We start from the raw sequence: 144,179 nt of genomic DNA, 5'->3' as shown, positions 1-144,179 counted from the left end.
AGGCACAGCAACACTTCTCTGGAATTCTTGCCCCCAAATGGGTCATCTCAACCTAATGGCAAGAAAGCCTCAGACAAACCCAAACTGAGGCTTGTTTTACAAACAAGATAGAAACAGTAACCAGTTTCTATCAAAAGTGACAAGATCAGAAAAGACAAGATGAAAGAAGTGTCACAGGTTGGAAGAGACTAAAAAACCATGGCAGTTAAATGCCATGTGCCTCCCTAAATTGTATTCCATAACAGAAAGAGGATATTAATGGGAAAACTGGGGAAATCTAAATAAAATCTCAAATTTATAGAAATGTATCCCTGCCAGTTTCTTAGTTTTAACCAAAGTACAGTGGTAATGTAACATGCCAACAACAGCAGAAACTGGTGAGGGTTATGTGAGAAATCTGTTGATTATCTTTGCAACTTTTCTGTAAACATAAATGTATCCCAAAATAAAAAGTTTAAAAAAATATGTAATCACAAACAGACTCTAAATAAAGCAATGTTTTTTTTTCAAATCTTAATAATAGAAATAAAAAAAAAAAACTGAAAACAGGAAGTCCTCCAGACTCACCATACACACACACACACACACACACACATACACACACGTAACTATGTGAGACAATAGATGTGTTAATTAACTTGATTGTGGTAATCATTTTAAATATGTATATTTATTAAATTATCACATTTTACAACCTAGATATATACAATTTTTTTTTGCAGTATAACTCACTAAGGGCTTCCCACATAACGCAAGCAGTAAATAAACTGCCTACCAATGGAGAAGATGTGAGAAACATGGGTTTGATCTCTGGATGGGGAAGATCCCCTGGAGGAGGGCATGGCGACACAGTCCAGTATTCTCACCTGGAGAATCCTATGGAAAGAGGAGCCTGGGGGGTTACAGTCCATGGGGTCACAAAGGGTCGGCCACAACCAAGTGCCTTAGCATGCATACATGCCTACCTTACAAAAGTTGAGGGAAAAAAATCTTATATTTTGCTAATGATATTCAAAAATGCAATAAAAAATTTTCTCTTTTTATTAGTTAACATATACATATATAGATTGATGACTACTGTCCTTTGACTTCTGTTTATAAATTTTTTAAACCTCTTGGGCTCCAAAATCATGGCAGATGGTGATTGTAGCCATGAAATTAAAAGATGCTTACTCCTTGGAAGGAGGGTTATGACCAACCTAGATAGCATATTAAAAAGCAAAGACATTACTTTGCCAACAAAGATCCGTCTAGTCAAGGCTATGGTTTTTCCAGTAGTCATGTATGGATGTGAGAGTTGGACTGTGAAGAAAGCTGAGTGCCAAAGAATTGATGCTTTTGAACTGTGGTGTTGGAGAAGACTCTTGAGAGTCCCTTGGACTGCAAGGAGATCCAACCAATCCATTCTAAAGGAGATCAGTCCTGGGCGTTCTTTGGAAGCTGCTGCTGCTGCTGCTGAGTCACTTCAGTCGTGTCTGACCCTGTGCGACCCCATAGACAGTAGCCCACCAGGCTCCCCCGTCCCTGGGATTCTCCAGGCAAGAACACTGGAGTGGGTTGCCATTTCCTTCTCCAATGCATGAAAGTGACAAGTGAAAGTGAAATTGCTCAGTGGTGTCTGACTCTTAGCGACCCCATGGACTGCAGCCCACCAGGCTCCTCCATCCATGGGATTTTCCAGGCAAGAGTACTGGAGTAGGGTGCCATTGCCTTCTTCGGTTCTTTGGAAGGGCTGATACTAAAGCTGAAACTCCAGTACTTTGGCCACCTCATGCGAAAAGTTGACTCATTGGAAAAGACTCTGATGCTGGGAGGGATTGGGGGCAGGAGGAGAAGGGGACGACAGAGGATGAGATGGCTGGATGGCATCACCGACTCTATGGACATGAGTTTGAGTGAACTCTGGGAGTTGGTGATGGACAGGGAGGCCTGGCGTGCTGCAATTAATGGGGTCACAAAGAGTCGGACATGATTGAGCGACTGAACTGACTGAAGGTCTCAACTATTATTTTCCATTTCTGTTACCATATTTTAAACTCCCTAAAGGAATTGATCTTTGCAGTTTATGCCCACTTAATGTTTATAATTGAAGGATATTTTTGCATAGACTGGCACCAAACAGTGAATTACTACTGTTAAAATGATCACTGCTTAGAAAAGTTTCTGTATGAGATGATTCTTACTTGACTAAACATTTTACCTCATTTTTCTTTTGAATAAAGCCGGAAAGATTATTTAGAAATCAAGGGTAATGAGTACCCGAAGTCAGAATTGCTGAATCTCCAATTCATTTGAGGTGTTAGAAATGTAGAACCATCAACAAATTCTTCCACCAGTATCTGAAAGGATTCCAACTCTAAAAGTCACTATCCAAAAGCAAGCACAGTTTGTTACTTCATTATCACTTGGGTAGTTATATTCATTCCAGTAAATAGCATCTATTACATGCACTTGTGTAATGACAAATTGATAAATAATCCGCTGTATAAAATATCCTGGTTTGGAATTTACACAGAATTAGCTAAGACATCAATACCTACTTAAGACATTTTTCAAAATGACTTGATTCATTTACTTTACTTTCATGGAGTCACAGACCAAAGTCATAAAAGATAAGAGAAATGAGGAATCATCCTAGTTTGGAGGAGAGCAAGAAAATGGAAAAAATAAAAGAAAGGTAGGAGCCCGGATGAGGTTCTGTGACAGAAAAAGGACAATGGAGAAAATCTGGTGAAATCTGAATAAGCTTTGTCGTTTAGTGAAGAGTCTTACACCCACTTGTGTCTCCTGCTTTTGATAATTAGGCTATGGAAATGAAAATTGTTAACACAGAGAAACTGGGTGAAGAGCAGAGACCATCTTTCTGAAGCATTATTTCAACTTTTTGCAACTTCTGTAAGTCTAAAATTATTTCAAAACAAAAGATTTTTTAAACATTACACTGGAAAACGCCTCAGGAAGTTGTTACTTCAAAGACAGACAGTATTTCTCAACAGTTCCGATAAAGTCGGCTTCCCTCCAGCTTTGAAATGGAGAATTGTTTCTTCAGTTGAACACCAGATAAAGTGCAGGCATTGGCTGCACTTTAGGAATATTTTGTACTGAAAGCTATATGTCAAGTTCCTAGAGTTATACTTTGGACAGTGAAACGTTCATGCTTTGAGAGGCCTGTTGGAAGCAAAACCAATAAAGACTCACATTCTCATTTTACAATGTACACGAGAATATTCATGCTCATTGAGTGGAGTATAGGGCTGAAATTGCCTAGACAATTTTAAATTGGGAGGTTTTCCCCCGTCTTTCCATTTTTTCCTTTATTTGTCAAGTACATCAAGTTGAATTTGAATAAGTAAAATGTAGACATCATGTGGGGATTACCAGGTGGCCCTAGTGGTAAAAAATCCATCTGCCAATGCAGAGGACATCAGATACACAGATATACATAAGATCCCTGGGTTGGGAAGATGGCCTGGAGAAGGAAATGGCAACCCACTCCAATATGATTGCCTGGGAAATCCCATGAACAGAGGAGCCTGGCAGGTTACAGTCCATGGGGTCACAAAGAGTCGATCAACAAGAGTCGGGCTGAAGTGACTTAGAATGCACACACAGACATCACGTGACTCCACTATGATCCAGTGGAGGAAATACCTATGCAGGAACTTTGCTAGACAGATTATTATCACTTTTTACAAAATAATTTTATTTTCTTTTGTGTGTGCTGTGTCTTTGTTGCTACACAGGCTATTCTTTAGTTGTGGTGAGCTACTCTCTAATTGTGGGCTCTGCTTGCTAGGTACAGTGAACGAGCTTCTCATTGCGGTGGCTTCTCTTGTCGCGGAGCACGGGCCATAGGGCGCGCGGGCTTCAGTAGCTGCAGCACATAGGCTCAGTAGTTGCGGCCCCTGGGCTCCAGAGTACAGGCTCAGTAGTCGTGGCGCACAGGCCTCGCTGCCCTGTGGCATTTGGGATCCTCCCAGTGAATGCAGTTCAGTTGAGTTGCTCAGTCCTGTCCGACTCTTTGCGACCCCATGGACTTCAGCACACCAGCCTGCCTGTCCATCACCAACTCCCAGAGCTTGCTCAAACTCATGTCCATTGAGTTGGTAATGCCATCCAACTATCTTATCCTCTGTTGTCCCCTTCTCCTCCTGCCCTCAATCTTTCCTAGCATCAGGGTCTTTTCCAATGAGTCAGTTCTAGTCAGATGGCAAAAGTATTGGAATTTCAGCCTCAGCATCAGTCCTTCCAATGAACACCCAGGACTGATCTCCTTTAGGATGGACTGGTTAGATCTCCTTGAAGTGTAAGGGACTCCCAAGAGTCTTCTCCAACACCACAGTTCAAAAGCATCAGTTCTTTGGCACTCAGCTTTCTTTATAATCCAGTTCTCACATCCATACATGAGTACTGGAATAAACCACAGCTTTGACTAGATGGACCTTTGTTGGCAAAGTAATGTCTCTGCTTTTTAATATACTGTCTGCTGCTGCTAAGTCGCTTCAGTTGTGTCCGACTCTGTGCGACTCCAGAGACGGCAGCCCATGAGGCTCTCCCGTCCCTGGGATTGTCCAGGCAAGAACACTGGAGTGGGTTGCCATTTCCTTCTCCAATGCATGAAAGTGAAAAGTGAAAGTGAAGTTGCTAAGTCGTGTCTGACTCTTAGCGACCCCATGGACTGCAGCCTACCAGGTTCCTCCGTCCATGGGATTTTCCAGGCAAGAGTACTGGAGTTGGGTGCCATTGCCTTCTCCGAATATGCTGTCTAGGTTGGTCATAACTTTCCTTCCAGTCCTCTGCACTGGCAGGCAGATTCTTCACCACTGAGCCATCAGGGAAGCCCCTATCACTTTAAAAAAGTTCTTTTGGTAGTTTAGCAATGATGCCTTATTTTATTATTACCATTCATTAATCACCTACCATGTGCTTGCCTCTTCATCTGCCGCTGCTGCTGCTAAGTTACTTCAGTCGTGTCCGATTCTGTGAGACCCCATAGACAGCAGCCCACTAGGCTCCTCTGTCCCTGGGATTCTCCAAGCAAGAATACTGGAGTGGGTTGCCATTTCCTTCTCCAATGCATGAAAGTGTAAAGTGAATGTGAAGTTGCTCAGTCGTGCCCAGCTCTTAGCGACCCCATGGACTGCAGCCTACCAGGCTCCTCCGCCCATGAGATTTTCCAGGCAAGAGTACTGAGTGGGTTGCCATTGTCTCTTCATGTACCTCTAGTCTAATACAACTCAACAAGGAAATGTCCCTATTTCATAGATGAGGAAATGAAGGCTCAGAAAAGTTATGTAACTGGCACAATCTAGGTTTCAAATCTAAGTGGAGTGTCTCCAAATGACTAATATTTATATTGGTTGCACTTCTCTGAAACAAATTCTATGCTTAGTGAACTGTGTCATAGGAAGATTTCAGTATACAAGTCTTCTGACATATTTGAAATATCCTGTTAATTTTAAAAAGAAAATGTAATATTTCATTTGAAAGTTGGTCATATATAATTAGATTTTCCTGAAAATATAGAAATATGTAAGAAAATCTAAGGTCTTCCAGTTATCAAATTATTAGGTTCCATTAGTAACAGAATGTATCACGCTAATAAATTATATTTCATAAGTACATTAACTATACCAAGATTCTAAAGTGCCTTTGAATAACATACATTGAATGTGTTTTGTTTTTCTTTAAGTTAGAAATACTATCAGTGATCTAAAAGAAGTAACTCAATGTTTACTTTAAAAAGTCTACTTTGGCCTTTCATTTCCTGCTCAGAGCTATAGTGAAATATTTATGGGTCATCTCCTTGGTGCAAAGTAAACTTTTCAAAGCATAGATAAATAACCAACCTTATTCTGATTGCACTGAGAGTTGCTACTAAAAAAGTTAACCATGTCTTTTGGATATGGGAGATATTATCCCAGTGAGCTTTTATTTTAGAATACTGATCCTCTGTAATTGGATTGGTGGCAAAGATCATTCACCTGATAAAGAGGCAAAGAAAACGTTGTGGCTGTTGTTGCTTTCACCTTACAATTAAGAGTGACATAATTAGATACTGTACTTTAGCACCCTGTTATAAGATACAGGTTCAAACCTATCCCTTTCATCATGAAACCGAGAAGTTTCACTCTGTGTGTCCCGGCAGCCCTTCTCTGTGAAGTTGAAATGCATTAAAGGTCCCCAGAGGGTACGGTTCTGCTTAAACTCAGAAATAACCATAGAATACCAGAGTTCCTCACGTAAGCTGCAAAACTATAGTGTCACCTAGATAATCATTGTTTCCTAAACTTTCCTGATTGTGAGAATCAAGCAAGGTATCCGTTTAAAACACATTTTCCTAGGCACATCATCTAGAAATTTCAGTATGATAGACTGAGGTAGGACCTGAAGATCTGAAATTTAGACAAATATCACAGGTGACCAGGCATTTTTGAGACACTAATTTAAAAAAATTAAAGCATTTGTTACTCTTATTGGGTATTATTAGAGTACTGGAAAGAATAGGAACTTTGCTATAAATCAATTTCAGGTTTCCTCATTTATTAATTTTTAAGTCTCTCAAATTTATTATAAGTACTAAATATGAAGGATCTAGGCTTTTGCTGCACACACTATGGTCTGGGGACCAGAAAGTAGCAGTCACTGAGAATCTGGTAAAAGTGCAAAATCTCAGGCCCTGCCCCAGGCCTGCTGAATCTGAACATGCTTGTTAAGAGAATGCCCTAGCTGGAGCTTGCCTGGCGGTCCAGTAGTTAGGACTCCTGGCTTCCACTGCAGGGGGTGCTGGTTCGATCCCTGGCGAGGGAACTAAGGATCCCACAGACCCCAGTGCAGCTAAATAAATGACTAAATAAAATAATCTTGAAACACATCAGAAACGACTTGAAAAAATAAAAAGATGCCTTGAGTGATTCATACACACTTTAAAGTTGGCCAAGCGCTGACCTTGTCACTAAGCAAGGGTTCAGTAAATACTAGATTCTTTCCTTCTCATTATATTTATTGTACCAATAATTCAACTCAACTAGGATTCAGTGATTGTCACCACCTTACTGTTGCTTATTGTTGGTTTAAGCCCACCCGTACATTTTCAGCTCTTATACAGTGAAAGCGTGTGCTTTACTCGCTCAGTCGTGTCCGACTCTCTGTGACCCCCTGGAGTGTAGCCGACCAGGTTCCTCTGTCCATGGGAATTCCCAGGCAAGAATACTACGGTGAGTAGCCATTTCCTTCTCTAGGAGATCTTCCTGACCCAGGAATCGAACCTGAATCTCCTGCATTGCAGGCAGATTCTTTAGCATCTGAGCCATCCCGGAAGCCCTATAGAGTGGAAGGTTCAGCTGGTAAAGAATCTGCCTGCAATGCAGGAGACCTGGATTCAATCCCTGGGTTGGGAAAATCCTCTGGAGAAGGGAAAGGTAACCCACTCCAGTATTCTGGCCTGGATAATTCCATGGACTATACGTGGCTCAGAAGGTAAGGAACCCACTTGCAGTGCAGGAGACCCAGGTTCGATCCCTGGGTCAGGAGGATCCTCTGGAGAAGGAAATGGTAACCCACTCCAGTATTCTTGCCTGGAGAATTCCATGGACAGAGGAGCCTGGTGGGCTACAGTCCATGGGGTCACAAAGAGTCAGACACGCCTGAGTGGCTAACACACAGTGGAAAGCCCTTCCTAAATAAAGAAGTGCATGGGCTGGCATCAGGCTGCTGCAGAAGGTCGACTCTGAGGATTTGACTTCCATGCCTCTGCTCCCACGCACGGCCACGGGCGTGAAGCCGGCACCACACACTCTCCAGTCTTTCCTGAGGATTATTTCAGTCTCTCATGCGTGCTTCACTGAGAAGCACTGAGTGCTGTCATTATTATTTAGCAATTGTTGGCAGCAGGAGAAGCTTACAACTTATAATTAAACTGGTTGCTATTTGAAAAAAAATGGGAGGAAGATTTCATAAAAAGGATTGGGGGCTTCCCTTCCTCCCACCCCTTTTTACTTCCAGGGTTTATCATGAAACTCCACAGAGTCAGAAGAAGAGAATTAGGTACAACCTGTCTTACTGCCTCAAAGACATTTTCAGTAATTGCCCGCAGTTAAGGCGGAGAGCACATGTTAATACATGACAGATGAAAATGAGGACTATATTTTAAGCTTTGGGGGTGTACTCAGCAAACAATGGAAAAGGCTGGTTGCTGCCATGAATATTTTAGCTGAAACGCTCTTATTAAAACCGAAAAAAGTTTTAGTTTAATGGTGAAAGATAAATGACTAGAATAATTCTCAGATTTCTAGATAATCCAGCCACACACAAAAAAGGTTTCTTCAATGACATGTGTCTCTTTTAAAGAGTGTGCTCTCCAACAGAACGTATTGATATCTCGTATTTGTAAGTGTTCTGTTGCTGATATGTTCGTTATGAAAATATTTTTTATTTTCTTTTTTATACTGATGGGCACCCAGCCTTGGAGGCTCCTGATTGCACTGTGTTTTGTAGCTCAGCCAGCAGCCTGACTTCAGCCACAACCACACCATTTCCATTTTTTACACTCTTACACAAAGCGGTAAAATGAGTTCTCACCTATTATTACATACCTTTCCAATAGGTATATTGGAATACCTATTGGGTATGCCTGGAAAACCATTTGGTAGGTTTTGAATTCACCGCCAATCCTTTGTAATATCGTGGTGGTGGTTGTTGTTCAGCTACTAAGTCACGTGCTACTCTTTGAGACACCATAGATTGCAGCATGCCAGACGTCATTGTCCTCCACTATCTCCTGGAGCTTGCTCAAACTCATGTTCATTGAGTAGGTGATGCCATCCAACCACCTCATCCTCTGTCACCCTCTTCTCCTGATACCCTCAATATCAGTGAGTTGCAGTGAGTTGGCTTTTTGTATCAGGAGGCCAAAGTATTGGAGCTTCAGCTTCAGCATCAGTCCTTCCAGTACTCTGGAGGTCAACCTCCTCTCTTTTTCCCCATTTCAGTGAGATAGATCTAGCAGTGGAAATGAGACATGCCTTGAAATTGAAAGAGTGAAAAAGGAAGAATCATCTTTCACTAAAATCAATGGCTCATCAAAGAATTTGTTCTTTAAGAAAAGGACTTTGCACCTATACTCACAAAAGAAACTATTCTTCGTATCGTGGGTTTTGCCCCCAAATTCATGTGTTGAAGTTCTTACCCCCAGTATCCCAGAATATATAGAGAGGGTCTTTACAGAGGTGGACCAGTTAAAATGAGATAACTAGAGTGGACCTTAGTCCAATATGACTGGTGTTCTTATAAGGAGAGGGAATTTGGGCACAGACATTCATAGAAAAAGATGACGTGAAGAGACGTAGGGAGAAGACTTGCGTGTGTGCTAAGTCACTTCAGTCATGTCTGACCCTTTGTGACCTTATGGACCGTAGCCCACCAGGCTTCTCTCTCCATGGGATTCTCCAGGCAAGAATACTGGAGTGGGTTTCCATGCCCTCCTCCAGGGGATCTTCCCGACCCAGGCATCCATAAGTCAAGGAGAAAGGCCTGAAATAGATCCTTCCCTCACAGGAGGAACTAACCTTACTGGAACTTTGATCTGGGGCTTCCAACGACAAAACTGTGATACAATACATTTCTGTTGTGTCAGCCACCTGGTTTGTGATACTTTGTTACAGCAGCTCTGGCAAGCACACTTCATGAGTCATTGTGAAGAGAAAACAACAGTGTATTTGTATCCATTAGGATTAGGGCAGCTAAATTGCCTATTATGCGCTTATAGTATTAAAAAAACAAATCTGATGATTTATTGATGATTTATTTTCCAATGCTAACTTTGACTGTCTTTTAGCTTAATAGTAATAACTGTGTATACCTGATAGTTAGTTATATCACCACAGTTCAGCAATACTTTCATTTTTTATTGTTCCATTGTCTTTACCAAGTACTTGCTCATTCATTAGCTCAGTTGGTCTTGAGGGAAACCTTGAACCACATAGGAGTTTAGTTTATCACTCTCAGGAGTGGGGCCATGTACCACGACATAAACATTGCTAATACTTTCTCTCTATAACCTTTGCTGATTTTCCGTATCTTTAAGGAACTGGGAAGGGTTTTATTCCCCAATCAAGAATGATTGTGTCAGAGAGCAGCAGAAAGCAGAAAGTATTCTGGTTCAAGCTACACACGCACACACACACACACACACACACACACATGCATGCACGCACGCACACATATTTTTTCTGAGCTATTTGGGAGTAGGTTTCATACATCATACCCTTTACTCCTTAATTTTTAAGTGTCACATCCTAAATCATATCACTTTTTTAAAAATTTTTTTTTTCGTATCACTTTTTTTTTTTTGGCTGTGCAGGGTCTTCATTGCAGTGTGTAGGCTTAGTTGCCCTCGGCATGGAGGATCTTAGGTCCCCAACCAGGAACTGAACCCACATGCCCTGCATGGGAAGTGTAGAGTCTTAACCACTGGCCCACCAGGGAAGTCCCTACATTTTGGCATGTAGTTGGTAGTTACAAACATTTTTATTGTAATCCAATCACCAAGTTTTTATCTCTCCCTAGTCTTCATTCTTTTCAGCATGGTCATAATTGTGTTTTTCATATGCTATTATTTTTCAAATAGTTTTAGTCTCCGAGTTCTTCTCCTTTACCTAGCTTTAGGGCTTCCCAGGGGGCTCAGTGGTAAAGTATCTGCCTGCCAATGCAAGAGATGCAGTTTGATCCCTGGGTCGGGAAGATCCCCTGGAGAAGGGATAGGCTACCCAACTCCAGCATTCTGGCCTGGAGAATTCCATGGACTATACAGCCCTTGTGGCTTCCCTGGTGGCTTAGAGGTTAAAGCATCCGCCTGGAATGCGGGAGACCCAGGTTCAATCTCTGGGTCGGGAAGATCCCCTGGAGGAGGAAAATGGCAACTCACTCCAGTACTCTTGCCTGGAGAATCCCATGGAGGGAGGAGCCTGGTAGGCTACAGTCCATGGGGTCACATGGACACGACTGAGCGACTTCATGTTCACTTTCACCAAGCCTTAGGGCTTCCCAGGGGGCACAGCAGTAAAGAATCTGCCTGCCAATGCAAGAGATGCGGTTTGATCCCTGGGTTGGGAAGATCCCTCAGAGAAGGAAATGGCAACCCACTCCAGTATGCTTGCCTGGGAAATCCCATGAACAGAGGAGCCTGGCAGGTTACAGTCCATGGGGTCACAAAAGAGTAGGACACGACTTAATGACTCAACAACAAGAAGTAGTCAGAGTTTCCTACTTCTTGGCATTTCCTCATGGCTTTGTCCCCTACTGCTTATACCTTATCACTACATTTCTGGTAAGGAGTGGCCATAACTGAATCATAACTTTCCTCCACACTGCAGCCTCAAACTCACCCACCCAGAGCTCAGCTGTTTTCTTTCAATCCCTTGTAATTACCCCATACTCATACTACAATAAAGCACTGGCCATTTTATTACTTTTATTTCTGGTATTTACTTTTACTTTGAGTTAGTGTGGTTTGAGTAAAGGGCATTATCACCAGCAGAAGTAATACTTGCAGATAATTAGTGATTCCAAATAGTTACGCTTTCTCTTGCATCTTTTTGTGGCCTACACAGGTATTTGCTGCAGTCAGAAGACCCGAGTTCTTGTTCCAGTTCTGCCATTTATCACACAGGTAATCACTGCCAATCACCTAATTTCCCACAATCCTAGTTACCACTTAGTTATCATCTTAGTTAAAAGGATACCCAACTTCTTTATCTATTCTCCAAAGACCAGCCTTATCTACTTTAATGATTCTCTTGAAGACAAAATGATACGTGTATGTGAAAGGGCTTCATGAGAAACACCAGAGTATTTTAAAACAGCATCTATTCAAATATTCTGAATTGGAAAGGATCATAGAGACTGAAATGACTGGGTCATTTTTTTTTTTTTTTCCAGTCGCTCAGTCGTGTCCGACTCTTTGCGACCCCATGAATCGCAGCACGCCAGGCCTCCCTGTCCATCACCAACTCCTGGAGTTCACTCAGACTCACGTCCATCAAGTCATTGATGCCATCCAGCCATCTTATCCTCTGTCATCCCCTTCTCCTCCTGCCCCCAATCCCTCCCAGCATCAGAGTGTTTTCCAATGAGTCAACTCTTCGCATGAGGTGGCCAAAGTACTGGAGTTTCAGCTTTAGCATCATTCCTTCCAAAGAAATCCCAGGGCTGATCTCCTTCAGAATGGACTGGTTGGATCTCTTTGCAGTCCAAGGGACTCTCAAGAGTCTTCTAGTAAATGAATGACTACAGAGATTAAATAAATTATTCACAATTGTCAAGCTGTTTGGCAGAATCAGGTTTCCTAGGTTTTTTTTTAAATTTATTTTTTATTGAAGGATAATTGCTTTACAGAATTTTGTTGTTTTCTGTCAAACCTCCACATGAATCAGCCATAGGTATACATATATCTCCTCCCCTTTGAAGCTCCCTCCCATCTCCCTCCTCATCCCACCCCTCTAGGTTGATACAAAGCCTCTGCTTGAGTTTCCTGAGCCATACAGCAAATGCCCATTGGCTATCTATTTTCCATATGGTAATGTAAGTTACCATGTTAACTCTTTCCTTACATCTCACCCTCTCCTGCCCCTCCCTATGTCCATAAATCTATTCTCTATAGTTCTTTAATCATTGTTTTTTAATCTCAGCAAGCTGTCTTCCTAGACAGAGTCTGCCTCGCAGGTTGCTCAAGCTCATGCTTTGAAGTTGTGAACAGCTTAATCCCAAGTGTCAAATATTTTTAAAGTACTCATTGCACAGAGTATTGAAAAAATACAAGTATAGAAAGAAAGACAACTTAAAGAAAATGCACAAGGATTATAGGTGACTTAGAATTTCATTTGACATTATTTGAAATAACTTAAGAAATCATTCTTGCTCACTAAGGTTCAGGCTTTGTAGAAGCATCAACAACTAGGATCTATGTTAAGCTTGAACAGATTAGTCCTCAGTTCAAGATCAGTAAGTCCCTGATGCTGGGAAAGACTGAAGGCCAAAGGAGAAGAGGGCAGCAGAAGACGAGATGGTTAGAAAGCATCACTGATTCAATGGACATGAATTTGAGTAAACTCCAGGAGCTAGTGGAGGACAGAAGAGCCTGGCATGCTACAGTCTAGGAGGCTGCAAAGAGTTGGACACAGCTTAGCAGCTAAACAACAACAACATTCCTGAAAAGGACTGTGGTTGGCAGAACCACTGTGGTTACGATCCTAAACAGGAAGAAAATACAGCGTGAGGCCAAAAATGCATGCCATAAAAATATATGTGTTTTTAACTCAGTAAATAAAAGCAGAAGGCATCTGCTTTAGGGGAAAAAAAAAAAAAACAGATTTATTGGGTTTAAAGATCTGCTCCCTTTTCTTGAGTCACCTTTATCCATTCTTTAGGGAAAATTGCTGAGGTAGATACTCAAGTTAACAGCATGTTATCAAACCATAACTCTAACGCTTTCGAATCAGCCTTCTCTACCTTAAAATCTACTTTCTTTCTTCCCTTTTTACTTATGCTTTCCTTTGTTTTTCTGCAAGTCTCAGCAAATGCTTGCGTAACACCTAGACTTTTTACAAGATATCTCACTATTCAAGTGTCAGGGGAGAGAGGAGGGAGTCTGGTTTTGACCGCCTATCAGAGAGGGTGGAGCAAAAGCACAGAGCGGGCCCTGGACACGTGACCTGGGCCACGCCTCCCCGGGGGAGCAGAATGGAGCCGCACTTTGACAGACGTCACCCCAAGCTTTCTTTTCTTTTTTTTGAATCTCAAAGGCCATGGCTCAAATCCCCTGTAGACGGAAGACATGTGGATCCTAAACTATATTAGTACTAACGCTAGGTTTAAAGTGAAAAGCATTTTCCTGAGACCTACTCCGCCTACCTCCGGCAGAGCCCCACCCACTGTGAATTGAAGATAAGTAGCCACATGTGAACAGCCGAGCTGACTTTTCCACCCGGGAACAGGGAACAGGGTAAGAAGCTGGTTTTGAGAGAACACAGGCCTGTCAGGGCCTGTGGAAGGGCAGACACGCCTGCCAGCTCACCGATGAGAACCTGGACTCACAGTGAACCCGCAGCGCCCTGGGGGAGGCCGTCTAAAAAGGATTCTCAGGGCTGAGCCCACCTGGCTTTAGGACTGTCAGGCTCTCCTCCCTAATTAAGTAAATAACTGTTCTTGCCTTGGGGAAGAGAAAGGGAGGATGAAGAAAGAAAATGAGAGAGAAAAGAAGTAAATACACGGCCTCTGGGAGAGCAGAAATCCTCTCCACTATTCAGGGCAAATCTTTAACAACCCACCCCCCACCCAACACACACATGCGCACACAGACATCTGCAATAGTTGGAAAAATAGATAATCACTATTATTTTGGATGCGACTCCCATCTTTTTCCTCTGGATTTTATCAGGTAGTATTGATTTCAAACCTGGAGGAGGGAAGGGCAGCCTACTCCAGTGTTCTTGCCTGGGAAATCCCATGGACAGAGGAGCCTGGAGGGCTACGGTCCATGGGGTCAGGAAGAGTTGGACATGACTGAGCACACACTCACGCATTAATTTCAAAGTCCAATTATGTGTACAACTCAGAGACAGCTATTCAAGATTGAGAGGAAGGAGATATCGGTCACTGTCTGTAGGGTCCAAAGACTCTCCCCTAGGACTTGCCTGGTGGTCCAGTGATTAAGACCCCATGGTTCCAATGCAAGGGTGCAGGTGATTCCATCCCTTGTTGGTCCACATAACATGCAGCACAGTAAAAAAAAAAAAAAAAAAAATCTACCCTGAGGATGAGAATGAGAAAAGAGAGCTTAATTGTTTTTCAAGTTACCTTTCTTGTTTTAAATAGATAATTCTAAAAACTAAGTGTAAATATAAAGTATTTTAAACATGTTATTCACTCAGTCTTGTCCGACTCTCTATGACCCCATGGACTGTAGCTGCCAGGCTCCTCTGTCCATGGAATTCTTCAGGCAACAATACTGGAGTGGGTAGCCATTCCCTTCTCCAGGGGATCTTCCCCATGGAGGATCAAACCCAGGTCCCCCACATTGCAGGCAGATTCTTCACCATCTGAGCTACCAGGGAAGCCACTTTTAAAAGTACCCCCTAAAAAAAGTACCCTCTAGATTTATGCTGGCAATATCTCATTTACTAATAGTTGCAGTTGGAGAAAATTTTCTAAGTTGACATTCTGTCCTTCAGTTCAGTTCAGTTCAGTCACTCAGTCGTGTCCGACTCTTTGCGACCCCATGAATCGCAGCACACCAGGCCTCCCTGTTCATCACCAACTCCCCGAGTTCACTCAGACTCATGTCCATCGAGTCAGTGATGCCATCCAGCCATCTCATCCTCTGTCGTCCCCTTCTCCTCCTGCCCCCAATCCCTCCCAGCATCAGGGTCTTGTCCAATGAGTCAACTCTTCGCATGAGGAGTTTCAGCTTTAGCATCATTCCTTCCAAAGAACACCCAGGACTGATCTCCTAATGAAATTTCCATAAAAACAAAACACACAAAAAACCTTTCTTCCATTCTACATTGGTTGCAAGGGGACTTTCTATTGAAAGCCCCTGCACTAATTCTAGTGTTCATGTCTCCAATAACATTAATAGTATCTACTACAACATATGTGATATAAAGATGGTACCAGGTGGCTCAATGGTAAAGAATCCACCTGCCAATGCAAGAGACGTAGGTTCAATCTTTGGATCACGAAGATTCCCTGGAGGAAGAAATGGCAGCCCACTCCAGTATTCTTGCCTGAGAAATCCCAGGGACAGGGGAGCCTGTCAGGTACAGTCCAGAGGGTCAAAAAATAGTCAGACACAGCTTAGTGACTAAACAACAACGACCAAATTGTCATAACATTTTAACGAACAGCACGTGTCCTAGCAGAAAAGATACATGTATAGAGATAGAGGACCTCTAACGTACTAGATGATCGGATCGAGTAGTCCAGAACAGATTCTTCTTATACAGAAAGTATGAGTCTCCTCAAGTTTGGCAGAGATCAAAGAGGTTAGCTTATCATTTTCTGAGCCAAAGTATTCAACATAAGGAAATGGGTAACTTGAATGCCAAATCTTTCCTAGACATCCTCATTAAAAAAAACAACACTGGATAACGTAGGGGGAAATGGGCAAAAGATTTGAGTACCTCACATATACACACAGACACACAGAGATCCTTAACGTTATTTGTCACTGAGGAAATGCAAGTTAACACAACTACATACCCATTAGAAAGACTAATCTTATAAAAACTGTCCCACATGTGGATGAGGGTATAGAGCAACTACGACTCTCATACATTTTTCATTAGTTCAGTTCAGTTCCGCCGCTCAGTTGTGTCCGACTCTTTGCAACCCCATGGACTGCAGCACGCCAGGCCTCCCTATCCATCACCAACTCCTGGAGCTTGCTCAAACTCATGTCCATTAAGTCGGTGATGCCATCCAACCATCTCATCCTCTGTCGTCACCTTCTCCTCCTGCCTTCATACATTTTTCATGGGAATGCAAAATGGTACAATACCTCTGGAAAGCAATGTGGCAGTTTCTTAAAAAATTAAATGTAACACCTGCTGCTGCTGCTGCTGCTGAGTCACTTCAGTCATGTCTGACTCTGTGTGACCCCATAGACGGCAGCCCACCAGGCTCCCCCGTCCCTGGGATTCTCCAGGCAAAAACACTGGAATGGGTTGCCATTTCCTTCTCCAATGCATGAAAGTGAAAAGTGAAAGTGAAGTCGCTCAGTCCTGTCCAACTCCTAGTGACCCCATGGACTGCAGCCTACCAGGCTCCTCTGTCCATGGATTCGCCAGGCAAGAGTACTGAGTGGGTTGCCATTGCCTTCTCCGAATGTAACACCTACTATATGCCAATTCCATTCCTAGCTGTACACCCTAAAGAAATGAAAACATATGCCCACATAAAGACCTGTAAATGAAAGCTCATTCAGATTTATTTGTAAGAGTGAACAATTGGAAACAATCCTAATGTCCATCAATAATGAATGGATAAACAAATGTGACATGTCTATTCAATGGAATACTATTCTGCAACAAAAAGGAATGGAAAATTGATGTTCACCACAGGATGAATCTTTTCTTTCTAACTTTTGTTGGAGTATAGTTGCTTCACAATGTTGTGTTAGCTTTTGTTTAATGTTTATGCATACTCCCTCTGTATTGGATTTCCTTCCCATTTAGATCACCACGGAGCATTGAGTACAGTTTCCTGTGCTATCCAGTACGTTCGAATTAGTCATCTACTTTATATATAATATCAGTAGTGTAGATACGTCAGCTGGAATCTCCTAATTCACCCCCTCCCCTTTCCCCCTTGGTATCCATATGTTCTATGTCCGTGTCTCTATTTCTGCTTTGCAAATGAGATCATCTATACCATTTGTCTAGGTTCCATGTATATGTATTAATTATATGATACTTGTTTTTCTCTTTCTGACTTATTTCAAATGATGACTTTTAAAATGAGTAGCTGAGTGATAGGAGCCAGGCACAGGGAGAGGACAGAGTGGATGATACCATTTAATTTCAGAAGATATTAATCTGTGATAACAGGAAGCAGAGTAGTGGTTCTGGGGGAGGGGGTGGAGGTAGGGAGGGATTACAAAGAAGCAAAGGAAACGTTTGAGATGGATGGAAATGTTCATTATCATGATTGTGGTGTGCATGTCTGTTGAGATGGATCAAATTATACTCTCCAGATGTGTGTGGTTTGGTACATTTCAATTATATCTCAATAAGATTAGGGGTCAGGGAAACCCTTGAGAAAGCTAACACTTTAGGACATTTAGATTTAGGTCTCTCCTGACCCCATCCCAGGAGAGGAAATCTTAGGAGGCATAGACCAAGGAATACAGTGCTTAAAAATTGTGTCCTAGACTTTAGGCAGCGTACAGCCTATAACTAAAGCTATAGCTGACAGTTGAAAAAAATAACCTTGGCTGATAAAATGTGTCTGGATAGATCTTATATATCAGATTTAAGGCTTATCCAGAGACACAAGAAAGGCTATTGTATATTTCTGTAGTAGAGCGTCACTGGGGTCTTGGTCAGGTTCAAAAAACCTTAATGGAGGAGGTAATATCAGTAGTCCTTTATTCAGATTGGGTGGATTTACAAATGCTCAAAGTATACAGAAGCTTTATAAGTCCTATTTAAGAAAGAATTGAATTAAATTATTACCTTGATTAGGTTCTTGAATTTCCTAGATTCATTTACTAACTGAAGATCCAGCCTTTCCAGTACTATCCTGTTCAAACTCTTCTATGGTGTTCAAACTATTTTTTAAAGCAAAAGACTTTTCAGTGAAGCAAAATTTCACTTAAAACACCCACCTCAATCACTACCCATGCTATAAATAAAAGCAGAAACTTGTGACCATATGTTAATTTTTTATGGTTACTTTTTAAAATCCATATCAACAAGTATAATGTAAGCAGAGATCAACCCCAGCAGTCATTTTTATATCTTGTTGGGATTGCAGAGTTTTCAGAAATTCTAGATTCATGCAGACAAGGAATTTCAAGTGGTATTTTTTAATCAGTGCCCATGGAAAACTCTTCAGTTATTAAGCGGATGTTAATAAAGGTTTGCCTCTTAGTGGTATCCCTAGTAATATCTAACAACTGATTTCATTCCTTACTGAAAAAAGGCAGGGAAAAAGCACCGCAGACTTACAAAAGTTAAAATCACCTAATGTAAAAGTACCACAAGTCCAGGGGCTGTGTATTTCCTCCAGTTGCACGGCTCCATGGTACATACACATAAAGCAGACACACCTGAGACTCGCCTGCTGTTTCACAACAGTGCACACAGGTTGTAACAGTGTCTTTACTTGTACAGTTTTATGTGTTCCGACATGCACAAACTTAAATTATTATCGAGAAAAGAAAAAGCTGAGTCAGAACCGAGTGACAAACCCAACAGCCAATTGAAGCAGTACAAAAGGTTCAAGTATTTAATCCAGACGGCAAAGCTGAAGGGGTTTTGCAGGTGTAATTAACATGCCTGATTAGTTTACACTGAGCTGATCAAAAAGGGAGATTATCCGTGGTGGCCTAACTTAACCAGGTGAACACTTTCAAAGAGGGTCCTAAGATCAGAAGCAGAAGCCAGAGACTCTTTGTGGATCTTGAAGAAATAGACGTCCCTGAGAATTATGGCTTCACAATGAATATTGCCTACCATTATATGGACTGGAGAAGACAGAGCTTCACGTGGATACTCTGGGCCCAGTCAATGTCTGGAATATTCTAAAGATCAGAGGACCCAGAAAACCATGCCCAGACTCCTGATCCATGGAAAATGTGTGATAATAAGTGTGTATTGTTTAAGGATATATTTGTGGTGATTTATTATCCAGCAGTAGAAGAATGAATACAGATGCTTTATTTCCAGGCAAATAATTCTATGAGAATTTCGGAGCTGTCACTCAATGTTAAAAATTCTTTAAGCTCAGAAATATAGCTGAGAGTGATCTCAGATTAGCTCAGAAAGCTCAGCTAAAAAAAAAAAAATTATAAAGAATCATTTAACATTATGTTGTAAGAACCTGAGAAAAATAGTAAGCAACTGGCTAGGCTCTATGCAAACATGAGTTAAGCCAAAAACTGGAAGTGGCCTCCAATTCTTAAAAGCTGATTTATAACATATATATTCGGGTATGTTTTATCATCATTAAATTTTTTTAGCCTATATATTAATACTAAAATACATACAAGCTACAAAAGTAAAAAATGTAACCTTACAGGGAAGGAGCTTGTCAGACACCAGCATCAAGTGATCAAAGTTTACATGACCAGGTATGGGACAAATTGAAATCCTGGGCCTGCTGATACGGTATAATGAGAATACAACACCGCTTCTACCATATTACTGCCCAAGTTACACAGCTCCCTGCATTTCATCACAAGGCAACATCAAACAAACGGAAAGTGAAAGACATTCTACAAAATAATCAGCCTGTAATCTCCAGAAACTTCAAGGTCCTGAAAATCAATGAGAGACTGAAGAATTGTTCCACAATTGAAGAAAACAAAAAGACACAACAACCGAATGCTCTGTTATTCTAGACTGGATTCATTGGCTCTAAAGACCATTGCTGGGACAATCAGCAGAACTTGAATGGGGTCTGGGGATCATGGTTCTATACAAATTTTAATTTCTTGTTTGAAAGGTTTTACTTGCAATTGTTTTAGAGAAGAACATCCTTGCTTGTAAGAATTACACATAAAAGTATTGGGGGTTATAAGACATCGTGTTAGCAATTTACTTTCAAATAGTCAAGACAAAGATGTTCTTTAAATTTTTTTTGTACATCTGAGATTGTTTTAAGATTAAAGATACACAGAAAACTACACACTTGGACTTTCAAGAAATTATGCACTTGGGCAACCCCCTGAAGTACTTCTCATGGAGCACTGTTTTTTAAAACAGTGATTTATTTTCTCCAATATAACACAATGTGAAATAAAACTACCTCTCATCTGTAAGGCAACCATATACTTTCCTACTTATTTAAAAAACTGTAAAACGTATCATTTTTCTTTTTTGTGGTTTCACTAATTGTTTTTTCCTTTGTGATAGGTCATGATTTATATAATTATAGACTTTGAAAAATCTGCAGGAGGTATTTGCTAAAATAAGTACAAATTTCTTATATTTTCATGCATCCTTTAATTCTCCATTTCTCTCAGAAATGTAATTTTGTTTGGAGTCTTTTTTCCTTATACATCCTCTAGTGCTATTTATTATTTAGAATCAGTTAATTACAGTATTCTACAACTTGTAGGGTGTAACAACAAATCCGCCATACATGTTCAAATGTTATTTTAGGGTAAACAATAAAGAGTGTACAACTGGAAAGTCATTTCTTTCTGAGTTAATTTTAAAGGCTAAAAAAAGTCAATTTATAATCCTATCTTTTTATAGTGAACTACGATTCCAAAAATAGCTTTCTTGTGTATAATTACTGGAGACAAGTCACATATTTAGAAAAGTCTGTAAACATTTCTTTGTTTCATGTCTTTTAAAGAAAAATACTTCCCACTAAATTTTTTGACGTTTAGTATTTTCATATATTTTCACTGTCATGAAACTCCTGCTGCAGCTGCTGCTAAGTCGCTTCAGTCGTGTCCGACTCTGTGCGACTCCAGAGACGGCAGCCCATCAGGCTGCCCCGTCCCTGGGATTCTCCAGGCAAGAACACTGGAGTGGGTTGCCATTTCCTTCTCCAATGCATGAAAGTGACAAGTGAAAGTGAAGTCGCTCAGTCGTGTCTGACTCTTAGCGACCCACGGACTGCAGCCCACCAGGCCCCTCCGTCCATGGGATTTTCCAGGCAAGAGTACTGGAGTGGGGTGCCATTGCCTTCTCCGGTCCTGATTACTAGACGGAGGTAAATAAGGCAAGGGAATGAGGTTATGATCCGCATCGAGAGAGCAAGCTTTGCTCTCTTTTGCTCCCAAGGCTGCTGCTGTATAATACTTGGCTGTGTAGTCAGTGAGCCTACAGAATCCCTTCCCTTTCTAGATGTACCTCATCTTCTTCAACTAGTACTTTTCTTCACCCGACACCAAGGAATCCAACTTACAGATGGACACTGTCCACAGCTCAGGCCTACCATTCAGTGCTAAAAATTTCTTTAAGCTCAGAGTTAGGGCAGAGAGCAATCTCTGAAACCCAAATCAGCTAAAAAAAGAAAGAATATGGAGTTACCCAAAAGGATACACCAGGAAACTGAGAAAGATAAGTATGCAGCTTGCTGAAAATGTCAACTTAAGAAGACCTTTGGAGTGGACTTCCCTACTGGTCCAGTGATTAAGAATCCACCTTCCAATACAGGGGATGAAGGTTTGATCCCTGCTGGGGAACTAAGATTGTACCTGCCGAGGGGCACCTGAGCCTGCCAAAGACCCAGTGCTGCCAAAATAATTGAATAAAAAGAGGGGTGATGCATAAAACCCAGGTAGGGCTTTATGTAAACATGTGCAAGACATACAAAGATTAAAATTATATATAATCAAAGGTAAAGCTGTATTTCACCACAATATGTAATTCAAAGAGCCTAGGTTTTGAAACCACATGGCTACTCTCTAGCTTTCTTTTTTACCAGTTGGGGAAACTCTGATGGGTAATGTAACCTCTCAGTGCCTCAGTTTCCTCATGTGTAAACTGGAGATAATACTATTTACTCTGCATGGTGTTGCGAAGATTAGATAGGATGCACAGGAAGTATCCAACATGAAGACTGGTGTGTAATAAACACTTGGGGGGAAAATGGTAATTATTCTTCATATTTGTGAGGTGGTGAGTGATGGTACTAAAAGAAAGGCACATGACAATTTAAAACCTTGTTATATTTTTACCAAAATACACAGGCACATGGTTCAAACAGTTACATGATACTAAGAAGTATATACAGAAAATATGCAGTGCTCAGCCCCATCTCTCATCCTCTGTTTCACCCTCCATATTTAACACATGTCTGCTTTAGTAGCTGCTTCCTTTAGTGTAGACTTACCTTCTCAATATTTAGTTAAATTGCTCAAATATTACTACCTATTACATAATATCACAATAGTATCATCATGATTATATTTCATTTGTTTTTTTCTCTTGATGTAAATGATTACCACTTTTTAAAAATGTTCTTAGTCGTCTATGTAATTATCATTGATTTTCCCCCCACAGTTTCTAAAAGCTTTTTAACGTAATTTTCTGCATTTTTGTTGTTGTTCAGTTGCTAAGTCGTTTCCAACTCATTTTGACCCCATGGACTGCAGCATGCCAGGCTCCTCCGTCCTCCACTATCTCCTAGAGTTTGCTCAAATTCATATCTGTTGAGTCAGTGATGCCATCTAAACAGCTCGTCCTTTTCTGCCCCCTTCTCCTTTGTCTTCAATCTTCCCCAGCATCAGGGTCTATTCCAATGAGTTGGCTCTTTGCATCAGGTGGCCAAGGTATTTTCTGCATAGGCATTAGCATGGATAAATGGTCCTCTTTTTTTTTTTTTTTTTTCTAGAAATGTACCTCCTACAACCTTTGTCTCTTTCGCTCAACCTGGAATATTGCTCCCTGGGCCTCTTGCACATCTCTTAGGAGCTCTTTTCCTGATCACCCAGAGCATTCCTTTGCCTTGCACCAGTGTTATTGGAATCCTCTTTCCTGGATTCCCTAGCTTTCTCAATCTTGTTTCACTCTCCTGTTCTGGTAGAGCACATCCTTCAGCAGCCTCCTGGTTAAGACCCTCCTTAGCAGACTCATCTTTAAGACCTACCTTGCATGTAGAATCAGAAGACAAGCCACTTACAGAGGGAACCTTGAAGAACACCATCATTTAAGAAACTGTTCAAGAAAGAAGCTATACCATAGCACAGGGACCCCTGCCCAATGTTATGTGGCAGCCTGGAAGGGAGGAGAGTCTGGGGGAGATTGGATACAAGTATATGTATGTCCCTTTGCTGCCCACTTGACACTATCATAACATTATTAAGCAGCTATATTTCAATACAAAATTAAAAGTTTTTAAAAATTAAAAAAACAAATGTAATGTCCATGTTTATTGACAAAGAAAAAGATATTAAAAAAAAGAAAGATGCTATACCAAAGACAAGTGGAAAGCAGTAGATAGAATGAGAATCTGAAGAGTATGATGTCTCATAGGCCAAGGAAGGAAAGAATTTTAAGAAGGAGGGGGTCACCAAAGATGAATTATCAATCTCTCAGAAATCTCTTTGCTAAGGGAAAGAATATGACAAGGAGAGTGCGAGCTTTTCTTAACCTTGAGGGCATTTTTTCTTAACCCTGAGAAATGCACATATTCCTTTTATGAGGAAAAAATTATTGGGGGCCTCCATCCCCCATGATGAGTTAAATTATTGTTCTGATGTTACTTAAATATGTAAAACTATGAAGCTTGTTTTAACCTCATTATGCTTATTGTTCTTATGTAAATAGAAATGAACAAATCTATAAGTTAAATGTAAGTAAAATTATCAAATTAAATCAATTTCATATTGTAGATGATTCCCAAACCCTCCAATCCCCATGCCCCCCTCCTCGAAGCCAAATTACTGATTTCATGTGAATGTGGTACAAATGACCATAGTCAGACAATTTGGATTTGGGCCTATGAACACCACTACATTCTCCAGGTAAGAAGTTTTCCCACCACTTTTCTCTGATTGAAGGACAGAAAAACTTATTCGCTGTGCTCTGAAGTTATTTGGTTTTCATGTTGCACAACCTTATGGCTCACATATTAAGTTGGCGTCTGTCCCTTTGTCATCAGTCAATGTCATTCAAAACAGCATTGTTTGTTACCAACTAGATCAGCCTTGCACAGAAGGCAATGGCACCCCATTCCAGCATTCTTGCCTGGAAAATCCCATGGATGGAGGAGCCTGGTGGGCTACAGTCCATGGGGTCGCTAGGAGTTGGACACGACTAAGTGACTTCACTTTCACTTTTCACTTTCATGCATTGGAGAAGGAAATGGCAACCCACTCCAGTGTTCTTGCCTGGAGAATCCCAGGGATGGGGGAGCCTGGTGGGCTGCCGTCTATGGGGTCACACAGAGTCAGACACAACTGAAGTGACTTAGCAGCAGCAGCAGCAGATCAGCCTTGGGCAGTGAAATAAGACGGCATGACTCAGATACCAGTTGTTTATTCTTATGTTCGGATTTTTTTTTTTAATAAAAGATTTTCTTGAAATGGAATTTTCAACTATAGCAACATTGATTAGGCTCTTTCTCCCCATGCTTATTCCTCTACTTGAGGCTCAGATGATATATCAGTGAAGTGATCAAGTTCAAAGACAGTTTACTGGACCATATTCTCTGGAGCTGGACCTGTCATTGTGTGAAGAGAAAGTCACTCAGTCGTGTCCGACTCTTTGTGACCCCAAGGAATTTTCCAGGCCGGAATACTGGAGTGGGTAGCCTTTCCCTTCTCCAGGGTCATTGTGAGAAGCAACGGGATAAAAATAGAGCCGAAGTAGGAAGAATCTCTTGGAATGCTTTTCCTTCCATCGGAGTATGGAAGGGAGGACTTTCCCGGTCTGCTACTACCAGGGGGAGTGCCTACCGGCCATTCTCCTTCCCTTTCTCTCTCCCCTTTTCCTTCCCTCTCTTCCTTACCCTGTGCAATATCCCATTTCAGGGTCTTAAGCTCGAGAGCTGCCAAATTTCCAGCGAGATACACACATTTCACTGAGGGTAGGAATCATATCTCAGTAAAGAATGCTTTTCGCTTTGGTTATCCAAAAACCCAACAGCAGTTTAATCCAAGAACGGTCTAGCGACTTCCCTGGTGGTCCAGTGGCTAGGACGCCACACTCCCAACGCAGGGGTCTCGGGTTTGATCCCTGATTAGGGAACTAGATCCCACATGCCACAGCTGAGAGTTCACACGCTGCAGCTAAAGATCCTGCAAGCCACAGCTAAGACCCGGTGCAGACAGACTAAAAGAGAGAGCGAGCCGTCTTTAAAAAAAAAAAGTCTAATTTCTCAACTAGCACACAAGTATGGAGATAAAGAGTTGCAAGACTTGGTTCAGCTGCTGAATAATGCCTTTCAGGCTTCATCATCTGGCCCCACTGTTCTTAGGATGTGTGCCTTTATCTTTCTGCTCTTTGCTTCATAGTTGCAATTAGCTGTCAAGGCTTCAGAAGTCATGTCCATGGCAGGAACAAAGGGACAAGGGTAGTGCTAATCAAGTTTTTGTTTTGCTTTAATAGAGAAGTAAAAACTTTCTCAGAACCACTGCCAGCTCTTTCCTGTTCTTGTCTAAACTATTCTGGGATAGCTAATATTTACTTTTTTTTTTTTAGTCTCTTTAGTTCCCTGGTGGCTCAGTGGTAAAGAATCCGTCCGCCTGCAATGCAGAAGATGTAGGGATGGGAGTTCTATCCCTAAGTCAGGAAGATCCCTGGAGTAGGAAATGGCAACCCACTCCAGTATTCTTGCCTGGAAGATCCCATGGACATGCAAGGGATGGGAGTTCAATCCCTGGGTCAGGAAGATCCCCAGGAGTAGGAAATAGCAACCCACTCTGGTATTCCTGCCTGGAAGATCCCATGGACAGAGAAGCCCGGTGGGCTACAGTCCATGGGCTCACAGAGTTGTACAGGACTGTGTGACTGAGCACGCACGCACACACTGCAGGCAGGCAAGGGAGACTGGTGATGGGTATTGTTAGACCAACAATGTGTCAGCCACAGATGGTGACAGTTGCTGGATCATGCTGTTCCCACCTTCCACCTCAGAGGACAGACTTCCAAGCTGTGCAGGAAATTATGTGACATTAATCATAGATGCTGGGAGATACGCAATATGAGTGCTAAAATTTAACTGTATGATTGTGATTAACACGGAGAGTCGGGGTAGCTGAAATGTTGGAATATGAAGTCTGAATATTTCAGAATGGAATCATGAGCTATGCTAAACAAAAAAAATACCACAGATTAGGGGAAAATCAGAAATTAAGAAAGCAAAAAAAAAAAAAAAAAAACAACAAACACAATTCTGAGAACCTTGTAAAAGATTCCAAAATAAAAAGACATTAAAATATATGTGTACATATAATTTCAGAGAATATTAGGAGGAGTCAAGTTATTTGAAGTCAAAGAGGAGAAACATAAGTGTAGATAAGTATACAAATTCAGGAACCATTGTTTAGAAGTGGAGTCTTATTTTGTGATGAGGGTCTTTTAAAAATTTTTTAAATTTTATTGGAATATAATTGTGCTATAATGTTGTGTTAGTCTCTGCTGCACAACAACGGAATCAGCTATATGTATACATATATCCCGTCCTTCTTGGGGGGGCTGCTGTCACCCAACCTCCATCCCACCCCCCATCCCATCCACCTAGGTCATCACACAGCACCAAGCTGAGTTCCCTGTGCTATACAGCAGGTTCCATAATATATATGACACAAAATTTTTGAGAAACTGATGAATAACTGCTTTCAATTCATGTAGGAGTGATTACCCAAAGAAAACATTATAACTGTCTTATAATTAAACATGTTTGTAAAATGAATTTAAACCTCATTTTTGAGTCAGTCAAATTTATTGTTAAATAACTCTTCGGACACAGAGGCCTATTCAAATTATCTAAGATAAGAACAGTTGTTGGTATTCTGATTTTACATAAGTCATGTGATTATATGCATCCATTGAGAAGAAAATATGCCACTCGTTATTTTGAGAGTACACAATTTTTGCCAAGTGTGTTAATTTGATTTATTCATCAAGTATCTAATAACCTCTCCCCATGTTCCAGGTAAGCCAGGTAAGAGGCATTTCAGATGCAATGGTAAACATGCAGAATGGCCTTTTAGGCTGGTAGTGGAAGAAAGACAATTAAATAACCACCTATAATAAAGGTTGGAAGGGGGAAATACCTAATGGCAGTGTGACATCCAGCACACACCCAGGGGAGTGCAGGAGAGGAGGGTTAGGGGAAGTCGGAGAAGGCTCTAGGGGTAAGTGATGTCTAAGGTGAGACCCAAGGATAAACAGGAATGAGCCAGAGAAAGGTGCTGGGCTGGGGAGAAGGTGGAAGCAAAGGTTCCCACTGTGAAGCAGGACATGTTCCGGGGTGAGAAAATCAGAGACAATGGGGCAGTCTGAAAGCAGTTAAGGAGACAAAGCTCTAAACCTGGACTCCGGAGGCCCGGATTCCAGTCCTAGCTCTGCTATATCTGAGACACACGTTGGGACATGGGGAAAACCACTTATAGCAGGATCTCCTGGCGAGATGCATATTCCGAGGTTTTCAGTTTCCACTCCTCGGCCTTCTGGATCACCTGTGCTGGCATTCTGGTGTTTTGTGTTTGTTTTGGACAGATTCTGCCTCAGGTTTATTTGCACAAATAGTGCAGGAGGACCCCAGCGCCTTGCACACGGCAGCCCAGCGGTCATACCAGCCCTCCCGTCCTCATGTTGGCAGACAAAGGCCTCAACTCTGGAGGCTTTGTGGGGACGTGGACACCTGTGGAAGCCTGAACTGGAGCCTGAGCTGAAGTTTGCTTGGGTTTGAGCCTTGGCCTGGGGCTTTGGCTGGCAGAGCCCGAGATGTTTGGCAACGCGGGCATGAGCAGTTTTCTGGAGCTTGGGGTGCATAACGCAGGCAAGGCGATGAGCTTGCAGCTGCTGCCATTTGGGAGCTCAGGCTTGAGCGTGATTCGCAGCCAGGATTAAGTTAAAAAACCTCATTGTGGAGCGTGTTATATGGCATCTTAGGAGTCTGAAACCTAAGTGAGGTTTTCTTTCTATTCTTAGTACTGCGTTTTCTATTTTTAGGAAGTTAAATCAAATAAGCACCTCTCCACCCCTTAATCCTAAACGCTTGGTACCAGCTACTTACCTATCGCTAATGTTAACAACCCACGAAAAATTTTAAAAAAATACAAGACACTGTCTTCTGAAATAATTTCCCTTGGTACAAAACTTACTTCTTGTTTTCTCTTGTTGTGGCTACTGCTGCTAAGTCTCTTGCCTTTCAAGTAATTAACCCTTCTCTTTTGAGTCTGAACTATGCAGTGTAAGATTCTTCTGTAGTCATTCCAAGTGGCAGGTAATAATAATAAAAACCCCTTTATTTATACTGCATGGACTTGAAAGTGTCATTTGGCAACCTGATGTGCCATGCCAGCAGCATTTCGTTTTAGTTGGGAATTAGGTGAACAGTAGTTGGGCCAACTCAGTGAATCATAAAAGCTGCTAATTGGAGCCGGAAAATGGTTTTTGGCTATGCCCTCACTGGTATTTAACGTCTTGATAAATTCTGACCTTATTGTTTGGACTCTGTTAAGAGAGGGAAAGCAATGCCCCCGTTATCACCTGATGCAAATATGCTCATTAGAAATAGAAAGATTTCCAATATTTAAATCCTTCTTTCACTGAGTATCTCAGCACACTCAAAAATTCAAATGCAAGTTATTTGTGTGGGTGCTCAGTTACTTCAGTCGTGGCCAACTCTTTGCAACCCTATGGATTGTAGCCTGCCATGCTCCTTCGTCCATGGGATTCTCCAGCAAGAAAGCTGGAGAGGATTGTCGTGCTCTCCTCCAGGGGATCTTCCCGGTCCAGGGATCAAACTCAAGTCTCCTGCATCTCCTGCACTGAGAGTGAATTTTTTACCCTCTGAGCCACCTGGGAAGCCCACAGGTTATATACCTTTAATAAATATACAGATCTTAAAACTAGCCTGTTGACTCCCCTGGTGGCTCAGATGGTAAAGCGTCTGCCTGTAATATGGGAGACCTGGCTTTGATCCCTGGGTTGGAAAGATCCCCTGGAGAAGGAAACGGCACCCCACTCCAGTACTCTTGACTGGAAAAATCCCATGGATGGAGGAGCCTGGTAGGCTACAGTCCACGGGGTTGCAAAGAGTTGGACACAACTGAGCAGCTTCACTTTCTTTCTTTCTTTAAAACTAGCCACTACTTCACATTCTTTGAAGTTTCATTCCCTGAATTTGTTCCATTTTTCTCAATAAAAATGCAAACTAACACCTATTTTCTTGAAAACTACATTACTGTAGTGGCTTAATCTCAGCTCTCCCTGGAAATAATGCAAGGAGAATATTTTAAAGAATAGTCTTTCAGGGGTGACAGCTGGTGTTTCAGCACCTGCTTCTACACCTGAGAGTAAGAGAGCCAAGGTGATTAAATCTCAGTTGTTTGTTTAATTGGCCAGATTTCATACATAATCCGCTCTGGTGTTGTCTTTCACTTTTTCCATAAGGTGAAGTTAGCAAGAACTTTTCCACTGTTAAAGAGATTAAAATTGAAAAACTTGGTCACAGCTTTCTTGCCTCAGAAAGACAATGTTGCTATTCTTCAAAGGGTGATAGAAAATGCATTCTCCCAGGGTTATAAAAGGGTTATTATTTGTCCAGTATTTTAAGGGAAACAAAAGGATCTATCTCTTAGGTGTTTAGCATTTATCCTCAATACTTTTAGGTGTCAATCTAGTCCCTGCAAGAATTTAATGTTTTCTTAATTAGATAATTTTCTTCCTTTAGTGGTAGAATAATTACATGCTTTTGTTTGTTTTTATCCTTTGGTTTATGGTATCACAGCAGAAAAATTCAAGTTTGACCAGAAAAGCTTTTGAAATGCCCTAAATGAGTTTTTTCTTAACTAAGGGAGCACCCTACTTTATCTAGTGGGATTTAGCAAATACAATCTGGTAGTAGAAGTCAGAGCAATTATCTTAAATTGATAGTAATTTACTCTTTTAGACATGTTTTTACATCCATTGCATCATTTGATCCACAGCCTTGTTAGACACAGCATGGAAAGGTAAAAATTTTCAACAGTATATCTTTTCCCATCTATTATCTCAATAATTAAGTGTGAAAGTCAACCCCTTCCTCCTACAGGGTGTTTGTTATCCAAACTTTTTTTTTTTTTTTGGTCGCACCACATGGCTTGGGGATCTTAGGTTCATGATTGGGAATCGAATCCTGTCCCCTAGCAGTGGAAGTAGAGTCCTAACCACCAGGCTGCCAGGGGATTCCCTGTTGTCCAAACTTTGATCTCATAAATCTCTGACTTTAACTCCTTCACCTGAGCCATAAATGTATCTGTTCCTTATGATTCCGTTCTTGATTCCTCTTTCTTTTCTTTAAATTATCTTTAAATTAATTATTAATTTACCATGCATGCTCTTCCTTGGAGATCTTATTTACTTGCAGGGTTCCCTTCAATTATCACTTTCACGAGTTGACTTCTAAATGCGGATCTTCAGAACTGACCTCTCTCCTGAGAACTTGACTTTTCAACTCTTTGCTAGACACAGTTCTAGACAGATTTCTTAGAAGAAGCTATAGCTTAATGTATCTCAACTCAAAGACATTAAAAGCAGTCTAAGGTCAGGCTCAGGGGCAAGTTTGTGTGTTTGAGTTGGTGTTTGTCTTAATAAATTGCAAAAGCAAATCAAATAAATATATTTTCCACTACTTTATGTTCATCAGTTTTTTTCTATCCATTAAACTTGGCCCTCAACTTTTAGGTCCTGTATTTTCAAAATCTGAAGATAGCGTAACACTATTTTCAGTAACCCAACATTTCATAATGTATTCAAAAGGTTAAACAAACAGAAGTTGTGCTCCTCTGAAATGGAAATCAGTTTTCTTAATCAATTTGGTTTTACTCTTTAAAAATCACTCCTGAATAGTTGGCAGGTCCAAGTGAATTCCATGCAGATTCCTTAAAGCTAGTGATTAGGTTAAATGGGTCTTTTAGCATCAGGGTGCATTAACGAAGCCAAAGGCCATGGATATTTGTCAAAGGTTATTAGAAAACGAAGTTTAAGTTGAAGAAAAGATCCTAAGAAATTTGGTCAATTCTAGGTGGATTCAGGAATTCTGGTCATTTTATGGGGACATTAGAGGTAAATCCTGTAGGAACTGGAGGGAACTTTCCGGGCTGTCATTTCCCTTCCTATGGCCTTACAAAGTTCTGGGATGATAATCAATCCAGAATTCTAAAGTTCTGAAAGCCGGACTCTGGAGGCTAGTGATACTCTGCTATGAGGACACCTCAACTCACTCCATCAACCTGAGCTCCCCGGCAAGCTATGACGTCGAGGCAGGAAAAGGTATCTCCTGTTCATTAAATGAACAGTCGAGGTGGTAAATATAAAATAAGAGATACACTTTGTTGCTCATTAACTGGGAAGCAGACGTAGGTGAGTTTGCACCGTGAGCGAGGGTAACCCACTGGAAACAAAGGAAGCGCAGGCCACCTGACGTCTCTCTGGCTGCAGCCCCGGGCCCGACCACGCGCCCCGTGGGGGCGGGGGGCCGGAAGGGCGCGGCCGGAGGCGCGGTGGGCGGAGCCGCTGGAGGGGGCGTGTCCTCGAGGAGGAGGGGACAAGATGGCCGCCCGGGCCGCTCGGAGGACCTGAGAGGCGGTGGCGGAGGCCCCGCCCCCCGGCGGGAGGGCCGCTCTGTGCGCGCCCGCTCTATGATGCTTGCGCGCGTCCCCCGCGCGCCGCGCCGCGGGCGGGGCGGGTCTCCGGGATTCCAAGGGCTCGGTTACGGAAGAAGCGCAGCGCCGGCTGGGGAGGGGGCTGGATGCGCGCGCACCCGGGGGGAGGCCGCTGCTGCCCGGAGCAGGAGGAGGGGGAGAGCGCGGCGGGCGGCAGCGGCGCTGGCGGCGGCTCCGCCATCGAGCAGGGGGGCCCGGGCTGCGCGCTCGCCCCGTCCCCGGTGAGCGGCGCGCGCAGGGAGGGCGCGCGGGGCGGCGGCCGTGGCCGGGGGCGGTGGAAGCCGGCGGGCCGGGGCGGCGGCGGCGGCGGCGTCTGTGGCCGTGGCCGGGGCCGGGGCCGTGGCCGGGGACGGGGCCGGGGCCGGGGCCGGGGCCGCGGCCGTCCCCCGAGCGGCGGCGGCGGCCTTGGCGGCGACGGCGGCGGCGGAGGCGGCGGAGGAGGCGGCGGCGGCGCCCCCCGGCGGGAGCCGGTCCCTTTCCCGTCGGGGAGCGCGGGGCCAGGGCCCCGGGGACCCCGGGCCGCGGAGAGCGGGAAGAGGATGGACTGCCCGGCCCTCCCCCCCGGATGGAAGAAGGAGGAAGTGATCCGAAAATCTGGGCTCAGCGCCGGCAAGAGCGATGTCTACTACTTCAGGTACCGCCTTGGGGGGCGGCGGGGTCAGCCCGGGGTCGGGGAGTCGAGCTCTGACCTGGGTAGGGGGGTGTCAGCAGGACAGCGGATGGGCCCCTGGGCGGGCCCGCCCGGTGATCGGAGGGGCCCGGGCCCTTGGCTGAGAGGTGACCTCCCACCCCAACCCCCCAGTGCAGTGACAGTCACAGCGTCCGAATGATACGAGCCCCTTAGAGGGCGTCTTCATGGGGTAGGGTCCCGGGGAGTGATGGTTTGAGGGGGGAGGAAAACAGGGTTATACTGCCAGGGATGACTGGTCCACCGAAGGGTTAAAAGAAGGTGCAATTCATCGAAACTATAAAACCAGCCACTGTTGGCTGCCGTCCCAAGCCCGTCCCAGATTCATCATCGCAGTGTTTAATCACGCACACGTGGAAGAAAGGAGCCATCTATGACAGTAAACCAGGTTTTAGTTACTGTGTTGGGATCCCCGGGGCAGTGTCATACAAAGTCACCATTGGGGATGCCGGTAGTTTTCTTAGAACCGCCCTTGTTGTTGCAGAATTGACTCTCCTTTGGAAGCAGAAAACTGTGGTCAGTTTTCAGGCTCCTGGACCAGAGTGTGTCCCCCCAGGGGACATTTGGCACTGTCTGGGGACGTTTTTGGTTGTCACACCATGGAAGGGGGTTGCTGCTGACATGTAATGGGTAGAGACCAGGGATGCTGCTAAACATTCTGTAATACACAGGGCAGCCTTCACTGCAAAGAATTAACCGGCCCAAAATGTCACAAGTGCGGGATTGAGAAATCTTGGTCCGAACGATGAAAGGTTTTCAGCTTGATCCTGTGGTCATGCTGTCCGTGTCGGTAGTTTGATGACCCAGTAAGCTCAGGACAGGGTCTGTGGCTCTTGATACCAGTGGAATTTTCTTAACAAATTTGCTAACTTTTCTTATAAACTGTCCCATTTCTAGAAGAGAACATGAACATGTTATACTCAGTGGCTGGGAGAGCAGCGTTTGTGGGTTCATTGAGTCATTTTCAGGGACTATACAGAGGTGTTGGAGTAGTTGTCATCTGCCATTTAACCATCAGAGTGTGTTAGGAAGGATTTCCTGTTTTCTGACATCAAGTAGGTTTGATTCATTACCCTTGGGGAAAAGTGTGTGTGTGTGTGTATTATAATACACACACACACACACATGCACACACAAAATACCATGTTTATGAATTGAGAATACTCTTAAATAGATTTAAGAGGTTAAAAAATCGGTACATGTATATGTGCATACGTGTACTTGTATACATACATCCAAGTATCACTACTGGCATAAAATGTAAATACAAACACATTCCTGATGATTGCTCAAATATATGGATGAAGAATTTTAGTAGAATTATTTCACCTATTGAAGTAAAAAAATGACAGTGGTGTTATTAGTTTGTTTTGACGTTTAATCTGAGACCACTCATCTTGAAATCTTAAATGATGCTTAGAAAGCTTATTTTAAACATCCAAAGGCGCTAATCGTGTTTGTATTTCCCCATCAGTACATATTAAATTATACTTGGGTAATACTGTTACTTTGGAGCAAATTGCTACTCGTCTCAGGCTCACTTGTCTCCTCAGGCTCACTTGTCTCCTGTCGTGCTTTTCACGATTGTTCATCTTTGCAGAGTCTTCCGTTAACAGTGCCTTTTGTTTTCTTTCTGATCGAGTAGCTTGCCTACACTTCTTCAGGGAAGTCTGTTTTGACGTCTTGTAGCCAGCGATGTTTGACAAGAATATTCCGTGTCTGGGATTGACCTCCTTGAGGAATGGGTGACTAGTCTGTTCTCAGTAGAGCATCTTCAGCTTTGAATTTCACCCCTTTTGACTTTTTCCTGGGATATGCTTTGTTTGGTTTTGGGATGATGTATTCAAACTAACTTGGTTCTTGTAGAGCTTTTTTTGTTGCAGTTCTTGCAGCAGCTGGAAAAGTTATTTCAAAAAGGCAGATTGCCGTAGCGCTCACCTTTGTGTATGGGTGTGTCGTCAATTTTTGATGTTAAGTTTTTAATATTAATAGATTATTTTATGATAGAAAAACTGATATAATCAATTTGAAAGTCTCTTTATGAGACAGTGCAGAATGATGTGCTATTTTTTGTCTGTGCCAAATGAAAACACACATCGGACAGATTTGTGCCCCATGCACTTAGTTCAGGGCTGGAGGGAGTGTTGTCTGTCGTCGGTTGTCTGCCTACAAAGCCCGGTTACACTATAGGATTTCCTTCTGAGAGGTTACGAGGCAGGAGGACCCAGACGGTGTGATGTGACGCCTGTGATACAGTGCTTCCTCTGACTTTGACTTCTGCTTTCAATGATGGATGACGGAAGTTACCTACTCATGTTAAAGGTGAACACGTAGGGCTTCCTTGCCGGTCCAGTGGTTAAGACACTGCCCTTCCACTGCAGGTGGCCTGCCTTCCATCCCCGGTCGGGGAGCTCAGATCCTACATGCTGCATGGCGTGGCAAATAAAAAAAAGAGCGGACACACTATTTTTCAATCCACAGTGTCAGGGCTTTGTATATTAGCATCCCTGTATACACGCCACTCATTAAAAAGCCAACAGCTCGCCCAGTTCTGGCCATTGTCTGTTAATATGCAGGTTGCGTTAACTCTTCCCGTTGGTGACTATGAACACCTGCACACAGTTGTTCGCACAGATTCTAATAATGCTAACTCCTGATTTAGCTTGCCCCTGGGGAGATTAAACAAATCTGTGCCTGTTAACCGAGGGTGTGTCTTACACTTATTAATCGGACTTAAATTAAGCTCATTTGAGAAAGCCTCAAATTTTGATAGAATTTTTCTTTTTTTTCCTCTTTCCTGAGATTGCCAGGTTCTAATAGGAAGGTGTGCCTCTGGTTGCCAGTTAAGCAGTATAGTTATGTCTTCTGTCAGGATTACTGGTAGTGCTGGGGCAGTTTGTATATTATCATCCAAAGTTTGTTTTCTAAAAGGGTGTGGCTTGATCAAGTGTTGGATCTATTGGTAGAGTTTCTGAAAAAGTTCATTGCCATCATATGAGCCGATTATTTCAATGATACTTTTCTTACTGGTCCACTTGATTCCTGTCATTTCTAGCTTTTGGTTCTGTGCACTTGCAGATTTGTATTTTTTGAAATACCGTTTTCCTGGGCAAAGGAACCTTTTAGTAGCTGCCTTATGCCTTTTTGAAAATCAGTTGTCTTTCTGTGAGCTCTGTATCAATATCTTGTTGGGTTCTAGACTACTGGTTGTAAGTAGGTTAAAGGCCTGAGAGTCAGGGTAAACAGCTACAGCTGCTGCCATAAAGTATGATCTAGTTGGGTATTGGAAACAAAATAGTAACCGTTTTTGACTCTTGTATCAAATTATGATGCATTTACACCTGATCACTTCTCTGAAAAGATAAAATAGAACCAGAGGACATTTGAAATAATCACCAGGGAGTAGGTGCGTGATGAAAGACTAAAGAGATTTCACCTTGATCTGGAAAGAAGAGGACTCAGAGGCAATATAATTGAGAGCTTTAAGTCATGAGTGAGATATTGAAGGTAGGAGTCTCTAGGGAAGGCAGCAGGGCCCGGGGTGGAGAGGTCTGGAGTTAGTACCCACCTCTGCAGTTACCGACGCAGCCTTGAGCATGTCACTTATTTCCCAGGGCTGTGGTTTCTCCGTTTATGACGTGGATAGTGTGATTGTACCTGTGCCTCAATAGTGGGCTCAATTCTAGAGCAGTCAGATAAATTTATAGCTCTCTTAAAACTTTGCAAACATTTAAGGACTAATTAGAGGAAAATTAACTCATTAACTCAAGTTCATTAACTCAAGTTGTATGGACTGAACATATAAATAGGTTTTAAAAAGTTGGCATATCTCATTTGTTGTGAAAGGCTGGTATGCTCTTTGAAGCCATGAATTCTGAATCATTGAGGATGTCAAAGTTCAAATAGGGCCTGTCTGTCTTTTTTTTTTTGTCTTAAAAATATAGACTCTTCTGCACAGTCTTTGTAGAAGAGTCTTGGAAAAAACTAGCTCAGTGGACCACGGGTCACATTTGTTAATTGAAGTCTCGTTGGTGTTCAGTGCACTGTCATTTGTAATGTTTTCTTTCTGGTCATCACCATGGAGTTAAATGTGGCGTCTCCTGTATTACTGTCTTGTTCATTTGCCTAGAACGTGTCTTCCTCCCCACTCCCCAGACATAGTGCTAAACACACAGATGCCAAATAAGTGTTTACCCATTGACATGACACTTAAAACTTTGTGAAACAAGGCTTAAAGGACTTCCTTGCCTTTGCTTTGTTACTATGCTGTACGGTTATCTACATTTTACAGGTGGGGAGTTAGGCCAGGGAAGCTAAGTGCTGCTTGAGGTACTGCTAGAAGGTGCAGGGTTAGAATCCTGACCTGGGTGCTTCAACCCCCTACAACTCGAAACCACCCTGCACTGCTGCTGCCTCGAGAGATCCCGAGCTGTATGCTCAAGCATTGCGACTTGGGCTTCCCTGGTGGCTTAGCCTGTAAAGAATCTGCCCGAAATGCAGGGAGATGTGAGTTCGATCCCTGGGTTGGGAAGATCCTCTGGAGAAGGGAATGGCAACCTACTCCAGTATTCTTGGAGAATTCTATGGAGAATTCCATAGGTAGGAGTCTAGTGGGCTACAGTCCGTGGGGTCACAAAGAGTCCGACTGGACTGAGCAACTAACACTTTCACTTTCAAGTATTGCAAACATCTCATGCTTAATTTACTTTGTTAAGCTTGGTGTACACTAAACTAACGTATTTATTTACTGTTATGCCTGCATCCTGAAGTTGACAAGGGGTACATTTTAAATCCTATTTTGTAGTGAAGCCATTGAACCAAAAGAATCTTCCAAGTTCTATGTAATATCGAAGGGGAAAAAAGTGGAAAAATTGTGATAAATTAAGCAAAAAGCTTTGTTTCTTTCAGAGTTGAGACACAGTTGAAACAAACTACAGACCAATTTTTTTTAAAAGCATTTTTTTCTTGGGTAATAGAAGTGACCATTTTGTTAAGAAATATTTCTTTCTCTTTTTCTTGTTCACCCTAGGATTGCCCCTCTTAGTTATCAGATATTCCGATAGGCAACACATTACCTAAGGAGCATTTTAAAAGCTTTCACTTAAATTGGAAGAAATCACATTGTAACTTGCAGGCTCAGTGTGGTTTATGAGGTAGTTTTATATAGTTCCTGCAAAAAGCTTTGTTAGTTTCTTTCAGAATTGAGACCCAGTTGAAATGTACTACAGATTAAAAAAAAAAAAAATCCTTTAGCGGGAGAAAGAAACAATATGCAATATTTATTAAATGCTTATTGCATAATTGAAAGTTTGCCTTGCTTTTAGTTTCTTGATAATGCTTCTTATCAAACTAATGTTAGCTTTTTCTGATTGAAGCCTGGATCCAGAAATAACGTAGAAATATAGAGCCTAAGTATGGTGGAAATTGTGCTCGGATACTTCTTTCTTAGCTGTACCATCACATCTTTTTGTGACGCGCTAGAGGGATTTTTGTTAGGTTGCAGCCTTACCATCTGTCCTGCATCTGATTTTTAGAGTCTGACATGCAAAGTCTCACCTGCCAGGAGGCTCATAATACCTGTAATGAAGGAAATACTTAGCTGAAAAGGAACTGATACACATACATTCTAAAAATAAATCTCTAACAGAAATTGATATATGATCTTTTTTCAGATTGGTTTTAAAATTTCACTTGGGAGATTTAGTCACTATTTTTTTCATAATTTAATTGGTGAAACAAGCAGGCGATTTGCAAAGTTGATGGTGACTGTTTTGTTTTTGTTTTACACTTTATAGTGGGACTAATAAAGATTCATAAACTTTAGCTTGTGTTTGAGGTTTCTCAGACCTGCAGGATGAATTAGAAATAAATCATCAGCTCTTTTTTCATGCACTTACTGTTTGACTTGATAGAAATTCCCCTTGCAGCTCTTGTCTCTTGGTCTTTTGTTGGTGTTTGCCATTGCCACTAAGGAATAACTAGAAATTGAAAATGAATTTTAACTTAATTTACTTCCTAAAAACTAACACTTCTCAAGGAAGGAGAATAGAACTATGAAATAGGGTAAAATTTGAATAATATATGTGTATCTTTTGATTTTGCCTTATCTTACTACAAATTCAAACTTATTTGTTTGGAAACTGAACTATATATAAGCAGTTTAAGTAAATGCAAATGATAGTAAATGTAATTTAAAATTAGATCCTAAAATCGAGTACTTATCATTTGTCAGGAACAATTATTAGTGATTTACAAATGTTAGAAAGAAAAGCATCATCCTCTTTGATTTTTGAATAATGTATCTTGGAATTGTTTTCTTTTTATACTGGAAGGATCCATAGATTAAAACAAAGATGAATGTCCTTAGAATTATTTTTAACATGTATGCAGTGATGTATGTATCTCTTAAAAAAAAAGAAAGATCTTTTTTGGAGGCCCCTAGCAGAAATGGGCAATATAATACAAAAGTGGACATATGAAATACATGTTGCAACTTTTTACTCTTAGATACTACAGACTGTAAATTTACTATGTCAGATTACCATAGCAGTTTCTAAATGCTTTCTTTTCACTTCCGTCCTTACTTAAATACTGTGTTTGAAGTAGGTCTGTCCATAAACTCACTTGCATAGGCTTGGCTTAATAGAAAAGTAGGGACTCTGAATCAGAAGACTGGGACTTGAGTCTTGCTTTACTGTTTTCACATGGACAGATTTTTAAACTTCTGTAAGCTTCCAATTCGTCATCTATAAATTAGGGATAAGAATTCTGCTTCATGGAATTTTTTGAGATTAAATAAAAATACGTGTAAGGCATCCAGCATATATAGTAGGTGGTCAGATCAGTAAAATATTAGTTCCTTTCTCTTCGCTTAATTACCCAACATAAATAGAAGTATGTGCTTGTTGATGACGTGAAGATTCCCAATATTTTATTGTATTTTGAAATGTCAGGGTAGAGCTTAGGTTATACATGTTCATAAGAGTTTTTAAAAAATATTCCATAGTTCCCCCTGATTATAAAAATAACCCATGTTCAGTGTGGAAAATTGGAAAGATATTGAAGAGTATATAAAGAGAAATGACTGTCTTTATATAGTTCTAAAGAGAATCACTGTTAGTATTTTGATATAATATTTTGACTTTCATCCTGCTTCCTGGTTATGTTTGCCTGTGCACACACATAGACACACACACACCCCCACACACGTATTTATGTTCTTTTATAGTTCCTTTCATTTTGGAGGAATCCATAGATTAAAGCAAGGATAGTTAGTGTTAGTCGCTTAGTTGTTTCCGACTTTTTTGAGCCCGTGGACTGTATAGCCTGCCAGGCTTCTCTGTCTTCGGAATTCTCCAGGCAGGAATACCGGGGTGGGTTGTCATGCCCTCCTCCAGGGGATCTTCTCAACCCAGGGATCAAATCCAGGTTTCCCACTTTGCATGCTGATTCTTTACCATCCGAGCCACCAGGGAATAAATGAACTTAAAATTCTTTTTAACACGTATACACTGGTATGTGCATTTCTTTTAAACAGCCTTTCCCAGGGACCCTTAGCCTCTTTTTAAAAGAATAGTTTGTTTTTTGGGTGTTCTTATCTGCTAAGTCATGTCATTCGTGTCCGACTCTGTGCAACTCCATAGACGGCAGCTCGCCAGGCTCCCCCGTCCCTGGGATTCTCCAGGCAAGAACATTGGAGTGGGTTGCCATTTCCTTCTCCAATGCATGAAAGTGAAAAGTGAAAGTGAAGTCGCTCAGTTGTGTCCGACTCTTCGTGACCCCATGGACTGCAGCCTACCAGGCTCCTCCATCCATGGGATTTTCCAGGCAAGAGTACTGGAGTGGGGTGCCATTGCCTTCTCCGAGTTTAAAGAAAGTAACCAGTGTTTTTCCTTTTTCAGAAAGCGAATGCTTATGGCAGTGGGATGAGATTTTGGGAGAATTCTACATCCATTCATTCATTTTTTAAATTTTTTAGTGGCCCACCCTGACTTTTTAACTGTTTTCTTAACCATGATACAGAGATAATAGAATTTGCTACCAGTCATATACTCTTTGCAAATAATTCTTATTAAATACTAGTTTATGGAATGATTGGTACAGAATTCAAATTCTACTGAAGATCTTTCATACCATTTAAAATTGTGTGGTGATTCCTTAATTACTTAAGTTGAAGGAAAACATGGAATGTTGTCACATCTTAAGAGTAACCAGATTGTTAATATAATAAATATAATAAATAAATATAATAAATTGTTAATATAATAAATAAATAAATAATAAATATAATAAATAAATAATAATAAATAAATATAACAATAAATTGTTAAATACTAAATATAATAATAAATATAAATAATATAATATAATAAAATAAATAATAAATAAAAAAATATAATAAAATATAATAAATATATAATAAGTAAATATAATAAATTGTTAATATAATAAAATAATAAATTGTTAATATAATAAATAAATATAATAAATTTTTTCCTTACTGATACTTTAATTCTCCACCCAAAACCCCACCCCAACAGTTAGGGAAATTATTTCATGCTTAAATTTACTTGCCTAGGCTTTTCATATTTTTAAAAAACTGCTTTTTGGTTTTTAGGGGGAATTACTCAGCCTGTATTCTTTAATGTTTATATTTTAAAATTGTTATTATAGAACATTTCAAACATACATAGAAATAGAATTAAATAAAAAACTACCAAGTATCCAGTTAACAGTTGTCACCCTTGTTTCATCCATACTCAAATCTACTACCCCTGACTCAGCCTTCATTGTTTTGAAGCACATTTGACATTCTGTCATTTCATTTGTTAAATAACTACACTTCAATATGCTATTTAGAGAAGGCAGTGGCACCCCACTCCAGTACTCTTGCCTGGAAAATCGCATGGACAGAGGAGCCTGGTAGGGTGCAGTCCATGGGGTCGCGAAGAGTCAGACACGACTGAGCGACTTCACTTTCACTTTTCATTTTCATGTATCAGAGGAGGAAATGGCAACCCGCTCCAGTGTTCTTGCCTGGAGAATCCCAGGGACGGGGGAGCCTGGTGGGCTGCTGTCTATGGGGTCGCACAGAGTGAGACATGACTGAAGCGACTTAGCAGCAGCAGCAATATGCTATTTGTGAAGATAGAATTTTAACTTGTAGAAGTTTTACAGCTATACAGAGCTCAGTATTTCAAACTAGAATACAAGAGATGCCAGCAGGCAATTCATGATTATTTACGTAATTGCTGTTGTTCATACTTTGTTCTATTAAGGTGTTATGGAAGAGGCATAGGATGGACTGGGCTTCCCTGGTGGCTCAGTGGTAAAGAATCCGCTTGCCAGTGCATGAGACAGAGTTCAGTCCCAGGGTCAGGAAGATCCCCTGGAGAAGGACATGGCAACCCCCTCTGGTATTCTTGCCTAGGCCCATTGGCAGAGGAGCCTGGTGGACTGCAGTCCATGGGGTTGCAAAAGAGTCTGACACCACTCAGCCACTAAACAACAGTGAGGTGGATTAGTGTTTCTGGACTCTTGGGAATTCGGGGTGGCGACATGAATGCTGGACCAAGCGAAAGACGTGGTTTGTATAGGGCTGAAGAGCGAGATCATTCAGCCTGTTGGTTCAGCACAGACTTGAATAAACCAGTGTGGCAGGGGCAAAAGTCACTGGGTAAGAGAAGTGCAGAGTAGGGTTGAAAGGTTAGGAGAAGATTAAATGAAAAAGAATCTCAGATGCAGGGCTGAGATGTTTGGCTCCCTTTTGCTATTGGGTTGAAGTCCGTTGAAGGCTTTTAAACTGGACCTGGGGTGATGGTGGTATTTGAGGAAGAGCAATCTGGAAGGTTTAGGAGGCAAAGAGACCAGTGAGTAGAAAATCAGCCTATTGTAGTGGTTGAGATTTGAGGTGATGAAGACTTGATTTAGGCAGTGGCAGTGGAAATGGAGAAGGAAATGGCAAGCCACTCCAATGTTCTTGCCTGGAGAATCCCAGGGATGGGGGAGCCTGGTGGGCTGCCGTCTGTGGGGTCGGACACGACTGAAGTGCCTTAGCAGCAGCAGCAGCGGCAGTGGAAATGGAAGAGGAAGGATGGATTCAAAGGTGATTACGAAGGAATTGGATTTTGTAATTGATCAGAGATAGGAGATGATAAGTAGGATACTAAGTAGGTAACTTCTGCCTGGGGCAGACTGTAGAGTCGGGCTGAGGATGGTTGATTTTAGGAAAGACCTACCCCTAAAGTTTGGGAGGAAAGGAGTCGAGGGGGGGCTGGGGGCTGACTTTAGATAGATTTTCCTGTGTGTGTGTCATGTGGTTTTTGGGGAAAAAATGGTATATATATTTTCAAATTAATTGGTTTGGCAGTTTTCTGATTGTGCCGAGGTACAAAAAGATCATTTTAATTTCAGAGTTTTAGTATTAGCTAAAATTTGACTTCTGGAGACGATTGTTGTTTCAAGTTAGAGAAATCTTTCTTTCAATACTTACACTTTTGTAAGTAACACGTAAACTTGAATACTTAAAGGGATTAAAAAAAATAGAAAGTTGATTATTTCTTTATTCTCAGCCTTTTCCATTGCTGTGGCTTATAGGATTCTTCTTATCCTCCGAAAAGCCTTTCCTGAAGTTACTGGAGAGTGGCGAGCCTTGGATCTTGGTCTTGAGCCCCGACCTAACTGCGTGACCATCCACAGCGTCCTTTGCTGTCTCAGGCCAGTCCGTCTTCCTCGGCTCTGGTTGCTGCCGTCCCCACAGGTCATCCTGGTGCGGACTGGTTTGAAGAGATACTGTGTTTGCTCAGACCTCTGGGCTCCTCACAATGGTTTCACTGAAGCATCATGATTATCCGTGTTCCAGAGTAACATGAAAACACGTGTTCTGCTCTGCCACTCATTTTCAGAGCGCAGTTTCACGTGCCCGAAGTGGGTCTTCAGAAGAGTTAATTCTCAAATCATAGACCGGCAGTCGTCTAAGGTGATGTGGATGAGTTGGTAGACTGACATCATGGGAGTACTACTGAGCTTTTTTTTTTTTTAATGTATTCTTTAAAAAAAAAATTAAGTTTGGTTGTGCTGGGTCTTCATGGTTGCCTACAGGCTTTCCCTGCTTGCGGCATTGGCAGCTGCTCCGTTGCAGAGGGTAGGCTTGAGGTGCATGGGCCCTAATCGAAGCCCCCAGGCCCAGGAGCACAGGCTCAGAAGTTCAAGTGCACAGGATTAGTCCACCGCGTGTGGAATCCTCCCGAACCAGGATCAAACCTGTGTCCCCTGCATTGGCAGGCGGATTCTTACCCGCTGCGCCACCGGGGAAGTCTGGGAATACTGTTTAGTTAAGGTGGCTGTTATTTAAGTCTTTCTGAGATCCCAGTAAAGTTTTTTTAGATTTGAAAGTCAGATGCCAAATAAAATTTCTTTCTTTTTGATAATCTATAGTTGGAAACGTCTCAGGTAGAATTAGGTTTAAGAAGTGCTTTAAATCAACTGTACTTCAGTAAAAAACAGAAAAAGTTAAAAAAAAAACTTGCTTTAAACAGCTTAATCAAAATGAAAACAAGCAAAGACATAATTCTAGTGATGGAATGTTCTTATATGAACTGGAAAAATGTAACTCATGCTTTTAATTTTCATTAATAATTACTTTTCTTCAGGGTATTTAGTGGGGAGGACAAGTAAAGGTGAGATCACAGGTCGGTTCAGGATAGGCAGATCAAGGGGGCAGTTGGTAGGGAATTTTTTTGTGGTTGAAAGTGAAATACTAGTATTTCATTACTGGGACTAGAAGTAATCGCTTTGGGCAGAGAAAACTGAAAATGACTAATATCCTTCACTAGTCTACTAGAGTTAAAAAAAAAGTAATTTCCCTGAGTTGCAGTTTGATGCTTTTAGAATAAAAGCTTAGTCACGTTAAGTCGTGGGGTGTCTGACTGTTAGCTGACAGCAGCCATCTTGGAGAGCAGGCAGATGATGACTTAGTCACTCCAGCGACCCACAGTCATTTTGTTTATCTAGCCCTGACTTCCTCGGCCACTTCCAGAGTCGTTTTGCTGCTGTGAAGACGGCCCCTACCTGACGGACAGAATTTCTGCTTCACCTTAAGCTCCCATGGGCCTTGCCTTTCTACTAGGCTTGCCTTCGTCTCCTGCAGAGGAAGGTCCCTGGTCTTGAAATCCGCTGGGGCAGCCAGGTTGACTCTCCTTAAAGCCTCGAGCACAAGCTCTGGTAGTTACGGGCAGGAAAACAGCCTGTACCGTGTTCTGAAGGCAGCAGTGTGTGAGGCCAGTGCTTACAGCCGTGCAGCACACATGCCTCTGTGTACGTCAAGTTGTTTAGCAGAATCTTGTTTACCAGTAGCTGGAGTATCTGGTTATACGACTGTGTGGCTGTTACAGCTTAATTAAAATTAATTGTAATTATATTAAAGTGACATAATAACAGGGTGCTCTTTACCAGTTTTTCACTTAACTTGGAAGTTTTTTTTTTTAGTAGTATTTCCTTTGTTACGTAGTGTCATATTAACCATGAGAAAATTTTCCAGTTCAGTATTTTAAATTCCAGGCAATATATTAATGTTTTAAATAAGCATAGACTTTTCTGTTCCCATTGTGTCTGCGAAACAAAACCATGTTCTTAACTATTCATCTGATATTGTTCAGTCACTGAGTCGTGTCCAACTCTTCGCAACCTCATGGACTGCCGCATGCCAGGCGGTGTCCTCCGCTCTTCCCCTGAGTTTGCTCAAAGTCATATCCATGGAGTCGGTGATGCTATCTAACTATGTCATCCTCTGCCTCCCTCTTCTCCTTTTGCATTCAGTCTTTCCCAGCAGCAGGGTCTTTTCCAGTGAGTCTGTTTTTCACATCAGGTGGCCCTTTGGAGCTTCAGCTTCAGCATCAGTTCTTCCAGTGACTATTCGGGGTTGATTTCCTTTAGGATTGACTGGTTTGATCTCCTTCCTGTCCAAAGAGACTCTCCAGAGTCTTCTCTAGCACTACAGTTTGAAAGCTTGAGTTCTTTGGCACTCAGCCTTCTTTATGGTCCAACTCTCACATCTGTACATGACTACTGGAAAAATCATAGCTTTGACCACATGGACCTTTGTTGGCAAAGTGATGTCTCTGCTTTTTAATATGCTGTCTAGGTTGGTCATAGCTTTCCTTCCAAGGAGCACGCATCTTTTAATTTCATGGCTGCAGTCATTGTATGCATTGATTTTTTTTTTTTTAGCCCAAGGGAATAAAATGTCTCTGCTTCCACTCTTTCTCCTTCTGTTTGCTATGAAGTGATGGGACTGATACCATCTATCTTAGTGTTTTAGTGTTTTGAACATTGTGTTTCAAGCCAGCTTTTTCACTCTCCTGTTTCACCATTTTTGCTCTCAGAAGTTACTTTAATACTAGCCTATATAAGTTTTGTTTGAGAGTTTTAATAAGGGACATAGTAATTTTGGGTTGTTTGACTAATCAAGGAAATGTGTAGATTGTAATAAAGTAGAATTGAGGGATAGTAGAATTATTTCTAACTGGGCTTGCAGAATCACAGATAAGTTCACAGTTGCAGTGACATTCTACCTGGGCCTGGAGGATTTAATAGTTTTATGATAGGCAGAATATTGCTTATGTTCACCCTTCCTCCTGGAAAGACATAGCTGGAAGTCAAAGGTACATGGCATATTTTTGGTGGTGTTGAGTTTAGAATGTGGGTGTCTTGACGTCTGGTAGGAAAAAGTCAGGAAAAAGTACTTGATCAGTTGGAAGGCTTTTGATGTTTTACCAAGAAGGCCAATCTGTTGTGCCAGCATTGAAGAGTCTCTGAATATTTAGAACTTGGTACTGGCCATGTGGGCTGAGGGATGGCGCCCTGAACACTGTTTGTGGTCTTATAGAACTTGGTACTGGCCATGTGGGCTGAGGGATGGCGCCCTGAACACTGTTTGTGGTCTTATAGCCGAAAGATGAATTGCTGGGTAGACAGTGATGCTGCGACAGATGATGCTCCAGAGGATCAGGTTTGGGGGTGAAGTTTGCAGTGGCCAGAGGTGATTCAGATTTAGACAGTATTGAGGGTTGTGTGCTCTTTTATTCCGTGATCCTGACCATGTCTGGAGATCTGGCCCAGAATGGGAGTTGAAGTTCATTTACACATAACTGTGTATTCTCTCCTCTGCTGTGTTCTGGTTGCTCCTTGCTTCCTTCTATTCTGTTACGTACTGGTCTTATCTGGTTGTTATCTTCATCTGTGGGCTGAATTCTATACCTTGAATTGTGTTTCAGGAATAGCCACGTCATGTGATTGTGGAAGAAGAACGTTGATACGATCTTCAGCTGTCTTGAGGTCTGTGGTGGCTGGTGGAGTGTGTGGCAGACTGGGGTGTGTTGCTTCCGACGTGACCCCGAGAGAAGTTTTTGCTATTCCAGGGAAATGTAAATTGCTTGGTTTTCCAGCCTTTTCTCTTTTGTCTCTGGATTGAATTATTTTTCTTTTATTGTGGTCAGTTGGAGCAAGGTTAAGTTCTCAATATGACATGTTGGCTTTTTTGAAAGGTTTTCTAGAATTCTCACAATTCTCTTCTGGTGCCATAGCTCACTGAAGTTTATTCTAGCACATTTTGGTTCAGACAGTTTATTAGATAAGACTTTGGGGCGTTCTTCCTCTGAATTTTTTCTTACAGTTCAGTGCCACATGGGAAATTTTTTTGTTTTTGTTTTAGGAAAGATTAGTTTAGTTCAAGCCTCTGTATAATTCTGGCACTTTTGTAATATTCCAGCTTTGACAGTTTTTCTTACAAAAAGTAAGTTATTCTTGATACACTTCTCTCAGATAGGAGTTAGGCTAACAAAAGTCATGTCAGCATCATACAAACACATTAGCAAATATTTACCTTAGTTTTTCTCCTTTTAGTAACATTAGGGAGCATTTATTATTGTCAGAATTCAGTTTTTTTTTTTTCCTGTTGTGCTTTGAGTTCAAATCGGTAGCCCAAAGGTTATATGGATTACAGGTGGTGTGTGTGTGTGTGTGTGTGTGTGTGTGTGTGTGTGTTTGGCTGTGCTCCATGGCTTGTGGGATCTTGGGTCCTCTACCAGGGATGGAACCTTCCCGTGCGGTGGAAGCATGGAGTTTTAACCGCTGGACCACCAGGGAAGTCCCTAAGTGTGCTTTTAACAGGAATTGTTGACATCAGAACAGTTTGTTTTGAAGTTCTTTCTAGTTACTCTTGGCATTGTGTACATGTAATACAGGAAAAAAAGCATTTCGAAAATCAGTCTGGAAAATGGGTGAAATAGGAGCCATTTGCAGTGTGTGCCCTGCATGCTCTTTGGGTTGGCGTTCTGTCGGTGGCTGCTGGGTGAGTGGCCAGCAGGATAACCAGTATTCACATCGCTGTGTGTTCCAGCAGTGTGTCTAGGGGTGGGATGGTAGGTGGCAGACTCACTGTCTCTTTCTTTAGGAAGTTAAGATGTTCCTTTAAAACTTTTAATATTTCTTTGGAAAAAAATAAACATTGTAAAGCCATGATGTGATACTAATTGGGAGCAGAAAGGCAGGCATGAAGAAAAGGTTTAGGTAGTGATCTGGGGTATATATTGTTGCCTTTTGTACAATTAATGTTATCTTTCTTCTAGTCCGAGTGGTAAGAAGTTCAGAAGCAAACCTCAGTTGGCAAGGTATCTGGGAAATACTGTTGACCTCAGCAGTTTTGACTTCAGAACTGGAAAGATGATGCCTAGTAAATTACAGAAGAACAAACAGAGACTGCGGAATGATCCTCTCAATCAGAATAAGGTGGGTTAATCAGATGGGTGCTGTTTCAGAAGCTCTCCCCAGAGTCTCTTGCGTTGTTCTGTGCACTGGAGTTTTGGTTGTCTGAATGCCCCAGTTTTGTTTTTTGTTTTTGTTTTTTTTTTTCCCCTTCCTTCTCCCCCCTGCAAAACAATTTAACTTAATAAATCTGATTAATTTTCTGGTAGTTGGCTTACAAAGAGAGAGAGCCTAAGTAATGATGTTGAAAACAACATTTCAGTATCTCCCTAGGCCAATGTATATCATACTCTGGGCCCATTGGGACTGTTGACAAAAAATTCTCTGTTGATATTGTCTCCTTTTTGCCCCCCGTTAAAATAGTTCGTGTTGCCCATAAAGAGGCAAAATTTTATTGTGGTGCAAGTACCCTTACCACATAGTTTATTTATATGTCCCTGTTAATTTTCAGGATTAGGATTTGAGAAAGAACAGTTTTTATTTTGACTTTTCGATGGTATTGAAGAATAATATTCCTTTAGGAGTAATATTCACATTCTAATACTGTGATTGGAGATTTTTCCATTAGCTTTTACCCTTAGTGAGTTGCTTAGTTGATGATATATAAGAATTTACATGAGTAGCATTTGAATTATGCTAATTTAATTGTATTAAAGCCCCAAATATCTTTACAAAGAAAGTGCCCACCTCCCCCTGTTCCCCAAAGAACTAATCTTATAACCTCCCCCCACCCAGTTTTTATTAAAGCCCCCAATATCTTTGCAAAGAAAGTGCCCACCTCCCCCTGTTCCCCAAAGAACTAATCTTATACCCTCCCCCCACCCAGTTTTTTTTCCTCTAAATTTCAGAGAAACACGTGTTACGTGTGTTACCACACGATTGTCTCACACTGGCCGTGAAAGCGGTGGAGGGAAAAGGAAGGACTTTCTTTCTAGGATGTGACTGGTGTGGGCGTGCGTGCCCCCTGGGAGCGCTGTGTTCGCTTGAGGACCGGGAGCCCACGTGTCGCAGGGCGGGCCGTGGGTCCAGGCAGTCATGCGCTCATGCTCTGGCTCTGCCTCTTCCTCGCTCACAGTCACTGGCACCTTGATTAACCTCTGATGGCCTCAGGTTTCTCATCTGTAAACTTAGGATCATAAAAGCTTTCCCTTAGCGTTGATGTGAGCAGTAAACAGGAGTTTCCGTGAAGTCACCTAGCGTGTTCTTTTCCTTTTCCCGTTATAGCTTCCTAAGCACCAAGCTGCCTCAGTGAACAGTGTCGCCTGGTGGCCTGGATGGGAAACTTTCTGACCCAGCCTCCCTCCTCGCCTTTTACTTTTTCTGGAGAATATGGGGTCTCTGCTTTATATCCCTCTTTTTTTCAGAATTTAGCTTAATAGTTTTTTGTTTTTTTAAACAACAGCTTGATTTCCAAGAGCATCGTGTGGAGGTGAGAATGCACTTGTCCTCACGTACTGTGTTAGTTACCTGGCCCGGTTTCCAAAGTGGTGTTGGCAGGTCCCTCGTTTAGAGAGGCAGAGCTGGAAAGGGATGCTTTGAATTGCCTCCGAGTTGCCCACCTAACTATGGTGTCGATGGTTCTGAAGGTGTTCAGGGTAGTGGTAGGAGTAGAGGGTGCTCAAGTTAGGACCTTGAGTGCAACTAGGGTCATTAGTAACTAGGTCACTAGTGTAACTAGGGGTGAAGCTGTGTGATTTCAGCTTAAGAAAACCTTGATTCTGGGTTTATTTTGCTTTTTAAATATAAGAGGAAAATTAAGATATGTTTTTCTGAAACTGCCCCTTTAAAGCTCTAAACAGTCCTGGACATCTTTTGAAGGGGCTAAAATATTTATGAAATGAACGGAATGCTTCCAAAGCACCCCGTTGTTAGCAGAATCACAGTTGAGCTACGCTCAGTGTAATATGAAGATACACCTCCTGCTAGGTATGGTTCACTACAAACCTAAAACTAATTCATCTCTAGTTTGTGTGCACCTTTCCGCTCTAGCTGCGCTGGACTGCTCGTCATCCTGCACCGTGGCATGTGCTTTCAAGACTCTGCTTGCTCATGTGCTGTTTCCTCTGCTTGGAATGTGCTTCCCCCCTTCCCCTCCATCTGGTGACCTGCTCCTCATCCAAGGCCCAGCTCCATTGTCTCCGTCTCTGTGAAGCCTGCCCTGCACCCTCGCCCGGAGCCAGGCCCTCCTCCCGTAGGCCTCCCGGTGCTTGGCCACGAGGCCTTGGCTGTCGGTCTGCGGCAGCTAGACTGTGAGCTCCGCGAGGGCGAGGCCCGTGTCTCGTGTTGCTTTGTTTTGGTGTATATACATAATCCAAAGCCTGGCACACGGTAGGTACTTAATGAATGTTTGCTGAATGTTTATTTTTCACATCATTCCAGAAGTTTATAGTGGCCATAAATGTTGATTGAATCAATTAATACACCATACGGATTTTGGAAATGCCTTTTGTTACCGTTTTCGGAAAGTGCTCTGTCTGAATTTTGGGGCCCTGATCTTATTTTTGCATCTGATTTTATTTTAATTAAGACAGAAAATGGAGTTTTTCCTTTTTTTCTAAGTAAGTTCCCTTTTGGAGTAACACCAACATTAAATATCTCTATAAAGCAGAAAACATATTTGTGGGTAATTAATAGTAACTATACCAGGTCTTTCTAAAGTAATAATGCAGTATAGAGAAAGTTGAGAGATACAGAGATTAAAAGAGATTTAAACAGGAATCTGAGGTAGAGTTTGGCTTTGAAGTCAGATTGTGAAACTGGCTGAAGTTCATTAATTACATTAATATTTTTTAATATTCACTAGTTTTATTTTTTAGATTCCACATATAAATGATATGTGGAACAGTTTTTGTTTGTCTCACTTCTTTAACTTAGCATAATGCCCTCCAGATACATCTATATTGTTGCAGTGCCAAAATTTCATTCTTTTTTTTTTAATTTTTTTTTTTGTGGCTGCGTAGTATTCTGGAGGGTGTGTGGTGTGTATGGTGTGTGTGTCTATCTATGTGTACATTTATATATCAGATCTTCTTTCTCCATTTATCTGTTGATAGACACTTAGGTTGCTCCCATGTCTTGCTTACTGTAAATAATGCTGCTGTGACCATTGAGGTGCATGTATCTTTTCAAATTAGTGCTTTTATTTTCTTCAGCTACATACTCCGGAATGGGATATTTTTTAAAGACTCTATATTGAAAAAATGAGAAATGTAAAGAACAATATAAACTTTGAATTATAAGCAATACAATTATAAACAGTATAAATTATAGTTTATATTGACTGGTATATTGATTTTAGTATATCTTTTGTATCAGAGGGGAATTTACTGAGTGAATATCTTCAAGTATGTTTGGAAAGATACCTTTTGAAGAACTTTAAAAATGCTTTTTAATTCTTCTAGGATTGGTGGTTACAGTAGAGTGGAGATTGTCTTTCAGTTGGTATTTACTAAGGCTTTTGCAGTACCTCTTCCTGTTTGTCTCAAACTCAGTCTCAGACTCACTCTGGAAATCTGTTCCATTCTAGATTACATTGTACCTTATTGATTTTCTTGCCACTCTCATAATTATTTCTAGCCCCTGCTTCCATCTCTTTAGTTGATAAAGTCAAATTAAAATAACCAGTTTGTTACTGAACATAGTCCCTTTGGCTCATGGAAGAAGACTAGAGAGTGATTTGGAAGTCATCAGCCTCGAGCTGGTGTTTTGAAGTCCTGAGTGGCTTCCTCGGAGCTCACTCAAGGGTGGGGTCGAGGAGGCGGCACTGTCGGTGGCGGTTTCTGTGACGATGGAGCTGTTTCGGCCACCAGCCACACGTGGCTGCTGAGTGCTTGAAAGGTGCCTAGTGTGGTTGACTAACTGAACTTGTAGTTTTATTTAATTAAGTTTAAATAGCCACATGTGCCTAGTGGCTACCATATTGGACTGCATGGTTCTGGAGTGTGCCTCTTAAAAATGATTTTTGCTTTAAAATCTAAATACTGTTTAGGTGTTTATGCAGGCTTTGTTTTTCCAAAGAGATGTTTCAAGGTTTTAAGAGATAACGATCCTTAACCTTTTAAGAAGGAAGTTAATTTCTTAAGATACTTAGAGAACAGTCTTAAGATTGGATAGAGAAGAGTATGGTGATCCTCAGTGCGTGATATATTTAAAGAACTTCAGTAGCTTAGTTTTCCTGCTAGAAATTTATTTTAAATGTTTCAGATGTGTAAATATTAAACTGAATTCTGAAACATTTATGAGTTAAATCTACAAAACTAGTAAAATTCAACTTCCCTAACGTTAATGTGACATATATTTTACAGCTGGCTCACTCAACAATATGGATCTGGTATAGAACAAATTATATTTCAGCCTGACTTGTCAATGCTGCTAATACCTTGGAAAGACTCAGTTCTTTCATCATATTTCTCTAGTCACACAAATTGGATGTATTTGGTAATAAAGAGCATTATGGTCCCTTGAAGGAATTAATTGTATAAGTCTGCCATTATTTCTTCTCATGAATTACCTTGGTTTATGGTAGTATACTGGGCTTCCCTGATCGTTCAGTGGGTAAAGAATTTGCCTGCCAAGGAGGAGACACAGGTTCAATCCCTGGGTCAGGAATATCCCCAGGAGAAGGAAATGACAACCCACTCCAGTATTCTTGCCTAGGAAGTCCCACAGACAGAGGATCCTGGCAGGCTACAGCCCGTGGGGTTGCAGAGTCAGGCACGACTGAGCGACTGAGCGTGCGTGTAGTCTACTCCTGTGGCTGTGACCACAGTTTGGATTCTGTGTGGCCCCGTCCCAAGTGCTCAATCAAATCATCCAGCAGGTGATTTGCTCTAATTATCTTCAGCAAAATAATAATAGCAAATTCTTGAAGAGAGCTAATATTTCTTGGGGACAGTAGCGTTGCACATTGAAAACTTCAGTGAGTTGGTGGTCGTGGTGGGAATCAGATTGGGTGTCGGATGTAGAATGGGTACCATTTGGGAAAAGTGGGGTCTGGAAGCAGGAAGAGCAGTTAGAGCAGTTTAGTCTAGAGAAGCAATGAGGGCCTGGACTAACACTGTAGCCTGGAGGTATAAAGAGGTGAGACTCAATCAAGACAAGTTAGTAGCTGAGTCCCTGATGATTGTAGAGCATGGGAACTGCTGATGCCTACTCCAGTTCTGGGGTGAGTCCCTTGGGACAGTGGTCAGGGGGGAATAGGGCAGGAAGAACAAGTTTGGGGAGAGGGTAGGTAAGGAAGACTGAGTCAAAATACTCTTATTTCTTGGACTCTGAAAGACCTCGTAGACTTCCAGGGATTCCCGGGTCACGCTATGAGAACTCCTGTCATAGTGGTTTGCGAAACATTGACATTGCCCAGTGTAGGGGCAGATAGAGAAGTATACTTTGTAGTGTTTACTGGATTTTCAAATAAGTTACCTGATGACTTAGATATAACCAGCATCAGAGGGGTAGAAGGACCAGGAGTCATTTTAGAATGCCAGAAACTTCCTGGGAAACCAGAAATTATGAGCAAAGATGTAGCCTGCCATTGTAAAAGTTGTAAATTTTTTCACTTAATCTTACTTGATTACGACCTGCACACATGGTGGAAAGGATATTCTGTGAGACGCATCTCCCTCCTCTCCGAGTCTCTCAGGCTCAGCCTCTTCCCTAGAGCAATTACCGTCAGCCAGTTTGTTTGTGCACCCTTTCAGAGCTTCTGTGGACTTCGGGAGCGTGTATACATACGTGCATTTCTGCCTCCGTCCTCGTAAAATGGTTAGACTGCTCTCGCGAAGTTTGAATGAGAGACAGAGCAAAGAGGACAGCGTTTGGAAAAGAAGGCACGATCATGGAACATTATCATTGTTGTTGTTTTTCCTTAAAAGATGAAAGAGGCCAGCTTGGAACTAGTAGAGTCAGGAAGATGTCTAACCTGAGAGTCCACATTTCAGGATGCTCTCCAGGAACCTTTGAAATGTGTATAATATAATGTGTATAATTGTTTTTTCCTAAGGAGAAAGTAATCTTTACCAGTTTCTCAAAGGAGAATGTAATTGAAAAAGTTAACTACTGTTTTACAACAGGAGAGGGAGCAAGGCTTTGGCAAAAAGTGTTAAGGATCAGCTCACTTGCTGTAGCTCACATTAGACCTTTGTTTAACTGATGAGGAATTTTTTCAGTTATTGAAGTAGCACCTTAGTGGGGTGATTTATTTCAGAACTAGGGACCCCGTTGTCAACTAAAGGGCCCTGTGATAGGATCAGTCTGATTACCAGCTCCTGGTATTGTGGTAACATCTACAAGTTGGCTTCCACCTTCCTAGTATCTTTCCATCTAAACTGAAGACAGAGATCCCATTCCTTCCGTAAAACATTCCTGGCTGATAGAAAGGTAGCTGAAATCTTTTCCAAAGATGCTGGTGCTGTTTTCATCATTTATTAAGCCTTGTGGAACAGAGTGGCTTCTGGTCTCTCTGTTGGACACGTTGGGGGTGGAAAGGGGAGAGAGTAGATCACAGATGACGAATCCAGCATTTCTAGGCCTTGACGTCCTTACAGGGGATCACCTCACTTGAGTGTGGGGCGCCCTTAAGTACAGGTTTTGTTCAGTTGAAAGAAACGGACAAAAGCAGAAGTGAGGAGTGAGTAGCTGTTACAATGGTACAGTGAGGAATAATGATGGTCTAGACATACATGCTGGAGAAGGCGATGGCACCCCACTCCAGCACTCTTGCCTGGAAAATCCCAGGGACCGAGGAGCCTGGTAGGCTGCAGTCCATGGGGTCGCTAAGAGTCACACATGACTGAGTGACTTCACTTTCACTTTTCACTTTCATGCATTGGAGAAGGAAATGGCAACCCACTCCAGTGTTCTTTCCTGGAGAATCCCAGGGACGGGGGTGCCTGGTGGGCTGCCGTCTATGGGGTTGCACAGAGTTGGACACGACTGAAGCGACTTAGCAGCAGCAGCAGACATACGTGGTGATAGAGGTGAAGGGATCCTGGTCTTGTTCTAAATATGGGATTGACAGAATTCACTAATGAACTGGGTGTGAAAGAGAGTACTCAAGTGTGAGCCCTTAGATTTTAGGTAGATTGAGTGACTAGGTGAATGGGGTTGCCATCTACTGAGATCGCCTTAGGAAAGAATTTATATGGGTGAATACAATGAATTCAACTTTGAGTGGCCAGAGTTTGAGATGCTTATTAAACATCCAAATGGATTTGTCATGTCATGTATATACTGATTGAGAGGTCTGAGCTGGAAAGTCATTAGGTAGAAAGTTACGTAGGTAGTTTTTCAAGTAATGGGCCTGGAGCTTATAGACAGAAGGATCCAGAATGAAGCTCTGAGAAAATCCAGTGATTAAAATTGAAATAGAGTAGAAGGAATCAGCAAAGTGGATTGTGAAAGGTAGGAGAGACACGGGAGAGGAGAATGTTTCAAAAAGGAGAATGGTCAGGTATATTGATTGCCACTGAAACGTTGAATGGAGGAAGACAGAAATTTCCATTGAGTTTGGCAGCAGGAAGGTCATTAATAACCTTGATACCAGTGGTTTGGGGGCAAAGAGAAGCCAGGTTGGATTGGGTTGAAAGGGAATGAGAGTTAAAATTGCTCATGGTGGACAATTCTTTCAGTAAATTTTCTTGACTAGGAAGGAGAATCACTAGATGGTAAATGAAAGGGATGCTGATTCGGTGAATTTCCCATTTTAAATACTGTGGAAAGGTAAGAATGGGGCCTGTTGCACCAGTGGAAAACCACAGAAGTTTAAGAGCGTTGACAGTGTAGGGATGGACCATGGAGTCTGTACTAGGTGGGGAGGGACGTGGAAGAGGTTTTAAAGAGTAAGAAAACAGTCAGCCAATGGGCAGGGAACATTGATGGGTTCAAAGAACCTGGAGGGCAGTCCTCAGTGAGTTATAAGGGCAGGAAGTAGAAATTGGAAGGTTGGATGCTTGCCTGAGATATTGGACACTGTATAGTTACCAGAGTAGACAAGCTTGTGCCTGTAATGTTAGGTGGGTGAGGCTGGGTAGAACAGGTCAGAGGACTCAGGATGTTGGGTGGATTATCCATGTGGGTATTGAGGCCTCTAAGAATGAGGACTAAGAGCTGGGTTGGGGAAGAAAACATGAAACAGAAACTAAAGTCTTCAGTGAGTAAAGGAGAAATCAGGGAGGAGGGTAGAAAGTCATACAGTCAGACCCTATGAGCTTCAGGGGAGCTCTGCTTTTTGAAGGAGGAAAAATAGAGAAATGATGTGAGAAAGTAATGGGGAGAAAGGAGGAAAGCAGAACCACTTACTGGGCCTTAGAAGTGTAGTTGTCAGAGAGGAAGAGGGGAAAAGCCTCTATCTGGAAGAACTTTAGGGGCATAGGATCTTTGAGGGATGGCAAGTTTAAGGAAGTCTAGGAACTGGAGAGAATGTTCAAAGAAAATATTGAGGATATAGGAGAGCCGCTCTGCTGACCAACTTCCCAAGAGTGTACAGGGCAAGGACTGGCAGGGGGAGTGATGGGTAAGGTTAGGGGTTGGTTTTCAAACTCAGCTGGTAAAGAATCCTCCTGCAATGTGGGAGACCTGGGTTCGATCCCTGGGTGGGGAAGGTGCCCTGGAGAAGGGAATGGCTACCCACTCCAGTATTCTGGCCTGGAGAATTCCAGGGACTGTATAGTCCATGGGGTGGCAAAGCGTCAGACACGGCTGAGCGACTTTCACTTGGTTTCGCTTGTCCATGACTAGCATTTTTAAGATACGAGACAGTGGGATAGAAAACAGTGCACATCCCATTTAGTAAGGCTAAGTATTTTAGGTGATTTTTGTGATCTATACACCCTTGTGTGTACTGAGTCATGATTTAAAGTATATATTTCTACTCTTAGTTGAAGTCAAAAAGGTTTGAGGGCCACTGAACTACAGGGTGGACGTACAGAATATTATAGAGATGAGTACTGCGTGATGACGCATGATCTGGGGGGCCTGACTGTTCGGTTATTATGAAGATAGGATGTGGGGTGTGATGGGATTCATTTTGATAATTGCTAGAGCAGAGTATGCAAACATTTGGAATATGATTGTCCTGATTTTTTAGAAAGGAGGTGTGTGTACCTCTGCCAGATAAGTATTATGAATGAACTTAGAAGCACTTTCTTAGGCAAGTAGGACTTGTTTGGATCTCTGAGCCCCCAAAGAACTGACTTTATTCCTGCTTTAGTTCTCAGCCCCCCTACACGCCTGATGTGTTACAGGACTACTCAGCGGAGTATGGGCTCCTTAAACAAGCACCTTTGCTCAGCTTCCTGAGAGAACAGTTTTACCATTTGGGGCAGGCTGAATTCTCAGTAAAGTTTTTGGAATCCAAAGTTGATTAGCTCCGTTTATCTCCTTGTCATTTAGTCGCTCAGTCGTGTCTGACTCTTTGCGACCCCATGAACTATAGCCCACCAGGCTCCTCTGTCCATGTGATTTCCCAGGCAAGAATACTGGAGTGGGTGGCCATTTCCTTCTCCAGGGGATCTTCCTGACCCAGGGATCGAACCCATATCTCCTGCTTGGCAGGCAGATTCTTTTATCACTGAGCCTATGGAAGCCCCTAGTTAATATTACCTGGTTTATCACCTAGTTAATATTATTCTTACAGGTTAAATTGTGTAACTCAATCAAGTGATTACCTGTCTCATCTCTGTTACTTAATCTGTTGACATCTTATTAATTGACCTTATATTTTGTCCCAAGGTTTTAATTTCCATACCAGTCTCCTCTGTCTAGAACCACTGCTAAATTTTAGGTTATTTTAATATACAGATGAGAAGTTGTTATAGCAAGTTATACTGAGATGATCAAGTTTTCAGATCCATAATGAACATTTTTCCTGAACCATGGCTGTCTAAGAGCAGCATGGCATGCTTCTTGCCAACATACATAGATTGTTTTGATGTCTTAATCTCATCTTGGCATCTACTGGGTTATACATTGTTTGTACTCTTTATTTCCCATTATTTCATGATACAACATCACTCTAATTGACTTTGCCAAAAACACCATCTGAGGATTATTTTCCCATGGGATACTTTTGTAGGGCTGGCTATGTATCTATAAGCATAACTTCATGTTATATAGTAATTAATGGAACAAGTCTGGGGGTTATTTTACATTAGTAATCTTGAGGTATATAGTACAGATGATTATGTCTGATAATTTTGACATGGATATTGTAGACCGCATTGAATTAGTAGCTTCCACTTAACATAGCATGCATACGTTTAAGACTGACAGTGAGACTATTGAGAAATAAGGGCTGCATAACTTAAGATCTTACGTGTAACAGACCTTTTATGCATCATTTACTCCATAAAATTTTTTTTTAGCACATTCTGTGTGCACAGACATTATTTCAGATTCTAGAAATAATATAGAGGAAGATTCTGTGTTTGTGGAACTTACTATTCTAGTGTGATGACTAACACAATTTAAATATTAAATACTACACAGTTAATTAAGAGTGGTTGAGATTGACTTGGTGGCTGTGTTAGGCCAAATGATCAGAAGGGAATGATTTTTGGCCAAGAACTGAACGAGAAGATTCAGCTCTACAAAAACCAGAGGGTAAAGTGTTCTAAGCAGAGGGAATAGCCAGTGCAGAACCCTTAAGGCAGGATACGGTTAGCACGTGAGGACAGGTGGTAGGAGCCTGGAGGTCAGTGCGTGGGAGAGAGGTACTAGGTGAGAGCAAGGAAGCAGACAGACCTAGTTGCTGGACCTGGCCCACCAGGATGAGGAAGGGTATAGGATGCTCTTGTGGACTTCATGTAGGGAGCAATATGATTTTTTTTTTTTTGCTGCTGTGTGGAGAATGTACTATAGAGGTGCAGGAGTGGAAGTCAGGGGCCAGTTATAACAGGAGGCTATTTACCCAAGCTGGAATGATGGTGGCTTGGACAGTGCTCATTTAATGAATAATTAAAGAAGGAGTAGGATGTAGCAAGAGACACTGTAACTAAAGTTGACCTTTGAACAACACGTTTGAACTGTACGCATCCACATATATGCAAATTTTTTTTTTATAGTAAATAACTGCAGTACTAGCGGTCAGCAGTTGGTTGAATCCATGGCTGCAAAACCACAGATCAAAGCTTTCTTTGTGTGAAGGGTTGATACTCCAAAGTCCCACGTTGTTCAAGGGCCATTCCAGAGAACTTCTAATTTTCTCATATGCAGAAATCTTCAGCTGAAAAATGAAGATAACTAAGAAGTTATTATAACTAACAGCACTGTTCCATTTTTTGGCTAATTTGAGCTAGGTGTTTAGATATGGGAGGGATAAAGATTTCTAGGAAGCAAACAGAGAACAGAACTTCAGCCACGTTAGCAGACAGACTTGTTGATGAGAGTAGTCTGTTCAGTATGAGTAGGTTTAGCTTGTTAAAAGTTAGTTCCTCAAAGATATCAGAGTGCACGGGACCTTCCGAGAGCTTCTGGGCTTGACCTTTGTGCTAATGATGAGAGTAGATGTAGAGACATAGTTGCCCGTGGTATGGTTTTGTCAACGTTTATTTTGGATGTTGGAGTTTGTGTCTGTGGTTGTCAGTGTCACTTAAGTTTTATAGGTCCTGCAGAGTTACCTGACTTTTAGACTCTATGTCAATGAGAGAATGAAGCCCTGCAGAAAATGATTTGTGTGACTGTTTTTACAATTCTAAGGTTGTGTACTCAGCTTGGGCCAGCCCAGATGTAAAGGAGATGATGAATTCCATGCAGTGGAAGCCTTAGTTTGAGCAGAGCTGCTCTGTTTGAAACTCATTAGCCTTTAGCCATCAGTCCTTTTCTAAAGTTCCAAGTTACTTTTCAAACAAAATTCTTCAAAACTTGATTTCAGTGATGAATTTCAAACCGCTTCAATTAACTACATCCTTTTTTAATGAACTCAAAGTAGAGTCCACCCGTTTTATTATCTTCTACATATTCAATATTCCATTGATCTCCTTAAAAAGGTATTCTCTTATTTACAATATTACATGAAGTGGATTTTCCTTACAAAATCATAAATCTCAGATACATATTTTCTTTACTTTTTGCAAAAACCTTTTTGCAAAGTTGCACGACTTTGTCAATATACTAAAAACCACTGAATGTCAATATACTAAAACCCACTGAATTGTATAAAATGGTGGATTTTATGTTGAGTGAATCATATAAAAAAACTGAAGGCCTGTAAAGCACTTTATTCTGTTGGCTTTTGACTTTTGTGGAAACGCATTGGCTACCATGTATATCCGGGAGCAAATCCAAAATTAGGTTTTGAAGATAATCTTGGTTCCCCCTAAAGCTCAGGCTCCTCTTTGCGTTACCCAGGAAGTGACTTTCCTTATGGGGAAGCTTAATAGGTTAAGGTTTTAAATTTCAATAGCATGTTCAATAAGATGCTGCTGTTGCTGCTGCTGCTGCTGCTAAGTCGCTTCAGTCGTGTCCAACTCTGTGTGACCCCATAGATGGCAGCCCACCACGCTCCCTCGTCCCTGGGATTCTCCAGGCAAGAACACTGGAGTGGGTTGCCATTTCCTTCTCCAATACATGAAAGTGAAAAGTGAAAGTGAAGTCGCTCAGTCGTGTCCGACTCTTCGCAACCCCATGGACTGCAGCCTACCAGGCTCCTCCGTCCATGGGATGTTCCAGGCAAGAGTACTGGAGTGGGTTGCCATTGCCTTCTCCAGATAATAGAGAGAGCTACTATTTATTCAGAGTTTATGTGCCAACATGACTATAAGCTATACAACTGTTTTGTCTCCTCGCTGCCCTGTGAGTGTAAGCTCTGAAGGATTTTGGTATTTGTGAATGACTATACACAGCACACGGTCTGTACCTGGCAGATAGTAGGCATTCAGTATTTGTTCAATAACTGACTTAGTGAAAGCTGCTTGAGCAGCAGCATCGCACATGCAGTATCTTGTTTGATTTTTGTAAGAATCTTAAGAGCAGTTACTTTATTTACCTCATTTACAGATGAGGAAAGCGACTTTAGAAAAAGAAAGTCTTTGCTTCTCAAATTGGGACATGAATATCTCTTGGGGTATGCAAAACCACAGAATTAAGATGATACGTGGAAGTGTCCTGTTTTCTTTTCTCCATTTTAAAAATTGAAGTAGGTGGGGGTTTATCTATTTTCAAAAAAATTTAGAGGGTAGCAATGAAACAGTATTTGAACGGTACAGGTTAAAGACACGTGATCTGCATCACCGCTTTAGTTTTCCTCTTCTCTAGCATTGTGTGCTTAGTCCCTCAGTTGTGTCCGACTCTGCAACCCCATGGACTGTAGCCCGCCAGGCTCCTCTGTCCACGGGGATTCTCCAGGCAAGAATACTGGAGTGGGTGGCTGTTCCCTTCTCCAGGGGATCTTCCCAACCCAGGGACTGAACCCATGTCTCCACATTGCCTGCAGATTCTTTACCAGCTGAGCTACCACAGAAACCCTTTCTAGGATTAACCACATTAAATCATTGAAAGGTTACACAGTAGTCAGGCCACGCTAGTTTAGTCCTTTTCAGAGTCATCTTCAGTGAGTTGTCCTTTAAATATGTTCTTGGCTTTTATGGAAGGTCACTGGAAAAAGAAAAAGCATTTGAAATCTGTTTAATATCTGTTGTGATGTTAAATGTCTATTTTTTTTCTAGATTTAACACCAGCTTTTGCTTTCCTCTTTAATTGGTATGCTTCCTCCTTTCTGAGTCTGAAATCTACGTCCTTGAATGTTTCTTTTTTTGCCCACACCCCTAGAAAGTTCAGATCCACATCAGATGGTTAAGGCTAGAATCAGTCACTGTTAACCATTTCAAAAGGAAATTTGTTTCTCCTTGTCCTTGATTAAAATTAATTTTTATTGTATATTTGTTTTTTGAAGTTTTAAGAGCCATCTCAGATATTTATTAGAAAGATATAAAAGTTTAAAAAATTTTTAGAAAGTTTTATTTTTGTATTCATCCCAGGGGGGAGAGAATAAACTGTCAACAATTATTTGAGTTATTTGAAAACTTCACAACTTAATATACACATTATTATAAAATACAGTGAACTTTTATTTGTGTGCTAGCCTGTGTACTGAGAAGATATATCGAAGATCAGAAACTGTTAGAATATGTGTTTCTGTCAGTTTAGTTTTATAATATAAGGAACTTTGTTTCACTTATTCCTTTATCGAAAGGGAATATTTCAAATACACGAATAGCTTTAATCTTGTCCGATTTGAAAAAAAGTACTTTAAAGGCAAAAAATAGTAGCAGTCCCTTTTCTGATCTGTTTATACAGTAAGGTTAAAATTTTGCTGTGATTTTCCAGACAACTTTCTATTCAATAATTCACATTTGCGTTTTTAGATTGTTATGTAGCAATACACAGATATATTAACCATGTTTTAGTATTGAACTCACACATGTGCAAGAGTCTCAAAAAGAATGCTAAAATAACCACCACTATAATGACCATTATTGTATCCACCAGTGTTTATGTGGGTATATTTCCTAAAACTACAAATGTTAGATTTTAATCTTTGGCAATATGGTGTTACAAAGAAATCGCTCTGCTTCTGTTATTGTTCAGTTTGGTCATCTTCATATATGCTTAATCCTTACTAGTTACTTGTGTTATTTCATTTTGTTCTTCTTTTTCATTTCCCTTGGTGTACCAGTGTTACTGGTTTCTAAGAACTTATTTATGACTGAGGATGTCATGCAGTACAAATGAAATACCATATTTTATTGCCATCAGTCTATTATAATGTTTTGTATTTATATTAAAATATAATCATGTGTTTAAAAAAATGTTTGCTTTATAACTCCTAGGTTCATGGCAGATTGGTAGTTATTTAGGAAAACTCAGACAACTGGGTGTGAATTAACAGTGACTCTTTTGACAGTCCTCAGGAGAGAATGGTAATAAAATTTACTTTTTTTGTGACAGTTTCTGGGTAAACCAGTTAGTCCAGCTTCTCAGGTTATTTTACATGATACTATTGTAGAATATCTGGGTCAGGAAGAGCCCCTGGAGAAGGAAATGGCAACCCACTCCAGTACTCTTGCCTGGGAAATCCCATGGACAGAGGAGCCTGGTAGCCTACAGTCCATGGGGTTGCAAAGAGTCGGACACGACTGAGCGACTACTTTACTGTTGTAGAATAAAGAATTAATTAGTGAAAAATTCTTTCTTCAGGGCTTTCAGGCCAGTTTAAAAGAGAAAAAATAATAAAATATAAATAAGCTCAACAGAAGAGCAATGCTGCATACTCTTGAAAAATCTCGTTCCGCTCCCCTGGGCAGTAAGCTGTCATTGTCAGACAGTGACATTTTTTAACCAATAGATTAATTTTTTATTGTATCACAAACATAATGAAAAAAAAATTAGTCTTAGCATTGTAGCACCAGTAGTTTTACATGTTTCAGGCTTCCTTCCAGTCTGTGTGGATTCAGGATTTTATAGTTTTTTCCCTCTTATAGTTTTGAATAGTTTAAGCTAGTCTCTGCTTCCTCCAGTCATTCTTTGTAACAGAACCTTACAGGCTCGACTGTGTTTGTTCATATAAATAGTTGCTCTGTGTTTCTTTGTCTACTGATCCCATCTTTGTTCTAATACCAGCAGAGTATATTATTCTTTATTTAAGTACAGAAACGTTAAAACCAAGCAAGGTATTGTTTTGTGGTAGATACTGCCTATAACAAATTAGTGGCAGGAAGAGTTCTTTGTAAGCCATTATGTGTTAAGCGTCTTTTGGACTGAATACTGACTGATACAAGTTGGTTGGCTTCACTTAGGGTCTTAGAATGCTCTTGATGTCATAAATCAGAGGGATCCAAACCTTCTGCACATCACAGAATTACCAAGAGAGTTTTAAAACTATACATTCCTGGGCCTCACACTCTTTAGAGATGGAATCCTAAGTAGTTATTTTGCAGCCTGTTGGCCAAGTTTCCACACCTGTAAATCAAGTTTTAAAAAAAAAAAAAAACATAAAGATAAGAAAATGAAATGCCTGGGAAGTGGTATTGTTAGAGTTTTTTAAGATGAATGTGCCTCTTAAAGGTAAGCACGTATGTTGGAAGAAAAGTGAATGAGAGAAAGGAATGCCCAGCATGCCCAGCGTGTACAGAAGAGCAGTGTGCGTGGGGTGGGATTGGGGGGGCGAGTGCAGACTCATTGAATAGGGCACCCAAATAACATAACTGTAATAATGATCAGATTAATTTCTGATATTCTTTAAGCAGAGGTCACAAACTCAATACCTGTAGGGCTCAGACAGGTATCACATGTGAGCTGAGGCCTTTTGCAAAACGACAGCCCTGGACACCTCTAGTGGCCGCCATTACTAATCAGTCATTGCCTGTTTTGGCCACATCAGTCCATTTCTAGATCTTTGAGTTTTTAAGAGAAGCTAGAATTCTCGATTTTATGTGAATTTTATTTGTGGCTCTTAGCTTCATTGACTCAAGAGACTAAAAACTGGAGCAGAACACCTCTGTGGGTTAGACCTGGTCTCCCTGCCGCCAGCTTGCAGCCTTTGTTTTAGAGCAGTGATGCCCTGGTGTGGTCCCTGGGCCAGCATCGGCATCACCTGGATCCTAATTGGAATGCAAATTCCCAGGCCCGACCTCAGGCCTCCTGAATCATCATTTCTAGGAGGGAGACCGGGTAATCTGTGTTTTCATAAGCCCCCTGGGTAACTCTGATGCATGCTCAAGTTTGAGAAACACTATTTTGGAGTCTGGAAGTTGATAAAGTTTTTATTTGGAGATAGTTAAAGTTCATTGACATCCTGTAGATGATTTATCAAGTACACTTCTAAACTAAAAATACCTAATGTAATATATATTGCTTTTGGATATATTTGACCCTTTCTATTTTTTTGCCCAAATCAGAATGATGTTGTTTAGTCATTAAGTCATGTCCAACTCTTTTCGACCGTATGGATTATAGGCCACCAGATTCCTCTGTCCGTGGGATTTCCCAGGCAAGAATACTGGAGTCGGTTGCTATTTCCTTCTCCAGGTAATCTTGCTGACCCAGGGCTTGGACTCATGTCCCCTGCATTGCAGGCGTGTTCTTTACCGCTGGGCCACCAGGGAAGCCCGAATGAGTCAAATCACATTTTGTTCTTTTTCTTCACCCCCACCCCCAACACCTTATGTTACAGTATTTCCTGTGAATTTAATAGAAATTCTGTGCCACATTTTCATTTCATTAAGAAATAAAAATCTTACATCCTACTTTTTTTTTTTTACTGGTTGATTAAAAGTCCGTAAGTATGTTGCTTGCTTTTCTGAAACTTCAATTTAAAGTTTCTTTTTAAAAAGTAAATGTGTTATAAAATTAAAGATAAAGAATATTTTACTACATTTTCCTCAATTGAGCTTTGTTTGTGGGAATTAGAGCTTTCTAATTACCTTTTTTTAAAATATATATAAAAAAGGGAAGGTTAACCTTTGTGGTTTTATGTAAGCCTGGACCCCTAACAGTTGAGGAGGTAATTTATATTTTAATAGCCAAGAACGCCATTATCTTCCTCCATTCTCAGAATGTAGAAATGATTGCTTTCCTGGTTATTGACCTGAAAGCCCTCCTTCCTCTTGTATAACCCAACCATAAATTTGTTTGCTTAAAAGTTGCTAGGATCTTGTTAATCAAATCAATTATGAATTTTATATAGAGAATTTTTTGACATTTTAAAGAACATGACACTTTTTATTATGAAACTTCACATAAGTCTTACATAATAAAGTGTTTAAAATATACTTCAGAGTATTTAAAATGCTGAGATTGGGAAGTTGGCAATAATCCAAGTTAAAGTAATAGATACTGAATTAATAAGTAATTAATGATATTTATATATAGTATTTATTAATTAAAACACTTATATCCACAGGGTAAACCAGACTTGAATACAACATTGCCAATTAGACAAACAGCATCTATTTTCAAGCAACCAGTAACCAAAGTCACAAATCATCCTAGTAATAAAGTGAAATCCGATCCACAGCGAATGAATGAACAGCCACGTCAGGTAAGGATCTAGTTGGTTCTCCAGTTTTATTTTTCAGAAAATTCTGGTATCTTTACCAGTCATAGTTCAACTTAACTCTGGCTAAAATGGAATATATTTGGAAAGAAAATTGTTTTATATCCTAGGCTATTACATGAATGCTGGAGAATAGCTCTAAGACAATATTTAGATAAAATGTTTTAAGAAAAAATTAAGTTAATTAAAAAAAATAAAAAATTAATTTCATGGACTACCTTTTTATGCTTTTGTGTGAACGTACCTCAGACTTGGTTCTGCTCATCTTAGCTATTTTTTTAAAGATTATCTTTCCAGGGAGAATATTTCCGAAGGGGAAGAAGCATGCAGTTTGTGTTGCTAAGTTTAAAAATATTTTCTATTATTTGAAAACGACTTTTTGTTCTGATTTCTTATTACATGAAAGCAGTCCCTCCCCTTTGGAAAAACAGAAGTAAATAAACTTTGTCAATAGGGTATATTGTCCTGTGACTTCCATTTTTGTATAAATGGCATTTATTTTTCTCTTTCTTTATTGCTTCAAGCTGTATTCCACCAGAATCTTTTCTCAGAAAATAAGTATTACTGAAAGGCCTCCCTGCCGCTTAATAATGCCACACAGCCCGGGGAGGGAGACTTGGCAAAACGCTTAAACTCTCCAAGTAATCTTGCGCACTCACTCCCTAATTGTGGTAAAAAAAGTTCAGGTGCTTGGTGAAATTTTAGTAGCAATTGGGGTGAGGGAGTGGAGGGAGAAACCTCGGTGCATTTTTTTCCTCTCCTTTCTCTTCCTCCTCCCACTTACGGATTAGAAACGCTGATTTACCTACGACCATTATCTTTGACTCTCGTATTCCCCTTTTGGATGTCTCACTCCACCTTTTCATTTGAATTTTGTTTTTCACTAGTCCCTCGAGTGTCTCATCCGCAGACTTCATAAAGGACTGGGCCAAAACTTTCAGACAGTTGGTCTAGAAGAAGCTACCTAAAGAAATGCAGTTCCCACATCCTCTGTAGTGTTTTTTCCTCTTCAGGTGAGCCAGGAAAACAGAAGATATTTGGAGCCACATTGGATCAGCATCTTGCTATAGATGTCTCAAGATTTGAAGTTCTAGACTTGCTTTACTGTTGGTCCCCAAGAGATTCAACAGGGGCCATGTAAGTGTATCACATCCAATATAAAAGATGCATACCTGCATGTGCCTTTAGGTTCTTGTCACCACTCAGGTTTCCTGTGGGCCATTCAGCTTCCTATGCCAGGCTTTCCCTTCTGTTTTACTCCTGCACCCACTGTTAGTCACCAGCCATGGGCAGTTGAGTGTATTCATTCCAACAGGGAAGGAAGGCGGCCATTCCGAACTTGGCCCACCTTGACAGAGCCATTCCCTGATTGTGTTCTTTCTTAGGTACTGTCTAAAGTCTTGAACATCTCGTCCTTTGGCTTTTTGGTGATTTTAAAATTGTTTCTTTGTAAAGATTTTTTTGTTAATTGAAAACTCCACGAGTATGTAATTGGGTAAGACAGTTTGCTTCAAAAAGCCACAAAGATAAAGTGGAATAATGCGTAATGTTAGTTCCATATCGAAAACTTGAGTTGTCTCATTGAGAACAGATAGCATTTAGTAAATTCTAACCCCCTTTGCCCTTGTCAAATCATTCTCAGTAGTCTCTGAACAAATATTTTGGTTAAGGACAAACCAAATAGCAAATTATGGTCATTTTAACAGGAGTTTGTTTTCTGCACCTAAGTTCAGTCACAGATTTTAAAAACTGTACTTATTAGATTCACTGGGTGTTTATCTGGTTATAGAGGTATTGGCAACCTAGATGTTTACAGCTGAAGTAACCAGATTAGTTGCTCCTTACTCTTTGGTACATTGAGGAGTTTTTAAGTTTTCCTTCTTTAATTAAGGTTTATGAGATTATGCTCAAGTGAAAAGATCTGTCAAAAAATCAAATCCCCACCCCCAGCCCCCATACAAAAACACATGTCATTTTTAACCCAGATTTTTGGAGGTTTTATCTTCACTTTAGCGCTTTCATAGAAAGTGTTAAAAATTATTTGGGAGGTTACTTCTTCAGATGCTTGGACTGTTGTTCACATTGTCCTCTCGTCATTTGACAGTTTCTGCTGGATGTTTTTGATTATACTGAGACACTAGTTGTCTCTCCCCCTTCATCTTGAACATAAGCACTGAGGTCATATTTGACTGCTGTCCCCCTCGTAGGATTTCAAAATATCAGACTGTGCCTTGAGTAAAAGTAGGGAAATGGTAAAGAGGCAGCTTTGGTGTTTTCGAAATCGTGATCTTGTCATCCTGACTGTTCCAGTTTAGATGTGGGTCTTTTGGTAAAGGAAGATGCTGATTTTAGTTATATTTTGACATTAATATGGCAAAAGACTGCCGATGAGCTACTATTGTTGAGGAGATAGGCAAAAACACATGGGCAAAAATTCTTCCAGTTTTGCTACCTTTTGCATAGCTTCATCGAACTAGATTAGTAATATGAGTTGCCAGATATTTCATTTGGAGGAGTTACTCTGATCGTAGAGTAAATAAATTAGCCAGTGAGGTGTCTGTTTTTTGAGGTTCCTGTAGATATAAGTGTTTTTTATCTTAGCTGTAAATATTTATTTGGCTGTGCCAGGTCTTAGCTGTGGCATGAGGGATGTGTTCCCTGATCAGGGGTCACACTTGGGCCCGTTGCTTTGGGAGCACAGAGTTAGCCACTGGACCGCCTGGGGAGTCTCTACCTTAACTGTACCACATTGTTTTAGGATATTTAAGCTAGTGGTTTTGTAATTCCTTTTGGAGTCTTGAATTTTGAGACCTAGAATTAGGATTTGATTTTTGGATCTTTTACCCTGAATCAGTTTAAAATGTTTAGTCTACATGTGAAGCAATCATAGAAATTAATAATTCCTGTTTTTTGTAACAAAACTCCTATGCCTGAGTCTATCTATATGGCAGTCTATTTTGAATTCTTTAAAATATGTGAATTATGGATTTCTAATATATTAACTCCTTGAAAATGCCTTCATTTTAAAAGCGCAAATTAGGGCACAACAAAAGTGCATTAAACAGGACTCGGCAGTGATTTCTGCCTGTGATTAATTATAAAGTAAAAATAACTTTCGTAAAACCTGGTCATGATAGTGTAAGTAGCTAGCCAGTTTTATATACACTATAAACATATCTAGCACATGCTTGTCTTTTTATTAGATTAAAAAGAAACCTGGGGTGGGGATGGAGGGAACTCTACCAACTGTAAGACTGTTATTCCAAACAGTAAGATCAGTGAACTGTCCTTATCTGGCCAGATATGTAAATCTCATCCTAAATTCTTTTTAATCCAATTGAATTGTGATTTTGTTGTTAAGGGTGTCTTTCCTAGCATCCTTCTTTCAGTATATGAAGATCTCATATTTCTGTTTCTTATTTCTTTAATGCTGTCATCTTTGACACTTTCTGGTCTCTTGCTTTTTCTCTTTTTTTAATCCACCAATCAAAGAAATTTCGTCTTTGAGCTTCATCTTTTACTTCTTCCTTTTAATTAAACTTGCTGGGCTTTAGGTGTTTCTGATAGTCTTTGAATATAAATTACATTTCTTAAAGAATATTAATTTTTTTTTTACCCAAAAGTAAATATTTAAATCACTGAAGAAGTGGGCTTAAATCTCCCATCTGATCCTAGATTTTTTTCTTTTTATTTTGTTAACTAATTCTTTGTTCAAAGGATATGAAACTTTCCTTTCCTCCCTTCCAGAAATGTCTTTTTTTTTTTTTTAATGTTTTTTTCCCCCAGCTTTATTGAGGTATAGTTGATATGTAACATCATATAAGTTTAAGGTGTAATACGGAGAAGGCAGTGGCACCCCACTCCAGTACTCTTGCCTGGAAAATCCCATGGATGGAGGAGCCTGGTGGGCCGCAGTCCATGGGGTCACTAAGAGTCGGACAAGACTCAGTGACTTCACTTTCACTTTTCACTTTCCTGCATTGGAGAAGGCAATGGCAACCCACTCCAGTGTTCTTGCCTGGAGAATCCCAGGGACGGGGGAGCCTTGTGCGCTGCCATCTGTGGGGTCGCACAGAGTCAGACACGACTGGAGCGACTTAGCAGCAGCAGCAGCAGCAGCAGCAGCATACTTTGCAAAGTGATAACCACAAAAAAAGTTAGTTAATACATCTATCTCCTGATATAATTAACATTGTTTTGTTGTGGTCGTGATAGTGAGAACATTTAAGATCTCTCTTAGCAACTTCCAGGTATAGAGTACAGTGTTGTTAGCTGTAGTCACCAGACGTACTTTAGATCCCCCAGGTTTATTCATCTTCTAACTGGAAGTTTGTACCCTCTGACCAGCATCTCGCCATTCGCTACCCTTCTTCAGCCCCTGGCAACCCACCATTCTGCTCTGTATTTCTATGAGTTTGAGTTTTTGAGATTCCACATATAAATGAGATTATGCAGTTTGTGCTTTCTCCTTTTGCCTTATTTCATTTAGCATTCGATCTCAAGGTTTGTGTACATTATCACAAATGGCAAGATTTCCTTCTTTTAAGGATGATAGTGTTTCAGTGTGTGTCTATATATACATCATTCATTTTTCCATTGATGGACATTTAGTTTGTTTCCGTGTCTTGGTTACTGTGAATAAAGTTGCAGTGGATATGGGGGGTGCAGTAGGTCTCTGAGATACTGGTTTCATTTCCTTTGGATACATACCTGGGGTGGGATTGCTGGATTGTATGGTGGTTCAGTTTTTGATTTCTTGAGGAATCTTCATGATGTTTTCCATCATGGCTACACCAGTTTACCTTCTCACCAGCAGTGCCTGAGGGTTCCCTTTTCTCTTCATCCTTGTCAGTGCTTAGAGCTCATCTTTCTGATAATAATCAAAAGGGACTGTTTTTAATTGTTAGAAGAAACTTTCTAGATGAAAGATAAATTTTAAAGCCATGCATTTTTAAAGACATTCTATTTTAAAATTCGTAAGATACTTTAGTATTCATTTATTTTGACCCTGAGAATGTCTTCAGTCTTGCCAAAGAGAAGTTCAGTGCTCTGCAGAATGTCTGCTCCTCCTTCATGGTCTTTTTTTTTTTTCCTCTCTGAAAATGTTTAGTATGCGTATGATTTTAAAAAAATTCACTGACATGTGTTTGTAGGCCTTTTTTAATTCACTGAGCAGTTAGTAGGCGATAGAGGGGAATGTTTACCCTTTGCATAGAAAATGTTCTTGTCATTTTTTCCTCTCTTCTGCTGAATCCCTTATCTTTTCATTCTCTCTTTGTATAAGTTGTGTATTAGCCATCTTAGAATTTTCATACTTCTACTTTTGTATTTTCTCTCTTATTATGATTGTTGTTTTACTTTCCAGAATGTTTCTTGATTTTAACTTTTTATCATTTTTTTTTATTTTGGTGATGTTTTTTTTAATTTCCAGCAGCAGGTTTGTACATAAAGTTTTGCTATTCTTATTTTATAGCTACAACCTCTACTCTTGCCTCTCTGAATCCATTAATTATAAAGATATTTTTGTTTGGTGTTTGGTTGTCCTCTGTTCCCTGCATTGACTAGTCTCTTATTGTTGTTAATTTCAGTTTCTGTCTGTCTTGTTGACTGTTATGGATGTTGCTTCCATGAATATTCTAGTACGTGTTTTTGATTTGGGATTTATACCAGAGTAGAGGTTTCGGGTCATAAGCGTATGCGTACGCTCAGCTTTATTAAATGCTACCGTCTGGTTTTCCAGAGTGGTTATACAGAGTTCCCACCTTCTGCCCGCAGTGGCACTTGCTTCCAGTTCTTGTTAGCGCTTGATATGATCAGTCTTTAAATTTTGAACATTCTGATATGTGTTCAGGGATCCTTTCAGTTTTAACTTGCATTTCCTTGATATTAATGATATTGTGCACTCTGTATGTCTGTTGGCTGTATAGATATCCTTTCTTTTGAAGCGTCTACTCAAGTCTTTTACACATTGTTGTGTTAATGGTGTTTTTCTTTTCTTCATTGACTTGTGGGAGTTCTTTGCGTATTCTGAGTATCAGTATTTTGTCAGATCTGTCACACGTATCTTCTTCCAATTTTCGGCTTAACCTTTTCCACTTCCCTTATAGTGTTTTTTCAGTAAGTATAAGTTCATGATTTTAAGAGACTTGGGAGGTGGGCTAGAGACTGGGTGAGTGTGGCAGTGGGGGCTTCTAAGTTGCTGGTGATGTTGTTTCTTGATCTGTGTGGTCATTACATGAGTGTGTTTACTTTGTGAAACTTCAGTGAACTGTAAACTTATTTTTTTTTTTTTTTACATTTTTCTATATGTAATACTTCAAGTTATAAGAAGTAAAGAATATACTTCATCAGTCTGTTCCTTTTATTTCTGTGACATGTTTAAGAAATTTTTGCCTACTTAAGGTTAGCCACATATCCCTCATACCATCTTCTGAAAGCTTTGTTTTACTTTTCCATTTGGGTCTTTAATCCATCTGGAATTGACTTCTGTATATGATGCGAGGTGGACTGACTTTCCTCCTGCATGGATATCCAGTTGACATTTACTGAAAGACCGTTCTTTTCCCACTGCGTTGTGCTGTCACCTCTGTGGTGTATGAAGCGTGTAAGTGAACGTCTGTCTGTGGTCCATGCTGTTCCTTTGGTCTGTTTGTACACGTGAATTTGTTTCTACACTCTGTTCTGTTTCACTGGTCTGTTTGTTTTGTTGAACTTGACATCTAATAGTCTAAGTTTTCTAGCTTTGTTATTCTTCATTTGAGATTATCTTGGTTAGTCTTGGCTATTGTCATTTCCACGTACATTTTAGACTCAGCTCATCTGCTGCTGCTCCTAAGTCACTTCAGTTGTGGTCAACTCTGTGCCGACCCCATAGATGGCAGCCCACCAGGCTCCCCCATCCCTGGGATTCTCCAGGCAAGAACACTGGAGCGGGTTGCCATTTCCTTCTCCAATGCAGGAAAGTGAAAAGTGAAAGTGAAGCTGCTCAGTCGTGTCCGACTCTTCGCGACCCCATAGATGGCAGCCCACCAGGCTCCTCCATCCATGGGATTTCCCAGGCAAGAGTACTGGCATGGGTTGCCATTGCCTTCTCCGTCAGCTTGTGTAGTCTTCTTTAAAACCTGCCAGGATTTAAATCTATAGACCAATTTGGGGGTGAATTAGCATTTTTGCAATATTAAGTCTTATAATTAACTAACCTCATATGGATTAACATTTTATAGTTTTCAGTCTAGAGATCTGTTACATCTTTTATTTGTTGATATTTGTTGTTTTTTGATGCTATTCTGATTACATTAAAATTTTTTCTAGTTTGTTGTTAATACGTGGAAATAAGCTAAATTTTATATAATGTGTGTTCAGTTATCTTCCTAAATTAACTTATTAAATAATCAGTGAGTCTCTCCAGCCTTATTCATGAACAAGCAAACATATCATCTACACACAAGAGTTTTATTTCTTCCTTGCCAATCCTTAAACATATGATTTTTTTTTTCCTTGTCTCTTTTCACTGGCTTGAAATGGCAGTATAATCTTGATAAAAGTGATAGCAGATATCTTCATTGGTTATTGTAATATCAGGGAATATTTTGAATGATTCTCCATTACATATGCTTGTTATAGCTTTTTTTTTTTTTGTAAATATCCTCAAATTAAGCAAATTCACTTTAGTTTACTAAGAATGTTTTTCATGAATGTATATTGAATTTTATCAAATTATTTTCTCTACCTAGCTAAATGATAAAATGTCCTTTATTCTGTTAACATAGTGAATTATAGTGATTGCTTGATGTGAGAAATTGCAGTGCTTGATTTTTTGATTGGAGAACATACCTTGAATTCCTGGATTAATAAGCTCAGTGTAGTCATGATGTGTTATCACTGTTTAGATTTACTGTTATTTTGTTTAGGATTTTTTGCATTTATAGTCACAAGATTGACTTGCATTTTTCCTTTCTCACAATTTTCTTCTCAAGCTTTAGTATCAAGGTTTTATTGGCCTTGTAGAATAAGCTGGGAGGTGACCTCTCTCAGTATTCTCCGGAAGAGTTTGTGTAAGGTTGCTACTTTTCTTTAAATGTTTGGAAGACTTAATTGTGAAGTCATCTCAGCCTAATTTCTTGTTGTTTTTAAATGGGGAGGCTTGAAATTGCAGATTCAATATATTTAATCAGTACATGGGTGAATAGTCATTGTTTCTATTTCTTATAACGATTTTGAGAATGTGTTTTTCTAGGAACTTGTGCATTCCATAATTTTCAAATTAATGGTATACGTTGTTCACCATTATTCAAAGTATTCAAATGGTGTTATATTTTCTAGTAATGTTTTTCAGTTTTGTAGTATCTGTTGTATCATCTTTTCTCTGATGTTGGTAGTATCTAGATGAAAGGTGGAATGAAGTATTGGGGGGAGCTTTCTTAGCAAGTTTTGAACTCAGTCTATACCTGCCTATTTCCCCATAGCAAGCCAAATTAACTTATTAAGATACTGTTTATTTTATAGAAGCTAGTTACACAATAGGTTAAGCTTTGTCTTATTTCCCATTTATTGCCTTAAAGTAATTTTCTAGTAATATTGAGACTTCTGTTTTCTCATTCTATATTTGCTTGCTATTTCTTCATTCTTCATTGTCATTGTCAGTTTTTTGAGTCCCTTTATCTTTAGAGATTTTTTTTTTTTTGCATAAAACATGCAGTTGATTTTTTTTCTATCTGATCCAATGGTTTTTTCTTTTTTATAGCCGAGTTGATCATTACATTTATTTATTTTATAGATATGTTTGGTCTTGATTCTATCGTTATGTTTATATACTGTTTTTTGTATTTTATTGTCATTTTCTGGTATCAATATTTTTGTTTTCAGGTCTGAGCTTTCCATTTAAATTCTTCTGATAATTTTGAGGATTGGTAACCTGATTTTAGTTCTAGTGGTTGTTCAATGTCATGCTTTAAATAATATGTATATACTTTTATTTCTTGATTTATTGATATTTAAAAGGAAATAGAATCTATTAATGCCCCACTATAAAATGAGGAATTAATTTGTACTATTGAAATTAGTTTCAGGAAAGCTCTTCTGAAGGGCATCTTTTCCGATAAACAGCTGATGATAGCTCCTTATCTATCAGGGACCAAAGTTCTTGTTGTTGAATGGGGTTTTGAAATCATTAATTCATTTATTCAACAGCATATATTGTTGCTTCTCTTACGATGCTGTGCGTGTGAGTGCTCAGTCGTGCAGTCGTGTCCGACTCTTTGCAGCCCCATGGACTGTAGTCCACCAGACTCCTCTGTCCATAGACTTTTCCAGGCAAGAATACTGGAGCGGATTACCGTTTCCTCCTCCAGGGGATAGGGATCAACCCTGTGTCTCTTGCATCTCCAGCACTGGCAGGCAGATACAAACATGTAATTCAGTCATGGATCCTATCCTTATAAAACTTCTAATCTAAGAAGGAAGACAAACACTGAGCAGATAATCTGAGCTGTGTGGAATGTGACACAGAAGAAATAAAGGAGCATACCTGTGTCCTCATATGAACTCTTATGTATTAATAAGATTATTGTTACAACTTTTCCTGTGGGAGTGGCACATGAAGAGCTTAGGGGCCTTATGAACGAGTATTCTGGTTCCATGGGCATCTTAGCACAGTAGTCCCCTTTCGGGTATATTACCTGCCCACTTTGTGTAAGTTGTGTTCATGACAAAGTTGAGATGAGCAGCTGCAGCAGACAGCTACTGCACCTCCATCCTCTTCACCTCGTTTTTGCCTTTTGCTTCCTCCTTCCATCTTCTCTTAGCCCAAATTGTTATCGTTTGCCTTAGCAAGAGATCTCACTATAGTTTGTACAGCCACGTGAATCAAGGTTTTCCTTGATTTACGTAATAATTTTCTTGTCATTATCTGGCCTTTTCTTCCTAGGTTACTCCCCTAAAATAAGAGGGTAGCTCATGTTTGCCTTTTGATGTTTGCAAGCCATGGTATTTAAGTTAAGCTGTTTTTGCTGACCCAAACTAGATGACTTGGATATCATACAGGGTTGGTTTGAAATACAGCGGTTTATAAACTGGACAGCAAATTCCTTCTGGGCAGGAAGCATCATTCTTCTGTGCAGCTCTAACCCCGTGTCTTGCATTTTTAGCTTCTCATGAGTCACTGAATATAAAGTGAACATTTTTGGGGTTTTGCTTTAGTCCGCAAATACATGACAAGATCCTTTGTTCTTTGATCAGATTTAGCAAGAGCCTTAGAAAAGTGAATAAGATATTCATTGAAATTATGAAATCCTAACATGAGAAAATACTCCGGGCAATTCAATAAAATGCATATGTTTTCAAAGAACTTCCTCCCTTTTTATCAGTATTTATTTTCTGAGGTATCAGTTCAGTCGCTCAGTTGTGTCCGACTCTGCGACCTCATGAATCGCAGCACACCAGGCCTTCAGGAGTTCACTCAGACTCAGTCCATCGAGTCAGTGATGCCATCCAGCCATCTCATCCTCTGTCGTCCCCTTCTCCTCCTGCCCCCAATCCCTCCCAGCATCAGAGTCTTTTCCAATGAGTTGATTCTTCACATCAGGTGGCCAAAGTACTGGAGTTTCAGCTTTAGCATCAGTCCTTCCAAAGAACACCCAGGACTGGTCTCCTTCAGAATGGACTGGTTGGATCTCCTTGCAGTCCAAGGGACTCTCAAGAGTCTTCTCCAACACCACAGTTCAAAAGCATCAATTCTTCGGCACTGAGCTTTCTTCACACTCCAACTCTCACCTCCATACATGACCACTGGAAAAACCATAGCCTTGACTAGACGGACCTTTGTTGGCAAAATAATGTCTCTGCTTTTGAATATGCTATCTGGGTTGGTCATAACTTTTCCTTCCAAGGAGTAAGCGTCTTTTAATTTCATGGCCGCAGTCACCATCTGCAGTGATTTTGGAGCCACCAAAAATAAAGTCTGACACTGTTTCCACTGTTTCCCCATCTATTTCCCATGAAGTGATGGGACCAGATGCCATGATCTTTGTTTTCTGAATGTTGAGCTTTAAGCCAACTTTTTCACTCTCCTTTTTCACCTTCACCAAGAGGCTTTTGAGTTCCTCTTCACTTTCTGCCATAAGGGTGGTGTCATCTGCATATCTGAGGTTATTGATATTTCTCCTGGATCTTGATTCCAGCTTGTGCTTCTTCCAGCCCAGCGTTTCTCATGATGTACTCTGAGTATAAGTTAAATAAGCAGGGTGACAATATATAGCCTGGACATACTCCTTTTCCTATTTGGAACCAGTCTGTTGTTCCATGTCCAGTTCTAACTGTTGCTTCCTGACCTGCATACAGGTTTCTCAAGAGGCAGGTCAGGTGGTCTGGTATTCCCATCTCTTTCAGAATTTTCCACAGTTTATTGTGATCCACACAGTCAAAGACTTTGGCATAGTCAATAAAGCAGAAATAGATGTTTTTCTGGAACTCTCTTGCTTTTTCCATGATCCAGCAGATGTTGGCAATTTGATCTCTGGTTTCTCTGCCTTTTCTAAAACCAGCTTGAACATCTGGAAGTTCACGGTTCACGTATTGCTGAAGCCTGGGTTGGAGAATTTTGAGCATTACTTTACTAGCATGTGAGATGAGTGCAATTGTGTGATAGTTTGAGCATTCTTTGGCATTGCCTTTCTTTGGGATTGGAATGAAAACTGACCTTTTCCAGTCCTGTGGCCACTGCTGAGTTTTCCAAATTTGCTGGCATATTGAGTGCAGCACTTTCACAGCATCGTCTTTTAGGATTTGAAGTAGCTCCACTGGAATTCCATCACCTCCACTAGCTTTGTTTGTAGTGATGCTTTCTAAGGCCCACTTGACTTCACATTCCAGGATGTCTGGCTCTAGGTGACTGATCACACCATCATGATTATCTTGGTCGTGAAGATCTTTTTTGTACAGTTCTTCTGTGTATTCTTGCCACCTCTTCTTAATATCTTCTGCTTCTGTTAGGTCCATACCATTTCTGTCCTTTATCGAGCCCATCTTTGCATGAAGTGTTCCCTTGGTATCTCTAATTTTCTTGAAGAGATCTCTAGTCTTTCCCATTCTGTTGTTTTCCTCTATTTCTTTGCACTGATCACTGAGGAAGGCTTTCTTATCTCTCCTTGCAATTCTTTGGAACTCTGCATTCAGATGCTTATATCTTTCCTTTTCTCCTTTGCTTTTCGCTTCTCTTCTTTTCACAGCTATTTGTAAGTGCTCTGCAGATAGCCATTTTGCTTTTTTGCATTTCTTTTCCATGGGTATGGTCTTGATCCCTGTCTCCTGTACGGTGTCACGAACCTCCATCCATAGTTCATCAGGCACTCTATCAGATCTAGTCCCTTAAATCTATTTCTCACTTCCAGTGTATAATCATAAGGGATTTGATTTAGGTCATACTGGAATAATCTAGTGGTTTTCCCCACTTTCTTCAATTTATGTCTGAATTTGACAGTAAGGAGTTCATGATCTGAGCCATGGTCAGCTCCTGGTCTTGTTTTTGCTGACTGTATAGAGCTTCTCCATCTTTGGCTGCAAAGAATACAATCAATCTGGTTTCAGTGTTGACCATCTGGTGATATCCATGTGTAGAGTTTTCTCTTGTGTTGTTGGAAGAGGGTGTTTGCTATGACCAGTGCGTTCTCTTGGCAAAACTCTATTAGCCTTTGCCCTGCTTCATTCTGTATTCCAAGGCCAAATTTGCCTGTTACTCCAGGTGTTTCTTGACTTCCTACTTTTGCATTCCAGTCCCCTATAATGAAAAGGACATCTTTTTTGGGTGTTAGTTCTAAAAGGTCTTGTAGGTCTTCATAGAACCGTTCAACTTCAGCTTCTTCAGCGTTACTGGTTGGGGCATAGACTTGGATTTCTGTAATATTGAATGGTTTGCCTTGGAAACGAACAGAGATCATTCTGTCGTTTTTGAGATTGCATCCAAGTACTGCATTTCGGACTCTTTTGTTGACCATGATGGCTACTCCATTTCTTCTAAGGGATTCCTGCCTCCAGTAGTAGATATAATGGTCATCTGAGTTAAATTCACCCATTCCAGTCCATTTCAGTTCGCTGATTCCTAGAATGCCGACATTCACTCTTGCCATCTCTTGTTTGACCACTTCCAATTTGCCTTGATTCATGGACCTGACATTCCAGGTTCCTATGCAATATTGCTCTTTACAGCATCAGACCTTGCTTCTATCACCAGTCACATCCACAGCTGGGTATGGTTTTTGCTTTGGCTCCATCCCTTCATTCTTTCTGGAGTTATTTCTCCACTGATCTCCAGTAGCATATTGGGTATCTACTGACCTGGGGAGTTCCTCTTTCAGTATCCTATCATTTTGCCTTTTCATACTGTTCATGGGGTTCTCAAGGCAAGAATACTGAAGTGGTTTGCCATTCCCTTCTCCAGTGGACCACATTCTGTCAGAACTCTCCACCATGACCCGCCCGTCTTGGGTGGCCCCACGGGCATGGCTTAGTTTCATTGAGTTAGACAAGGATGTGGTCCGTGCAATTAGATTGACTAGTTTTCTGTGAGTATGGTTTCAGTGTGTCTCCCATGGACGGAGGACCCTGGTAGGCTGCAGTCCATGGGGTCGCTAGAGTTGGACACGACTGCGTGACTTCACTTTTCACTTTTCACTTTCATGCATTGGAGAAGGAAATGGCAACCCACTCCAGTGTTCTTGCCTGGAGAATCCCAGGGACGGGGAAGCCTGGTGGGCTGCCGTCGATGGGGTCACACAGAGTTGGACATGACTGAAGCGACTTAGCAGCAGCAGCAGCCCTCTGATGCCCTCTCGCAACACCTACTGTCTTACTTGGGTTTCTCTTCCCTTGGACATGGGGCATCTCTTCAGGGCTTCTCCAGCAAAGCGCAGCTGCTGGTCCTTACCTTGGACAAAGGGTATCTCCTCACCACTGCCCCTCCTGACCTTGATCATGGAGTAGCTCCTCAGCCCTCCTGTGCCTGCACAGCCACCGCTCCTTGGACGTGGGGTCGCTCCTCTCAGCCGCCGCCCCTGACCTCGAGCGTGGGGTAGCTCTTCCCAGGCCCATACTTAGCCATAAATTCATCCCCCAAAATTTGAGTGTCTCGCATCATGCTCTTGACAGAGATGAAGACTGTGCAAGTTAAAATTCATGTAATGATTAGATTCTAAAGGTAACTTTTGTTTCCTCTTTACAAAGTATTAACACTTCTGTCTTCAAGTACTTTAAAAGGTTTATTACATCTTACACATTTTAAGTATCTTCTTTCAACAGAAGAAAATGCCTACAGTCCCATTTCTTTGACAGTTACTATCAGGAGTATTAATTTGTTGCTTAACAGTGATAGAAAATACAGAAACATGCAGAAAACCATCATAAAAGGCAAACGTCCATAAGTTTTCTGACAGCAGGCGATGGCAGCAGGGAAGTAAGGCAGAAGAGGGTTGAATCAGGAATTGGGTTTGTTAATTAGAAGGTTACTGTGACCTTGGGCAGGTCAGTTAACATAATATTAGGAGTAGAATCCAGGTTAGAAGGAAGGAATGGAAGATGAGGAAATAAGAAAGTTTCTCCCTTAGTGGAAGGAAGAAGACAGGTGGTTTGAAGGAGATGTAATAAAATAAGGGCTTCCCAGGTGACTCCGTGGTAAAGAATCCACCTACCAATGTAAGAGACATGGGTTCTCTCCCTGGGTCAGCAAGATCCCCTGGAGAAGGACATGGCAACCCACTCCAGTATTCTTGCCTGGAGAATCCCTTGGAGAGAGAAGCCTGGCGGGCTGCAGTCCATGGGGTTGCAAAAAGAGTTGAACATGACTTAGTGACCAAGCAAAAACAGTAAGTTAAATAAGGACACTTTCTCTGTTAGCCGTGTTCCAGTGTATCTGCCCCATCAGGGGAAGAAGCCCGAGGAGAGGAAGGAGTAAACTGGGACGTGTGAGAGAAGGATTTGGGCATATCTATGGGCAGGATCAGAAGGAGGCGTCAGGTGTAGAGAAGGCCTCAGAAAGAGAAGGATCCAGGAGACAGGAGGGAAGTGACGGAAGGGTGAAGTGGTCCAGGGGTGGTCTCCAGGGCAGAGCGGTTTGACTCGTTAGCAATTTTAGATGAATTTAGTTTCATTATTGAAATCTCGGTGTGTTTCTTTCAAAAGGTAGCAGTCATGTTTTAAGACAAGGTATGAAACGTATATGAAGATCTGAGTTTTAAGTTTTCATCTGGCTCAGTTTGGCAAGATGCTGTTTCCCTGGACTTTTAATTTGGAATTGTCTGGGCCCTATGGATAGCTACATACTAAGAATTTACGAAAGTTAAAATGGTAAAAATCAGCTCATGGTTCTGTTCTGTTGTTGTACCTATACTTGAGCATCTGAAGTCATTCCGAATGGAGCTATGTTGTTCTTAGTCATCAGTGATGTCTTTGCACACACGTGTATTCTCCGATCCTGTGGTTATAACAGGGAACTGCCTCTAAAATCTGTACACACAGATGCTTTTCACCTTACAGGTTGAGATATAAAATATCATGTTTCGGTCGTTTGGAACTCCACATCTTCCAGTAGAAATGATCATTATAAGTGGTTCTAGGGTCCCAGACCAGCCCATAAAAGACCATTAAGTCTAAAGTGAAAGTGAAAGCGTTAGTCTCTCAGCCAGGTCCGACTCTTTGCGACCCCAGGCTCCTCTGCCCGTGGGATTTTCCATGCAAGAATAGTGGAGTGGATAGCCACTCCCCTCTCCAGGGGATCATCCCTGATGATCCAGGGATCGAACCTGCATTTCCTGAGTGTGTCTGAATTATTGCAAAAAATAACTACTGCTTATAGCCATCTTTTTATCAGGAAGCGTGTTCAATTTCAGCTCTTTCGGTAAGAAGTGTTTCTCCCACTTCTGCTTTATCTTGCTTACCCCCTGGCTGTCTGGCAGTGACAGAAGGGGCTCACAGCCCCAGGCCACTTAGTTCGGTTGTGATAAGGCCCAGGAGTCAAGAGCTGGGGCAGAGACTCCGGAAGTGGAGGCAGGAGCTGGCCGGGGTGATTTGTGTACCAAGGGCGGCGTCTCCTTTCTGTTTGAGCTGTGAGATCTGGGCCCCTGCCACTGCAGACCTTCTGTTCTCCCGTTCCCTTTCTCTTTCTCTGGACCCCTGGTTCTCAGCCAAACCTGATTTTATCCTCCCTGTCCCAACCACAAATACCCTGGGGAAATTTGGCAGCATCCAGAGACACTTTTTGTTGTCACAACTGGGACAGTGCTACTGGTATCTGGTGGGCATAGACCCCAGATGTCGCTAAACATCGAGAACCCAGAATTATCCAACCCTATGTCAGTAATGCCAAGATTGAGAAACTCCACTCTAGGCCACTGCCGCTGGCTTGAGGTTTTGTTTTCCCCCTTTTTGCTTCACTGCAGAACAGAAATGTAGTTTGTTTCCAGGTTTTCTCTGACCTTCTGTTCTTGAAACAAGCTCAGAGCCCTTTTGAAGTTTTTCTATTTTTCTAAGGGCTCTGCTCTCATCACAACATGGAAGTAGACGGGGTAAAAATAACAAGGAAATTACAGTTTCAGGAAAAGCTTCCATGTTATCCACTGGCCTTTAAATAGAACAAACTTCCCATCCGTCTTTAGATTCCGTCCTTCCCCATTGTGGTCTCGTCCTTCTCGTCATTCGTCGGGTTTCCCCTCTTCCTGCCGTACAGCTGAACTGCTGAGTCACTGGCAGGCGGCCTCTCCGCTGTCCAGATGAGGAGCCACAGTGGGGAGGAGAAATCCTTGGGCTGCTTTGACGAGAAGGGAGGGAAAGGTTCATTTGTTATTGCGTAGATCTGGCCAGAGCGACTTTCTGTTGTCCTGCTTCTTTTAAGGAAGTCACAGAATGAGATTACACCCCGACATTTCCCTAGGTACCCTCCGCAGCACAGGGGTCTCCAGTCTCTGCTGGTCTTGCCTCCTTCCCAGCCTGCTCAGTACTACCACCTCTTCTGGCTTCATGGACTCGTGGCCCAAGCACTCACTTCCTAGGGCTCCGTGCCTGCTCAGGGGCTCTGCTGTCATCGTGAAACGATCATCAGGGTTTCTGAACAAGAACCTCCTGATTCCATTTTGTACAGAGCCCTGCAACCTGTGTAGCTGCTCCTACTTAATAGCGTTCTCCTAGCTAGCCTTAGGCCTGGAGGGAGGCAGAGGGGCTTGCATGAGAAAAGGAAAGGGAAGGGTTTTAAGATACTTAGAGTATCAAGAAAGCACCCCCACTGAAACTCGGCCAGAGGAGCAGATGGAACAAAGGCCATGCCTCAGTCTTCATTTGTGGATACGTGCCTTTCAGAGCCAACTCCTTTGCTCTGTTTATATGTATTAATTTTAATGCATAGTAGGTGCTATGACGTGATCAGCAGTGTACTAGATGCCATGGGCAAAAACCAAGTAGTAAACTGCTGTTTGCTGTCTAATGGTTATCTTCAAGTATTGATAAAACCTCCTCCTGTCCATAACCATTGAGATTGCTTTTATCATTCCATTCCCTAGGGCAGGAAGCCAGAGCATATTGTGATAGTTGTCTGAGTTTATAAAGCTAGTGAGTGACATAGCATGGATTTGAATCAGGGTCAGTCTGACTCTGAAGGCCAATCCCAGTTCACTCAGCTTCTCAGAAGTTCAGTCTTCTGCCCTCCAGGCTGGCTCTGAACTTGAGGTCGTGAGCATACGTGGCAAGTCAGTTTCTTTTCATTGGTGATTTTTTTTTTTAAAAAACACTACACAGTACTTTTCAAATGAAATCTAATGGTGGATGAAAATGTATGTTTGATCTAGATGCTTTTCCATGTGTTTATGAGAAATCAATATTTGCATAAAAGTAACCTTATACAGTATTATAGAAAAAACTCAAGCCTTCCATTCTATATGCTTCATAAAGCACTCCATCTCTACTGTTTCTTGAAACGTCTGCTGACACTCCATTGTTATTGTGACTTCTCAGAAAGTGCTTTCTTGGAGTAGAAATCTCGCTCTTTAATTTCTATCCACCAAATAAACAAAACGGGGTGTTCAAATGTCATTGATATTCGCAATTAATTCCGAGAAAGCTAATTTGTAGAAGATGTGTTTTATACCAGTTCTTCAGTTTTCATCATGTGAGCTTCTCCTACGTCTCTTTTGAGATTGTTGTAAAAGTCTATGCCAGCTTTAGCCTAAATAACATCACACAGATGGCTTCTTAATTCTGCTTGAGGAGGAGCGTGGCCTCGGCACGGATCGCCTACAGTGCACAGTTAACACAGCATCACTTCGTAGGTAAATGGATTAAAAGCAGCCTGATAATTTTCTCAGCAATTACTGGTCTTTCGTCTGCCTTTGATTTCATGACTAGAAGGGTCTCGGGCTTGTTAAACACAGAGCCATGCATGTAAATACTCTTCTAGAGCTTTCATTTATTGAGATGAGGACTGTCTAATCACTGACTTGGGTTTTAATTCCAGCTGCACCCCTGGTCATGCGCCTTTGATGAGTTACTGCGAGGCGGTGCTGATAATGTCTTCTTCAAAACACTGTAGGAAAGACTAACCGAATTCTGTATGTGAAGCCCTGAGCACAGTGCCAGGCTGGAGGGAAGGGCTCGATGGGTAAGCGGGAGGTGTCGTCCTCCTCCTCTTATTCCGCCAGGGGAACGCGCCTGGGCACAAACAGATCTTCGGGCGAGCCCTGTCTCTGCTCACCCCTAAACAGTTCGGTATACTCTTAAATATGCTTTGACATATCCTCCTGCAACGAAAAACAGAAAAGCAAGTATCTTCCTCCAGTCCTCTGCTAGAAGAGGATAGTGTGATATGTTCTTTAATCGTCTAGCATGCTGCATGCTGAATCGCTTCAGTTGTGTCCGACTCTGTGAGACCCCATGGACAGCAGCCCACCAGGCTCCTCTGTCCAAGGGATTCTCTAGGCAAGAATACTGGAGTGGGTTGCTATTGCCTTCTCCGTCTAGCAGAATCGGGAATAACTCGGAGATCTCGGTGATGGGGTACACAGCCTCGTGTGTGCACTGCCATGCTCTCAGCACAGACCAGACCAGCCTTTCTCAGCCCAAGATCCCCCGCGTCCCTCAGAGTTACCTAAGACACTTGTAGAATAACATAAAACCAGCTCTCTAACCCAAGACCTACTGAACAGAATCTTTAGGGCTGAGGTCTCAGAACATGCCTGTACAATAAGCCACCCTGGTTATTCTTATCTGTAAAAATCATCTAGAAAGACTGACCCACACTCTCTGTCTCACCTCCTTGCCTTTGCTTAAGCTGTTTCCTTGGCTTGGAGAAGTCTTTCCTCTTCTATAGAATTCTTAACACATTTTTTCAGAGTTGCCTCTTCCTAAAAGCCTTTCCAGATTCTCCCAAATTGAAGTTAATATTGTATCTTCATTATTGCGGTTAACACGTCTCCCTTCTAGAGTTTTTCTAGAAAACAGTTTCACCAAACAGTAAGCAGCTAGTGGGCAGTGATTGCCGGCTATCCTAATAACCATCCCCAGCAAAATGCTTTGTATCTAATGGGCACTAAAAGAGCATCTGCTGAATTTGGATCGATTCTCTACTTACTTTTTCTCGGTGAACCATTCTGTTCTGACATCCTCCCAAGAGCACAGGTTCCTTCAGAGTATGTATTATTAAGCTCAGGGTGGTGGAAGATGGTCTGAATAAACACGATCAGCCTAGACAGGGGCGTGTGTGTGTGTGTGTGTGTGTGTGTGTGTGTGTGTGTGTGTATGTTGTGATGAGTTGTTTGAGATCCCTGTGTCCTCATTTTCATCTTGGATATCACTTGTAAGGTATTTGTCCAACATGCAGCCATTAAGAAAAGAAAATGGTGTAGTTGTATTCTGGGTTGGTTGTCCTTTCAGGAAGCAGATTTGATCATTCACCAAAGTAGCAGCTTTCACAATCCACCGTCACGCTTGTCCCCTGGGGCCCTTAGATAAAGTACGTAGAGCAGTTGTTTCCAGCGATGTCATAGAGGTACTTCCTACAGTCATGAGGAGCAAAGGTGTGGAGATGAGCTCCACTTTCTATTAAGATGGTTTCCTCAAAGCTGCACTGTCCCTGTCAGTGACATTTTAGATACTTTTTTGGTTTTGTGTGATTGTTAATCCTATCCTATGCTTCTCCATCAGCTTGTTGGCCGGTTAGGGTGTTGCCCAGACCATTGGCCCTAGAAAGTACATATGGGAGCTCTCCAGTTCTCTTCTCTACTGCAGGGTGATATCAGAGGAGGGCCTGATCAGTGGGGCTTAGGGAGGGATGTACTCAGAGTGAGAGCACATTAAAGAGTTTCTCCAAATATTAGATCACTGGTCCCTAAATTACGTTGATTATTTGACCTCACACCAGGCAGCAAGCTGAAGCTGAGAAAATCATGGGATGTGGCCGGTGAAATCAGATTTTCATCGGCTCGGTTAGGATTTATGAAAGTATGGTGGACAAGACAACTGTCCTGGACAGAGGACTCCTTTCAAATGTAGGGAGCCTCGTCCTTTCCATATTTCTGTCTCAATTTCTAATGTTAATGCAATAGGAAGAACTTCAGATGACCACAGTCAGTTACCTAGTAATACATAAACAAGGAGATCTGAGACCCCAATGTCAGGCAGAGGAACACCCCTCTCTTTCCCTGAACCCCTCCAGTACATTCAGAGCTCTAAAGTGACCAGAAACAATCAGGAAAGGTCACTGCATTTGGTGAGAGGAGCTGATTAACCTTTAGAGTAAATGTAGTGGAAATTCATGGAATAGGGGGTAGGATAATACAGTTGAAATGGGCCTGGGAGAAAGGAGATAGTGCAAATTGATCGTTCTTTGAGCAATTTGCTTGGAAAAACAAAAAAAGAAAATGGTAATTATATCAGCTGGATAAAGTTTGTATTTATGGAAAAAAAACCAAAGTACAGTTCCAGCACCCCCAAGGAATCCCCTTGTGCTGACCCCTTGCAGTGGGATCTCCCCCCCAGCCCTGACTCCTGGCAACCACCCTTATAGTTTTCTTCTTTTTCATACACATTCATTCATACGGTATGTAAAAGACTGGCTTCCTTCCCTTGGCCTAATGCCTGCTTGATTCAAGTTTTACACATATTTTAAAGTGCGAAGAACCCCTTCTTTCCAGAACAGAGCAAATAGGGACCTGAGAAGATGGACGTGAGAAGGTGGGTTAGGGACACATTGAAACGTCAGACGAGCAGCTGAGCAGCTCCCCTGGCTGAGCGTGTTAGGGCTGAATGCCAGGCGGGGAGGAGGCGGGGAGGGCAGTGGCGACCTTGGCCGGTTAAATGTCTTCTTTTCTCAAACCAGCCTGGATTCCTGCTCTGACCTTTCCCACTTCCCAGGGAGTAGGGGGTGGAAGAAAGACACACACACATATACACACTTACACATTCAGAAATACGTGTGCCTCCGTTTTCACAGTGTAAGCGCTTCATTTACAGAGAGGTCATCAACCTGTCAGGCTCAACTTCAGATTTTGTTGAGGGCTGTCTGATGATGTGTGATGATACCAGGACTTGCAATCTAGAGCTATATACTTGTTTCTCAAGCCAAGATTTATTTTGCAAAATATTTCATTCCAAATTTGTGTTTTCCTTCAAAATAATGGAAATTTAAACATTAAAAATTATAGAAGGTAAAAAATTTAACTTTTGATATCTAGAATTGGGATTTTTAGATGTAGTTTATTACTAATCATCTCTGTATGTAGTTTTCATAATGTTTTTGGTAGTGTTGATTTATTTTACAAACTAAGTTATATATATAATTTAAAAATTATAATTTATATAATTATAAAATTATATAATATAAAACACTTACTAATCTCATACTCACTGACTCTCTTCTTCACTTTTTCATTAGGAATTAACTGCATTTTAATTTTTGTTGGGTTTTTCTCCCCTATAGTTGTGATATTCAAAGCATAGATGATTCTTATTTCCCCAGAAGAGCAGGCAGACTTTCTCAGGACATTTATCACGTTCATTAACTATTACTTAGAAGAACTAACTACTTCTCCCTCATGATGGTTAATGGTTAATGTATTCATGTCCTTGCCCACATATTCTGCTGCTGATATAATTTATATGGAGGTATATGGAGATGTTAGCATACACTAAAGGTCTTAAAAGGACAGTAAAGAAGTTACTCTTGGTGCTAGCACTGTGGTTATTATATAATCTAAGCTATTACTGTTCTGCCATAAATAGAATTATTTTACTGTATCTTCTCATTTGTCCGGAAAGATGCTATTTGACGCTTTTCATGTATCCAGAAGTTAGAACATAAGCTTGGAAGCCCTCAGAGTGCTCAAAAATCTGTTAAAAGTAAACCTAATAAACCTTATGCCTACTATGTGATAGGTGTTTGTATATTTTGCTTTATTTAACCTCCACAATCATTGTATGTAACAGTCATTCTTGCCTCTTCCACAGAGGACATTGAACATCTGAGGTTACAGAAGTGGTCCAAGGTCATATGTCTATAGCTGGGGTTTCAACTTGGGTGCATGTGTCCCTCAGGATCCTGACTCTGAGCCCGTTTATTCCCACATCAGTCATTCACACAAATATTTTTTCAATATTTACTATATGACAGGCCCCTGGGTATCCAGGATTAAAGACAGATTTATCAAATTCCTAAGCAATTCCTTTATCTGCTTTTTGGACTGCAGTAAATATGAAACAGAGTAGAAAAGAGATGAGGCTTGAGGACAAAGACACTCTCTATCTTATCCACTGTTGCATTCACAGGCCAAGTAGAGCACATAGTAGGAGCTCAGTAAATACATTCATATGGATGAATGACATTAATGACGAGTAATACCCAACTGGGCTTCCCCAGTAAAGAGTTCTGCCACTTCAGGAGACATAAAAGACACAAGTTCTATCCCTGGGTTGGGAAGATTCCCTGGGGAAGGGCATGGCAACCCTCTCCAGTATTCTTGCCTAGAGAGAACCATGGACAGAGGAGCCTGGCGGGCTACAGTCCATGGGGTTGCAAAGCGAAGGACACAACTGAAGTGATAGAGCAAGCACGCACACAGTAGCCGACTAGGAGAGAGAATTAAGTGTAGAAGGGATTTAACATCAAGCAGTAGAACTGTCCTGGCCTGCTCAGTGTATGAACAAGCAGTTGCATATCTCGCTAGACCCATGGGGTAGGAAGAGTCTTCAGCGTGTTCACTGATGCCAGAATGATGCCCTGGGGCACCTAGTGACTGAGGAGACCCAGGCTCTGTACCATGGAAGGAGAGGCACTCATGAATGTGGCATCCTGTTTAAAAAGCAGGGAAGTATGCAAAACATTTTAGAAAAGTTTCCATAAAAAATGGCGTTTGTTCCCCTTAAAGTAGGCCAAAGGGCTAAACTTCTGTGTCTTAGAAAAATCACATAGGTGGAGAAATTGTTTCCCTAACGCTTTTGGATAAAGAGGTATTACATAATACAGTTTTTCCTTTTCCTGATAAATTGTAACATTAAATTTTCATGCCAAATGAAACTTTGAAGAACTCAAGTTAATACTCTTTGGAAGATACCTTATGTCTTCCAAAGGACTGTTATCTATTTAGGACTGTATCTCATGCATAGCACATAACAATCTATCAGATGTAACAAGTGAATAGGCTGCCTAGAATGACAAAGCAAAGTTTTTTGAGTCATATAACTTGAAAGAATTATGATGTGTTGAAGTCATGTTTGAAGTATCATTTAGCTCTTTGTAAGGAAAAAAAAATGGGGACATTAGGGAACTACTGATACGATTTCAATTTCATTATCCAGCAGCATCGATGCACTGCTTTCTTGTCCCGAGAATGTATCTATTAACAGTGATGTTTTGCCTTACAGCTTTTCTGGGAGAAGAGGCTACAAGGACTTAGTGCATCAGATGTAACAGAACAAATTATAAAAACCATGGAACTCCCTAAAGGTCTTCAAGGTATTCTCCGAGTTCAGTTGAGCAGTCCCTGCTGCGTGCCAGGCTCTGTGTTGGAGGCAGTGGAGGCAGACGTGATGAGGGTGACAGGTCTTTGCTGTGGGGACTGTTTGCCTCGCTGGGTGATGCTCCCCTTGGGTTTTAGTAAACCCAGAGGCAGTGTGCCTGAAACACTTTGTAGGTTGCAGAACGCTTCCGGGCGGTGTCTTACCTAAGTTTTTTTTCTGTGTGTACCTTTTGGCTTGAGGTTAATTAGGCTCGTCATGTAAATTAATCCATGTTACGTGTTTAGACCCAAATGCAGCCTAAGTGGCAGACCATCCCCAGCTTCTTGCTCGAAGCCACATCAGGCCCCAGCACTTGCTTTTTTCTCCCTTCCTCTTATCAAAAGAACAGCCAGCATCTCTAATCCTGTCTCTCCCTCCGTGACCTGCTGCTGCAAGCCTCAGATGCCCATGGGTCCAGTAACAGGAGTGAGCGGGATCCGGGGTGGAGAACTCAGCTGCTGGCATGCCTCGTGGTGTCACACGTTCACTCCAAGTTCTAGAGAAGCATTAGTTTTTGAGTGTTACAACTTTGGCTTCCAAATCTTGATACGTTGCAAACCCTCCTAATTCCTGGTTAGAGTAGTGTCTTATCGCTCTGTGCCCTTGGAAATGATTGCTTTAGCTGGTCTAACAAGTTTCAGATGAGAAGCAGTGAACTTACACGTAGCTGTGGTTCCAGCCTCCTAACGTGCAGTCAGGGGTACAGTTACTAATCCTATTCATGTGGGTATTTTGTTAGTTGAAAAAGCTGTTAAAGGTGTAGGTACAGCCTACTTGCATTGGCTTTTCCTTTGAAATCCCTGCACAAGAAAGAAATGTTGAGACATGGCAAGCTACAGGGGAAATGTTCCAGGACCCTAGGGACACATTAATAGGGATATTTGAATGTAAGATGACTTTAGAAGGGACTTAGATCATTAAGAATAATTGACCTTGCATGAGGAAATGTAGCCAACTTTTTAAGACGTTTAATACCCTGGAAATGTATTTTTAAATTCTGTTTAAGTTTTATTAAAATACTCAAGTATTTGGTTACTATTTCCTTAATGTTAATTCTTTGTTCTTGATAACTAAGTAAATGTGCTGTTATCTTTTGCTGCTTTGGCTTGTCAGTTTTAAATAGTTGATCTCAGATGAATATAAAGATAATCAGTTGTTTTAGGCTCCACAAGGTTTGCTCAGCACAGCTAGAAACGTCCTGGAACTGATGCATGTTTCTGATTGCAGGAGTTGGTCCGGGTAGTAACGATGAGACCCTTTTATCTGCTGTCGCCAGTGCTTTGCACACAAGCTCTGCACCCATCACAGGGCAAGTCTCTGCTGCTGTGGAAAAGAACCCCGCTGTCTGGCTGAACACATCTCAACCCCTCTGCAAGGCTTTCATTGTCACAGATGAAGACATTAGGTGAGAGCAGAACATGACTTCAAAAAACTTGTCTCCTACACTTGATACGTTTTTTATTGCTTGTTAGGTTCAGTGCCAGTCCTAGTAAGTGATGACCCTTCTTGGCAAAGCTGGCGTAAAACAGATGATACAGGATGTTTTAAAACAAATGCATGCTGGAAAAGGTAGCATTGTATAAGGTGTATCATCCTGATTATCCCCGAAGGACAGAGCAGTCGTACTCTCTCCACGTGATTTTTGCGGTATCTTATGCAATCTGGGTTCTGCCTTTCTGCTCTGAAGAGTCCGTGCATTCACTTATGCCTGTTCTGATTGCTGTCTGCAGTAGCAGATCATTGCTGTGCTGCTTTGAGTTCAGTTGTGTTTTCAAAGTTCAGTTTACTTATCTTGATTTTATTGATCTCACATAAACTCAATTTAGAGATTTATTTATCTCTACTTCACTTTGTTTCAAGTAAAGGTTTAAGGTGGCTCTGAAGAGACACACACACACACACACACACACACACACAGTGAGACACATATGTACATACATCAAGTGAAGTCAGATGAGAAGCAAATGAGAAGAAAGACAAAGCAAAAGGTAAAGCTATTATGTAAAACAGCCAAGAATGAGAAGCAGACACAAGCTGCATCCATTAACATCTTTTACTCTTTCTACGGCTGAGCCGCGAATTAGGTTTATAGCAGCAGATTATGAAGGGGAACCGTATCTCTCAGATAGATAATGCCCAAGGAGTATAAGCAAGCCATTGCTCAGGAGAAAAGGAACTATTCCAGATACTAAAACCACACAGAAATTCTTACATGGGATTTATGGATTTCAGTATTATTCTTTAGAATGATTGTAGTTTGGTGGTTTAGTCGCTAAGTCGTGTCCAACTCTTGTGACCCCATGGACTGTAGCTGGCCAGGCTCCTCTGTCCATGGGATTCTCCAGGCAAGAACACTGGAGTGGGTTACCATGTCCTCCTCCAGGGGATCTTCCCAACCCCGGGATCAAACCTGTGTCCCCTACATTGCGGGCTGTCTCCTGCACTGCAAGTGGATCTTTACCACGGAGCCACCGGGGAAGCCCAGAGTGATTGTGTACTATGCTGTATTTCCTTAGGATAGGACAGGATGTGTGCTTCATTACTTCTGTCCTCTGAATGCAAACCCGAAAGCTTTACTGTTCCTAGACCAAGCCAGCAGATGACACTTCTGAATTTCAGAAAATACGTATTACATTTGTTTTTTGTTTTTTTCCTAATTCCGTGAAAGTTGGTATGAGACTGTTGTTAAATGCCTGTGTCTAGCCAGGTTTATAATTGGAAGGCCTTCCCTGGATTTTAAAGTAGTTCTTTTTGCAAAGATGTAGAGCAGTTCACAGTTGCATTCGGATGCCTTGATGATGTGGAATTTATGATCAGTGTTATTCTTCTTTTTTTTTAAAAAAAGTGTGAAATCAAGGAAAGGAATCAGCTTGCTCTTGGGACTGTTCCTACCCTTGAGGAAGGAAATTACTCAGGAGGCTAGCCCCCCTCTGTCCTGGAATGAGTGCCCAGTTCATCAGCCCGGGTCCTGCTAGGTCCCTGAGGGTGTTGACTGAGGTCTTCTGATGACAGGGCCCCATGGGGACATCTTGGGGCTGTGTTAGAATCCTGCTTAACACATCTGGCGGAGGCTTTACTCGGTTTTCATAAATGTGGGAAGCCTCACTCAAGACAGAAGAGACGCGGTGGCCAGTGTCAGATTTTCAGGTATACTTCTCCAGCCAAGCCGGATTTGGATGCTTTTCTTTTAGGGTAAACTCGTCTGACCGATTGTCCATTTGATTGCATTGTCATAACAAATCATCAAGCCAAACATTTCTTCTCCAATTAGTACATATTCAAAATAAACGACTGCAAGTGGAATTATCACTTTTCTCCAGTTGTGTCACCAATAATGTGTTTGTGTTAAACCTTCAACTAAGGATCTCAACATTGAGCACATGTTTTTTTTCAGCCAGCTTGATAACTATTTTCATTCATAGGCGTATTTGTTTTCTGATACCCAGTGATAAGTTCTCACAAACCTCGCCGTTTAAAGCAATAGCTGTTCGTAGCTCTAAGTTCTGTAGGTCGGAAGTCCGGGTGGGCATGACTGGATTCCCTGCCCCGGGTCTTACACAGTTGAAATCTGAGTGTCTGCAGAACTGCGTGGCCTTCTGGAGCCTGGGCTCCTCCTAAGCTTGTTGCAGAGTTAGTGTCTTTCTAGTAGGGATGAAGCCCCTCTTCTCTTGTTGGCTGTTCTCAGTGGCAGCTTGAAGCTGCCAGCAGCTCCTTGCCCCGTGGCTCCCTTCACATTCCCTCTCCTGCTGCTTTCTAGAAGAGCCCAGCCCCTTTGAAAGCCTCTTCTTTCTTATTAGGTCAGGCCCTCTACGATAATCTCTTTCGATTAACTCAGGGTCAGCTATTAGTAACCTGATCATAGAATGACATCCCATCACGTGTTCCTAAGTCCTTCCTGCCCTTAAGGGGAGAGAATTCTGCCTGGGATGTGACCAGGGGCCCGTGGGGACATCCTGGGGCTGTGTTAAGAGTCCTGCTCACCACATCCGGCAGAGGCTTTACTTTCAGTTTTCATAAATGGGGGAAGCAGCGCTCAAGACAGCAGAGCAGCGGTGGCCAGTGTCAGATTTTCAGATCACTTCTCCAGCCAGAAGCGCTCTTCTTCCCATTTCCTTCATCTTCCCGATGGGGTGATGCTAGGGGGGCTGTGCAGACACTCTGTTATGAGGCATGAGAGATTGCCCATGACCGATAACGCCATTTATCATAAGCCTGGAGTTACTGAGCCAGATGTTAAGACTGACTGTAAGAAATAAACATCCTGTTTTTCATGACTCTGCTCCACTGTGTGAAAATCTGTTGAACTCCAAGGACTTCCCTGGCGGTGCAGTGGTTATGTCTTCACCTTCCAACGCAAGGAGTGCGGGTTTGATCCCTAGTCCAAGAGCTAAGATCCCACGTGCCTCAGGGCCAAAACATAAGACAGAAACAGTATTGTAACACTTGCAATAAAGACTGTAAAAACGGAAGTGGTAGATGCTCAATTGTGTCCAACTCTTTGTGACCCCATGGACTGTAGCCAGTCAGGCTCCTCTGTCCATGTAATTTTCCAGGTAAGAATCCTGGAGTGGGTACCTATTCTCTTCTCCAGGGCATCTTCCCAACCCAGGGATCGAATATGAGTCTCTTGCATTGCAAGCAGATTCTTTACCATCTGAGCTACCAGGGATCAAAACATCTCTTAAAAAAACTCTCTTCAACTCTAGTTTCTGTGAATATGATCGAGGCTACAGAGCTTGACTCAGTGGTTGCTTCCCTCTTTTCAAAAATTCATTTAAAAGGTGGAAGTCTAAACCTTTTATCTCTTAGTGCTGTTTTTAGAGTTTGGTAAAGATGATATCTAAAGTTTTTGTGGTTACACAACATGTTAATTTCGCTTACCTTGGACATAGACTACTGAGATAAAGAGATGTGGGGATGAGACTGTAGCAAACGTGACTTCACAGCTGGTTGAGGACCCAAGGGGCAAATGCCCAGGGCATCTTAGTGGAGTCTTCTGGAACATCACCCCTCTACCCTTCTGCTTGCCCCGGTGTGGGGCAGTGCCGTGATTTGTCTTCCTCAACGATGGATGGAGAAACTGGCACTTCTTCCTTCAGCAGAGCCCTCGAGATCCCTCGCTGTGTCTCTTCCTCATCCCGGGGCTGCTCCCCCTCCAGTCTGTATCCATCCCCCAACCTTTCCTGCGGCCTCTGGAGGCGACTCGTCCTGTTTCTAGTCAAGGCTCGCCCTCCCACCTGGGCCTTTGCCTCTGTTCCTTTCTTGCTTCTTTTCCAAGCCTTTTACTTCCACACTTGTCCCTTCTCTCCTGTTTCTTCAACCATTGCCTCCCCACTGGGTTCTGGAGGTGAGTTTCTGTTTGCCATCTTGGTTTGCTGGAACTGTTTTAGGAATCTCTCCTTGCCCTGTCAGGTAGCTGTTCTCCATTTTTTTTTCCTGCTTTTTAAGGATGAAATGTGATACCATTGGTGCGCTCCGTTCTTCATGTCATGGTTCTGCCTCTTCTGTGTGACGTGGTGTTTTTAACTCTCACTTTGGAGGTTCCCTGAGAGTCCCCAGGACCCAGAGGACCTTGCGTGTTCTTCACTTACTCGGCTCAGCTCAAGGGTCCGCTCCTCCTCCGCCCTTGGTGCACAGGGTCGGGTGCTCTTGGCTACTCTGTGACGGCCTGTGGTCAGCAGGCTGCGGACCCAGGGGAGAGCTCCGACTGCCCTCCCCGATGCCACCAGAGGCAGCAGCTGAACTGGCCCATCTCGCCTCCACCTCCTCCGCCCTTCTCAGTGCTTCACCCAGCACATCTCTTTTCCTTCCTATTTTCCGATATCATTTCCCACTTTTATTTCACATTATCCCTTATAGGAATAACCCTGAACCTTCACATATTTGAAGTTTTTGAAGTTGAAGAAAAGGTCCCTGAAAGAAACCTCCTCCTGCCAGAATTCTCTGTGAGATGAGGGTTTCCCTTCCTGTCCGAATGTCCCCCTTTTTGGGCAAAGCTCATCTCCCACGAGACCTGGTTTTTGTGAGGGTTAGAGGCCGCTTTTGCAAAGTCTAAGGAGAAGGAAGTGTGTGTTTCTGAGGAATTTTCCTGACTTTGGAGTAAAGATAAACCACGTCGTCGGCAGCATCATTGTTCCAACACTGGCCAAATTGTTAGTGTCTTTTTACTCTTGTTTTTACAAAGGAAACAGGAAGAGCGAGTACAGCAAGTACGTAAGAAATTGGAAGAGGCGCTGATGGCAGACATCTTGTCACGAGCTGCTGACGCGGAGGCCGTGGACCTTGAAGTGGACAGTGGAGATGACGCCTAAGACTGGCATCAGGTACAGCAACGCTGGGACGTGGGGACACTCCGGGCTTTTATTTCCTTGCTCTTGCCCTTGCAGCCAGCTTCAGCGGCGCCTGCAAAGCCTCCTCCACTGTGTATCCTGTGCACTGCTGTTGTCGGGCCCCCTTTGTATTTAAGGACCATAGCAGAGTGCATCCTTTTCTTCTCATGATGTGAAAATGTTCACCCCCCTGCGGCTGCTTGAGAGGGACCTGGGCTCTTTGTCACTGGAGCAAAGCAGAGGAGGAAGGAAAGGACTCTGCCAGGGAGAGAGGTGCTGCAGGAGGTGAAGCAGCCGTCGCCTCCGCCACGGTCGCTTTCTGGGGTGAAGGGGTCTCTTGTCCCCTACATAAAAGTATGGTCACAGAGTAGGCAAAAACCCCTCCCTTTCCCCTCCTTCTCTGATCTCTGTAGCACAGACTTGATGCAGGGAGACCAAGTTAGGAGCTTGTAGCTTAGCAAGAGGTGACGGTGGCTTCATGAGGGTCTTGGTGTCGGGGATGCAGAGAGAAATGGAAAAGCCAATCTGAGATGTATTTGGAGGTAGAATCGACTTGACCAGGTGACTGACTGACAGGAGGGTGGGAGAGTGGGACGGATGACCAAGCCCAGGTTTTTTACGGGAGCCCGCTGGGTGGTGGGGAGGGTCCTGTTTGGTACAGGGGTAGACTGGAGGTGTCGCACGCTGGGAGGAGTTCACTGTTCACTCAGCCTTTCCTTCCCATCAGTGCTTTTGTCTTAATTCAGAGTGGCTTAGGCCACAGTGGCACACAAATCAGGTAATAATGACAACTTTTACATTAACCTGGTCAGCGGCAGCAGTGACCTCTGGCCACACAGTCTCCTGACCGTGCAGCACCATTTAAATCCAGTTTGGTGCTATTTTAAGTAGTTTGCTTTCGGTTTCCGTATCGAGGACAGGATGATGCTGTGTTGACGCTGAATCTTGTCTGCCGTTCCAATAGGGGTGTATTTTCTGGACTGTGATGAGCACACTTTGTATGTGTAAAGTCTCTCAGGGGGAAGTCTGAAAGTGTATTTTTTTTTGTCTAAAGACTTCAGCGCAGTGTGGAAATCTGAGAACTGATTCCAAGAAAGCCCTCTTCTTCAGAGCTTTTAATTGTTTTCCAGACTTTTCCCCTGAAAACAATGTAGGAAAAATCAAGGGTAGTGTCGTTGAGGTTTTACTAGACCTTTGCCTACGTTGCACATTACTTTGCAGGTTGACGTCAAGGCAGCCCCCTGGTTCATGTAAGCGACCTTGTGTTGTAGGGACTAGGTACTTGGCTCACATAAAGGGCGCATCGCTCATTGCCTGGCACAAAGGTGGTTAACGTGGAAAACAAACTAATTAATGCTGAGTGATCAAAGTGTTAATATACATTTAAAAAATAGCCAACACGTCAGCATGTTGGGTAGGGAGAAATTGGTATTACATATATCATATTCTAAACTGGAGAATGGCATTAGACCAGGCCATTAGACTTTTGGGTTATAGAAGATTTAGAAGTATATCTTAATTATCAAAACTAAATTTACCTAAATCATTAATTTAGCTCCACGTACACCTAGAGTGTTTAATAAACCAGAGCACGGCCACATGACTTAATTAGGGGTTCATAATTAACTGTGGAATAGGTAGGACTTAGCTTGACTAAAGGTGGGGCATGGCCATGTTCAAATGCCTGGTAACATGCAGCACTCTGTACCACGCAGTTCTGTTTAGGTATGTTCATTGCATTATGACAGGGCTGGTCTTTCTAATGGTCCTTCTTAGCAGGATGTTTTATACTCACACACAGAGTCCATGGGTCGCAAGAGTTGGACACAGCTTGTGACTGCACACACACACATGCACACGCACACCCATGCACATGCACACACGTGTACACACATGTACACACGTACACACGCACACCCATGCACATGCATACACATGTACACACGCACACACACATGCACACACATGTACATACCACACACACGCATGCACACATATGCATGTGCACACACATGCGCGCGCACACACAAGCAGCCCGTCAGTAACAGGTTGAGGTTTGCTGTGTTGCTTAAGATTTTACACTCAAGAAGAGGGCCCAGGTTGCTGAACATTTTAGGAGTGATTGCAAGAAGATAATTATAAAAACAAAAAGTGTTAAGATTTAAAGCTATATCAAATACATAAATAATTGAATTGGCAGTTGTACAATATAATTTCATCCAAGTTAAGTAGTAATAAGACTTCACTGTGTTTCTATCTATAAATTCTCTGAAGTAAAATAAATTATGGTGAAATAAAATAAATCATTGTTAGTAGAAATCTTCCTAAATTTTCTCAATATGTTTGGATTTGGCTATATCTTATGATTTTTTTTTCATTTGTATGCTCTGTGATTTCCCATTTTATGCTGATTTACTTAATGATAGAAATATTTTCATAAGCATACAAAAGGGTCCATAAGATTTCTTTGAAAATGAAGTGAAGATTCTTTCAGAATTAAAAAAGTTGAAACAATGAGGGGAGCTGTTGAGTCCTTTTTATGTACAAAGTGCTGTAACTAAATACTATCAAGGCTTTAAAAATCCTATTCTACCTGAAATTTGATCTCTCACTGCTTTTCCAAGTTTTGCTGACCTCACCTGAGAAATCATTGAATTACTTAAGTCTGTTTGTTTTTTTTCTTGCAGGTAACTTTGACCGACTTTCCCCGAGAGCAAACTCCTAGAATTGAGCAAAAACGTTTCCACTGGGTTTTGCGTGTAAGAAAAAAATGTACCTGAGCACATAGAGCTTTTTAATAGCACTAACCAATGCCTTTTTAGATGTATTTTTGATGTATATATCTATTATTCAAAAATGATGTTTATTTTGAGTCCCAGGACTTAAAATTAGTCTTTTTGTAATATCGAGCAGGACCCTTAAAATGAAGCTGAGCTTTTGATGCCAGGTGCAATCTACTGGAAATGTAGCACTTCCATGAAATACTTGTTCTCCCCCCAATTTTAATATGAACAGATCAGGAGTACCAAATAAATTTCCCAATGAGCGCTTATTGTGACTTCACTGTATATAAACAGATTTTTATACTTTATTGAAAGAGGACACCTGTACATTCTTCCATCATCACTGTAAAGACAAATAAATGATTATATTCACAGACTGATTGGAATTCTTTCTGTTAAGGAGCACACACCATGCATAGTCCCTTCTTAGGATTTCTGATTGACATTCAGCTGTCTTCCCTGGGCCTTAAGTTTGAAATGAAGGTGGTGGGAAATAGTTCATACATTTGCAATATGCCTCTGAATATCATGAGAATTGTGCTCAGAATTCTAAGTTGTCATGTAGTGTGGGTAATTTTATTTTCCCTTGCCTGTAACGAGTACTTTTGTTACTTCTATAAAAATAAGGCATTTTCTTCCCTCTGGTGTGAGTTAGGTACACACGTGCCCTTCAGATGTTGCTGGAAGTCTGTGACTGTTTTTTGAGAACATTTTGTATTTTCCAATGTCTACTGGCTTACAGAGTTAACAGGTGCAGGTGAGACCCTTTGTCACAGAGAGAGGCAGCATTCTGGGCAGACTTGCTAAATGAACCAGATTGTAACGCTTTCTAATTACGACCCAGCCTCCAAAGTCTTAACATTTTTTTTTTCCTGTTGAAACTCATAAGCATTAACTTCATTACTACTTGAATTCCTTGATATCTAATTGCTCAAACTGGCACAGCATTAAGAAATGAGTTTTAAAAAGCAAAACAAGGTAATCTGATGCCAAGAAATGGAACTAAGCAAATTTAAGTACATTTTGAGAAAAAAAGAGCAAAAATAATATCTTTCTATAGGAAGGGCTTATGCACTTCTTAACTCTGAGTTCTTTTAAAATTAGATGCAGAATGATGTGATCAAGGATGTGACCAGTTGCCTATAAATGTCACCTGTGTGTGTGTGTGTGTTTTTAAATTAGTATCCTCAGCACCCTTCCAGTTCTTGAGGAAAGAAAAGGAAATGGTGAAAGCAGTGTGCCTGGCTAGGTTTGAGCTGCTGTTTCTCGGGACCTTACGCCAGACTGCATAGATGATACCTTCTTGGAATTCCTGATTCACATTCAACTTTGATCTTTGGGCCTGAGGCCACCAATTTCCTCAGAGTACTTCTGCTGGCAAATAAGTAAAGGTACTTGCAGACTCTGGGAAGACAGGTGGCAGAGGCTCCCTGCCCTAGGCCCTTCTGACTGTCCCCAGTTGGGGTGACAGTGGGAAGCTAGTATTGATTCTTTTTAAAAGCTATCATGACTAGTTAGACTGAATGCCCGAAGGCTTTTCTTAGACTCCTCTAAGTCCACGAGTCTTCATTTGTCATTAAGCTTGGGGTAACTTCACCTTGGCCATCATGGGTTCATTTCACAAAGCAGCCCAACCAAGACATACATGCTTTTATAAGCAACTTTTGTATTCAAAGGAAAACCACAATGTACCCACATACAAAATGTTGATTTTTGTTATTCTGTGCGTTGCTCAGGTAGAGAACAAGGTTTGAAAGCCATTCCATGGTGTCCAGCTGAGAACCATAAGCCTATGTGTTCGCAATGCGCCCACAGGACATGTCCAAAAGTACATTCATCATCTTATTTCCCCAACCTTCCACATCTTGCATTCCCTAACTCAGGGGATAGCAGATCATCTGATCCCACTGCCGAGGCAGACACCCAGGAGTGATCCCAGAGGCCACTCTTGTCCTTGCTGCCAACATCCCATCAGTCCTGTTAGCATTACTAACCACCTTTCTCATATCTATTTATCAATAAATAAACATGTCAACGTGCGTGTCTTCCCCATTCCCACAACCACCGCCTTCATGCAGCCCCCCTCCTCTCCTCTGCACTCGGCACCTTCTGCTTTTCACCTGTCCCCTTTCCCTCCATCCGGCCTTTTCCTCCTCCATGGAGGCATCAGTAATGGTCCTGGAAGCATCTGTGATCTCACCGTGTCCCTGCTCAGAATCCCCCCTTGTCTTGTGTACGCGGTTTGGAATCCCACCTAGTGAGCACTTTGAGATGGAGAGCACCTGTGTTTGAACCCTCCTTTTGCCATTTGTGTGACTTGGCAGGTTTCCCCAGTGTCTTTGAGCCTGTTCCTCCTCAGTGAAATAGTAATAATACCTACCTCATAGAGTCGTCGTGAGGACTAAACGAGATGCTGTTTGTCACGTGTTAGCACAGTACCTGGTGTGTCGTGGCGGCCTCTGCAGGTGTCAGCTTCCCAGAGTCATTTGCTGATAACCCTAACTACCCTCCACTTTATAAACACCCCCAGTACTCTATTTTCCGCCTTGGCACTCTGTTCATTTCCTTTGTAGAAGTCTTCTAAGTCTGTATTTTATTTATTTGTTGACTTTTGTTCGGTCTGTCTATCTTAGAATGTAAGCTCTTTGAGAGCCAGGATGTGTCTGCCTTGTTCCTTGTTATAATCCCAGCGCTTAGCCTAGTGCCTGGCACACAGTAAGCACTCCGTACGGGTGCACTGAGTAGACGGACGAATGATCAAAAGGCTCTTCAGGATCTGATAGCCGCCTGCTTGTCTAGCTCATCCTGCCACTGTCCCCGCTGCACCTTCAGCTCAAGGAAAACCGCATCACCTGCTCCTTCCAAGTGCCGCTTGGGCCCCTGTGTCTTTGTCCCTGTTGTCCCCTCTGCCTACCTGCCTGCACGGCCGGTTCTCGAGCACTGGTCCCGTCGCAGCTCAGTGTCTACCTCCTCTGTGAAGCTGTCCTTCATCCCCTCCAGGCAGATGTGCTTTTCCTCTCTTCCAGATTCCTACTGCACTTTGTAAATACCTCCACGGAAGCACTTTATTGTAAATTTGTTTGCATGTCTGTTTCTACTTTAAGACTGTAAGCACCGTGAAGCAGAGACTGCATCTTTCCATGTTTGTGTCCCCAGAGCCCAGGTCAGTGCCTGGCACAGAACAGTGTGTCAGTAAATACTTGTTGAATGAATCTGTGAACACGGAGTCTTGCAGTTGGAAAAGTCCTGCAAGACGTCTGTGTTACCATGGAAAGGAATGCCCCTGCTGGCTTCCGGGGTAGTTTTTTTTTTTTTTGTCCTAGAGAGGAGATCAAGAAAGCATTATGTAATCTCTTTGAATATAAGATGACTTGTTTGAATTTCTGAAGTTGAACTATGTAGATCTTCGTTAATGATTGCGAAAGATGTCAAAAAGCTTTGTGATCCCTCAAATGCTACAAAGTCCAAAATAAATATTTGCACTATTAGTATTTCCATAGTCAATGCTATGCGAAAATGTACAGCAATAAATTTCGAAGCTTTAAAAATGTTTGTGTAAGTCATCTTCAGTGACTTAATCTATGGAGGAATCTCAGACCTGTGTTTCACGGACACGGAGCGGGCCGGCGGACTGGGGTTAGGGCCCCAAAGCTTTCAAGCTTATCCAGTGACTCTGCTTGCCGTCGTTACTGAGACGCTGGCTCAGCATTCGGCTGGCGTGTCTAGCGAGCAGAAAGAGCTGGAAGGGTTCTCAGAATCAGGTGGTGGCCACGCTGGACCTTGTGAGGCCATAGCCTCTGGTCCTCCACTGGGACTGTCACAACTCCCTTGTCCTGCCCGCCTTCACGGCTGGGTTGCATATATGACCCCAGTGTGAAATCTGCCTCAGTGGCTACACAGGTGGAGCCGTCACATCCGTCAGAACGGGATTAGCTACGGGATTGCGAATTGCAGCAATGACTTATCAAACCTGCCTATCTGAAAGGTCTGGGGTGGACTTTATTTTAAGGAGGTGTTTTTTTGTTTGTTTTTCTATTTATTTTTTTATTTGGCTGTCCTGGGTCTTCATTGCTGTGTGTGGGCTTTCTCTTAACTGTGGTGAGTAGGGGCTACTCTGTGTTGCAGTGCTCAGCCTTCTCGCTGCAGTGACTCCCCTCGTTCCTGAGCCTGGCCTTCCCTTCAGGAGTTGTGGCACGTGGGCTCAGCTGCCCTGAGGCTGGTGGAATCCAGGGATCGAACCCGTGTCCCCTGCATTGGTAGGCAGACTCTCCACCACTGTACCCACCAGGGAAGTCCCTGGGGTGGACTTGAAAATTTCAAGTTGCATACTGATTTTTCCAGAAGGGCCCATAAAAGTGAAAGTGTTAGTTGCTCTGTGTCTGACTCTGCAAATCCCATGGACTGTAGCCCGCCAGGCTCTGCTGTCCGTGGAATTCTCCAGGCAAGAATACTGGAGTGGGTAGTCATTTCCTTCTCCAGGGGATCTTCCCGACCCGGAGACTGAACCCAGGTCTCCTACATTGCAGGCAGATTCTTTCCCAGCTGAGCCATTCCAGAAGAGTCCATATAAGTGACTCTCTTAATTACTTGGCTTTGGTTTTTATGGCAGGAGGACACAAGTTTTGTTTCATTTATAGAGCAGTATTTATGATGTTCGGAACAGGTTTACCTCCATTAATGTCACGTTTGAATTGCAAAGCACAAATAAACCACGTCATATACACATGCTACTATCCCCAGTTTAAGAGTCGAGCAGTCTTAAGAAGCAGACTGGTTAAACGACTTACGCAAGCCAGTGAGGTGCAGAGAGGGAGCAGATGAAGAAAGAGATCTGCTTTTAGAACGCTACGCAGCCTTTCAACACTCTTCCCCACTCACATCTGAAGGTGCCTTTCTCTCTCTGACAGAGAACAGAACAGCCTGGTTTATCAAGTACAGCACGACTGTGGCCTGAAAACTTAAACAGGGCAGAGTGGCTCTTCAGGGGAAGCTTGGTTCTTTTCACACTGAACAGTCAAAGCTTTTCCATTGAATTCTTCGGCTGAGAAATCTTGACTTATTATTTATCTTCTATAAGAGGTGGAAAGGGTGCAGCTTCTCGGTCTCACAATGTTGGGAGTTATTTTTATCTGAGGGGATTAGCATTTCCCTTCTGCTGTAGCACTTTCAGTGTTTTGCTTCCTGAGCTTGCTGCTGTGCAGAGTCCAGCGTCGAGATGCAGCTGGACTGCAGGGCCTGGGGAAGGGGCTGCAAAGTGGGGCGCCCGCCTCTAGGGCTTGTGTATAAGCGTTCACTGGGGGTGGGCATGTTACCGAACCAACGTTCACACCCATGGGCAGTAAAGCCAATCTGTTGACATTGGGTTGTGGTGAAGCAAAGTGCAGCGTTTATTGCAGGCGCCAAGCAAGTCGTCCAGAAGAGCTAGTGTTCAGAACACCCAAATGCCTCGTGGGTTTCAGCAAAGCATTTTCAAAGGCAATGTCCCAGGGCGCGTGATCAGCTTGTGCACAGTTCTCTGACTGGTTGGCGGTGAGCTAACAGGACTGTGTCACAGGGGTTAGCGTTATCAGTCCTTAGGCTCCGGTAGATCTGGGCTCTATGTGCTCATGATCATTAAGTAGTTAGTTTCTTCCACTGGGTGGTGGTTTTAGCATCTGAAAAACTCAGGAAATATGCATCAGATACTATTATCTAGATCCTTCAGAGAGGAGCTGCAGCAGGGGATACGGGGGAGGGGTCTCTTCCAGGAAGGTTCCATAGGGTCCCGCATGGCTGTTTCCATCTGATCTTTTTGAGATTTTAATTTTTGAGTAATTAAAGACATATTATCAGAGTATAGACATGAGTTTGAGCAAGCTCCACGAGTTGGTGATGGACAGGGAAGCCTGGCGTGCAGCAGTTCCTGTGGTCGCAGAGTTGGACACGACTGAGTGAAGAACTGAATATTATCAGAGTAGTACATGTATATAATTTGTAAGTAAACATCTATAAATTGAGAGCTTATGCTTTTTAAAGGGCTTGAAACAGGAGGGAAGGGGGCAGGCCACAACCTCTGAAAGAATGACATATAGCCCTTGAGGATACCACATAAACTGGTTAGAACCAACTAGGTCCAAGATGACAGAAGATGTGACTTCCAGAGGACCTTGAACCTCATTATACGCTTATTGTAATACGTCAGTGTCTAAATGACACACCCACCTGCGCCTTGACCGTTCTGAGGCTGATCATAAAAGGCCAAAAAGTGGACTGTGGCCCAATTCCTAAAAATCCCTGCCCGTCCCCCAGAATAGTTGGAACAGTCCTCCTGCTCATTAGCCTGTGAAGTTACCCAGCTCAGAAAAACTAACCAGCCCATGTTCTGGAACTCTCGCCTTCTGAGATGGCCCGCACTCTGTCTGTGGGTGGAGTGTGTTTCTCCCAAGGCCATTCTCACCTGTTGAGACAAACCGCACTGTCTATGGAATGTGGATCTCTCTACAAATTACACTTCTTACACTTTGTCTCCCACTGAATTCTTTCTGCCAGGAGACTTAACGAACCTGAACTTAAGTCCTGAGATCAGGGGTGTGATCTCATTCAGAAGACAGTGGCTTCAAATCCCAGTCTGGATTTTGGCTGGGTTCGAGTCCCGGCCCATGGGTTCGAGTCCCGGCCCATGGGTTCGAGTCCCAGCCCATGAGTTCAAGTCCCAGTCCGAGTTGCACTATTTCAGGCTTATTAAAAGGGTTTATTATTAAATTCTTCTTATTAAAAGAGGTTTGAGACCAGTACTCCAGTTCAGGACTCCTCATCTGGGGTTCACGTACCCTGGAGTTGAGGAGCCTGGGAATCTCTTGCCATCAAATACAAAGCTTTGTGACAATGTACTCTTCTCCTGGGTTAGTATCCACAGCTTCTGTAAAACAGTTCTCAATAGGGAAATACATTTCACACGCCTGGTATGTGGCCTGTATTTCATAGATGGTAACAATCCCTTTCCTCTAAACACACCCTGGGGATTTTTTTTGAGATTGGAATCTGCTCTGGGGGGTAGTTATCTTGAATTTTGGTGACCGGACAGATACCTCTTGAACCTAGAGAGAACCAAGGTGAGGACTTGTGTGTGTGAGCGGGGGAGGTTGGGGGCCAGCCGTCAGTGCCTTGTTGCTCACAGCATGACTTATACTCAAGGGCCTTGGACTCAACAATAGCCAGTTGTATGAAAATAGAAACATTTGGAAACTTAAAGATATGAATAGCAACTTGGTAGAAATTCTATTTATGATGAGACTGAGTGCCTTATTTTAAAGCCTTTCTTTCCTCTGTCTCCTGGCAAAATGTAGAGTCACTTGATAAAATGCTGTAAATGAGAAAACCACAAGCTTACAGCTATGACTGTTATTTTTAAAAAATAACACTGTGACTCTTTGGAACAGGCCAGATTTTAGTTTATCAGAAGCTGCTGTAGGATGGATTAGTCACCTAACCCTAAAAATACTTGACACTGCAGGGTGGAAGTGCAGTATTACTCAGAGAGTCAAAAACATACTCAACTTTCCTGGAACTTTAAATTCATTCAGGGAATAGTCACTATCTTTGTTCTTCTAATTTTTTTTCTTTTAATGAAATCCCACAGATGTAGAGAACAAACGTATGGACTATTAATAAGCGGGGACAGGAGGGGTGGGATGAAAGATAGGCATTGGCATATTTACATTACTGATACTGTGTATAAAGTAGGCAATGAATGAGAATCTGCTGTGCAGCGCAGAGAACTCGACTCAGTGCTCCATGGTGACCTAAATGGGAAGGAAATCCAGAAAGGAGGGGAAATATGTGTACGTATATCTTCACTTTGCTGTACGGCAGAAACTAACACAACACTGTAAAGCAATTGTACTCCAATAAAGATTAATTTTAAAAAGTGAGATCTGGTAGGCTCCCTCACTATATCCTGAAAGACCAATAGAAAAGAGGAAATATGAATGAGGGTTAAACAATGGAGAATAACTGGAAACACTTGAGGAGATTCCTGCCTGGCACAGAGATATCTCAGAGGACATTTGGGGAAGAAATAAATGTGACAATGAAGAAATGTACCCTCTCACAAACACGTCCACTTAGTACTCGTTTATTAATTCAAATGTCTATAGCAGTCTTGGCTCATATCCTCAAATGAAAAGGGAAAACCTCTTTTGTTTATTTAAACATGTGCTGTAGGGCAGACAGAGAAGTTCGGCTAATCCAGTGGCCATTAACAGATGTATTGGTACCACCTTTGTGCTTCAGTATTGTGGTGGTTTTGCCATACATGCACATGAATCAGCCATGGCACACCCAGACTTTAGACTCAGCTTTGAGCACTAATATTCAGCTAATCGCTGGAAGCCCCAGCCAGTTTTCTTTCTCATTCTCGTGGTTTCATATGCTGCCAATCATATGTAGGCTTTTGTGAAGCCCTGTCTGGTTTCCTACAGTGACATCTATCTGCTCTGTAGGCCTCTTGTTTTTCTAGTTCTGTTCCATTTTGCTGTTGCTGCCAGATCTTATATACCTCTTCAGTTCAGTTCAGTTCAGTCGCTCAGTCGTGTCCGACTCTTTGTGACCTCATGGACTGCAGCATGCCAGGCCTCCCTGTCCATCAGCAACTCCCGGAGTTTACTCAAACTCATGCCCATCGAGTCAGTGATGCCATCCAACCATCTCATCCTCTGCCGTCCCCTTCTCCTCCCACCTTCAACCTTTCCTAGCATCGGGGGCTTTTCCAGTGAGTCAGCTCTTCGCATCAGGTGGCCAAAGTATTGGAGTTTCAGCTTCAGCATCAGTCCTTCCCATGAACACCCAGGACTGATCTCCTTTAGGATGGACTGGTTGTCCCTCTTAGATGATCTGATGTTCTTGGTCACGTTTACAGTGGGCTTCTAGTCTTTTGGACCAGGTCTGACTCCTCAGATGACCTCTGGCCCTCAGTCTACACACCCTACCTGAGGATACTCCCAACTAAAACCCTTCATGAGCTCAGACATCATGGTTCTGTGGGTCAGGAATCCTGGGACAGTGTGACAAGCTGGTTCTTTGCTCAGAGTCTTACCGGTTGAAATGGAGGTGCTGGCTGGTCTGGGATTTTGTCTGGAGGCTCTAGGAGAGACTTGCTCCTAGGTGCCCTTGGGTTGTCAACAGAATTCAGGTACATGGAGTACAGGACCTGAGGTCCCTCTTTCCTTGATGACTGTTAGCCAGGGATTATCTTCAACTTCCAGAGGCTGTCCACATTCCCTGGCTCATGGCTCCCTTCATCTTTAAAGCTAACAAAAGGGACTTCCCTGGTGGTACAGTGGCTAATAATCCACCTGCCAACGCAGGGGACATGGGTTTGATCCCTGGTCCAGGAAGATTCCACATGCCGTGGGACAAATAAACCCACAACCACCGAGCCTGTAAGCCGTACAGGCCACGCTCCACATCCAGAGACACCGCCGCAGTGAGCAGCCAGGCACCGCATAGAGAGGAGACCCTGCTCGCGGCAACCGGAGAAAGCCTGTGCGCAGCAATGAAGACCCAGCGCAGCCAAAAGTTTATGAATAACTATTCTTTAAAAGCCAACAAAAGCAGGTCAGATTCATTCTATGCTGTGATCTCTCTCATTTCCCTTTTTACCTCGTGTCTCCAACTCCAGCCAGAGAAAGTTCTCTGCTTTCATGATTTGATTCGAGTGAGTCCACCCAGATAATCGAGGATGAATTTTTTTCTTTTTTAAGGTCTGCGACTTTAATTGCATCTGCTAAGTCCCATTCACCATGGAACCTAATCTACTGGTGTTACTAACAATGACAGCATGGACATTTTGGAGGGGTCATTCTGTCTGTCACACACTGTTAGCTGCAAGGAACAGAAAAGTCAGTCTTAAGTGGTTTGAATAACAAAATATTACATTAAAGGTATCTAAAAGACAATCCTCGTGGAGGACAGATACCCAGGGCAGACCGTCAGGGCTCCAGCTCTGCTTCTGTGTAGTCTTCTCACTCAGGTCTCCTGTCCACATGTCAGCTTCATCCTCATCTTCATCTTCACCCTCAGCAGCAGGATTGTTCCAGATGACCTGTTTGGATGTGACACTGGGCAGAGGAAGGAGGTAGATTATTGCTTCCTATGTGTGTGTTCTTTTTCTTTAATGTTTATTTATTTATTTGACTACACCAGGTCTTTGCTGTGGCGTGCAGGTTCTTGGTTGCAGCATGTGGAATCCAGTCCCCTGACCAGGGATTGAACTCCGGCCTCCTGCACTGAGAGCATGGAGTCTCAGCCGCTGGACCACCAGGGAACTCCCATATGTCTACACTTTAAAAGCCCCCCGAACACTTTTCTCCACGCCTCATTGGCTAGATTTGGGTATATGCCCTTTTCTAGACCAGTCACTGAGAAAGTGAAAGTTGCTCAGTCATGTCCGACTTTTTGCGACCCCATGGATGATACAGTCCCTGGAATTCTCCAGACCAGAATACTGGAGTGGGTAGCCTTTGCCTTCTCCAGGGATCTTCTCAACCCAGGGATCAAACTCAGGTCTCCCACATTGCAGGCGGATTCTTTACTAGCTGAGCCACAAGGGAAGCCCAGTCACTGAGAAAAGGGGTTGGAATTACCCCAAATGGCTTAGATTAATCATATGGGACTAATGTGGCTCTTAGGGGTCAACCACAATATCTGCTTCAAATGGCTCGCTATTCTTCTGTGTCATGCTTTCCCCACTTTTATGCTTTCATTTTTACTTATTTTTTTTTTTGTAAAACTAGCTTGTCTTTTTCACAGTCAGTCCAAGTCCTGTATTTCCTTTAGCCCAAGAACATCACATTTCTTTTCAGAATGCTTGCCAAACACTTCCCTCGCTCCAATGTATCCCTTCTGGGTAGCATGACTCTGTCTGACACATTGTAGGTGACTCCATATGGCCGTGTTCCTCCAGTGTTTCTCATCTTAACTAAGTGATGTTTCTCCTGGATGTAACCAGTGAGTTTCACAAACTGAATTTGGGGGTGAGTTCGTCAGTTTCATCAATCTGGGGCTTCCCTGGTGGCTCAGAGGTTAAAGTGTCTGCCTGGAATGTGGGAGACATGGATTCAATCCCTGGGTCAGGAAGATCCCCTGGAGAAGGAAATGGCAACCCACTCCAGTACTCTTGCCTGGAGAATCCCATGGAGGGAGGAGCCTGGTAGGCTGCAGTCCATGGGGTCTCAAAGAGTCGGACACAACTGAGTGACTTCACTTTCACTTTCGTCAATTTCGTACCTGGCATTAATTACAAAGTTTGAGGGTGCAGTCCACATAAGTCCACCTGCACTTCTGATACAAACTGCAAGTTCAGGGGCTCCTGAAACCATGCTCAGTTTTGATAATTTGATACAAGGATCCACGTGCTAAGTCACTTCAGTCGTGTCTGACTCTTTGCTATCCTATGGACCATCGCCTACCAGGCTCCTCTATCCATGGGATTTCCCTGGCAAGAATACTGGAGTGGGTTGCTGTTTCCTCCTCCAGGGAATCTGTCTGATCCAGGGATTGGACCCAAGTCTCCTGCATTGGCAGGCGGATTCCTTACCACTGCACCACCCACTTTTATGACACAGGAATACTTCCTTGAACTCCAAATGCAAAATAAGCAGGAGTATCTCTGTTGTTTTTCTCCACAAGTTATAAGGTAATTAAGACGTAATTGCTTCCTTTTTTCTTAATCTGGAGCAAATACATGGCACAAGAATAAACAACAAGGCCACAGACTGAGTAATCTTGCAAACACTTTACCTCCTGGAAAGAAAAAGCAGTAATCTCCATTAAACTTTAACAATAATGCTTAATTATTGGAGCAATTACCAAGTCATCGGTATTTCCTGCCTCTACCTTAATATTTTTAGACCTTTTACAAAATCTATCCTATTATCTATATCACATTAGTGCTTTCTTGATGCTAATCTTATATGCTGGTCATAAAAATCTAGTAAAAGAGATAAACCAAATAAGTGAGGGTACAGGAAAGGAGAACAACTGTTGACACATATTATTTCTACCGTAGAGTCATGATCTCTGGGGGGTCCTGAGGTTCCAAAATATAAAGTGTCAAGGGACTTCCCTGAGCCAGTGGCTAAGACTCCATGCTCCCAATGAAGGGGGCACAGGTTCCATCCCTGGTCAGGGAACATGATCACACAAGCTGCAACGAAAGATCTTACGTGACGTAACAAAGATCAAAGACCCCTCAGAGTCCTTGGTTTTCCCCTTATAGAGAGAAAGAGAGAGATGGCAAGGTGAGCGGGAGGGAGGGAAAGAGAGAGCATCAGAATGTGGAGATATCTGAGCATTTTAATTTGCCTTTCAGGTAAATGTCTCTCTCTAGACGTGAAAGGGGGTGGGTGGATGGGTGGGTGTGTAGAGAATTCTAAAGTGCTCCTGCTTGCCTGGAAGATTACATTATCGCTGCTTTTAAAAAAAATTATTTATGTTAAAAATTATATACACCAATATTCAGTCCTTTTGATGTGCAGGCCTATGAGAATTGGCAAAGGACTAAAGTCCCAGGCCCACCACCAGAGCTGACGCAGAAACGTGCTGTCATCTTCACCCTTCCGAATTCCTTGTGCTGTCCCTTTGATCTCAGCCACGTCCCTACCCCAAACCTGTCAACCGCTGATCTGTTCTCTGTCTCCACAATCTTTTGCCTTTCCCAGAACGTCTCATGAATGGAATCATACAATGCGTAAGCTTACGGGACTGGCTCCCTCCACCTAGTATAATGCATTTGAGAATAAATATTGAAAGTTCATTCTTTTATTGTTATGGATGCCTATTTATCCTTGGTTATCCATTCATCTGTTGAAGGACTTTCCTTTTGATACTATGTTTTAGTATCAAAACTTGATCATCTTAACACATCTTATGGTTGAGACAAGTCCACAAGAGAGCAGCCTCCTACTCTGCATATATAGTGAGGTTCCAAATTCATTGTAAGTCAAATACAACAGGAGACAATTCCTTTGTTTTTAATCATTTGGGGTTTTGTTTCAGAGAGTTGCACTTGGTATGCTCAGGATTGTGCTGGATACAATAATGAAAATATGAAATACTCTCCAAATGCAACGCGTGAGTTAGATATCCCCTTTGTTCTCTGGCCTAACTCGACGTACTGTGGGAATTTCGCTGGCCGCAGAAAGCAGGGAGATGAGCTTTGCAGAGACTGGACCTTTTTCCGTGTGGTTGCGCTGGCACAGAGGGAAGTAACAGACCAAACACTTCCAGGAGAAGCATTACTTTCTTTCATGTTACAATCCATTTTTATTTCCATGAAAAAGGCTTATCAGTTCTTACTGAGCTCCAGCTCTCAGAAAACAGCTTATGAAACAACACACAATAATGACAGATGTAGGGACCTCCCTGGCGGTCCAGTGGTTAAGACGCCACGCTGCCAGTGCCAGGGGCGGGGGTTCCACCCCTGGTGGGAGAACTGGTAACCTGCATGCCCCACGGGGCGGCCAAAAGATAAAAACAAAAACATTACGACAGATGTATATATATATTCGGCCTTCCCTTGTGGCTCAGCTCGTAAAGAATCTGCCTGCAGTGTGGGAGACCTGGGTTCGATTCCTGGGTTGGGAAGATCCCCCGGAGAAGGGAAAGGTCTCCCACTCCAGTATTTTGGCCTGGAGAATTCCATGGACTGTATAGTCTATGGGGTCGCAAGGAGTCGGACACGACTGAGCAACTTTCACTCACTATTCATATACTCATTTTAGACTCACAGTACCTACTGTGAGAGAGACGACACTGTCCTCATTCTGCAGACGGGGAAATGGAGTCCTAGAGGAGTCATGAAGGTCACCCAGCTGGTGAGCATCCCAACCAGAGCTCAGATGGGGGCAGCCTGGAGCCAGAGTCCATGAGGTCACCACCTTCACCCCTCCACTCTGTCTCTGCGGGTCTGGTTAGCCTATTCACAGAAAGAAGCATGAGGCAGCGCCCCTATACTAGAGAGGGATGGATTATGTTAAAGTGGGAGGACATTCTTTTCGGCAACATTCCTGTGAAAATCCCTGAACCGAGAGCAATGGCGTGAACTCAACGCGATTGAAAGCAGGGAGATTTCGGTGGAGTAGCGGACCTGGGAATGAGAAAAGAAAGAATGAGAAAGTTGAGAAAATATGACTTGAAGTTAAAATAGGCTTATATTTTGCTTTATCTTTTTCTGTGTTAATTTTTTGTAAATTTTTAAATTTTAAATGGGAGTATAGCAGATTAGCGATGTTGTGATAGACTCAGGTGGACAGCAGAGGGACTCAACCATACACATACGAGTATTCTTTCTCCCCCAAACTCCCGTCCCATCCAGGCTGCCACAAAACACTGAGCAGCGTTCCGGGCACTATACCGTAGGTCCTTGTTGGTTATCCATTTTAAATACAGCAGTGTGGACATGTTCATCCCAAACTATCTCCTCCCCCCATATCTCCCCTCCAGCAACTGTAAGTTCATTCTCTGAGTCTGTAAGTCTGTTTCATAAATAAGTTCATTTGTAGCATTTCTTTTTAGATTCCACACGTAAGGGATGTCTTATGATATTTCTCCTTCCCTGTCTGACTTTATGTATATGTTTTAAAACAGGGAATGGTAAAGAAAATTGTAAAGAAAAAAGCCCGTGTCAAAATCTGGAAAAAAAATAGAAGAGTTCCATGTTGAAAGAAGAGTTTCCATGTAGAAAATGTTGCTTCTTCAGCATTTTGCATCTTCGCTCAAATGGCCTGCTTTATTTCTTTAATGCTTCACTTTTCCTAGCCTTTGGTTGGAGAGGCAGCGTCATTACCTTCATTTTTTAACTGGCTGTCGAGATAGCTCAGGTTCAGTTGGACCAAGCCGAGGTAATGACCCAGGCAGGGTAAATGGGAAGCTTTTTGTACTCTCGGCAATAAGTCCTCAATTTAAAACATTTCCTGAATGCTACATTCTTCCTAAAAATGATATATAAAATCTATGCAAGCTAGGTCCTGAATTGTTTTTATTCAAGAAAACTGAAGAGCAGCATTGCCTGCGTATGTATCAACATCCGAGAACCACCATGATATTGTAGTCTCCAATTATAATAAATAAATAAATTAAAAAAAAACATTTACAATCAAATGTGCTCCAAGAGGCAGGTGTTGACAAGTGCTGAATTTCCAAGAGACCTCTTCTGAGGTGCTATGGACCAGATTCTTTCTGAATTTTGTCCTGAGTCCTCTCCGGAGCTGGTAGCAATTCTTGCCCAGGCTGGATCCAAGGGAAGCAATTCCATGATGGGGCTGCTCATCCTTCTTTGCTTTTTCTCTTGTTTTCTGTCTCTTTCTCTTCCTTCTCATCAGTCATCACCACAACATGCAAAGTTTCATTTCAGGGCCTGCGCTAAAAGAGACAAAAATGGCCAGCGTTGGCTCACAGAATTGGGCTGTTATTTTCTCAGAAGCAGCGTCTGGGGTGACTTCACGTCCTGTCTGCCTGTGGGAGCAGCTCTCCCGTGACCCTCAAGTATGTGTGGCCAGAGTTCAACTATCCTGCAGGGAGACTCCATTTCTGCTCTCTGGTCAAACATGAAGAAGAGTGTTTTGACAAAGGACAGCTACAGTGTCCCCCAACCAGGAATACCTATATCTACATCATTCATGTTTACATGCACTTGCCTGCCTATGGAATCTTTTCCTCTTACTACATAATTAAATTCACCTGAATATGAAAGCTCTGACTTAACTGCTGGCTTATCTGGACATAGGGTCTCATAGGGTCTCACATGATATGATAGATTAGGAATTCCAAAGGATGTGCTTCAAAACAGGATCTCAGCAGAATTCATAAGAGCAACTGTTTTTCTTTACCTTTTTTCAATATCCACACATCAAAATGTAAGGGGGGACTTCCCCGGTGGTCCAGTGGTTAAGAATGCAGGGTGTACAGGTTGGATCCCTGGTCAGGGAGCTAAGACCCCACGTGCCTTGGGGCCAAAAAACCCAAACATAAAACAGAAGCAATATTGTAACAAATACAAGAAAGACTTTAAAAAGTTCTGTGTGTGTGTGCTCAGTCGTGTCTGACTCTTTGCAACCCTATGGACTGTGTCTATCCAGTACATGGATACACGCTGCTCTATCCATGGGATTTCCCAGGCAAGAACACTGGAGTGGGTTGCCATGTCCTTCTCCAGGGGGTCTTCCCCATCCAGGGATTGAACCTGCGTCTTCTGCATTGGTGGGCAGATTCTTTACCACTCTGCGCCACCTGGGAAGCCACATCAAAACAAAATCTTTAGAAAAAAATGTAGGAGAATAAGAATTCTTCCTCTTTCTTTGCAACCCCTCCAGCTTGCCAGTTTGGCACGCCCCAGTGCTCTCCCTGTTCCTGTTACCCCATGTGTCAGTTTGCCAGGGCTGCACTCCAGACGGGTTGTGGGGAGGGTGGTTAAGCAACAGAATGTTGTTTTTCCCCCAGTCCTGGAGGCTAGATATCCAAGATCAAGCCGTCAGCAGGTCTGATCTCTCCTCAGGCTCGCCTCCTTGACTGCACATGGCCACTGTCTCCCTGTGTCTTCCGATAATCTTCCCTCTCAACATGGCTGAGTTCCAATTTCTTCTTATAATGACACCAGTTCACATCAGATTAGGGTCTGCTCAAATGACCTCATTTTAAGTAATTTACTTCTTGAAAACTCTACCTCCAAATGAGTTCATTCTGAGGTTACTAGGGGGTTGCGTCTAGACATACGGACCGGTGAATTTTAGGGGAAAGGGACAGAGTCCATGACTTCCTAAATCCTTGGTAACACATCTTGCTGCTGCTACTGCTGCTAAGTCGCTTCAGTCGTGTCCAACTCTGTGCGACTCCACTGACGGCAGCCCACCAGGCTCCCCTGACTCTGGGATTCTCCAGGCAAGAACACTGGAGTGGGTTGCCATTTCCTTCTCCAATGCATGAAAGTGAAAAGTGAAAGTGAAGATGCTCAGTCATGTCCGACTCTTTGCAACCCCATGGACTGCAGCCCACCAGGCTCCTCCATCCATGGGATTTTCCAGGCAAGAGTAACACATCTTAGATTTTGAAATTAAAAAAAATAGGTTAATGTTCACTGTGCCGGTATGTTTTCACTGTAAACCTGGTTCAAGTTTAAGGCAAGGCTTCTTATCTAGAGTCCATGAACTACGTGGGGCTCATAAACAAGCTGAAATCTTAGGCCAGAACTTGTGTCCTATATTATGAGCATACTTCCATCAGATTCTTAACGCATTTGTAGCGTGACAAATGTTACGATCTAATGGCTAACATATGGGTGTTGTTGCCAGAATCTTGACCCCCTGTCCCCCAAAGCTGAATTAAAAAAAAATACAGAGACAGAGCTTAGAGGAAATAGAAAAATGGCTTTATCTTTGCCTGTCAAAGGGCAGTATGCAGCAGGCTAGAACTGTCTCCCTCCCCTGGGGACTAGGGAGAGGTTTGTTAATATAGCCTCAGGAAGGTGTTGTATATTTTTTTTCTGCAAGTTTACAGCCAAAAGCTGGGATCATGTGGCTCAGCAACCCGGTCTGGTATCCCTGAAATTATTTGCTGTGAGCTTCTTTGCTTTGAGATGCAGAATCCTACCAGGGCGTGTAGGTGGAGAATGCCGATTGCAAAGTATAATCTACATGGAGCCAGAGAGTAAGTGGCTTTGTGAAGGACAAGTCCAGCTGCAAGTGTTTGTTAGCAGTAACAGCTAAAGAATAACCAAGATTGTATAATCCTTGGGAGCCTGTTTGGCTGGTATGTGCCAAAGGCTGTTTGTTTTTGCTGCTATAATGTTGCCAGCAGAATACCTTTCCTTTAAGTAACAGGCTCGGTATGTTCTGTCTCCACATTCAACATGCAGACAGAGAACATTGTACAGCCCTGATAATGATAAAACACTACACTATGAACTCAGTTAATCCTCACAGGCACTCTATGAGAAAGGTAATATTTATAGATGAAGAAATCAAGGCACACAAAGGTTAAGTAACTTGGGTCATAAATCTAGCAAACAGCAGAGCCAGGATTCAAACCCAGGTGATCTGGTTTGAGAGTACTAACTGCTACACTCCACTGATCCTCCGGTCTCATTTGTGCATTGCGAGTTCCAAGCCATGTTATTTGCACTCATAAAACCAGAGATCTTCGCAATCCTCTGGGTAACTTACATTTCTACCCAGAACATACAGTGGGAAGGAAATTGAATGTGATATAAAAGGCGTTGCAGTGTATGCCTGTCACTCTGGACAACCTTTAGCATTAATACCATTTAGTCAATAGTTCTGTGTGTGTTTCTGAAATTATGTATTCAAGCAATTCTCGTATCTTTTAAATTAAACTCTTTGGTTGGACTAGGATGTATAGACAGTGATAATTGCTTCTAAATGGACCAATAGTCAGCGATCGTGTTAATAATACAAATAATAATCTTGAAAACTCTACCAGGCTTTCTACTGTTTCATAATCATTTGGTATTCACCCAACTTTGTGAAGGGAAAGAAAGACATTTGCAATAGAATTCTTACTTTCCCATAGGCTGTGGAAGAACAATAGTTTTGTCATTGCTGCTGCTGCTGCTGCTAAGTCGCTCCAGGCATGTCCGACTCTGTGTGACCCCATAGACGGCAGCCCACCAGGCTCCCCCGTCCTTGGGATTCTCCAGGCAAGAACACTGGAGTGAGTTGCCATTTCCTTCTCCAATGCATGAAAGTGAAAAGTGAAATGGAAGTCACTCAGTCGTGTCCAACTCTTAGCAATCCCATGGACTGCAGCCTACCAGGCTCCTCCGCCCATGGGCTTTTCCAGGCAAGAGTACTGGAGTGGGGTGCCATTGCCTTCTCCAAGTTTTGTCATTAGGCTTCTTTAAATACAATTGGAGGAGGTCAGAGAGAGGGTGTGAGCGCCAGTTGACCAACATAAGCAGAGGCTCCTCATCTGTCCCCTGTCCTTGAAGGTATATGTTCCACCCACTGTTCTCATACTAACAGCCATTGCAAAAAAAAAAAAAAGTAAGTCTTCAGAGAATAACATCTTGTTGAGATCACCTGGAGTTTGTATGTGACTGAACTGCATTAAGGGCTCTATCAAACCTTTTAAGATTCTGGTGGGCAATGCCGAGATAAGCCTCGTAGGTAAATTTCCTTGCTTATTACGCCTGCCACCTACCAATCCGGAGTCACCTGGCTGTGGCCCCTCCTTGTGCTCTGCATTCAGGGGCTGGTTGTGAATTTCACCAGGGCACCTCCAGGAGGTGCAGACAAATGACATTCTATCACTTCTAGGCGAAAGATGAAATTAAAGGAGCAATTGGATCCTTGGGCTGGGATGGGAATAGGAGTTAGCCAGCCAACACTTGCTTTCCCTCGCTGTTGGCAGCTTTATTTTCTACTTTCCTCAAACTTCCAAACCCAGGGAACAACTAGAAATGCCTTATTCCCTTGGACAAAAGGCGCTTAACTAATAATAATAAAAAAAAAGAACGGAAAAGGAAAGTAAGTATAAATCACCTCTTCTTGTAACTTGGGAAGACTGGTATCCTCCCAGTTTTTTAAAGAAATTATAGATGTAGCGATGAAGCCTTACGAGTTGGTAGCAGGTGCTTGCTCTGATGCTTTTTAAAAACTCAAAATACACATGGGGAAAAGGGATGTATCTGAAGGCACAGTTAGTGCTATCAACCTTAGGACTGACCATGTCAGGTCTCCTTGTAAATGAAAATGGGACTGGCAGAAACTCAGACTGGCAGGAAGGTGGATACATTTGACAAAGGCTCACATACTTACGTATTTCTTTGGCTTGGCTTCTTGACATAACTTTCTGAGTGACAACTGTGGTGGGGCACTGGAAGATTTTGTGAATAATTACGGTGCTGTATGACTCTATTGAAGGAAATGCATGAGATCCTCGTGTGCAAAAGATGGTGTGTCATCTGTGGAAACTGTCAGTCCAGTTATTTCAGCTAGTCACCCATCAAATCAGATCACTGCCTGGTCAATTACTACACTATCGGTAGTAAAGCCTGAAATTCCAAATGGCTAGTGTCAAGGACAGTGATTCTAACAGTTGTCATTTTCAGGAAACGGGCAGTTGGTTTAGCCAGAAAACATGAATTGTTTAATTACATGCCATGTTTCTATTTTTGGTGTCAAATCAAGTGTCTAGAAGAGAAGTCACCCCTTCCCCTTCATAGGTACTCATTTTAAAAAATGTATTGGAGTATAGTTGCTTTATGATGATGTGTTAGTTTCTACTGTACAGTAAAGTGATTCAGCTATACTATACAGGTATTTCATTCTTCAAAGAGAGAAAAAAGTCACCCAGGTAATTTGCAGGCTTAAAATTCCTTCTTCCACAATTTGTAGGTATAAAGAGATTTATCTGAGATTATATTTCTCAGGCCCACCGTTTTTCAATAAATTCAGCCTCTTCCCCGGTGTGTGCTCTGGAGAGGCTGGCTTTGCTTGAGATGCTAACGATTACCACTGCTGAGGAAAGGAGTCTCAGGGTAGTGATACTGTAGATGAGGCTATTATGCCCAGCAGAAAATCGATTAGAAGCCTCATCCCAACTCTTGCCTTCTCAGACCCAGACAATTGAGGACCGAGGCGTGGACACTATGCTGCGTCTCTCACTGACCGCCATGACCTGTCCAGGTTAGTTGGCAAGCCCTTTGGGGAGCATCCTCCGCTTCCTATCAGGGGGCCCTGAGCACCCAAGTATGCCCAGGTGCAAACAAAGCTGCTTGAAAAACCCCGGATGTTCTGGAAGGGGAAGGCCCCTTTAGGTGGGTCTGCGCTGCTTCATGGAGGAGGCAATGGCAACCCACCCAGTACTCTTGCCTGGAAAATCCCATGGACAGAGGAGCCTGGTGGGCTGCAGTCCATGGGGTCGCTAAGAGTTGGACACGACTGAGCGACTTCACTTTCACTTTTCACTTTCATGCATTGGAGAAGGAAACGGCAACCCACTCCAGTGTTCTTGCCTGGAGAATCCCAGGGACGGGGGACACTGGTGGGCTGCCATCTCTGGGGTCGCACAGAGTCGGACACGACTGAGGTGACTTAGTAGCAGCAGCAGCAGCAGCAGCAGCAGCAGCAGCGCTGCTTCAAGGACTAAGAGGCTGTACAGGATGTTTAGAGAGTGATGGAACTACTGTTTCAGAACTGTTTGTTTCCAAACTTCCTTATATTTTTCCTTTGCTCCTATTTGCGATGCTATGTAAATGTCCTGACCCTGGCGGAGGATTATTTGAATGTTAGCATAGGGTCCCATCCCCTTCTGGAAAGATGGGTGTGGGCTGTCTGCCCATAGAGGGGTTCATTCCTTTCTGCAACCTTCCAATCCACCCCCAGCTCTCCTGTCCCTCAGAGCTGCAGACTTGGGATCTCAGCTCCCTCGATATTCCATGTGCTTACTTTCCGTCCTTCTCCCCATACGTGTGTTAGTCGCTCAGCGCGTCCACCTCTTTACGACCTCATGGACGGTAGACCACCAGGCTCCTCTGTTCATAGGATTTCTCAGGCAAAAATACTGGAGTGTGTTGCCATTCCCTTCTCCAGGGGATCTTCCCGACTCCGGGATCGAACCTGTGTCTCCTGCATCGGGCAGGCATATTCTTCACTGCTGAGCCACCGGGGAAGCCGATTTGCGTGTTAATAAAAATTCTAAAACTTCAGTTGCCAGAGTGTGTCATTAAGATTCTTAGGAGACCCTGACACGCCCCAGGCCTCACTCCACCCCGTGGCGATGCCGCAGCTTGCGTCACCCCCAACCCGGCCCGGGGCCCCCTCCCGGGTTCGCAGCTCCCCGCCGCCCTCCCTGGGCGGGGAGGGACTGGCGCGGTGAGCAGCCGGCCTGGGGTCTCAGCTGCCACTCGGGGCAGGAAATCAAGGATGCACTTTTAAAATGCAAGCGCTGGTTTCCAATCTGTCTGACGCATACAGCAGCAAGCCGAACTGCTGGTGCTCCAGGCAGGAGAAATACGCTGACAAAGTTTGCTCCTATTAAGGCGATTTGAATTGATGGCTCTTAGCAGTGAGGTTCGGCTCTCTGCTTTACCGCTCCTCTCTCCTCCCTTTTTGATTTTAAGAAAGTAAAGCAACCTTTCCCTCTTATTTTCTTTCTTTCTTTCCCCTGGGGCCAAATGCCCAGCGCGTTCTGAAGCAAATGAAGAACCTCTAGGGGTCAGTGCAGTGTAAAAAATGGCCAAGCCTGGCAACTGAGCTGAACCTGGAGGTTTCAGTCACAGCTTTATCCCTATTCCATCCTAATGAAGTCCTAGTCCTTCCTGCCTAACCTGGCTCCAGAACAGTCCTCCTGATGACCACTTTCCTTTAATGTAACTTTAAACATCTGCAATCAAAAGCAGCTCTGATTTGAATTTCAGGACTATTTGTGCTGTTTTTAAAGACATCAGAGCTTTTCAGCTGTTCTGTTTGGACCTGGAAGGTTCTCTGCGCCCACTGTCCTTTCCAAGCCTCATCCCAGGATGGGCAGAAGCCTGCTGTCCTCTCACCTCACTTTAACTCCCCTTTTTACCTTGTAGTAAAATAACTTGTGTGTGTGCGTGTGCGTGTGTGCATGCGAGCCTGTCCTTTTGTATCCTGTGCTGTGCTTAGTCTCTCAGTCGTGTCCAGCTCCTTGCTACTCCATGGACACCTCTGTCCATGGATTCCCCAGGCAAGAATACTGGAGTGGGTTGCCATGCCCTCCTCCAGGGGATCTTCCCAACCCAGGGATGGAACCCATGTCTCTCGCACTGCAGGTGAACCCTTTACCATCTGAGCTACCAGGGAAGCCCACGAATACTGGAGTGGGTAGCCTATCCCTTCTCCAGGTGATCTTCCTGACCCAAGAATAGAACCAGGGTCTCCTGCTTTGCAGGAGGATTGTTTACCAGCTGAGCTACCAGGGAAGCCCTGTTCTTTTGTATACATTTGTCAATTGGGCCCTTGTCTTTCCAAGTTGAAAAGTCCTAATTTCTTTTGTCTTTTTATTGAAGGATATTTCAGTCTTCAGGCCTGCTGGGGGCGGTGTGGGATATGGGGGAGAGAATGGTAGAAATGCACAGGACATCCTGGAATGGCAGGTGGGGATGGATAGCTGAGAGCCCTGGAAACCTGCAGCGTGCAAAGGATTCTGGGAATTTCTTGAGCCGTGGTCCCTGCTTACTGAGATAGTTACGACTCCTTCCATTTCCTCCTCAGCCTTCCTCAGTTCTGCCTCCACTGCATCACCGAGAGCTCTCAAGTCACAGGTGTCCGAACTCCAGCATCCCCTTTTCAGCCCTTGATTCTATTAGTGCTCTCTTTTCAGCCCTTGATCCTATGAGCTCTTCCCGGGGGACTTGCTTCTGTCAAACATTTCTTTCGGAAGGGCTTTCTCATTGGATTTCTGCACCGCTGTGTCTCACAGCCTCCTAAACCTGGGATGGTGGCCTCGTGAATCCACGCCAGCTCCTGTCTGTGGTCCCGGCACCCTCCCGTGGGGCTCGCAGCTGCCACAGCTGTTGATCAAAGTTGACAGAATGAGTGATACCTCCCGTCCAGCCTGCCTGAGTCCTGCCTCTCCTACAGTCTTTGATTCCATTTTGATAGCCATCCTTTCCCTGGGTGACGCCGTCTCTTCCCACAGTTCCCACGATGCTGAAAACACCCCAGACTCTATCTCTGGAATACATCTTCCCCCATCACTAACACTGATATTTCTATAACCTATTAAATAGTCCCATCTGGAATGCTACAAGTACTTCTCATCCAGCGTGTCCCAAGCCAAACGCATCATCACACCTCCCCAAACCTGGGCCTACTACCTTCTCCAGCTTTGTTAAAAGCAGCGTAATCCACCTGGAAGCCCAAGCTGGAATCTTCTCTGTTTTTTTCGATCCTCACCCCCCGCCCTCTGCCCCATTCACTACTGCTGTCCTCTCAAAATCCACCCAGTAACACAGACTGTATGTGTGATAAATAGCAAATGGGTATTTGGGTAATTATCAAGTGGATAATTACCTCATGGATAATTATGTGGTGGGGAAGGGCTTTAACTTCTCCACAGTCCTCCTTAAACCATCACTCCCATCCTGCCATCCCCTGTAACATACACTCTAAGTGTACTTACTTAGATATCCAACCTCTCCTTACAGGAAAGCAGCCCTTAGCCCCCCTTGTATATGAATTTCTGAGTTTTCTACAGGAGAGCCTAAATCTAATCACATCTTTCCCCAAATTAATAAACTTTTACTGGTTTCTCTTTGCCCATAAGATAAATCCCAAAACTCTGAACATGTTTTCCTGGCTCCAGTCCACTTTTTCAGCCCTGTTTTCTGCCCTTCCCCTTTCCATATCCAGCCCTCATGCCTGGAGTATTTATTATACACTCAGTTAGTTCCTGTTTCCAGGACATTGTTCTTGCAGTATCTGCTGGTGTAGCTTTTCTTCCTAATCCTCTGTTTGGTTACTCAGCTCAAATGTCACTTCTGTGAAACCTTCTCCAACTCAGCCCAGCAGACCAAAATCAGAATTAGGTATTCTCTGCTCTGTGTCCCCCAGCACACAATACATTTCTCAATAGCACACGCCACACAGAATCCTGAGTGGGTGTCTTTTCTGCCACCAGAATTCTAAGTTCCTACAGGGAAGGAGGTCTGCTTCTTTTCTTGAGTCCATAGCATCTTGCATGGTGCCTTGCACAGAGCTGATGCTCATCCATTGTTTCGCGAATGAAGGACGCAGTGTGTGCTCAGTCGCTTCAGTCCTGTCTGACTTTTTGTGACCCTATGGACCGTAGCCACTCAGGCTCCTCTGTCCATGGGATTCTCCAGGCAAGAATACTGGAGTGGGTTGCCATGCCCTCCTCCAGGGGATCTTCCCGACCCAGGGATGGAACCCGCATCTCTTGTCTCATGCACTGTCAGGCGGGTTCTTTACCACTTAGCGCCACCACAGAAGCCCAAAGGAGGCCGTGGATGTGCTAAAAAAGAGAAACTACACGTCATCAGTGACAAACTGCTAGGATTTGGTTTCAGACCAATCCCTAGTACAGACATTTAAAATCGAAACCTAGGTTTTGCTGGACGCATAGGAGCCCCTCCCCTGGCCCCGCCCACGTGGACGGAGGCGTGCCGTTAACACGGGTCTGCGGATGAAGCTGGAACGTGTACTCTGGCCGCACCGTGAGTGTGTGTCCCTGTGAGTGTGTGCGTATGGAAGTGAGTAGAGTAGGTAATTCCCCACAGAGTGATCTGTTGGGCAGACCGTCTGTGACAAAATAGGCCTTCCTGGTTTGCCCTTTGTCCAATTAGACCCTGATTTTCAAGGGCTGTTTGAGCTGCCACTTTGGGCAAATGAAAGATGATGCTGAGAAAGTGCTGCACTCAATATGCCAGCAAATTGGGAAAACTCAGCAGTGGCCACAGGACTGGAAAAGGTCAGTTTTCATTCCAGTCCCAAAGAAAGGCAATGCCAAAGAATGCTCAAACTACTGCACAATTGCATTTATCTCACACACTAGTAAAGTAATGCTCAAAATTCTCCAAGCCAGGCTTCAGCAATATGTGAACCGTGAACTTCCTGGTGTTCAAGCTGGTTTTAGAAAAGGCAGAGGAACCAGAGATCAAATTGCCAACATCCACTGGATCATAGAAAAAGCAAGAGAGTTCCAGAAAAACATCTATTTCTGCTTTATTGACTATGCCAAAGCCTTTGACTGTGTGCATCACAATAAACTGTGGAACATTCTTCAAGAGATGGGAATACCAGACCACCTGATCTGCCTCTTGAGAAATTTGTATGCAGGTCAGGAAGCAACAGTTAGAACTGGACATGGAACAACAGACTGGTTCCAAATAGGAAAAAGAGTTCATCAAGGCTGTATATTGTCACCCTGTTTATTTAACTTATATGCAGAGTACATTATGACAAACGCTGGACTGGAAGAAACACAAGCTGGAATCAAGATTGCCGGGAGAAATATCAATAACCTCAGATATGCAGATGACACCACCCTTATGGCAGAAAGTGAAGAGGAACTCAAAAGCCTCTTGATGAAAGTGAAAGTGGAGAGTGAAAAAGTTGGCTTAAAGCTCAACATTCAGAAAATGAAGATTATGGCATCCAGTCCCACCTCTTCATGGGAAATAGATGGGGAAACAGTGGAAACAGTGTCAGACTTTATTTTTCTGGGCTCCAAAATCACTGCAGATGGTGACTGCAGCCATGAAATTAAAAGACGCTTACTCCTTGGAAGGAAAGTTATGACCAACCTAGATAGCATATTGAAAAGCAGAGACATTACTTTGCCAACAAAGGTTCGTCTAGTCAAGGCTATGGTTTTTCCTGTGGTCATGTACGGATGTGAGAGTTGGACTGTGAAGAAGGCTGAGTGCCGAAGAATTGATGCTTTTGAATTGTGGTGTTGGAGAAGACTCTTGAGAGTCCCTTGGACTGCAAGGAGATCCAACCAGTCCATTCTGAAGGAGATCAGCCCTGGGATTTCTTTGGAAGGAATGATGCTAAAGCTGAAACTCCAGTACTTTGGCCACCTCATGTGAAGAGTTGACTCGTTGGAAAAGACTCTGATGCTGGAAGGGATTGAGGGCAGGAGGAGAAGGGGACGACAGAGGATGAGATGGCTGGATGGCATTACTGACTCGATGGACGTGAGTCTGAGTGAACTCTGGGAGTTGGTGACGGACAGGGAGGCCTGGCGTGCTGAGATTCATGGGGTCACAAAGAGTCGGACACGACTGAGCGACTGATCTGATCTGATCTGATCTGATAGCACCTACTTGCAGAGGGGTCAGGTGAAAGTGAAAGTGAAATCGCTCAGGCGTGTCTGACTCTTTGCGACCCCATGGACTGTAGCCTACCAGGCTCCTCTGTCCATGGGATTCTCCAGGCAAGAATACTGGAGTGGTTGCCATTTCCTTCTCCAGGGGGATCTTCTTGACCCAGGGATTGAACCCAGGTCTCCTGCATTACAGACAGACACTTTACCATCTGAACTTCAGAGGCATGTGATAAAATTCTCATCTCTGAGTCACTGACAGTCCTGCTCGGCGAGATTCTTGCGAAGGTGGGTTCGATAAGTAGGATGATCACATTTCATCATCTAGTTGGAGACTTTTTTTGAGCGTGAAAGGGGGCAGAACTATTAAGTGAAATATTGAATATTTTATCAGGAATATAGATGCAAAACACGAGCATCCCCCACACGCTGGGTCACACTCAGAAAGCCTGTCAGATATTTAATGCGGCCTGTAAATGTCATAGTTTCAGAGGAGGATGTAATCATAAGGAGGTTGGGGGTCTTGGATTCTCTGGAAAGGGTCCGTTTGTTTAGGTCTTGAAGCAGGAGGAGGCTTTGCTGAGGGGAGAGGAGGTGGGAGACGATGTTGAAGTGTGGAAGAGGGAGTGAGTGTGAATATGATGGTGCAATATCCAGGGGTTTGTGTAAGGGAACCAGGAGCAGGTGCATTTGTCTGGATCAGAGGGTCCCCAGGAGGTGGTGATGCATGGAGTGGAGTGGGGCTGCAGAGAAACCAGAGGGGAAGGTGAAAACCGGGTTGGAGGGAGGACTTGGGCTATCAGACTAGAACATCTGGATTACTTACTCAAGGTGGTGACAGTTTTGAGTGGAGTGATTTGCTCAAAGCAAATGTATATATTTAAATTAAGGTTAACTTTGAGGTTTTTTAAGGATATAGCAGGGTTAAGCTAGAGGTGAAACAAAGTTGCAACTGTCTAGACTAAGGTCATAAGGGTGTTACAAGGCAGAGGAATGGAAAGAGATGTTTGCAACAGACTTTGTGAGGAGAAAAAAAGATGAAATCTGAAGACTGTCTGCATAGGGGAGGCAAGCAATGGGGAGAATCCAGGAAAGGTCAAGGTTTGGGAAGGAGTGTTTTTTCGTGTTGTTTTTTGACGGTGCTGGGTCTCAGTTGCGGCATGCTGGACCTTTTGATGTTTGCTGTGGCCTGAGGGATCTTTAGCTGCTGCATGTGGGATCTAGTTCCCCAACCCTGAATCGAACCTGGGCCTCCTGCACTGGGAGCAGGCAGTCTTAGCCACTGAACCGTTAGGTACCCAAAGTCAAGGTTTCCACAGTAAGTGACTGGGAGGGTGGTGGCACCAAGTTAACAGAGAATAAAAAAGGAGATGGAAATGGTTTGGGGGAAAACAATTAAGCTGGGAGAACTGGAATATTTTTGCTTTCATTGTTCATAGTAGCTGCATGCTTACTTTTGAAAACTTGGATAGTGCAGGAGTTATGGAGGCAAATGTCAGCATTTTGAGATTTTGATGTTCCCACTCCTGGAATATTCCTGATGGCCTCTTTATTCTAAAGAAACAGATGGGACAGCCGGAGGTGGGGGTGAAGGTGAAGCCTATTTCTGTGGGAGTTTTTCAAATGGTTTGCGTTCTGTGCCTTAAAAAATATTTCACTCATAAAAATAGGCTTCTTTAAAATGTATTGGTCCCTGACTCCGCACCAGGTACTGCGGAGGAAACAGCATTTAAAAGTAGCATGGGAAGATTTACAGGTGGAAACGTGGGGGCCGGCAAGGCAGGAATGGTGATTGAGTTTACAGAACCAGGTACTGGAGCCGAGAGTCCTATTGAAATGTGCTCACCAGACGTGAATCCCAGGGGTGGGAACAATTAAATACAAGGAAGATGCTGACAGGCTGCTTGTGTATTTGAGATTTAGACAACAGGAGTTTCTCTAGGGTTTAGCCTCTGTGAAGCCTGAGTTGTTCCATCCTTAACCAAACTTGTTTCTTCCAGCCTCTGTTTCCTTCATTTTTTAAAAGCAGATGTTTATTTATCTTATTTATTTATTTTTGGCTGTGTTGGGTCACTGTTGCGGTGCACGGGCTCTCTGTTGCTGCTCGTGGGCTTTTGCTAGTTGCAGGGACTTTTCTTGTTGCAGAGCGTGGGCTCTAGGGCGTTCAGCTTCAGGAGTCATGGTACGTGGGCTCAGGTGCCCTGAGGCGTGTGGAATATCGGTTCCCAGACCAGGGATTTGAACTCATGTTCTCTGCATTAAGACTTCCCTGGTGGCTCAGACAGTAAAGCGTCTGCCTGCAATGCGGGAGACCTGGGTTCAACCCCTGGGTCGGGAAGATCTCCTGGAGGACATGGCAACCCACTCCAGTATTCTTGCCTGGAGAATTCCATGGACAGAGGAGCCTGGTAGGCTACAGTCCATGGGGTCACAAAGAGTCGGACACGACTGAGTGACTTCACTTCACTTCTCTGCATTGGCAGGCAAATTCTTAACTGCTGGACCACGAGGGAAGTCCCTGTCTTCTTCACTCTTGATCTAGGTTCGCTCATCAAAACCGTTTCTGTTTTATCAGCAACAATATTTGTGCTGGCCACCAGTGAGTCGTGACAAGGCTGAATTCCATGACATCATCTAAAGGTTCTCAACTGTGCACACGACTGGTGTCACTTTATCATGTCACATCAGTTGGAGCTTAAACAGATGCCGACGACAATAGTAAATACTACTCTTCTGGCTCTTTCCTAGCCTCCAATTTAAAAATCTGCCACAGCCAGTTATTCCAAGGGGTCTTCTGAGACTCTCATGTTGCTCATGAGTAGAATCCTTTTTGGGCTTTTCTGGTGGCTCAGCTGGTAAAGAATCCGCCTGCAATGCAGGAGACCCTGGTTCAATTCCTGGGTCAGGAAAGTCCCCTGGAGAAGGGCTAGTCTACTCACTCCAGTATTCTTGGGCTTCCCTGGTGGCTCAGATGGTAAAGAATCCACCTGCAATGCGGGAGACCTGGGTTTGATCCCTGGGTTGGGAAGATCCCCTGGAGGAGGGCATGGTAACCCACTGTAGTATTCTGGCCTAGAGAATTCCATGGACAGAGGAGCCTGGCTATAGTCCAGAGGGTTGCAAAAAGTCAGACACAACAGAGCGGCTAAACACAGCACAGCAGCAGAATCCTTTCAGCCCCTGCAGACACCCTCACTTCTCTTCTCTGAACACACACCCAGACGTTTTCTGCCCAGGCTTGGGTGTTGCTCGTTTCTAGTGTTGCTGCTGGCAGGGCTGCTCTGGGCACCAACACCTGCTGATGATTCTGGAGTTGTGCTCTGCCAGCTTCAAAGGGCCCTGCAGCGTTGCCTTCTGCTAAAGCACGGATGCTACTGAAGCCATTTGATGCCCAGCCCCCTCGACGTGACGGTGCCGTGCTGCCTGGACAGGTGAAGTGAGAGGACCTTCCTCTAGCGCCCTGCCACATCCTCTTGGTTCCGAGGCAGTGCTACCTTCTGCTTCCCACACAATATGGGAAATAGATCCTTCAGTTTTTGTAAGCAACACATCGCTTTCTAAGCCCGGAGCTCCCTGGTCCATAAGACCATCTGAGTGAAGGATCTCTGCTGAACTCAAAATTCTTCCTCCCGTCGGATTAGGACACCCCCATGTGACCAAGTGTAGGGCCTGTGGGCTTCCCACAGCATTTGCTGTTTCTCACGCAGGATTTTTCCATTTCTTGTGTAACTCTATCTCCGCAGAGCTGACTCGATTATTCTGAAAGACATCCCCAGCTGTGTCTTTGACATCAACTCAGGATGGAATCACACTCTTCCACTGGCTCCATAAAGATGTCTCTCTTGTTGCAGGCAGATTTCTGCGGCGGTATCCGGAAGAGTGGTGCCTGACGTGCTAAACCCACCTTTCCACCAGATGGCAGGTATGTCATAGCTATTGAAACTCTCAGGTGATGTTTTCCAATAAAGAAAGACCAGGTAAATACAAAATGTACCATAAAAATTATGTTCCTGTGTCTTTCTCAGGCTTCCTGGGAGGCTCAGTGGTAAAGAAGCCTCTTGCAATGCAGGAGACTCGGGTTTAATCCCTGGGTTGGGAAGATCCCCTGGAGAAGGGCTTGGCAACCCATTCCAATATTCTTGCCTGGAGAATCCCATGGACAGAGGAGCCTGGAGGGCCATAGTCCATAGGATTGGAAAGAGTCAGACAGGACTGAAGCAGCTTAGTGCACATGCATGCACAGGGCATATTAATACATATAAAACTGATATCTATCCTAAGCGAATGTGTGTAGTCTTATGGCGATTTTACTTGTACTTTCACTGATAGAGGCTTTATGGATCTGGAAATAGCATTTAGGAATAGATAATGATTTGCGTTACCCAGATTTCCTTTGAAGCATAGAACATACATCCCACAGGAGATTTTAAGACGTGAATGTAGAACTGACTGGTATGGCATGCCATTTTGCAAGAATATCAACTGTCCTATTCATACTTTTGCTTAATATATAGTTGAGGCAACAGTTCTGATATACTGGTTTATTTCTGCCTCAAGATTTTTGTGTGCCATTTCTATGTGGGAGTATTTTGATTTTGAGTGTCCTTTTCGCTAATTTACTTCTACGATCAGGGACGTTAAATCCTGGTGAACGTTATGGCTGATTTTGTGGCTTTAGGAAATTCTCTAAACCATGCACACATGGAAACCTTACAATGGCAATGTGAAGCACATCTAATTGTTTAATTCTCTTACTCAGTTGAGGAAACCAAGGGGTAGAAATTATCCTGAGGCCCAGAAAGGGGAGGGTCTTTTTAAGCCTTTGTTTGGGCCAGGGCTCTGTTTGTTTGTTCGTTGGCTCACTGGTATCTGCCTTGCTGCGCTCTGGTTTTCTCTAGTCCTGGTGAGCAGGTGCTACTCTTCACTGCGGTGCACGGGCTTCTCTTTTTCCAGAGCGCTGGCTCTAAGTGCAGAGGCTTCAGTAGTTGTGACACGTGAGCTCAGTAATTGTGGCCTATGTGGGATCTTCCCCAACCAGGATCGAACCCACGTCCCCTGCATTGGCACACGGCTTCTTACCACTGCACCATCAGTGAAGTTCTGGGCCCGGGCTTTTAAAAAACTTGTGCAGTAGCACACCTGCAATTTTTTTCAGTAAATATGTGTTTCTAAAAAATATAGAGCTCTAGTCTCATCGTTCCTTTCAAAGTTGATGCTGTGCTTAGAGCCCAGAGGTGTTCTGGGGCTTCCGTGCTCCCTTTGCCTCAGTTCAAAGGAAAAACTTTCCATGTACAGCACTACTGTTCCAGAGACATCTCAGGAGAGGGAGAGAGCCAGAGTGAAAGACACTGAATTAATTTTGCTCAAAAGATGAGCATTGGATGTCTTAGAGAAATGATATCATGTGAGATCAAAGCTAAAACCTTTGACCAGCTCCAGTGTGCCCTGCCTTTTTGTGGCTGCTATGAAAAGCCATGAAGATGCTGCAGAAGAATGTGATGGTAGCAGATTCCCTGCTCCAAATAAAGCCATCCCCAGCCAAAGTGAGGGTGGGGATGGGAGTGTAGTAGAGAAAAAACAAACCCTGAGGAATAGGAAATACTGTCACAGTGAGTTCCTTTCTTCTCTTGATCTTTTTCCTTCACTAATATGGTTTGAAGACCTCAAAGTCTTTTGCCTGGAGGTTCAAGTTTCTGATAAACTGCATAGCATCAGGCATGCTGCTGCTGCTGTTGCTAAGTTGCTTCAGTCGTCTTCGACTCTGTGCGACTCCAGAGACGGCAGCCCGCCAGGCTCCGCCGTCCCTGGGATTCTCCAGGCAAGAACACTGGAGTGGGTTGCCATTTTCTTCTCCAGTGCAAGAAAATGAAAAGTGAAAGTCAAGTCTCTCAGTCATGTCTGACTCTTAGTGACCCCATGGATTGCAGCCTACCAGGCTCCTACACCCATGGGATTTTCCAGGCAAGAGTACTGGAGTGGGGTGCCATTGCCTTCTCCAAGGCATGCTTCTAACCATCTATTTTAGAGACTTCGCTTACATCCTAGCTGCTTGACTTGTGGTTCATGGCAGCAGCAGCCTTGGCATCACCAGCAACTTGTTAGAAAGCAGAACCTCTGGGTCTCACCCCAGGCCCCCAAATCAGAATCTACGTTTTAACAAAATTCAGGTAACTCATATTTAAAAGCATAGACAGCATATTAAAAAGCAGAGAAATTACTTTGCCAACAAAGGTCTGTCTAGTCAAAGCTATGGTTTTTCCAGTAGTCATGTATGGGTGTGAGAGTTGGACTATAAAGAAAGCTGAATGCCGAAGAATGCTTTTGAACTGTGGTGTTGGAGAAGACTCTTGAGAGTCCCTTGGACTCTAAGGAGATCCAACCAGTCCATGCTAAAGGAAATCAGCTCTGAATATTCATTGGTAGAACTGATGCTGAAGCCGAAATTCCAATACCTTAGCCACCTCATGCGAAGAACTGACTCATTGGAAAAGACCCTGATGCTGGGAAAGATTGAAGGTGGGAGGAGAAGGGGACGACAGAGGATAAGATGGTTGGATGGCATCACCGACTCAATGGACATGAGTTTGAGAACCTCTGGGAGTTGGTGATGGACAGGGAGACCTGGCGTGCTGCAGTCTGTGGGGTTGCAAAGAGTTGGACATGACTAAGTGACTGAACTGAAGTGAAGTGAGGTGACTCATGTATGCATTACATTTTAAGAAGTGATGAGCTAGATCATCCCTTTTCCTTCCTCTGCCCCTCTTTCTCTGCCTTTCTTTCTTCCCTTCTTCCTTCCCTCTCTTCCTCCCACCCTCCCTCTCTCCTTCTCTTCTTCCTTCCTTCTCTGTCTCTCTTTCTAGGATTGTCTGCATCTTCTTCCTTCCTTCTCTCTCTCTCTTTCCAGGGTTGTCTGCATCCCAGTTTTCCCCTTCCTTGTCTGCCTCTGTCCTGAGATACTGGTCTACCTTGTGCAAGTTATTTAAAACTAGAACAGCTGATCTCACCAACTTAATGACTAAAATGCATCTGGAGATAAAGTCAGCTAGTGTGCTACCATTTCCTTCATAGTAATTATTTTTTTCTCATAAACTAGAAGGTGTGGATTGCCTTGCATTAGGTAGACTTGACAGAACTCCAACTTACAAGACATAAAATGAGGAAGTCATTATTCACATTGTAAAACAGTCTCTGCTTTAGGAGGAGATTTACTAAATTATTTCTTTAAATTGCCCGGGGGTACATCTGAAATAGAATTTGACTCAAACATTGATTCGCAGTCCAATTTCTTAGATGGCATGTAATACATAAATTAAGGCATGATTGTACAGATAGTAGTTTGGGGATATCTTATTAATACATTTCTGAAAGAGCTCTTGACCACCCTTCTCATTTCTTTTCACCATTTTATTTTAATTTCTCTAAGTCTACAGTATGGAATGACTTCTTTTTATTCATCTCCCAACTCATATAAATCTATCACTTCACATCCCTATGAAGTCAAAGACTTCACTGAGATTGAATTAGCAGAGAAGACACCTAAAAGATGACTCCAAGAAAAATGACCCTTTATACCGATGAGTAGTAATAGTGGTGTTATGCTTGGTCTGAGCCTGTAATCCTCTCTGGTAGTAAAATCCTGCACAGGGAAAGTGGATATGTTCCTGCAAAACAATGAGCAACAGCCCAGAACTGTTTATCAGACCCAAAAATGTTATCTATAATTGGGAAACCACATTGGAATAGCTGCTCAGATCACCAGCTTCTCCGTGTACTCATGTCTTTGTTCAGATCTCTATTATGGTGTTAGTCACTCAGTCATGTCTGACTCCTTGTGACCCCATGGACTGTAGCCTGCCAGGATCCTCTGTCCATGGAATTTTCCGGGCAAGAAGACTGGAGTGGGTTGCATTTCCTTCTCCAGGGGATCTTCCTGACCCAGGAATTGAACCTGGGTCTCCTGGGCTGCAGGGAGATTCTTTACTATCTGAACCACCAGGGAAACCCCTATTATGGTACTTACGCTTCTTTAGTGCATTCTGTGTTTTTGATGCTTTTCCTTAAAAGTTTTGAGCAATGGGAACTTTATTTTTCTCATCTTTATGCACCCAGTGCCTAGCACATGGTAATAGTTGGCACAAGCTTGTTGGATGAAGGATTTGGGAATCAACTGCAGTTATTGATACCTTTAGAAAGGAGCTGGGATTCGACATCTGAGAGAGCCTCTACACCAGGGAGTGAAACAATGATAGGTTCTTTCTTTTCAGACAGGCAGCAGTAACATGGTTCCTCTAAAATATCAGATAACAAACATTAGTATTTGGCTTAGAAATCGTGACTGTATTTGAATATTACTAACTGTGAAGCACTGGAGACACTAAAGGCAAGAAGGAGGAGGAGGAGGAAGGGGAAGAAGAGGAAGAAGAAAACTTTGGCTCTTTCATTGAAAAGCTTTGCCTGTTCAGTTACTCCTGGAGACTGTGTTTATCTCAGGGGCTGATCCCCTTTGTGAACTGAGTCACTTCTTAGTCCAGTACACAGAACTCCACTTGCTGAAAACCTGTTCATATAGGCAGATCAGGTATTAAAATATAGGATTTCTTTTTTTCTAGGCCTTGCTCAGAAAGAAGAATCAGAACCTCATCTTTGTCATCTAAGTACCAAACTAAATGCAGAGAGGATTCTTAGATTAAACTCACTAAATGCATAGAGGATTCTTAGATTAAACTCCTGCTAAGGAAACATATGGGCTTCCCTGGTAACTCAGTTGGTAAAGAATCTGCCTGCAATGCAGGAAACCCCAGTTCAATACCTGGGTCTGGAAGATCCCCTGGAGAAGGACTAGTCTACCTACTCCACTGTTTTTTGGCTACCCTGGTGGCTCAGGCAGTAAAGAATCCTCCTGCAATACGGGAGACCTGGGTTCGATTTCTGAGTTGGGAAGATCCCTTAGAGAAGGGAACTACTACCCATTCCAGTATTCTGGCCCAAAGAATTCCATGGACAGAAGAGCCTGGCGAGCTACAGTCCATGGGATCGCAAAGAGTCAGACACAACTGAGCGACTCTCACTTTCACTTTCAAGGTAACATTTTAGAAAGCATTGACATTCTAGAACATTATTCTTTATGTAGTTGGTACCTTTCCCACCAGGTACTAGAATCCTGACTTCTGTAGTCATTTGGGTCCACCATATTCAAGATATCTGTTCATGCCATCTGGAGGTAGTATTAATTCATAAATATGTGAAGATATATTAATTAATAATTACTGAACTTATACTTTTGGATGAAAGCTACGCAAGTTTTCTAGACTTAAAACAATTATATATATAGCAAATCAAAAGTGTATATATATACATATAGTTGTATCTGGCATGCTAAGTCACTTCAGTTTTGTCTGATTCTGTATGACGCTATGGACTGTAGCCCTCCAGACTCCTCTCTCCAGGGGATTCTCCAGGCAAGAATACTGGAGTGGGTTGCATGCCCTCTTCCGGGGTATCTTCCTGACCCAGGGATCGAACCCGTGTCTCTTGCATCTCCTGCATTGACAGGTAGGTTCTTTACTGCTAGTGGTACCTGGGAAGCCTGTATATATAGTAGGGCCGTGGTCTAATTCTTTCTCTAAAGGAAACGATGAGTGAGTGTGAAGAGAAGTGGCCCTGCTCTGGTCTAATCTGGACATCTCTCCCACTATGACATCAACTGTGGTCATCCTCTAATGTATTTTTTATACTGTACTTTTTCCATATTGGTATATCCAGAGCTTTTGTTTTATCATGACCCTTGCTGGTAGAAAACACTGTTTCTGTTTTTGAGAAGAGGTCCCAAATTATTTTACTTACAGTATTTATCTACTATATTCCTAATGAATATTACTTTCAGAAAACTGTTGGTTATTGATTATTATTATCCCAAGAATGAGATAATAGCTGTCTGTTCCTATAGTTTTCTCATCCTGTACTCCAAGTGTTCTCAAGGCTTTGGCCATTTGCTCTTGTGTTTTCTATGATCTTCACTGTAGTTCTAGGAAGAAGAATATTTCATTACTGTTGATAGAAAAATTAGCTTTCTGATCATAAGTAGAGCTGAAAGTGAATCTCCTATTGGGTAGAAATAGGGGCCCCCAAGTACTTCCCAGGCAGCATTGAATACCTTCCTTTCCCCAAGGTGGCAGCTAAGTAGTGAATACCATACCTAATCAGTAAAGAATCCACCTGCAAGGCAGGAGACACAGGATTTGATCCCTTGGTCTGGAAGATCCCCTAGAGGAGGAAATGGCAACCGACTCCAGTACTCTTGCCTGGGGTTTTTGGGGCCTCTTCTATACTATGGACTGAGGATCTTGGTGGTCTACAGTCCATGGGGTCACAAAGGGTCGGACACAACTGAGCAACTGAGCAAGCAAACAAGCAATATCCCATGGGGTTTCGAAATGGAGTTGGTGGCAAGAAGAATTAGGAACGACGGAATACAGAAGAAGATAAAATATAATAGGAGTAAATAAATAAGCAGAATAATAAGGTAAGGCTTCTTCATTAGTGATTCTTGGAATTATGTGACATGCAGTCCTTTCCCTCCCCCTTGGGAAATCTGACGCTTGAAGACGTGACACTGGGAATATTCACCTTACTCAGGTCTGGGTTTCTTTTTTCTTTTTTTGATTTTAAGAACTTTTAAGCCACCTTTAACTGAGCATTTCAGAAGTGAAACTAAACATACATTTGATAGATTCCCTGAATGTCAGTCTCCTTTTTGCTTGGGTGATGCGTGGGTAAAGGATGAGCCCGTGTGCTCTAGGCTAAGACTTGGGAGGGAGGGGGCACGTCTGAGATGGGCAGCTGGGTCCTCAGCATCTTCTTACTCTGGTCCTTCCAAGCTGCTTGATTCCATGGACTTTAGAATAAGCTTGTGCCTCTAGGGAACTTTTTTGGTGGCTGTCAGAGGATGACCCAAATTGTTACGAAATGTAGCTCAGGCAGCTGACCGGCGATAACACAGTCGATCTCTAATCTTTCAGGGGCTGTTTGAATACTCTCAGCATTCTCTTGAAGGAGGTAGGAAGCAGAGATATTGATTTTTGCACCATCTGGGGAGGTGAGGCTGGACTTGTATTGACAGATACTTTTCCCATGGGAACTTGTCAGCAGGAATAAACACATCTCTGGATCTGACAGGCCCTTTCTCTAGAGGGTTCTAATTAAGAGCCAACATGGAAATATTCCTCAGACTTTTGTGTTTTATACTACAAAGGATTGCCACCACTTAGTTGAGAATGTTGGTTGTTACTATTTCCTTTGCTAAAACAGATTTAGAATCTTTGGGATTATCCAGTAATTTAGGGTCATCAATCTCCATTATCCAAACAACAGAACCTCTTGCCATTGGCTAGAATAATTGGAAGAGCTGTCTGATCATGCATCCAAATTCTTCAGCAATCTGCCAGCCAATCTGGGATTATTACATTTGTCTATAATTGTTGGTCTCAATGTTCAAATTGTTTCCAGCTAGGAAGCTATTTGGAGTACATGATGTACTTCCTGGAAATATTGATAAAAGAAAAATCAAGCTTTAGCATATTGGAAGGTGTATACAGCCAGGTGTGACTCGTGAAAAAAGCAGAGAGGAGCACAAAGATCAACTTTAGCACCTTGCGTAGTCTTTTGGGGTGTTTATTTCCCTTTTTTATGTTCCCCATCTGGCCTGGCGATGCCTACCTTATTTTAAACCTTAATGATAAATTGTCTCCATCTTTCCATTTCAATAAAATATAGGTATTCATCAACAATTTTAATGGCTGCTTATTATCCTTCTGGATACATGTTTTAACCAAAAACAATGCCCTAACTGATGGACATTTACATTACTTCTGATTTTCTTTTTCCTTACAATGCTCAGATGGGCATCTTCACATATACAACTTTGTATTCTTATCAGTTTTTTTGAAAGGATGATTGTGTGACCCTGTTTCTGTTTCATATATAAGTTCGTCTGTGTCATATTTTAGATTCCACATATAAGTGATATCATACAGTGTTTGTCTCTCTCTTTTTGACTTCATTGAGTATGACAATCTCTAGATTCATGTATGTTGCTGCAAATGGCATTATTTCATTCTTTTTTATGGCCAAGTAGCATTCCATTGTGTGTGTGTGTGGGGGGTGGTGTACACATACACCACATCTTCTTTACTCATTCATCTGAAAATAGAAATTTCTTAATCTCTCTTGATTTTGGAGAATGACATGAAATGAGTTTGTGGTGTGGGACTCGGCATAGCACTGTGGGCATTATGCATCTTTTATTTACTGTTGTGTGAAGAACGATCTAGGTCAGGCAAAATTGTGGACAGAGAAAAGATTAGACTTTACTTACTATGGTGAGCAAAACCATCATAAGACAGATATGGCTTGAATTGAAAAGAAGCAGGCACAATCCTTAAAAACATAGGCTGCTCAGTCAACTCGTGAGTGGCTTTCAAATAAGAGAGTGAAAGTATTCCAGGATGTGCAGTGATCCATTGGTGTGTGGAAAAATAACATTGACATTTATTTTTTAAACTAATTTCACCTGGTTAAAAATATTTTTTCATATGGTTTAGAATATGTCAATGCATTGATACATGTATATATGTTATAATAAAAATCCCTGTGTTAAAAGCTTATGCTAAAATGCTTTCTTGATTGTGGTGAAAATAAAAAAAATTGGAGGTCACTGGTCTGATTTTGTTTTAGGCTATCTCATTTGGCCATTCTCATATATTTCCTTGATTTGGGGGCACACCTCCATTTAATTTCCGTGTAACTTGAACCCAATTACTTGGCCATCCAAGTTCACGTCTTTTTGGTTACGTGGGTCACTGTTGACAGCTGAACTTTCTGGCTCCTATAAATGAATGGTTGTTGGGAGACTCTGAGTCCTGACTATAGGGGAAGGTAGTTTTGTTTGTGTGAGGCAGAACAAGTTGTAATATTGTTGCTGCTGCTACTGCTGCTAAGTCGCTTCAGTCGTGTCAGACTCTGTGCGACCCCATAGACGGCAGCCCACCAGGCTCCCCTGTCCCTGGGATTCTCCAGGCATGAACACTGGAGTGGGTTGCCATTTCCTTCTCCAATGTAATATTGTTATATAATGGTAATATCTTGTTATAACATTTTATATAATGCACTTTTAGCAAATTATTGGCAACTACACACCTTTTCCTTCATCAATGGGTAAGAGTAACCCCGCTTTTTAATGTTTGAATAAAAATTGGTGAGTCATATAATTTCCAGACTCAGAATGTGTATTATGGAGATCATATTCTTTTTTTAAAGTATTCATTTATTTATTTGCCTTGCGTCGGGTTTGAGTTGCAAGATGCGAGATCTTTGTTGCATCCTGCAGGATCTTTCATTGTAGTGCGTGGACTTGCAGGCTCCAGAGCGTGGGCTTCAGTAGTGTGGCTCTCGGGCTTAGCTGCTCTGAGATATTTGGGATCTTAGTTCCCTGATCCGGGATGGAACCCACGTCCCCTGCGTTGTACGGCAGATTCTTAGCCACTGGACCACCAGGGAAGCCCCATTGGAGGCCATATCCTTTAATCCAGTAAGTACATTCATAGACATTTATCAGAGATTTTGAAACCCTCCAAAACACTCACAGTGGTTAGCATTGAGTTAGTGGGATACCTTTTTATTGTTGTTGTCTGTGTATATCTTCAGAATCTTAAAACTTTTCAATGAAAAGAAATTTTAAGTTAGAAAAATCCAATTAAATGGATGTTTTGAAAAGCATCGTGCAAAGAATAACTAAATAGAAGTCACCATGAATAACACTACGAGCCATTAGGTACACTTATTTTACATCTGGGCTTTGCTACTTCATACCTTTTTGACCTTGGACGAGAGACTGTCTATGCCTCACTTTTCTGAACTGTATAGTGGGGACATTTACAGACCACGTACTGTATGCCAGAAACCATCTACAGTGATAAAGCAGTGAACAAAACAGACTTCTTAGATCTTACCCTTGTCTACTTTATCAACTTGTGAAATTTGAGTTAAAACATGTAAAGCAAATAGGATAGTGGCGATAGAGGATGAGATGGTTGGATGGCATCACCAACTCAATGGACATGAGTTTGAGTGAACTCCGGGAGCTGGTGATGGACAGGGAGGCCTGGCGTGCCGCAGTCCACGGGGTTGCAGAGTCGGACATGACTGAGCGACTGAACTGAAACTGAAAACTGACGCAAGAAAGCATTTAATAAATATTATAGCTACAATTGTTGTTATGAGCACTGCACTGTTTTGTAATGGGAAAATGAGAGCTTTAGAGCAAATAGCTGAATTAAAAAAAGAAAGGGGCGTGTTGATGAAAGTTGGGAAGCCAGGACTTGATATGATGGAGCTGTGTCAGGGCCTAATGAGTGATTCAGATGAAATCGTCCTGTCATACTGATTAACCCGATTGCTCTGGGGGCCCACAGACGAGGTACAGGATGGATCTTGAGAGCTTCTTATTCGTCTGAATATAACATAAACTCAGAGGACTGGGGCATTTCAGTGGAAGTCTCCCATCACTCAAGTTAGTACCAAGGGACACTACACAATCTATGCTGTCCACATTCTCCCTTCCGTACATTTTGAATTGCATCTGTTTCATTGTCTTATTACGGCATATATGTGGAGCACCTCAAGGGGAGAGAAATCTTTCAAGAAAAATGATGGCTGGCAAAGTTGCCCTGGGGGAAAAAACAAAACAAAAAGTAAACGTGGTCTTTGCAAATGCCTGTCAGCGTGCATTTTCCTATGTGCCAGTTATTGTTTTAGAGAATTGTTTTCAAAACCATGAGAAAAAAAATTTTTTTTTTTTGCCATCTCAGAGTTCCATTTTAGCAGCCCCAAGTTCCTGGCATAATTGTTTGTAAAAGATTTAAAAAAGAAAATGAGGGACTTCCCTGGTGGTCATTGATTAAGACTCTGCGCTTCCACAGCAAGGGGTGTGGGTTTGATACCTGGTTGGGGAACTAAGATCTACACACTGCATGGGAAAAATATAAAATAAAAATATGGTAGTTCAGTTGCTCAGTCGTGTCCAACTCTTTGTGACCTGGTGGACTGCAGCAAGCCAGGCTCGCCTGTCCTTCACTGTCTCCCAGAATTTGCTCAGACTTGTGTCTGTTGAGTTGGTGACACCATCCAACCATCTCATCCTCTGTCGCCCTCTTCTCTTGCCTTCAATCTTTCCCAGCATCAGGGTCTTTTCCAATGAGTTGGCTGTTTGCATCAGGTGGCCAAAGTATTGGAGCTTCAGCTTTAGCATCAGTCCTTCCACTGAATATTCAAGGTTGATTTCATTTAGAATTGACTAGTTTGATCACCTTGCAGTCCAAGGGACTCTCAAGAGTCTTCTCCAGCACCACAGTTTGAAAGCATCAATTCTTTGGTGCTCAGTCTTCTTTATGGTCCAACTCTCACATATGTACATGACTACTGAAAAAAGCCATAGCTTTGACTAGATGGACCTTTGCTGGCAAAGTGATGGCTCTACTTTTTAATATGCTATCTACGTTTGTCATAGCTTTCTTTCCAAGGAGCAACTGTCTTTTAATTTTGTGGCTGCAATCAGCATCCACAGTGATTTTGAAGCCCAAGAAAATAAAGTATGTTACTGTTTCCATTGTTTCCCCATCTATTTGCCATGAAGTGATGGGACCAGATGCCATGATCTTCGTTTTTTGAATGTTGTGTTTTAAGCCAGGTTTTTCACTCTCCTTTTTCACCCTCATCAAGAGGTTCTTTAGTTCCTCTTCACTTTCTGCCATTTAGAGTAGTATCATCTGCATATCTGAAGTTGTTGATATTTCTCCTGGTAATCTTGATTCTACCTTGTGATTCATCCAAAACCCAGCATTTCTCATGATGTACTCTGCATATAAGTTAAATAAGCAGGGTGACAATATACAGCCTTGATGTACTCCTTTTCCTATTTGGAACCAGTCTGTTGTTCCATGTCCAGTTCTAACTGTTGCTTCTTGACCTGCATACAGATTTCTCAGGAGACAAGTCAGGTGGTCTGGTCTTCCCATCTCCTTCAGAATTTTCCAGTTTGTTGTGATACACACAGTCAATGAAGAAGTAGATGTTTTCCTGGAATTCCCTTGCTTTTTTATGATCCAGTGCATGTTGGCAATTTGATCTTTGGTTCCTCTGCCTTTTCTAAATCCAGCTTGTGTGTCGGGAATTTCTTGTTTCATGTACTGTTGAAGCCTCACTTGAAGGATTTTGAGCACTACTTTGCTAGCGTGTGAGATGAGTGCAATTGTGCTTTAGTTTGAATATTTTTTGGCATTTCTCTTCTTTGGGATTGGAATGAAAACTGGCTTTTTCCAGTCCTGTGGCCACTGCTGAGTTTTCCAATTTGCTGGCATATTGAGTGCAGCATTTTCATAGCATCAACTTTTTGGATTTGAACTAGGTCAGCTGGAATTCCATCAGCTCCACTAACTATGTTCATAGTAAAGCTTCCTAAGGCCCACTTGACTTTGCATTCCAGGATGTCTGGCACTAGGTGAGTGACCATACCATCAGGGTTATCTGGGTCATTAAGACCTTTCTTGTATAGTTCTTCTATGTATTCTTGCCACCTCTTAATCTCTTCTGCTTCTGTTAGGTCCCTGCCATTTCTGTCCTTTATTTTTATAAAATAAAATTATTTAAAAAAGAATAAAACCAACCCCCTCATCCACTTTCTTCCCCTTCTCCACCAACTTTTGCCAGTCTGCAGCTTCACTGAAAATGCTATGCTTTTAGATTTTCATTTCTGACTCAAAGCCTTTGAGAGTCATGTGTTCTGTGCTCCGCCACATCTGATGCTTTGTGACCCCATGGACTGTAGCCCGCCAGGCTCCTCTGTCCATGGAATTTTCCAGTGAAGAACACTGGAGTGGGTTGCCATTTCCTTCTCCAGGGGATCTTCCCTACCCAGGGATTGAACCTGGGTCTCCTGCATCCCCTGCATTGGCAGGCGGATTCTTTTCCTCTGCACTCCCTGGGAAGCCCTGCCCTTGAGAGGGTTCTGTGCAATTTCAAGGCTATTATAAACCCTTAGGATCCTGTTGTTATTATTTATAACAAGCTCTCATTAGTTGGGGGATAAGTTTCCTACTGCTGCTGAAGTCATCTTTTCCTCCTTCTTTGGGGGAAAAAATATCTTAGCTCTGTTGACAGGAGAATTAGATCATAAAACACAAAATGAGACAGTATGGTTTATTTTGTAAGCAGTACCTACTTAAGAGAAACATTATTTAATAGGAATTTTACAGCACTTCTGGCTGTGTTCTCTCCTGTCATATTTGGTCAGGAAGTTTATAAGCCAAGCATTAAACTCCTTTAGGTTTAGCCTCAGGCTTTATGTCTCTCTGGCACAGATCTCAGCAGAGGTCAATATTACTGAATTTTATGTAGAGTTTTGTTTAAGGCAATGAGCTGAGGGTTATTGAAAAGATTTCTTCAAACAAGCCTTATAGGTAGGAATCTTAAAAGGCAGAAAGGAGGTGTAATTTTTGTTTTTGAACAGGATTATTGGGCAGAATGCCAAGAACATTGAACAAGGAGTCAGAGTTGCTAGACTCTAAGTATAGCTCATGTTAGCTGTGTGTATTTGGGCAAGTTGCTAAACTTCTCTGGGGTTCAGTATACTCAT

General features: G+C 42.5%; 1 protein-coding gene across 1 annotated transcript; it reads left to right on the top strand.

Annotated features, from left to right (window-relative positions):
• Positions 1–32,077: 32,077 nt before the first annotated feature.
• Positions 32,078–100,061, top strand: MBD2 (methyl-CpG binding domain protein 2). Its single transcript, XM_014479427.2, has 7 exons — positions 32,078–32,690; positions 48,371–48,530; positions 66,400–66,537; positions 90,439–90,529; positions 91,801–91,978; positions 96,758–96,896; positions 99,590–100,061. The coding sequence occupies exons 1-6, from the start codon at positions 32,143–32,145 to the stop codon at positions 96,882–96,884; spliced, it is 1,242 nt and encodes a 413-aa protein (XP_014334913.2). The 5' UTR covers positions 32,078–32,142; the 3' UTR covers positions 96,885–96,896; positions 99,590–100,061.
• The last annotated feature ends 44,118 nt before the right edge of the window (positions 100,062–144,179 follow it).

Source organism: Bos mutus, chromosome 24 (genome assembly GCF_027580195.1).
Source record: "Bos mutus isolate GX-2022 chromosome 24, NWIPB_WYAK_1.1, whole genome shotgun sequence".
NCBI lineage: Eukaryota > Metazoa > Chordata > Mammalia > Artiodactyla > Bovidae > Bos > Bos mutus.
This window is presented reverse-complemented; position numbering and strand designations above follow the sequence as displayed.

Bases quoted from the DNA above. Each gene is read 5' to 3' on its own strand.
- MBD2 (XM_014479427.2), top strand. From the start codon at position 32,143: ATGCGCGCGCACCCGGGGGGAGGCCGCTGCTGCCCGGAGCAGGAGGAG. The intron at 66,538-90,438 runs GTAAGGATCTAG...TTTGCCTTACAG, and splicing joins TGAATGAACAGCCACGTCAG to CTTTTCTGGGAGAAGAGGCT. The intron at 90,530-91,800 runs GTATTCTCCGAG...TTCTGATTGCAG, and splicing joins ACTCCCTAAAGGTCTTCAAG to GAGTTGGTCCGGGTAGTAAC.